This window comes from Typopeltis vanoorti, chromosome 8 (assembly GCF_054136105.1).
Source record: "Typopeltis vanoorti isolate ZY-2024b chromosome 8, IOZ_Tvanoo_1.0, whole genome shotgun sequence".
NCBI classification, from domain to species: domain Eukaryota; kingdom Metazoa; phylum Arthropoda; class Arachnida; order Uropygi; family Thelyphonidae; genus Typopeltis; species Typopeltis vanoorti.
Window position 1 is genome coordinate 54,019,369 of NC_143556.1, and position 144,179 is coordinate 54,163,547.

Consider the following 144,179-nt stretch of genomic DNA (forward strand, 5'->3'; position numbering starts at 1 on the left):
GCCACTTCCATGAAATATTAAGCAAAAACATACTGTAAAATGTAAAATTTCACTCTTCCAGTGACTAATATACTTTAAAGCTGTTTCATTACACTGCATTAAATCTTCTCCTGTCGGGTACATATATTATTAATGTCAATTAAGCATCATTACAGAAGATGATCCATGGCTTGTGCTTCACCACATGAGCAGCTATCATTGTCTGTGTAGCCTCATCTGTCCCTATTCTGCTTTGATCTGCCCATTCCGGAACGGAGTCTATTCATTGCCTTAAATCTTTGCCAATCAAGGTGTAAGCCGGAAGGAAGAGATTTGTTTAAGTTCAGAGCCTATGGAGATTGTTCTTGCCACATTGTTGACCTTGTAGCTTTTATGGAATCAACCAACAGTTCCACTGAGTGAATAAAACTTTTCCTTGATCTTAACCTCTTATGTACTGCAACATGTCCATGCAAAGGATGCAGTTTATCATTTAGTTGTTTCCCTCATATAGCTTTTCCTTGATCTTAACCTCTTATGTACTGCAACATGTCCATGCAAAGGATGCAGCTTATCATTTAGTTGTTGTTTCCCTCATATCTGCTCTGTGTAGTCCTTCTGATGTGAGGAAGTGCAATACGAGACAGCAAGTATAGATGATCAATTTTTGTAGGCTTAAGGGAGCCGGTAATGTGCCGACATCTTTCATTAAGAATCTTATCAATAATTTTGATATGTGATGATTTTTCAGAAAAAAGGACTGGCATACTCGGCTGTCGAAAAGCAGAATGCCAGTGCAGAGATGTACAGTACTTGTGGATTTGCACCCCACCGAGATGATGTTAATCTTCTCAGAATATTATTACGTGTTTGAATTTTAGCTGCTGTCATCTCTATGTGTAACTTATAATTTAGGGTCCTATCTAGTGTAACACCTAGGTCAGTTGGATTTGGATAATTGACCAGTTCAAACCATGCCATTCTATATTCAACTCTCTCCTCGCCTCCCTATTATTATTCACATAATTGATACACAGTCAAAACAAGATTTAAAAATGCCAAAGTTATTCCAATAGTCGTCGGTGCACTTGGTGCAATTTCAAAGAAGCTATCCAACTATTTACAGCAATTAAACATCAACGAAATGACCCCATATGACCTACAAAAAATATCGTTACTTGGAACAGTCCATATTGTACGATGCTACCTGACAGACTATTCTTAGATTCTTGGGTAGAATGTGAATTTTCCATATCACCAGTCAAATTGTTGTTTAAATAATATTTGTTGTTTAAATAATGTTGTTTAAGCCACAGCCTGCCAACTTCGATTGCCAGATCTCGATATTTAGTAATTTCTTCCTGTTCTTTGTTCCTGTTGTTATCACCGAGTACTGCGATATCGATAATCCAAACCTGTCGATGTTTAATAATTGTGATGTCAAGTCTATTGTGTTCGAAATGCCGATCAGTTTGTATTTGAATGTCCCAGAGAATTTTTGCTGTTTCGTTTTCCAGTACTGTCTCTATTTTATGCTGCCACTAGTTAGCAGATGTAAGAAAGCCATATTTTTGTATACATGCCAATGAACTATTTTGGTCACTTGATCATGGTAGTATTTATAGTCAGTTTGGACTATCTTGCTGCAGGCACTGATTAGGTGTTCTACAGTCTCATCTTTCTGATTGCATAATCTGCATTTGCTATTATTATTGATATTCAAAATATTTGCTTTCGTTGCATTAGTTTGTAATGCCTGTTCTTGAGCTGCTAGAATAACTCCTTCTGTTTCTTTTTTAAAATATATCCATATTGTAACCATTGTTACGTCTTGTTCACGTCAATTTTGTCCTCAGTATCTCTAAGAAACTGGTCATGCAAAGGTTTATTTTTCCAGCACATATAACGGTTATTTTGCTGTTCCTTTTTTAATCGGATTTGTTTCCTTTTGCTTTCAGAAGACCCTCTTGTGTAACTACTTGAAGCATTTGCTCAGACCTATTGTCGATGTAATTTTTTAAGCTAATTTTCTTCTTATTCCACAGTCTGTCTCACTTGCAGTAGACCCCGACCACTTATTCTCCTTGGTAGGTACAACCGGTCAGCATTCTCTGCGGTCCAGTTTGTCCAGGTCTTCTTTAGTCCCATCTACTATGCCAGCTGTGTATCGGATCACTGATACAGCCCAAGAATTTATTGCTCTAATCGTGTTTAATTTATTTAGTTTTGTTTTCATAATACAGTATTTCTAACTCTTTTGATGTATTCTGCTGCTGCCTTTTGTTTAAGTTTCGAGTGGAGAATGTCACTGGCTTCTAATATTCCTAAGTTATAGTGTTCGTCAGATGAAATTGATTTTATATATTTATCTTGATCAAAATTAAAATGGCTAGTGTCATTAATTTTTCCTCATTTAATAGAAAAAATTGCGCATTTATCTAAACCAAATTCCATTTTGATTATTATTATATTATTATTATTATTATTATTATGTGATGACACATCCAGAGAGTCCAAAGACTCATGAGGGAGAGTGTGCATAAAACGATAACTCTTTCCAACTACTAACCGCGCTCAAACTTGCTTAACTTTTTGCGTGAGCCATTAGTAGCAGAGGCGAGGCTCTATCAATCGACCAACGTTTGCTGAATTAAGCTACTCTATCTAGTCCTTAGATAAGGCCCTAATTTAAATCCTTTACCAGCCAAATATATTATTATAACGGTGACTCCATAGATTCAGAAGACATCGCGTGAAACCGTACATTGACACACAATACTTATCATTCTTCTCCTTAAACTCATTCTCAGACGAAGCTCTCACAACGACCTCTGGCGACGCATTCCATACATTCACCAACCTTCATATTATTATGTCGTTTCATGCTTCTTGTTACTCTTTAAGTGTGATTTCTATCTTAATTGAATATCGAAATAATAATAATTGTTTCTTATTAATTAGTATTCATTTTTCGAAGTAAAAAACCTGCTAATATTATTTTATTTTTATTTATCGATTTATTTAGTTTTCTTCAAATCATTCAGAGATTGGTGGCGCTGGCAAAAGTGTCATATGTTGGCTGTTTCAGGTGATGTGTTTTAAATTTGTTTTGTATTTAACAACATGGAAGTGCCTATAACTCGGAAGAAGTTAGTTTGCATAGATTATCCAGCTGTTGTTAAGAACGAAGATAGAATGTTGCAGACTTTAGGAGGCATTAAAAAAATATCAGAGGTAGATATACGTTGCAGTATTACTTGAGAGATTTAAAATACAAGCGTCTATCTGTATAGACGATGAAGTTTAACATGTTCATCGAAGCTGTCATTTATGTATATTTTACAAATTCAAGAACAAGTTCAGTCATTAAAGTACCATCCTAGAAAATACTGTGGTATTATTAAAGGAAAATGTTAAATTCTGTATCCTGAATGATTTATTTTGCTAAACTATAAAAAGGAGAAAATACAACTCTATGCACTTGCTGGTTAAATTTTCATTGCATATACAATTGTACAAATTGCAACTTTTTGTTTATATAATTATTCCTTTTAACTGTAATAGTGTAATCCTGTGACTTCATGACCTGTAAACGAGACAGGAGCTCCTAGGTAGTACATACTTAATGACTCAGGTTTTGAATCTAGTTACTGAACCTTTCTTTTAGGATTGGTTGAAATATAGTGAAGTTTTTTTTTTTTCTGTTAAATGAAATTCTTTTTTTTTTAATTAAATTTTTTTTTTTTTTTTTAAACATGCGTAAGCCATGAAAGTTTCTATGAACTACAGAAATACGTGAATCAATATTGGGCGGCTATAAAAAATACATTGAATACGTATTTGCTTATTATTTAATTTATGATAGAAATTGTGATTTTGGATTCCTTGCTTCTAAGTATGCCATTTGTTTCACCTGGTGGGGGGGGGAGGAAGGAAAGATTTAATGTCTCATAAAATTGTGTCAAGAAGATTTTCGCCTTTTATTTTATGCGTTCCGAAAGAAAACTCGCAGTAATGCAAATGTATTTGATTTCACAGTAGCTGGATTCCCATTTCCTGATATATTTTCTTATTTTGAGTAATTCAAATTATTTATATTTAATATTCATTAAATATTTTGCTGTTGTAAAATATATTTTAAATGTTTGTGATTAGCTAATTGCTAATTTTCTTTGAGTTATATTTTGTTATGGAACTGAACATTTTATAATTCATAGTAATTGCTTTTTTTTTATTTGCTTGTTTGCTACCATGTATAGTTCTGAGAAGCTTAGAGTACATTGAGGAAATGATTTACAGATAATAAAAATAATAGCAATGCCACTGATGCATTTCAGAGATTTCTGTGGTTATGCTGAAATTCTTGAGTTCCAGTATAAAGACTACATTATTCTAAGTTCTTATATATATAATTTCACTTCTTTACTTGTATATTTTTGTAACACTTTGGAGAATTTCATTAGATATAAGTTAAATGACACATTTTTTTGTATTGTTATTATTCATATAGGCACTCCATGAAGTCAAGATCCATTGTGGGAGACCCACTCTTATCCATTAATACCATACGTATCATAAATCTCCTTAAATTTATTCACCGTTAAGGCACTTGCAAGCAACCACCCCTGGCAATCCATTCTGCTCGTTCATCACTTTCTAAGCAAAGAACCTAGTCTGCACATCCTTACTAATTACGCTCTTGCACAGCTTTTAAGAGTGACCCACATGTTTTCCTCCTGCTCCCCATGTATTGAAAAATTCCTTGTGTCAGTCTTATAGTATCCTTTTAGTAACTTACAAGGTTCTGTCATATCTCCCACTCCTCTGCCTGTCAGCTAAACTCTACATCCCACACACCCTCAATCTATCCTCATAAGGAACATTCCACAGACCTGTCACCAGCTTGGTCACTTGTCTCTGAATCCTGTCTACTACCTGCCAATCTCCAAGAAACACAGTTGACCAAATCATAGTATTATAAAGAGGAATAATAACCTCCCTATCTTTACTTGTCAGTGTTCTTTAGCATCCAGGTTCTCCCAAACTCTTTTGATAACTTTTGCAATATGTCTTCTGAATTTCAAATTCCTAGTCATCATTACCTCCAGATCTCTAGTTCATAAATTTCCCATGAACTAGTGCCATCAATATGATACAAAGTGTGTAATCTTTTCATCTCAAAGTGCATTATCTTACATTTTACAACACTGAATTGACAACAATTGTTCTTGGCAGTGTGAAAAAATTTATTTCAATCATCCTGTAAGGCATCTACATCACCTTTATCATTTATTGCCCTCTTTAAATTTGCATCATTGGCAAACCACACTGAATATCCCTCTTTAAATCTTCTGTTATATCATCATTGTACAAAGTAAAGAGTAGTCTTAATATAGAGTCCTGTGGCACTCCATTAGTCTCCTTCATTTGCCTTTATTTCACTTGACCATACACCACTCTTCTCTCCATGCCATCGACCTCATATCCATTCTTGTTTGCTCCAACTTGTGTAGTAGTTTTCCATGTAGTATTCTGTCAAATACCTTTTTTGTAAACTCCAGCAGTATCATTGTAAACATTTCATTTTTGTTTATTTTGGCGCTGGTTGTAATATTAGGTTATTGTTCTCTATATATTAATATTATTATACCTTACTTCTATATCTCTATTCTTCACTATCCTTACTTTATCTTTATCTAATCCTTTCATATACTCTATTTAACTTTATTATCTTTTTCTCTACTTTCAGTTTAATTTTACAAACTTTATACTTAATTAGGTACAAACTTTAATTTGTACCTAATTTTATACTCTGCGCTCACAGAATCATGTTTATTTAGAAGAGTGCATTGTGTAAAAGATCATGCAGTACACTTTGCAAATAAAACAAACATGTTTATTTATGCTGAAACATCATACAAATTGTATACTAATTAAATGCTATTTGTTACTCCTCTAAGTTAAATACTTTAGAGGAAGCTTTCTTTAGGGCAATTTCTTAAACATGCAACAAAATACCAGTGATATTTAATTTAATTGCTTAATTATTTGTAACTATCAGCTGATTCACAATTTAGGAATCATGCCTTGATTAACTATAACCATAAATTAGTCTTCACTTAATATATATATATAATTCTCTTTATGTAAAGTACTTCTCATAACACTATATATATAGTAATTCTATAATCTTATAATTTCTTCTAAAACAGTCTCTTACAACAGACAGAGTTACTTTAAAACAACTTCTCTCTATGCAAACAAATTTTCATTCTACTATATATAGTAATTCTATAAAATTATCAGCCCCTCTAAACAGTCCTTCACAACATAAGAAAATTTGCAATGAAAATGAACTTGCATGACTCCTTCATCAGTATAGTGCACTTGTTCGTACTTCCTTCACAGATTCCCTGGATTCCTATCTATGTCAAGTCTTGGGCTTTCACTTTAGATGTTTCATGGATACCATGTTCTCCTCTGGAGTGGCACGTGGGGAATGGAGCGCGTTTTTTCGGCGTTATAGATACTCGGACGTACGGTCTGACGATCAAGGTTTGGTCATCCTGATACTGGGCTGTTATTCGCTCTGTCGGTTTTCCCTCCACGACCTCATCCGGAATCGATGGATCGACTCCCTCTTTTTCTCCTGGCATCAACTCTGCCGATGCTCGAATGTCAATCTCTTTTCTATGATCCTTATATTTTGTTCTCTGCGGAACCCTGAGCAAAAGTTTGGGACCCCCAAATATTCCTGCGCAAACTTTGAATTAAGATTTGCGACTCCCGTACTTTCACACGCAAACTTAACATTTTTGAAGGTGCAGACTTCGTACTCTCCCTGAAGAGTACGTTTAATCCTTCTACAGCATAGCGGACACACTTCTGATGTATACTGCTCTTTTACTATTGACCTTGAAGGCGGTATCAGACTGGCTTTGAATACAATAGGTTTCCTCTATATTAAATACTAACATCAAATACATTTCCGAATTCTAAAGTATTGCCCTTGAACTTCTATTTTAAGACATCTTATGTTTACTTTATTTAGCATGTTAATTCCTCTGGGTTTTTATACATGGGCTTTTGGTATTACTTAAATAGAAAATTACAATACCTTGAATTTAACATATTCATGTATCTTCTATTTATACAATTTTGCATGTTAATTCCTCTGAGTTTCAATATATGAGCTGTTAGTATTATTTGCATAAATATTTTACAAGTTTACTTTTTTGTGAATTCTTTTGGGTGTGACCCCCTGTAAAAGTCGATGCAATAAAAAGGAAATTTGCACTACATCGAATTTTACATCATGGTGTAGCCATTTCCTTTATCCAATTCTTCTGTCACCTTATTATAAAATGCAAATAAATTACTGAGGCAGGATCTAAATTTTATGAAGGCATGCTAGCCCCTATAGAATATATTCCTATCCACCCATTTGTGAATTTTACTTTTAACCCACTTTTCCAATACTTTAACTAACACTCCAGAGATACTAATTGGTCTGTAACTTGCTACTTCTGTCTTGGAGCTATGTGCTGTTTCAGGTAATTATCCCTTAGTAATATAAATTCTATTTCTATTTTGCAATGTGCCCTTTCTTCTTTTCATTCTATATCACCATAGTGATATAGCCTCCCATTATATTTACTCGGCCTGCACTCATGCTAATCTCCTGACGCATGTTGTCTACATCATCTTCTGGAAACCCCTCCTACCCCAGCTCTATAGCAGCAACCAACAATTTATTTTGTCTTATAGGCCTCTAACTCACACTAGACAACTTCAAATGACCATTTCCATCTGATTTAGTCTTCCTTAATTTCTATTTTTTGTTGGTTGAAGTTCTTCAGCTATTATTAATAAGACCCCTCTTTTTCCATATTCATAGCATTGCATCATAGTAAAGGCCTTGTTATAAATTGGTGATGCATTTCTTCATCCTCTGCAACTGAGCTTGCAGGTCTGTAGCAACATCCCACCATATATTTCATTCTGTTAACCTCCACTACACACCAGACAGATTCAAACTTACTGCTCCATCGGACATGGTTATCATTGTTTTCTTGTGTTTCTACCTTAACTGGAAAGTCATCTGATATCATTAGTAACACTCCTCCTCCCCCACCTTCCTATCTCTTCTGTCATTTCTAGAAATAGTATACCCATTACACTCGATCCCACTTGCCATATCTGATTCTGATAGTCAGGTTTTGCTAATGCTAAAAAATCTTAGACCATATTGTATTCAATAAAGGAAACGAACTCAACCCCTTTGTTTCTGATGCTCCTGGCATGTGTGTGTATAGACATAATAAATTACCACCTAGCCTATTCTTTTAATTAGATATGTAATCTATTTGGTCTTGTTCTAGAATTTTCTCTTTTCCCTCTCCAGACATACTTAAAAGGTCTGAACTCAAAGCTTATTTTTCCATCCCTTTGCTACATACATAACTATGTTCGAAGACATCTTAATTATGTTTGCATACCATAGCTGAACTTTCACACAGATTTTTCCTATTCCTCCCTTGATGATCTAGTTTCCCTGACTCTGTGCATTAGTTCTCATACCAAGAAGTAATTTCTCCAGGCTTCTAATGCCAAATGAATTCAAGTGCAGGCCATCCTTCTTATACGTCTTTCCTGATATCAAACACACCCACATGTCTAAAACTCTCATCCATATCTTCTACACAGCCTGTGCATAAAATCATTTGCTATCATTGCCCTCCTTTACTCAGTACTATCATATCTAGGTAGTAATCCTACAATTTTTATTCTCACATTTCTTTCTTGCTTCTTCTGACAGACCTTTCATATCTTATCTCATACTATATTTTTCACTACGTAAATTATTAGTACTTACCAGAATTATCTTTTACTTTTCTTTTTAGGTTTTCAATTAAGTTTGTCATATTTTTTAATTTTCACTCCTGGGAAACGAAGTGGTGACTCCCTCGGCATGCTCAAATGCTATGCTTATATGATATGCTGACTCAGTTTTAAAATTGAGTCAGCATGCCATATCACCTACTTTTTTCTTAGATTTTAATCTTAGAAATGCATCACTAATGGGTGACTTTAATTTTCCAAACATTGATTGGGTAGAAGAGAAATCTGATAAAGATGAATTTATTGAATTGTTGCGAGACAACTTTCTCAAGCAGAATGTGAAAGAAGGAACTTGGCAAGTAAATCCAACTCAAGTATTGGATTTGCTTAGTGTTAGAAGGGGGTCTGTTAAGAATATGGCTATTTTACTACTAGTTAGTGAGAGTGATCATGCTGTGCTTTCTTGGGAAGTATTTAGTTGTATTGATGCCCCTATGAAAACAGATTACATGTTGAACTACAAAACAGGAAATTATGATCAATTTAGAATACTATCTTTGGTCCCATGGTGTCAGTTACTAAATAGAGAAAAATGTAAGCAGTGCATGGGAATCTTTGAAAAGTGCTTAAATGAGGTGGTATCTGATTTAGTATCCTAGTGTTTGAAAAATAAATAGGATGGGAGTGAAATGGATGTATGAACTTATTAAGCAAGAGATCCACAAAAAGATGACATAAAAAGAATATGAGAATAAGAGTGGGAGAAGTTTATGAAATACATAAAGCTCAGGCCTGAAAAGGTAACGAGTGTCATGAGGAAAGCTAAATCGGAGTATGAAAAGAAATTGGCCATGTAAGCTAAAAGTAATCCAAAAGAATTTTATCGTTATGCTGCAAGCGAAAGAATGAAGGTAGAAGAATAACTTTATTGAATGCAGATGGTGCTCGAGTGTCGGAAGATAATGAGATTGTTCAATTAATGGGTGCTCACATATCAACCACGTGTATGTAACACAGTGCAACTGCTACATTGGATGAAGAGTTAGAGGTTCGTGAAAATGAGTTGGAGCTGTTGTATAACCTGGATAAGAATTTGAGAACAGGTACAAATAGGATATCAGTCTGTTTGATAAAGGAATATTCAGCCGAATTGGCTATGCCTTTCACATGTTTGTATAACTTGAGTCTCAGCTGAGGAATGATACCACAGGAATGGAAGAAATGTATGATAGTTCCATTGTACAAATGTGGCGCAAAAACTGATGTATGACTACTGATCTATCGGTACCTGTGGTAATGAATATTTTAGAGAAGTTGGTACGAACTTGCATACAAAAATGGGTAGACAAACATGCTATACTCTGCAAGGAACAGCATGAGTTTATTAAAGGAAAGTAATGTTTTAGCAGTTTTGTTCATATTTTATAACAATGTTATGGCTGAGTTGGATAAAGGGAATGGATACACTATGATTGCTGTATTTTTCTAAGGCATTTGATAGGATACCACATGAAAGGCTGTTGCATAAACTGGAGAATATGGGATTTGAATATAAACTCTTAACTTGGATGGTTGACAGATAGATATCAAAAAAGTGGTATATAGTGAGTATGAATCTGTCAGATTTAAGGTGATCAGTGGTGTACCGCAGAGCATTATTGTTCAATCTATACATTAAGGACATCGGGCAGGATCTAGCATCATATGTGCAATTGTTTGCAGATGATTGATTGATTGTTTGCTTGAAAGCTAGCCACTAGAGGGACTCATGGTATGTAGTGTTTGTTGAGAGCTCCTGATAAGATAAGTGTTATTTTAAGTTAGAATTGACAATTTTGCTTGAATATTAAATAGTTTTGTTTGCTTTTCGTATCTTAGTGTGTCTGTTTGTGTTTTTGTGTTGCAATTATTAATTCAATAAGATACGATAGAAGCATGCACATGGCTTCGGTAAGAAGGAAAACGGCGGCTAGTAATAATGGTTCGCCATCTTTTGTTCAATAATGGTAACATACAGGAGATTATTCAGTGTACTATCTGTAAAATGTGTGCGTTGCAGAGAGCAGTTGCAGTATGGTTAGATGATGATAGTGGAGTGAATGTGTGCAGAAAATGTAAGGAAAATGAGGAATTAAAGTGTGTTTCAGGTCGTGAGTGTGATATTTTTGTCAAATTTCAGAATGTAGAAAATAGCAATATAAGAAATTGCGAGGTTGTACCAGAGAGCTGTGAGGGCGGTGTAGAAAGTGAGAATGAAGGTATTAATACAGAGCAAATTAATGGTTTAACAGTTAGTAAAAAAGATAAGATAGATTCAATGAGTGAGATCGCACAATTGAGCGGAGCGATACATAGGGCAAAGCGGCATGCTAAAGAGAATCCGACACAGTTTTTTCGATATGTTGCAAGTAAAAGAAAAAATGTATACGGCAGATTGATTTTAAAGAATGCCGAATGGTTGGGAGGTAACCGAATCAGTTGATATAGTAGAATTACTGAGTGAGCACTTTGCAAGAGTATATCATCCAGGTGGTGACATTTCAGAAATGGAAGAACCAACAGCTTATACGGGAATTATGGTGAATGAAGTGGAGGTGAATAGTCTATTACAAAACCTCATGTCAATTCATCTGCAGGATTGCATGGTATACCAGCTTGTGTCATACGAGAAGTGGCTAAAGACTTGTCAGTGCCTTTGACCATTTTGTTAATTTGAATCTCGGGTCTGGGTTAGTCCCAAGGAGGTGGAAAGAGGGAAAATAGTTCCACTGCATAAAGGAGGTTAAAAGACTGCTGTTGAAAATTACTGTCCGATCAGCATATCAGGAATTGTTGTCAAGGTCTTGGAGAAAATAGTCGAGAGGAAAATACAAGATTGGATAGATGAAAATGGGATACTGTATGGGGGACAGCATGGTTTTGTGAAAGGTAGATCATGCCTCAGTAACTTGCTCACGTTCTATAACACAGTGACGGCTGAACTAGATAAGGGAGGTTTACAGTGATTCTACTGGACCTTGCTAAAGCCTTTGATAGGATACCACATGGAATTCTAATCAGTAACTGCAGCATATGAGAATGGATATGGGGTTGGTGAGATGGATAGGAGGATGGTTGATGGAGAGATATCAGAGTGGTTTATTCAGGAGTAGAGTCCAAAAGACAGCGTGTGACTAGTGGTGTGCCACAGGGTTCTGTTGTTGGACCACTATTTAATTTGTTCATTAATGATATAGGAAAGGATCTGAGAGGAACTGTGCATCTGTTTGCGGACGATGCAAAGTTAGGTCAAGCAATAGTGAATGCTCAGGATGTCAAAATTTTGCAGGATGATTTGGATAGTTTGGAGGACTAGGCTAAGGAGAATGGATGTCAATTTAATGTGGAAAAATGTAAGGTTTTGGGGTGAAAAGATTAGCAGCAGTATATCACATTGGTGGAATTGTACTCCAGGAGATTGACGAGGCCAGGGATTTGGGAGTGTTGGTGGATAGGGAGTTGAAGTTTAGGGGGACACATCGCAAAAGTGGCAAAATCAGCTCATCAAATCACTTGGTTGCTGAAAAACACTTTAAAGAGCAGAGACAAACAGGTTATTGTTCCTCTGTATCGAGCTTTGATAAGACCCCCATCTAGACTACTGTGCCCAGATATGGGCACCAGGGTTTCTTCTCGATGGGGATGAGGTGGAGAGGATCCAGAGATGAGTGACCAAGATAATAGCAGAACTATGGAATGAACCTTATGAGAACAGGTTGAGGATTTGTGGGCTGCGGAAATTGGTTGATAGGCCGACAAATTACTGAAGGGTTTCTATAAGATTAATTCAGAGGATATTTTTGAGAATAGGACTGGTAGTGGGAGGACTAGGGGGCCATCCATGGAAGCTTGGTAAGAGTATGGTTTGCAAGGGTGTTAGAGCTGGGTTTTTTACTTGGAGAGTTGTAAATGAGGGGAATAAGCTGCCAGAGTCTGTTGTGGGTGCCATGACTATAAACAGGTGAAGTATGATAGATACTGTGTGAATGTTGAATAGTTGTTCTTGACATGATGTTGGGTCTCCCTTGATGAGTCTAAGGACTCCTTGGAGCTGCCTGTAATAATAATGTGAAAATAGGCAAGGCAATCAGGGATGCTACTGAAAATTTGGGCAAACTAAAATCGCTGTCAATTTAATGTTAGTAAGTGTAAAGTTATGCACTTTGGCATGATTAGCGTTCCAGCGGCATATTATATCAGCAAGGTTATGCTAAGAGAAACTGAAGAAGCAAGGGATCTTGGCGTATTGGTGGATAGGAATTTGAAGTTCAAAGGTTACATAGCAAAATGCAAATACAACACAGATTATAATTGCGATGTTGAAGTGAACCTCGACATGTAAGTCTAAGGAAGTCATTTTACCTCTTTATAAAGCTTTGATGAGACCACACCGGGATTATTGTGCACAGATTTGGTCTCCAGGATTCCAAGCTATTGAACTGATAAAGAAGCTGCAGAAAGGGTGCAAAGAAGAATTACAAAGATCATATCCAGATTATGGATTTAGATTATGAGAACAGATTGCGAGCATATGGATTGCAGACTCTGGTGAACAGGAGAAAGAGGGGTGATATGATAGATCTATAAACTTTTGAATGGGTGTTATAGGATATTGCCTGAAAATTTTTCATGTTATGGAAGGTGGGGAGAGAACATGAGGGCATCCATGGAAGTTAAGTTTGTTCACAGTCAGAAGGGTAAGAGCTAGGTTTTTCACCTAGAGAGCAGTGAGTGAGTGTTAAATAATTTGCCCTTAGGGGGATAGCGAGTGCATCTAGTATGAAGTAATTTAAGGGAAGGTATGATAGTTGGTTTGGATGACTTATAGTCTCTCTCAGTGAGTCCTTGACACCCTGGAGGTTTCATAATAATAATAAACATGCACAAATCTGGAGAAGTATAGTGCTAATGTTTATTTTTTTAAGAATTATGTTGTCTCTATACTGGAACTCCTCAAATTACTGTAAATCAAACAGAGCTGATGTACAAATATCTTTATTTAAAAAATATATTTATTTATTATATTGTTTCACCATCTTTAACAGCAATCATCAGGAATTGCATTTTGTTATTGATCTAAATTTCAAGTATTGCAGTTGTCCAGTTTTAATATTGTCACCTTATACATAGTTTTTCTTTTATGTCACCTTTTACTTATAATATCAGCACTTATTGATATTATAAGTAAGGTACTCATCACAAGTCCTGAAAAAGGAGGATTCAAAAAGTGAGATTGGTTAGTTTGAAGCTGCTCATCTATTTATATGCTTGGAGGACTGCACATCAGTGGAATATCATGCATGAAAATACCTATAGAAATGGGAAAACAGAATATCTGAATGAGAGAGATCATCTTTTAAGTAGTTGACCTTTTCTGAATATCATCATTTTTAGAGATTAATTTGATGCATCACCCAAAACGAAACATGACATGATGAGAATGTTCAAATGGTGAATGAATTTGGATTTATATAGTGTTTGTAAGAAGTGATATCTTGAACAGAAAAGGACTGATAAGGCTATAGATGTGATATTTTTGCCAGAAAAGGCAAGCAATGCATGTCAGCTTCAGAAGATGAATCTGAGAATGATCAAAGATAGGGGAATTTAAGTGATTTGTCTCATGTTGAATGAAACAGGACTACTTCAGTAGTGTCAAAATTTGTTAGACCGTTGCCCTTGACCTTCTGGAGACTATCAAGGAAATTAGTTTAACATGTTATCTTGAAGCTTGGATCATTCAGACAGTGCACAAGTTTGGCAGATATAGATAAGGAATGTAATGTCCTGTTATCACCAAAACTATGGATAATGTTTAAGAATTAGTATAAGAGGCTCCTTAATATAAAGGAGCAAGGGTATGAGAAAGTACAGAGTTTCAGAGTACTCGAGTATTGTCAGGGAAGTTTGAAGATAGGAAACTATCTGCTGTGATATATTAGTGAAAAACCAGAGAGGAAATTTGCAATACAGTTGTAAGGGATGGGAGGCAAACCATAAGATTTGACTTAATAAGTAGGCCTTTACATTTTATACCTAATCAAATGACCTGTCTATACATGATTTTTATAGATTTTCTGTGTAGTGCGAGTAGCTAAATCCATATTGGTGATTGCTAATTACTAATTAATTGTTGGATGTCTTTATGATAGCTGTTAATGACTGTATCCATTGTTTTTGAAAGACACCAGATGATAGTTGCATATTTGACTTATCTTTTTTGGAATGGGCTTGAATATAGGCTTATGATAGCACAGGACTGGAACACAGTTCTTGGTGAAATATTGCTTTCCCAATGCATCTAATGGGAGATTTGTTCATATCCAAGCTACTAAGGATTCTTTTGATGACAAAAGATCAAAGGAGGCATTTAGCAAGCTACACTTAGTATAATGAATGATGATTTTGCCTTAGTTGTCTGTATAATAGTTGATGCCATCTGTATATAAGCAAGAGGAAGGTGTTGAACGACAAAATTGCACACTGTTTTGGTAATTAGACTGCAGAAAACAGTTTCAGACATCATCAAAGAGATCTGGGATATTGTCTGAGTTTGGAGATGATGATAAAGACTGCAAGTAATGCAACAAAATGTGGTAAGAAAATTTTGAGCCACAGCAAATTATAAATCAGTATATTCCATCTAGATTAGCACTCTCTGATATAGAATATTCAGATCTGAAAAATTTGTGCTCTTGTTTTTAATTATTATTCAGGCCTCCATGGAGTCAAAAGACTCATCGTGGGAGGTCCTTCCTAAGAAACACAAAGTCTATCTTACCACTCCTTAAACTCATTGACCGTTCTCGCCCTCACCACTCTATCAGGCAATGCATTCCATGGCTCAACCACCCTCCATGCAAAGAAACCACTCCTCACCCTCTTGCTCACAGTTTCCTTTCGTAACTTCCAGGGATGGCCTCTTGTCATCACTCCTTCCTGCTGTTCGACCAAGTGAAAGAACTCCCCAGTGTCAACCCTGTAACCACCTCTCAACAGTTTAAAAGTCTCAATCATATCACCTCTCCTTCTTCTATCTGCCAAACTCTGCAGTCCACATTCTCTCAGCCGATTCTCATAACTATCCTTGTACAGTCCTGAGACCATCTTTGTCATCTGTCTTTTTATCTTTTCCACAGTTAATTTATCCTCTTCAAATCCTGGGGACCAAATCTGAGAACAATAATCCAAGTGTGGTCTGATCAGAGATTTATACAGTGGAATGATAACCCTCTTATCTCTGCAGGTCAGTGTCCTCATAATTGCAGCAATCCTCTGGAAGGAATCATACAGGATATAATATTTGAGGTGAATAATAATTGTTGAGGCCACTAGTTGAAGTGCTATGGAAAATAAGTGATGTGTGCACTGTTTTTATTACAGCCATAAAAATATAATAGGTTCCCATCAGGTTGTCTCATTTACTATCTAGTGGCCAGCTTGCTTGTTGCTTTATCCTCAGATTTGAAAAGGCAATGCTTTTTTTTAGTTAATTACAGCATATTAGATATATTCATAAACTGCACTGCATATGAGAAAGGTGTGTGTGTGGGGGGGGGGAACCAGAGCCCTTGCCCTGTAGACCAAATAATCGCAACAATAGTATTTCACTAGGGATGTAGTTGACTTTTCTTCCAACTAGAAGTATGCTTCTGACCTGGCATTAGTTGTCTGGTGTACCCAAACCCCTTTTGTTGAAACAGGCCACACAATAGCAAAGCAGCATTACTTGGATGAAACAGGCTTTGTTGTCCATATCAATCTCTTAATGGCCCATTGCATGGAAGAGTTTCATCTAGTGCTATGCTCCCAGATTCTTTTATGCTACCTATAGCATTAAATGTGCTATAGATGACCAACCTATTAGGAATCAGATTATTAAAAAAAAAAAAAAAAAAAATGTTCTTATTATCATGATTCCTAGACAATTATAAGTTAAACTAGTAAAAAATAAGCCAAGATTTTATCTCAAATTTTTCTCAACTTGTTTTGCATATATTTTTGTAAATCTTTCTTGAAAGTAGGAAAATTCATACATATTCTCTATAATCCTCTGTCTTCCCAACACCCTTGATCTCATCTTAACCTATTCTCTCTCTCTCTCTCTCTCTCGATGTATGAATGTCAGATGTCTTCAGACTATAACTTTGTTCAAGTTTTTCTGCATATGGCCTTTCACTTTTCTATTTGATATCATGACCTTTAGTGCTGCAGTGCTACTGAATCCCATTTCAGTAGTTGAAATGGGATTTCATTCACACCTTGCTGACATTCCATTTCGACACATCTGTGATTTCTATTTGTGTTCTGGGATTAACACCTATCATACATATAATCAACCTAATATGTGTACACACACACACACACACACACACACACACACACACACACACACACACAGTAAAACTTTATGGAAGTTTTTTCACTTGGCTATGCTACTAATTATATATTGGGTTTTATCCTTTATCCAAGTGTAAGCAAACAAAGTTTGTGCCTGAAGTATTTTCAGGACTGGGGCAACTCATGGTAAAGGTGGTATAAGTTCTCATCACTTGCCTTAGTATGTACTTAGTACTGTTTGCATCAAAACATGCAAACATGGCACACTTAATTTATACACATCATATCCTGAGCCCATAGCTTCGGTCATAAGTCTTAAACATCAACAAAAATGCAGTGACCAGTTGGTTACCACACCTTAATGATTTGAAGTACGAATAAAGGAGCTAAGAATATTGAACAGTGTAATGTCTTCTGGAAATTTATTTCTTTTTGCTGGATCAAGAGCCCCAGTCCTGAGGTACTTCAAGTACAAACTTTGTTTGCTTACACTTGGATAAAGGATAAAACCCAATATCTAATTAGTACACAGTAAAGCCTCTTTATACGAATGTCCCCAATTACAAACACATCATTTTACCAACTTTTCCATCAAAAAATAATTGTACCAATTGGCAAACATTGTTTTACAAATGCACTGATTCTCACGTGAGCCAGCATTATCTCCGCAGTAGTTGAGTGATTTGCATCAATGCATTTGGTTCTATTCAAATGCTGTGAATCTACTCTTTAGTGTGTATCATAGTTTAATAAATTTACTCTTTAATTCAGTTCTTTTTTTAGTTGTGTTGTTGTATTTGTTTAATAATTAGTTAATGACTTCTAAAAAAGTTCCGTGATGAAAATAAACAGAAAAAGAGAGCACCCAGACCAGCTATTGAACTCGAGAAAGAATTTATAGCTAAAGGGGAAAATAAAACTCGCATTTCTGAACTTTCTAAAGATTATAACATGGCGAAATTGACAATCTGTACTATTATTAAAAATAGATGCAATTAAAAAGGCTGTGGTGAAAATAATGAAAACTTTGTACCGTTCAACCTCGATCTAGTGCTGACAGTGAAGATTTTAAAGCTGATAGGGGATGGTTTGGGCATTTTAAAAAGAAAACTGGGATCCATAATGTAAGGCATGCAGAGGCTGCTAGTGCTGACAAAGAGGCTGCTAATCAATTTGTGGATGAATTTAAAACTTATGGAGGGATTTATTCCTCAGCAAGTGTTTAATTGTGACAAGACAAGACTTTTCTGGAAAAAGATGCTCAAGAGAACTTATAATCACAGGACTGCCAGGACACAAACTGATGTGGTAATAAAAAAGTAAACTAGATATCATGTGAAAATCTAACAGTAAGTCTTGGGTAACAAGGCAGTTTTTTATAGAGTGAATGCACAAAGTGTTTGTTCCCAGTGTAAAAAAACTACCTTGAAAAGAATAATCTACCTTTGAAAGCACTTCTTGTGTTGGACAATGCTCCAGCTCTTCCCTTTCCTCAGCTTGAAGGATGATTTGGGTGAGTGCAACTTTTATAAAAGTCAAATTTCTACCTCCTAATACTACTTCTTATCCATCCCATGGATCAGCAGGTCATTTCCAATTTTAAAAAAAAAATGTAAAAAGGCTTTGTTTCAAAGGTGCTTCGAAGTGACATCTGACACACAACTGACCCTTGGACTTTTGGAAAAAGCACTTTAACATCTTGCATTGTTTGAGGCTTATAAACCATGGGGGGGGGGGAAGTTTCTTTGAAAACTATGAACTCAGCCTGGAAAAAATTGTGGCCTGAGTGTGTATAGGCACAGATTTTGAATGTTTTGCTGCAGAGCCAGCAGAATCTGTGGTTGATGAAATTGTGTCTGGGTAGATCCATTGGATTAGAAGTGGACACTGTTGATGTAGAAGAGTAGGTGGAAGAACATCAAAGAGAGCTTAATATTGAGGAGCTGAAAGAGCTGCAAAGAGGGGAGCTATTAAGCTATAACTAAAAGCTATTAAGGAGTTTTTTTCAGAGGAGGAGGGTTTCCAGTAAGGGAACCATTTCCACTGCTGAAATTAAAGAACTGTGCTTCCATTGGGAAAAAAATTCAAACTGCTATAGAAAAGTGGCACCCTGATCTATGGTTAATAATATTGCACACTTTAGAAAATTTTCAGAACAAGACAAACCTAGACAACTCTAGATAAATTTGTAATCAAACTAAAGAATCACCATCTAGTCTGCCCACAAAAAGACAGAAAAGAGAGTGACACCTGAGGGGAAGTTACCTATTTAATTTAATTCGTACATTAACAATGTAAAGGATCTGAGAGGAACTATTCAGTTGTTTAGTAATGATGCAAACTTGGTTAGAGCAGTAGTCAATAAAGATTTTAAAATTTTGCAGGTAATTTTGATAGACTGGTAATATGGGCAAAGGGGAATGGATGTCAGTTTAATGTGACAAAGTGGAAGACTATGCAATTTGGGATAAAAAGATTACCAGTTGTGTACCATATTGATGGAACTGTACTTCTCCAAAAAATTGAAGTCAAGGATGATTAGGATTTGTTAGTGAATAAGTAGTTTAGAGGGCATATTGTAAAAGTGGCTAAAATATCTTGACTTACTGGGTTACTGTATAACACCCTGTTGGGCAGTGACAAGTTATTATACCTCTTTAAAAACCCTTGGTAAGCATGCATCTTGACTGCTGTACAGATCTGGTCACCTTGAGTTTCTTGGAGAGAGAGGAGGCACAGAGGATCTAGAGATTAGTGACCAAGCTGATAGCAGGTTTGTTGAATGCACTTTGAGGTGCATTCCACATTCTATGATTCAAAGGTTATAAAGATAAGAAGGTGAAGATTTTTGAGTTACTGAAGAAATTATTGATAGGAAGAAAAGGCCTGATATGATTGAAATAATTGAATTACTAAAGAGATTTTATAAGATTAATATAGAAGAAAATTTTCAGAATAGGTCTGGTGAGAGAACTAAGAGCCATCCTTGGAAATTAAGCAAAAGTGTAGTTAGTAGGATTGTAAAGACTAATTTTTTTTTTTCTTTTTTTGCTTGGACAGTGGTGAATAAGAAATAGGTTCCCAGTGTCTGTTATGAGTACCATGACTGGGAATAGTTCAAAGAAAAGTATGACAGATATTGCACGAATGTGATAGTGCTTGGTATAATGGTTATAGCCTCTCTCAGTGAGTGATGCCATGGATTTGCTTATCTAATAATAATTGTCTTAAACAGTGTTCTCCTTGCCATTGTATATTAATGCTTATGTGATCATTGAAGCTTACATTAAGATTTAAGAGAATGAAAACAGCACTGTGAAGAAATTAAAGGCATGCTTGATAGTTACAATATTTTATGTCAGACATCTGGGATACAATATGAGAATTGTAATAGTGCATACAAGAAAGGTTGTTTGTATGCATTATTATATGAAGTGGAAAAAAAAATTGGAAAATAGACTATTAGCCTGAAATCTTAAGGAGGGTGCCCTCTGTGGGTGCTGGTGTTAACCTTAGCTGTTGGGCTAAGAGCCTAAGAATTGGTTTCACACAATTATATTAAAATTTAGTTGGTTTATTTAAAGTTGCTGATTCCAAACAAGTCGGTCATATTATTTGCTGTAGTGGAGCATAGTTTTTCTCCATTTGATTCTCTGCAAGATGTCAGGCATGTAGACCTGACTGACCATAATTAGCCATTCCCTCCTGAACACAAACATACAAAAATCAGTGGAGTCTAGAGGGGATAATGCTGAGTATAGAAACAATGGCATTTTTATGCTTTATACTAAAGCCAGGAGTATCCGGAATAAAGGAGAATTGGTGGCGCTGATAGCATCAGCCTGGCCAAAGATTATTGGGATCACTGAGACATTGTTGACAGAAGAGGATATAATAACAGGAATAGAAGTAGCAGAGTACAGCATTTTTTGGCAGGATAGGAAGGGAAAACATGGTGGTGGAGTACTGCTTATGATAAGTGACGACTTAACTCCTCTAAGAGTGGAGGCTTTGAAAGGTGGTGACACTAATGATTTTGAAAGAGGTTTTATAAGATTAATATAGAAGAAAATTTTCAGAATAGGTCTGGTGAGGGAACTAAGAGCCATCCTTGGAAATTAAGCAAAAGTGTAGTTATGTTGTGAGGTAGAAGTGGGCAAGACAGGATATTTAGTGGGGTCTTGCTACAGATCAAGGAATACAGAGGGTGGGGGACCAGGAGATGTTTAGGCAGTTGAACTTGGAAAGTGCAAGAAGAATGATTGTTATGGGAGATTTTAACTACAGCAGTATAAATTGGAGAGAGGAAATTGCATGTAGCAATAAGGGAATGGAATTTCTAGAATTCTTGAGGGACAAATGTCTTAGGCAACATGTAATAGAGGGAACAAGAGGTTCAACAGTTTTGGATTTGGTCATAGCATCAGAAAAGTTGATAATAACTGAGATGACATCTCTCCCACCAGTTGGAGAGAGTGACCATATGGTTTTGACTTGGAAGATGAATAGACGTGTAGTATCAAAGAGACGTGGAATTATAATGTGATTATAATACGTCAACTTGGGAAAGTTTCATGGAGTGAGGAATTGGAAGGACAGGATATCATTAGTGCTTAGGAAATTGTGATGAATTATTTGTTAGCAGCAATAGTAAGCTGTATTCCACGAGAAGAGGACACAATTTGGAGTGAAGTGGATGACAAACAATATTAAACAGGACCTGCATGCAAAATAGAGGCTATGGAAGAGATATAAGGAGACAGGTGAAGAGAAGATGCATGAAGAATATAAGACACAGGCCAGGAGAGGGACTAGTATGGTAAGGAAGGTGAAACTGGAATATGAGAAGAGATTGGCCCTAAGATCTAAAGAAAATTCTAGGGAATTTTTTAGCTATATGGCAAGTAGGAGGAGAAATGACTGTGGAAGAATAACATTGTGGGATAAAAATGGGAATAGAGTGACTGATGCAGAGGACATAGTGGAATTGTTCAATGAACACTTTATTGGAGTATTTCATCCTGGAGGAGTAAATTTTAATACTAGAGGGACAGGGCAGGTTCGAGGTTTAGAGGTGCAGGAGGAGATTGTTCCAAATACCGAGTACTCTGAATGTCAGTAAAGCTGTGGAACTGGATGGTATTTCACGATGTTTGAGAGAATGTGCTAAAGAACTGACAGCTCCTTTGACCTGGCTTTTCAATGAAAGTCTGGCTATGGGAAGCTGCCCAGGGAATGAAAGGAAGGTAAGATAGTGGCATTGCATAAAGGGTGGTAGCAGACTGGAAGTGTTTAATTAATGGCCAGTTTGTGTGTCATCAGTAGTTAAGATCTTGGAGAAATTAGTGAGGGACCATATACAGCATTGGGCAGATGAGGGTAATGTTATCTGTGAGAGTCAACATGGATTTGTAAAGGGGCACTCTTGTTTTAGTAATATACTTGCCTTTTATAATAAAAGTTACAAGAGCAGTAGATGAGGGAAAGGCATATACTGCCATTTTCTTGGACTTAGCAAAGGCATTTGACAGGATGCCACATGATAAGCTGATATTTAAGTTGCAGCACATGGGTCTGGATGTCAGGTTGGTCAACTGAATTCAGGATTGGCTGTCTGATAGGTATCAGAGAGTTGTGTATGGTGGGGCAGTTTCAAGGAGGCAGAGGGTTGTAAGTGGGTCACACAAGGCTCAGTACTAAGACCTATATTGTTTAACCTTTCTATCAATGACCTTGTCATTGGATTGCAGGGGTTATTCAGTCGTTTGCAGATGATGCGAAGCTGGGAAGGGTTATTAGTAATAGTGCAGATGTGGTAGCCCTGCAAGAGGATTTGAATAAGCTAGACAGATGGGCAAATGAATGGGGGTGTCGGTTCATGCAGCAATCTAAGGTCTTGAAGTTTGGGACATATTGATGGGAGGCTGCATACTCTATTGGAGGAGCTATACTGGAGGAAGTAGGGGAGACAAGATCTGGGGTTGATGATTGATAGAAACCTGAAATGTAGGGGGCATATTGCAAAGGTGGTGAAGGTAACACAGATTGCTGCAATAATGAGGACACTGACCTGCAGTAGGGGAGACAAGATCTGGGGTTGATGATTGATAGAAACCTGAAATGTAGGGGGCATATTGCAAAGGTGGTGAAGGTAACACAGAGGATTGCTGCAATAATGAGGACACTGACCTGCAGAGATGAGTTATCATTCCATTGTATAAGACTGATCAGACCACACTTAGACTATTGTTTTCAGATTTGGTCCCAAGGATTTGAAGGGGATAAATTAACTGTGGAAAGGGTACAAAGGCAGATAACAAAGACAGTTTCAAGACTGTACAATGTTAGTTATGAGGATCGGCTGAGAGAATGTGGACTGCAGAGTTTGGTGGATGGAAGGAGAGGTGATATGATTGAGACTTTTAAACTGTTGAGAGGTGGTTACAGGGTTGACACTGGGGTGTTCTTTTGCTTGGTTGAACAGCAGGAAGGGGCCATCCCTGGAAGTTCAAAGGAAACTGTGAGCAAGAGGGTGAGGAGCATTTCTTTGCATGGAGGGTGGTTGAACCATGTAATACATTGCCTGATAGTGGTGAGAGCGAGAACGGTCAATGAATTTAAGAAGTGGTATGATACTTTGTGTTTCCTAAGAGGTACCTCCCACAATGAGTCTTGATAGACTCTGTGTTTCTTAGGAAGGACCTCCTGCGATGAGTCTTTTGACTCCATCGCGGAGGCCAGAATAATAATAATAATAATAATAATAATCACAATTATGGTCAGTCAGATCTAATTGACTGTACCTGAAACACTTTGGAGAACATAAAAAAAACATTCAGAACTATTATGACAAGTCAAGACTAATAGACAATGCCTTGGATTCCCTTTTACATAGGATCAAATGGAAGAAAACAAATATTCTACACAGAAGTCATTGTAAGTCGGGGTGTTTTTGGAATTAGTAGCAGCTTTAAAACATTCTTAGAACCTCAAGTATCAGTTTACCAAAATTCTGGGAGGCACTCATTTTAAGATCAAATTAATACTTATCTCTCTTTATCCAACAATAGATGGTGCCAGTTAGGACTTCAGTTCCTTGTGTTGTCAGTTAAATTTTTTTTTTTTAAAGTGGATCCCACTAAAGTTGATTGTCACTGTTCATGTACTATGAGAAACTGCTTTTCATTCTTTGAGAATGCCAGTGAAATATCAGCAAATTAGTTTAAATAAATATTAATTTTTAATTTGTCTGTTTTGAATCAATACCATTAATCAAACATAATTTATTAATATTTCATAAGTTTTATTTAAAATTTTGATGACTCATAATTTTATCATAATTCTCTCAGGTATATTATAAATCTGCTTATCGCATGGAACTGAAATTTCGCCCAGAAGATATTTTTTGTAAATGTGCACATGCTGATCGTTTCAACACAACTAATTTTGTAATGAAAGTTATTCGTAGGCGCAAGAAACTTCCTGATGGTAGTGGTAACAATTCATCAGAAGGGCAGTTTGAATATAGAGCAGAAATAATGGGTATTGTTGGAACAACATACAAATTCAAAGGTTAGTTTGTAATGTTTTTAAGTGGCATAGTTGCAGTTATTTTTTCACATTGTTATCCATATTGTTGATTACTTTGCCATACAGTGAAATCCTTGTGAAACATGTCTTTATGCATATACGAGGGTGGTCTGAAAAGCTCTTGTCCTAACAATGAAAAAACGAATTTATAATTTCAAAATTATTTTTATTTTTCGACATAATCTTCCTTAAGACTAATACATTTATTCCAGCAATACTCCAGCACCATTATCCTGTCCCTGTAATGATTCTCAGTAAGATCTGCAAAATCTACTAAGATCTACCCTTCGAAAGCTTCAATCACCTCTTGATTCGAAGAAAAATGCTGACCAGTGAGGAAGTTTGTTTTGGGAAGAGATAGAAGTCAGAGGGAGCCAAATTTGGGGAATAGGGTGGATGTTCCGAAAATTCATAGTGCAGATTCCTTAATTATCCCATTGCCAAAACACCTTTGTGGGTGGGTGCATTGTCCTGATGAAGGATGATTTTTTTCTTCTGCAAACAATCTTTTATCACTAATTTTTTCATCTAGTCTGGTTAAAAGATCGGAATAATATTCCCTGGTTATTGTTTTACCCTTTCAAGATAATTAATAAACAAAAAATGCCTTCAGCATCCCAAAACACCGATGCCATGACCTTTCCTGCTGATGGAATCGACTTTGTTTTTGGCGCTGAACAACCGGTCATGCAATACCATATCATGCACTTGATCAATGATTTCTGGTGGTGTTACACTTCTTGGACGTCCTTCATGTGGATCATCTTCAAGGCTGGTACAGTCATATTTAAACTCTGCAGCCCATTTCTTAATTGTTGAAAATGAAGGAGAAGAGTGCCCAGAAACTTTTATGAACTCTGAATGAATTTCTTTTGGCATTAAACCCTCTTTTATAAAGATTTTTATAAATGCACGTTACTCAATTTTATCCATTTCAAGGGATACAGACAACACTTTTGCTTCAGCCAACTGTATAAAACAAACTGCTTGATAGAATGATTTGCAATTTCACAAAAATGGTTATAACAGATGTACCAACTTAGAAAAAAAAAAATCTTGCAATAGTGTTGCAACTTATGGTCAAGGCCGAGAATGTTTCAGACCACCATTGTATGTTATCCTAATTTTTCTTTTAGAAAGGGTTCCTTTTGGGTTTTATTTGTGTAAAGTGATGAGATTTATATCTGTTATGATTTCTTCATATTTGCATACTATTTTAACTTCATGTTGATTGGAGATGTGAAAAATGCTGAGTTTTAATTTTTAAACTGTGCACAGTTTACTCTATTTGTATTGTTGGCTTAAACCAGAAGAATGAGGGTGCAACAAAATGAAAATATATTCTGGTTGGGACATCAGCTGAATAAATAAGACCCATGCTGTTTTTATTGGTGAACTGGGTCAAACAGCAAAAAAGTCAGCTGCTGGAACAAACTCATACTTGACATCAGCAGAATTTGAGATTGGCCATAAACATAAGTTATCTATAACTGAATATTATATATAAACAAGAATTATCCATTCCATGTTCCAACTACTCTCCATGCAAAAAAAAAAAAAAACCATCTTGCCCTCTTACCACCTTATTTTGTAACTTCTAGGAATGCCTCTTTTCTTTGTTCCTTCTCATTGATTGACCTATATCTGAGAAAAATCTACCCATTGTCAATTCTGTAGATATTTCTGAATGATGATGGTCTGTCATGTTATCCCTTTATCTTCTGTCCTTGGTGTAATTTGCACATCCCCAGTCCACCCCTCATAATTAAACATCGTATAGAGCAGATTGTGTAAAAATCACTTTTGTTATGCGTCTCTGTATCCTCATCAAATCCTTGACCAGATATGAGTATATTAATCCAGATGCAATTTGATCAGGTTTTTATATGGTGGAATTACTACTCTTATTTCTACCTGCAAGTCATTATTACAGCAATCCTCTGGGTTACTTTCACCAGCTTCACAGTGTTTCCTGAACTTCATATTTTTATTGACTATCACTCCAAGATCCCTTGTCTCCTCCACTTTCTCTAGTAGTTTCTTCAATTGGAACAAAAAAAAAATGGAATAGAAAAACAACTTGAGCCCTCTCATGGCTTATGTACTATAGGTTTACAATCTTTCATGAATGGAAACCACAATAAAAAAAAAAAAAAATCGGTAACCTGATATATCTCCCAAAAAACATGGATAATGAAAGTGCATCTAATGAGAATTACCTGTAATAGAAACCAAAGATACATGGAGATGGTGAAGGAAGGCCACTGGCTACAACTGCAGTGGGTGACCAACATCTGCTCGGTGAAATAGAAGTGCCACCCTGAATCAGCTATGAATTTACCTTGTGTTGGCTACAGGAACATTGATATCTCTTTCCACTCTGTGGGGAAGGCTTTATGAAAGTGGTCCGAAGGTGCTAGGCAACCAGTAGTCTGGTTCCCCTATTTCCATATCACAGGAGAGAATGTTTGAAATGGGCCAGTCTCCACATCAGCTTGACCCAAGACCAATGAGGTTGGTATTGCATAGATGTCCCAATTTGCTCTACAGAGAGTGATACCAGGCATGCTCTAATATGTGGAGAACCCAGTACATTAATGACAGAGGTAGTGTGATGGTTTATTGCAGCATCTTGTTTGGTGGACTTAACCGATACAGATGAGGTCCTGGACCTATATATTTATATATATGCAGGTGTAATAGAGACATTTATCCTACAAGACAATGATTGTCCTCATCGGGCGAAGCTTGTGGATCTTCAAAAAGAGTAATATGTATGTCCTGGCTGGCAAGGTCTCTTGACCTTAATCCTATTGGGCATGTCTGAGATGCCTTAGATGTTGCTGTTCAACTCCCCTCACCAAAACCTTGGATTTATACTTTGTAGGAGAAATGGTTATTATCAGCTACTATATACCATTATAAACAGTATGAAATATTGTTGCAAGTGCTGCATGGCTCTGAAGAGTGAACCACATTGCTTATTAAGCACTTTGACCATCTCACTTATGCCTCTTTCACACTTATATCATACTGCTTACTGTATTATATAAAAGTTGATAACTCAAAAATTATGATTATTTTTCTCTTTGTTCCTTAATTTATGAAAACCAGCATATTTGCAACTATGGGTGTTGTTGCAAATATACTTTTCTTGCAGGGCAATTAATGCAGTTTAAATGCTGTATTAATTATAAATGTTAAATGTCAGCATTGGATTACTTTTGTTTCCAATATCAGTATCGTGACATAAGTCTTCTAGCAGAAGATTGATAATAATTATAATGTGAGTAAATGCATTTTTGGGGGGGAGGAGATACACACACAGGTGCATGCACACACACATGAAAATTATGTGTGTTTTTGTGACTTTTATAATTTCTAAGTTCCTTACTATTTGTCAGTTTATTTTTGACAGATTAAACTTCTAATTATATATTTTCCATTTATAGGTTTAATGGATTTTCAGATACTTCCAATGAAGCATAATGGTAATAACATGTATGAATCTTTTGTAAATGACCTTGTTCCAAATGGAATACATCTTAATTCATGGCTAGCAAAAGAGGCTCCAATGTTCCTCTTGCCACCTTTGTTTTCTCGAATAGAAGCGCCTTCTGCCTATCATTATCGAAGAGAAGCACAACATCGTATGCCAAGTAGAAGTTATGACCTGAAGGCAAAGAGTTGCTTACCTTCACATATCATCACAAGAAGTAAGCTGTATTATTAAATAATTATTTAATAATGCTTATAATACAGGTCATGAAATATATAGGAAATTTTTTCATGAAGGACATAAATATTGCAAACAGTACTCTCAAAAGAACAAAGTGGTTTTAGACAGAGAAAATCATGTAGCTGTTTGTCTTAAAACAAATTGTTGCGGGGGGGGGGTGGATGAGAATTTAATTTGGAGATGCATTTAGCTTTTGTAGATTATGAGAAAGCTTGGATAAAATACATAGAGAAATATTATTGAATGTAATGAAAACACATGAATATCCATCACAATTTAGCTCAAGATATACATAGTTTATAAAAGACAGAAATGAAGTTATATATTTAATTTGTTACATAAAATGAAGTGTGTAATAAAATTTAAATTAGTATTAGTATATTGAAAACAACAAAGCAAGGTACCCAGTTAAACAGAACTATTATCAATACAATGGTGTATGCAGATGAGCAGATAATGTTACATGATAAATGGAGATAGCTTCAAAAATGAGTTTGAGTTAAACTAACAATACAATGTATATATTTCACAAAAGAAAAGAAAATCATCATTTAAGAGCAGAGATCAGAAATAGTCATAAAAGATAAAGTAATAGAACAGATGATGCCAGCTTAATTATTTGGTTGTGTAATGACATATTTAAAAGACATATAGATGGCAAAATAAATTTTAGAAAATCTGTGGAAAATCAGTTAAAAGGATACTGAATAATAATACAGAAACCCAGTTTAAATTTTATAAAGTAATGGCTGCTGCAGATAATATATGAATTACTATAATTAAAATTATAGTAATTCATTTGTTATCTGGGGAATCTGACTACCATAAAGCTAGATAGAGGGAAAGGCAGAAACTTGTAGTTTCTTGATCTCACTATTTAGTGGTAGCAATACAGGTCTAATTAATGAGTTATCAGCATTTATTAATTTTATACTACTTAGTAAAATATTCACTGAAACTGATCTTTCAGAAAGATCAAAGTGAAATATACAAGTCAGAAATGAGATTTTTTAAGAAAAATTAAAGAATGTACAAAATTAGAACATATAAAGACATCAGAAGAGAGCTTGGTATTAATAGTTTAAATGAAAAGATCACAGAATACAGAAAATAATGGAAAGAGCATTTATATAGTGAAATATTTGTTACCAAAAGTGGATATTATTATTATAAACCTCCATGGAGTCAAAGACTCATCGTGGGAGGTCCACTGTTATACACACAGTTTATCATACTGTGCTTTAAATATATTCGCTGTCTCTGCACACACCACACTCTCGGGCAAATCATTCCAATCACTCGCCACTCTCCATGCAAAAAACCTGCTCCTCATCCCTGCTCACACTCTCCTTATACAGCTTCCAGGAATGACCTCTTGTTCTCCTGCTATCCTCACCCATTCTGTGCAAAACCTTCCTGACATTAATCTGGTAACAACCTCTTAACAGCTTATGTCTCAATCATATCCCCTCCTCCTCCTATCCACCAATTTCTGCAAATTGCATTTTGTCAATTTGTCTTCATACTTTACATTCCAGAGACCAGAAACCACCTTAGTCAATTGCCTCTGAACTTTTTTTGAACGCAATTTCATCTTTTTGAAAACCAGGTGACCAGATCTGTGCACAGTAATCCATGTGGCCTGATCAAAGCCTTATACAAAGGAACCATAACATCCTTACTTCTACAAGTCAATGTCCTCTGCATCATTCCCATTATCTGCTATGTTGTCTTCACAATTTTAGTAACATGTCCCCGAAAGTTTAGGTCTTTGTCTACAATCACTTCCAGATCTCTCATCTCCTCTACCTCTTCCAAGATATTTTCAGATTGTGTACTTTACGTCTCATCTCTGCTTCCCAAATTTCAAAACTTTACACTTTGAAACATTGAATTGACATCCCCACTTATTTACCCATTCAGCCAGTGTATTCAAGTCCTCCTGCAAAGCTACAGCATCCATACTACTCCTGATAGCTCTCCCCAACTTTGCATCATCTGCAAACAACTCCACATCACCATTCAGACCTCTATAAATATCATTTACATACAAATTAAACAGCAATGGACCTAAAACAGACCCTTGAGGTACACCACTAGTAACTTTCCTCTTCTGGGATATCGCTCCTCCATAGACAACTCGCTGATACCTATCAGACAGCCAATCTCTAATCCAGCAAACCCATTTACTGTTCAGCCCCATCTGTTTCAATTTAATTACTGGCTTGTCATGTGGCAATTTATCAAACGCCTTTGCAAAATCTAAATATACCACTGTATATGCAACACCCTTATCCAACGCATTTGTCACTTTATTATAAAAAGTAAGCACGTTTCCAAAGCACGATCTTCCTTTAGTAAATCCATGCTGGCTCAAAGAGTGTTTTTCTGTTATCAATCCAATTCTGAATCTTATTCCTAACTAACTTCTCTAATACCTTGACCACAACTCTAGACACAGACTGGTCTATAATTCAAAGCCTTACTCTTATTACCTCCCTTATGATAAGATCACCCTCTTTCCACTCTTTTGGAACTTGATCCAGTGAGAGACTCATGTTGAAAAGATATACAAAAACTGTTGTTAACTCTCTGGCACATTCCCTCAAGACATGGTGAAATAGCATCAAGCCCCACAGCCTTATTTATGTCAAGTCTATTCAATTCCTCACATTCCTTCTCCTTTTCCACTGCTTTCAAGTTCTGCATGATGCCACATTCACAAGAATGAAATACCTTTTAGAAATTGCTCACTAAATATCTCAACTATATCCTCTGCAGCAGTTATCATTCCTCCGTTTTCACCAATCAATCCCATCCTACCATAATCATTCTTTCTTCTACTGGCAACATATTGAAAAACTCCTTAGGATTTTTTTTTTGGCCGCTTTAGCTAACTGCTGCTGATACTGCCTTTTTGCTACCCTTATCAAGCTATTCACCTTCCTCGCCTGCTCTTTGTACTTCTCATGCAACTGGTTGTTATAAATACTAATTTTGTGTTTCTTCCATAACACCTTCTTCCAGATTGCATACCTTATCTCTTGATTCATCCATTTTATAATCACTCTATTTACCCTCTTAACCTTTAGAATACACTCTGATATTGTCTCCACCAAATAGTTCTTGAGTATGGCCCAAGCAGCATTGACATCCTTTCCATCCAGTTCCTCTTTGCAATTTATTATTGCAAGATGTTTCCTGAGCTTTTCGTAATTACCAGTCTTATAATTCCACATATCCCTTTCTAACAGATGTCCTCAAATGACTGGTCACCCTGCACATGATCACCTCGTGGTCACTCTCACCAACTGGTGGAAGATTTGACACCTCATTTATAATAACATCATCTTGTGAGATGATCAAATCCAATACTCTTGATCCTCGTGTACCCTCTGTTACGTGCTGCCTAAGGTAATTATATTTCAAAAACTCCAAAAATTCATTTTCTTTACCCCCAAATGCAATCTCTTGCTTCCAGTCTATATTACCATCATTAAAGTTGCCCATAATGATAACTCATTTCTTTATCTAGGCCAATTTGCCTATACATTTCCTTCTCATTACCCTCCATATTATCAAGTCTATAGCAACACCCAACTAAATATTTCATTCTGTTTACTTCTACCTTACACCATACTGCCTCAAAACCATGACCACTATTTGCACCTTGCAAATCCACCTTAGATGGGTACAACTCATCTGCTACCATTAACAGTACTCCTCCTCCTCCCTGTCTATCTTCACGAAAAACATATCCGTTCATCTCTATTCCTGTTAGGATGTCATCATCATCATCTAACCACGTCTCACTTATACCAACAATTTTGGGGCAAATAGACTCAAGCAAAGCAACAATTTCATTCCCCTTATTTTGAATACTTCTAGCATTAGTGAAGAAACATAAGAAATCATTACTGCTTCTACAAGTCCTACGAACGTCACTCCTACGATGTGACTCTTCAATACCTTCCCCAGTCACTTCCTCTATATTACCACCAATTTTACAACTTTACTCACATCTAAACTCTTCCCACCCATCCCAGGCCATCTCAATCTGTGTTTGCCTGCTTATACATTCACCTCTGAATTCAGCATCCACATGTTTCATAAAGTTTCTCCCCGTCCACCCTGACTCCCCCCGTTTCCCTGTTCGTGTTGTACCTCCACTCTCTTTTACTTCATTTCATAATATTCACCTCCCCATTTGCAAGTGAACAAATACCCCTCCCTACCCTACTTTTTTGCTCTTTCATATCATTTCGTGCCACTCCAGATATATTCATTACAGTCATTACCTCTCCTGCCAGTAACAATCTCTCCAGCAGACTCGCACCAAAACCATTTAAATGCTGCCTATCTTCTTTATACAATTCCATCCGTCCCTCAAATTCCTCCCGCACACACATTCACAAAATGTACTCCATTCTCCTCACATAACTGCACTAACATATCATTCATAATTTTTGCTCACCTCCTCAATTCATCACTATCATACCTTTGGCAACATGCTGACTACCTTTCCTACCACACTGTTATCTTTTACTTTCCTTAATAATCTCCTTATATCCAATCTGGCATTTTCTTTGTTCCCATCCAAATCATTAGTTTCTACTACAACCACCAACTCTTGTGCTCTCTTATTCCTTATGCCCAATGCTTCAATCACTCTCTCCATTCTACCACCAGGAAAACAAACCTTATGCATCTTCTCATTCACCACACCTCTAATAATGGAATCTCATTAGAGAGCCACTCTCGAATCATTCGATATATCTTTCGCATGGCCATATTTCCTTCTGCTCTTTTTCACTCTTCCATGTATGTCTCTAATTCTTTTCATCTCATTTCGCATGTAGTTCATCTCTTTTCTCATCATCATCATCAACTCTACTTTCATGTCTGCATCCAATATATATATTATATATATATATATATATATATATATTCCTGTCTGACATTTTCATGTAGTTTCATATTATGTCTTTGGATATTTTTGGTCACGCAGCATCTACAGCAGTCCTCACACCAATGCTCTGACGAGGATATCCAAGGATAATTAACTGACCCATTTTCCTTCTCTTGAGCAACATTCTGATCCTGTAATGGAAGCTGCTGATCATGTATTTTAGGAATGTTTGTCATAACAGCAGTAGGCCTGGATGTATCCCAAGATGACATCATGGATCTACTGTCTTGATGTGAAGAACTGGCACAAGGTGAAACTGCAGCTCCAGGTAATAAGAGTGAGACACCACGTTTGATATCTTTTATCACACTTTGTGCAACTTGAAAAGAAGTAGATAATTCAGGTGATACAGAACAAGGAACTAATATTTGGATTTAGACCAAAGGAAATAAAATATCAGTTGCAAGAATAAAGACCAGTCAAGTAGAACAGGCAGATGTGTAATCCTTGATAAGAAGTGATAAGCAGTATTTTGAAATTCACTGTAAATTTTCAATTTCTTTATATAATTAAAATTATAGTAATTTATTATATGAGGCATCCTTGTTGACTAGCATAAGAAAGCTATCTCTTCTGGTTCCCATCTGCCATACGGCCACGGGAGGGTGGCTATATGCTACCATTCTAGGGAAAGATGATTATGAGCAAGGGGGTTTCCCGTTGCCTTCCTTGCCGTAAGTATTTATGACTGTAACCTGTGTGTGTTCACGGGGCCGGTTTGCCTGCTTGCGAGATGAAAAACCCCAGATAAACTGGCAGAAAAAACCCTGCTGCCCACGCCCAAGACCGGCTAACTTGGCTATGGCTGAGGAAGATCCTTAAGCTCCTCACGTCGTGGACGGGAATCGAACCTAGGACACTCCTTCCCCAGGCATATGGTTGCGAAGCGCAAAGAAAGCTATAAAATTGGAGAAAAAAAAAGAAAAATCTGAGTACTCGACCTCACTATTTGGTTGCAATATAGGTCTAATTTCACAATCATCATCAGCCATCGACAGTCCACTGCTGGATGAAGGCTTTTCCAAGATTATTCTAAAGCTGTCTGTCCATGGCTCTTCTTTCCCATATCACTCCTACAAATCTATTATCAATCCACACTGATTTAAATCAGTGTTGTGGTCACATTTCCTCTTGTGGAATCCAATCCACTACTTTTGTCCATCATTTATCTTGTGTTCAAGCAATTTGCCCAGCTCATTGCCACTTCAGATGTTTCACTCTTCCTATAATGATAGACTTTGGTTTGATTTCTTATCCATGTATTCCTTTTGTGATTCAGTCTTGTGATACTTCTTTTCTTCTTGCATACTTCTTTTCATACTAAATTGCATTGTTCTTAATTTCTGAATTTCCTTTGCATTTAATGTTCATGTTTCACAGCCATATGTTAATATAAGAATACATTGGTTGAAAACTTTTCTCTTTAGATGTAGTTGTTGGTAGTTGGATTTTGAATATTGACTGTAATTCTCCAAATGCTTTCCACCCAAGCATCATGTGTCCTTTTTTCACCCATGATATTTCACCCATGATAATCTACTTGTTTAATTTCATCATTATTGACTTTTATTATTTCTAGTTGGACATGGTTATTGAATGTAACTTGAGTATTCTCTAGGCCAGCTGTTTTGCTAGCAATTTGGGGTTCATGGATACGAGTCTGTAATTCATGACTGTAATTGAAGTAAAGGTAACTGTCATCAGCAAAGTGTGAATGGCTTTAATTTATTCAGTTTATCTTTAGATCTTTTCTTCCTAATCAAGAAGTTTGAATATTTCTTCTAGACATGCTGTAAATAATTTTGGAGATATTATGTTATCCCAACTTCTCTGTATTTCCACAGTAAAGATGTTTCCATTGAAATGAATTGCTGCTGTTACATTGGTGTATATGCTGATTTAGTGGTCCTGACATGGCATCTCCACTTGTTGGTATTGCAATGCTTTAAGTATTGCGTGATGCACGCGCGCGCACACACAAAAAAAAAAAAAAAAAAAAAAAAACTGAATCCAAGGCTTTCCCATAATCAATAAAACCAAGACATAATGGTAACTACTATTCATTACATCATTCAGTAATCTGTTGTATAGCTTGAATATGGTCCATTGTACAAAATCCACTTCGAAGGCCTGCCTGTTCTTTTGGTTTTGCTAGGACTAGTTACACAGAGCCTAGGAGCCAATACTTTTGTGAATACTTTGTAAACCACCGATAGTAGACTAATGGGTTGGTAGTTCATCAAGTTTTCTACTTCACATATTTTGTTTATCAGAATTAGGGTAGCCTTCCATGTTCTTGGGTACATAATTTTTCTTTGGACATAGGGTAAAAGTTTTGCCAAGATTTTGTGAATACTTTGTAAACCACCGATAGTAGACTAATGGGTTGGTAGTTCAAGTTTTCTACTTCACATATTTTGTTTATCAGAATTAGGGTAGCCTTCCATGTTCTTGGGTACATAATTTTTCTTTGGACATAGGGTAAAAGTTTTGCCAAGATTTTGTGAATCATTTCACATCTGCTTTTAGAAGTTCAGTTATAACTCCATCCTCACCTGTAGCTTTTTCCATATTTCAAGCTTTTGGCTGCTCCACATGACTGTCTCATAGAATCTGTGACATTTCACTTATTTCGTAGTTGTGTTCATTTGATTTGTCATCCTGATCTAATACTGAGTAAAATTCTTCAGTTCTTTTTGCTCTAGCATATCTATCTCTGGTTATAGTTCTGTCTCGTAGTTTGACTGTAACCATCTCTATTGTTCATCAATTGTTTGGCCTTTTTTGAGATCATGATACATTTTTTGATTGTTTTGCAGTTTTCAGTGTATTCAATTTATTCTGCAGGTTATTTGTTTCATTTTTCTTTGTTTCTTCATAAGCTGTTTTGTTTCTTCAGAAATTGTCTTGTTTCTGTTCTGTGGTACTAGCTATTTCAAGTGAACATTGTAAAAGGTTTTGGGTGATATCATTGCTCTCTGATGGATCAGCATTGTCATCTGTAATAAGATTTTTAAATCTATTGCTTAGTTCACAGCATACAGGAATGCATTAGCAGAGCTAATCTCAGGTAGTATATTTACTTGAACAGAATGGGAGAGGAAAGATTAGCAAAACAAGTGTTCTCTGCAGGTTGACAGGAGGAAGACCAAGATATAGGTGGATTGATGTAGTAAAAAGTGCCTTGGAAGATAGAAATATAAGATCTGATAATGTTGGAGTCTTGACAAGTATCAGACTGATTTGGAGGAAAATTGTAGATAGGAAGTTAGTATTACATGAAAAATTTACATCATTACTATCATATCCTGTACATCCCTTGGGGGTACATGGCAGGAATTTGATGTTTAGTTGATGTTGGAATATCTTTTTTTAATGTTGAGTTTGTGTATGTTTTGCTTTGATCTTCAAAACATTTTTCTACCTTTTTTGACAGTTTATTTGAATCTTACCATGCATCAAACATACAATGGTCACTTCCAACATTGAAGGTGTTGATAAACAGAACAGTCCTGAAATGTTTTCTTCTTATTTCTGAGGATGGTCACTTTCACTAGTTTTTCCATTAGGACTTTTCCATGTCTATTTGTGTTTTTTTTTTTTTTCTTAAAACAGAATTCATGATGTACAGGTTTTTTGCAAATTCTTATTAGCCTTGCTTCTCCATCTCTCATGCCATATCCATAATTTCCCATTTGTGCTTTCATCTGATTGTTGTATACCAATTGTTTAGCATTAGTCTCCCATTACAATTCTGAAATCTTTTTCTTTATTGTAAAGTTGGGATACATCATGATAGAAGTATTCATTTTTGAAAATTATGGAGACAACTACTGTGTTTGAATAAAAACTTTAATTCAATATAACTAAAATCTACATTCGATATGTTTCGACCTTTATGTCAAGGTCATCATCTGGAGCATACAACTATACATAGAAAACAAGCTACACCACATTCAAATTGGTTTGTTAAAGATACTGACTAACTGCTACAACAATTGTTGGCCTGACCTCTGGTGAGAGAAAAAAAAAATTATACATCAATGCTAGAGTCCTATTATTAGTGTTATCTGTTGGTTGTAGAAATACATTGGGCGCAATTACAAGTATCTATCTATATACATATATTAACATCATGATTATACTTGTACATTCCAGCCAGTTGGTATGGAATGGTTTCTAATAATAGCTGAAGATTGGCTAGCGTCCTGACTTATGCTGGATCTTATATATTAGGTAGGCTGAATGTGTGCCATCCAGATCCTTGGAATTTTCATGCCATCTTTATTGTTGATATTTGGGTGGTTTATCAGGATTTCACAGGCTTCCTTAAATTTCCTTTCATACCAGGTTTTTGTGTGGTGTAAAGAGCAGGTGTTTAGAGCAAATTGTTGCTCTAAACACTAGCAAGCCCTGAAACAAGAACTAAAAATAATCAGCAACACATTCATAAATAATGGCTATAACAAAAATACTATTAATAAAATACTCCATAAAACAACAACAAAAAGAATCTAGATTACAGTAAAACCATAGCCATCCCATACATTAAAGGGTTATCAGAAAAAATCAACAGAATCCTACAACATTATAACCTCAATGCCACCTCTAAACCACCCACTAAACTTAAAACCATATTCAACTCCTCTGAGGATCCTCTCCTCCCATTAGCACATCCTGGAGTCTATTGCATCCACTGCACCTGTAACTTACCATACATTGGAGAAACAGGACGGACAATCCCTATACGCAAGAAAGAACACGTTAAATATAACCATTATGATGAAGCAGGCCTCTCAGACCACGCGCTCAACACCTTACACCAAATCAACTGGAAAAGCACCCACTCTTAACACCACACAAAAACCTGGTATGAAAGGAAATTTAAGAAAGCCTGTGAAATCCTGATAAACCACCCAAATATCAACAATAAAGATGACGTGAAAATTCCAAGGATTTGGATGGCACACATTCAGCCTACCTAATATATAAGATCCAGCATAAGTCAGGACTCTAGCCAATCTTCAGCTATTATTAGAAAGCACTCTATACCAACTGGCTGGAATGTACAAGTATAATCATTGTTAATATATGTATATAGATAGATAGATACTTGTTGTTGCGCCCAATGTATTTCTATAACCAACAGATAACACTAATAATAGGACTGTAACGTTGATGTATAATTTTTTTTTCTCTCACCAGAAGGCAGGCCAACAATTGTTATAGCGGTTAGTCAGTATCTTTAACAAACCAGTTTGAGTGTAGTGTAGTTTGTTTTCTGTGTATAGTTGTATGCTCCAGAAGATGACCTTGACATAAAGGTCTTAACGTCGAATGTAGATTTTAGTTATATTAAACTAAAGTTTTTATTCAAACACAGTAGTTGTCTCCATAAGTTTCAAAAACGCATTTGGATCACCGTGTAAGCTTAAAAGAAAAGATAGAAGTATTCAGTTTCTTCATCAGTATGACTTATTCTTGATGCATAGATTTGGATGATCTTGAGTGCATCTTTCTGAGATTTACACATCAGATATGCTGTCAAATTCTATCATGATCTTCAATTTTTTTTTTTTTTTTTTTTTTTTTTTTTTTTGTTGTTGTTAATCATGAATCCAACTCACTGATTCTTTTCTATCTTGGCCTCTACAATACAGTATTTCTTCATTACATCTAACTCTACACAGTCCAAGAATGTCCCATTTTAGTTGCTTTAGCTCTTCAGTTAGTTCAGTTACACCCATACTTCACTGCACAGTCCTGCAGTTAGTTCCAAGGTTTGGTTTTGATGATGTCATATATTTATGATAGTATATTATTGTAGTTTTTTAGTGTAATTATTGTACTACAGCATTTTATAATGTAATTGCAGAAATATTAGCTTTTACTATTATTAAGAATGGTGTTGAAAACTTGTCACAACAGGTCAATGTCTAAAGCTCAAGAAGTTACTACTGAGGAGAGTGTTTGTCCTGATGAACAAAAGTGTTTCTGCAGTGATATTAGGAATATGTGGATTAAAAGAAATTATTAGAATATTAACTAGAGAATTAGAAAAAATGGAAAAATGTTTAACTGAACTTACAGGATAAGAAAAAGAATCGGAACATGAACAGATAGAAAGCTCTAAACTTAATAATCATAATATTAATAACAAGGTAAGTCGGTTAAATTCTAAGAAAAAAGGTGATATGGTTTAGCAATTCAGTCTTAAAATTTGTGCTTGCCGAGGGAGTCACCACTTCTGCTTTCCCTAGGGAAGAAAATTAAAAATATGAAAAACATAATTGAAAAAGAAAAGTAAGAGTAGTTCTGGTAGGTACTAATAATTTACGTAGTGACAAATATAGTATGAGAGAAGATATGAAAGGTCTGTCGGAAGAAGCAAGAAAGAAATGCAAGAGTAAAAATTGTAGGATTACTACCCAGATATGACAGTATGGAGTTAAGGAGGGCAATGATAGTAAATGATTTCATGAGTAGGCTGTGTAGAAGAAATGGATGTTTTTAGATGTGTGGAGTGAGTTGGATGGCAGAAAAGACTTGTATAAGAGGGGGGCCTGCACTTGAATTCATTTGACATCAGGAGCCTGGAAAAATTACTTCTTGGTATGAGACCTAATTCAAACACTTGGGGAAACTAAATCATTGAGAGAGGAATGGGGGAAAATGTGTGTGGAGGTTCAGCTATGGTATGCAGATGTGATAAAAGATATAAATGACTTCGGAAAATATGCTTTGGGTTTGTACCTTTTGAGTATGTCTGGGGAGGGAAAACAAAGTTATACAAGACCAAATAGATTGCATATCTAATTATAAAAGAGCATCAGAAACAAAGAGGTTCGATTTGTTGCTTTATTGAATATGATGTGGCCTAAGATTGTCGGCATCAGTGAAACCTGGCTATCAGAATCGCATATGGTAACTGGGATTGAGTTTAATCCATATACTATTTTTAGGAATGATAGGAGTACTACTAATGATGGGAGATGACTTAAGTCCAGTTAGAGTGGAAATGCAAGAAAACAATGATAGTAACAACATCCCATGTAGCAGTGAGTTAGAGTATCTGGTGTGAAGTGGAGGCTTAACCAAATGAAATATGGTGCGGGATGTTGCTACATGCCTGGCAGCTCAGTTGCAGGGGAAGAAATGCATTGCCACTTTAGCCTTATGGATACTAAACGAGTGATCATTATGAGTGACTTTAATTTTCCAAAACATTGATTGGGTAGATGAAAAATCTCATAAGAAAGAAGAGGAATTTATACATTTGTTGCAAGACAACTTTCTCAAGCAGTATGTGAAAGAAAGAACTCAAGGTCAAAGTGCTGGATTTGCTTATAGCATCAGAAGAGGGGTCTGTTAAGAATGTCTGTTTTACCATTAGTTAGCGACATGATCATGGCGTGCTTTCTTGGGAAGTATCTAATTGTATTGATGCTCTGATTAGAACAGGTTATGTTGAACTACAAAGCTGGAAATTATGATCAACTTAAGAGAATACTATCTCTGGTCCCATGGTACCAGTTACTGAATGGGAATCTTTGAAAAAGTGCTTAAATGAGGCAGTTGAATTTATCCCTAATGTTTGATGAATAAATAGGTTGGCAGTGAAATGGTTGAGCAACCTTATTAAGCAAGAGATCCCCAAGAAGAATAACGAGGAAAGAATATCGTGAGAATAAAAGTGAGAGGAGTTATGAAATATATAAAGCTCAAGCCAGAAATGGGTATTGAGTATTGTGAAGAAAGTTGAGTTAGAGTACAAAAAGAAATTGGCCATGTAAGCTAAAGGCAATCTAAAAGAATTTTATTGTTATGCCACAAGCAAAAGAAAGAATGAATGTGAAAGAAAAATTTTATTGAATGCAGATGGTACTTGAATGTTGGAAGCTAATGAGATTGTTCAATTAATGAGTGCTCACTTTGCTAAGATATATATATCACGTGTACCACGTTACATACCATGTGTATGTAATGTGGTTTAAAGTGCAAATGCTACATTGAATGAAGAGTTAGAGGTTCATGGAAATGAGCTTGAAGAGCTGTGCATAACCTGAATAAGAATTTGTCAATAGGGACAGATGGAATATCAGACTGTTTGTTAATGGAATGTTCAACTGAATTGGCTAGGCCTTTCACATGTTTGTATAACTTGAGTCTCAGCTCAGGAATGGAAGGAATGTATGATAGTTCCATTGTACAAAGGTGGTGCAAAAACTGTAACTACCGACCTATCAGTATCTCTGGTGTGGTAGTGAAAATTTTAGAGAAGTTGGTAAGAACTCTCATAGAGAAATGGGTAGACAAACAAGCAATACTCTGCAAAGGGCAGCATGGGTTTATTAAAGGAAGTTCATGCCTTAGCAATTTGCTCATATTTCATAACAATGATACGGCTGAGTTGGATAAAGAGAATTGATGCACTATGATGAAGTTGGATTTTTCTAAGTCATTTGATAGGATTACACACAAGGCTGTTGCATAAACTGGATAATATGGTATTGGAATATAAACTCTTGTCTTGGATTAGCAGATGGTTGAGATATATCAAAAAGTGTCGAGTGATGTACCTCAGGATTCAGTCCTTGGGCCATTATTGCTCAATCCATACTTTAATGACAGGGCAGGGCAATCATTGATGCTACTGACATTCAGCACTTTCAAAATGATTTGAATAAGATGGAAATTTGGGAAAACAAAAATGACAAAGTTTAATGTTAATGAGTGTAAAGTTATGCACTTTGACGTGATTAGAGTTCCATTGGCATATTATATTAGCGGCGTTATGCTACAAGAAACTGAAGAGGCAGCGGATCTTGGCATATTGGCAGATAGGAAGTTGTAGTTAACAGGTCACATAGCACAAGTTGCAAATACAACTCAGAGGAAAATTGCAATGTTGAAGCAAACCTTGACATGTAAGGATAAGGAAATCTTTTCACCTGTTTATAAGGCATTGATAAGATCGCACCTGGCTTATCGTGTGCAGATTTCGTCTCCCGAATTCCGTGGGGATAAAGAAGCTGTGGAAAGGGTGCAAAGAAAAGTTACAAAAATTATATCTGGATTATGGGATTTAGATTATGAGGACAGATTGCGAGTATGTGGATTAGATTCTGGTTAACAGGAGAAACAGGTGATATGTATTATGATAGAGGTCTTACTTTTGAAGGGGTGTTATAGGATATAGCCTGAAAATTTTCATTATATAGAAGGTGAGTAGAAAACATATCATCCATGGAAGTTAAGTTTGTTTACAGTCAAGAAAAGGGTAAGAGCTACGTTTTTTCTCTCACAGAGCAGTGAATGAGTGGAATAGTTTAGGGATAGTGAGTACATCTAACGTGAATGAATTTAAGAGGTATAATAGCTCCCATCTAACCCCACAGCTATACTTACATTGATATTCTGCAATATCCTAAGAACCTCCAAATCATCCATTTCTGTCACATAGGTTCAAGCAGTAAACTCACTAGGATGATATATCCTTGGAAAGTGATCACTCAGTAACTAGACTATTTTATATTTCTGTCTCTTCGTGACCACCACTCATTAAGGTTAATCTTCCATAGTCATTCTTCCTCTTACTTGCCACAACGAAAGAATTCTTTATAATTTCCCTTGGCCTGTTTGGCTAGATACTTCTCATAACTGATTTTGCCTTCCTTGCTATGTTGGTCACCTTTCTTGCTCGAGCCCCGTACTGTTCATGAGTTTGCTGGTCATCTTTCTCTTTATGTACTCTTCACAGCATTTTATTTTTCTGAAGCTCATGCTTGGTGATATTACTTATCCATGTAACTCTTACCCGATTAACCCTCTCTACCCTAGGTATACAATTTAATACTGCTTCCTCTAGATGATCATTAACTATATCCCCTGCACTACTAACAACCTTACCCTGCAGTCTTATGCCATGGCACAGATTTAAGCTTCTTCTTAAGCATATCATAATCACCTGCCTTATAGTTCCACAAATTCTCCTTTTTGATAGAATATTCCTCATGTTTTACAATCTCCTAGGTCAAGACTGCATGGTCACTTTCACCAGTCAGAGGCATTGTGGTCATTTTATGGATAGCTGTTCTGATCCTATGATCAGGTCTAATACTCTCACCTATTCCCCTGCATCACATGCTGCAGGGGAATAGGTGAACAAGTAAACAAGAAAGTGTTTACTTGTTCTAGTATTTTATTATCTATCACTATTTTACTTCTTATTGGGTTTTCTCCTTTGAATGCCATTATTTTTGTTTTTTCTTTGGATATTGTCATATTATATTGCTTTGAGATATCATTGAATGATTTTAATGATCTTTGTAAGTCATCTTCTGATGTAGCTAATACTATTTGATCATCTGCAAATAGTAGTGTATCTATCTTCATTTGCGGGGTCATTTGTATACCAAATAGGTTATGCTGTTTCCAGATTGTTAATATTTCATTTATATATATACAGGGTGTTCGGGATAAATTTGACAGTTTCGTAAGGAAAAAGAAAATCTTCTTTGTATCTATTAAATTTAATGAATTGACAAAAAAACATTACAGGCAGAGTTAATTACAATACTATCAACAAGATTTACTCAAAATAACCACCATTAGCATCGATCACAGCTTCAATTCTGCTTCGGAACCTCGAACAAGCTGATGCTACAGTCTCCCTGGGAAGGGCCGCAAAAACTGTTTTAATTTTATCCATTAACTGGGCTTTTGTATTACTGGAAGTGCGATTGGTGTCTTTTTCAACTGCGCCCCATACAAAATAATCCATGGGGTTAAGGTCTGGGGAGTTTGGAGGCCAAACATTTGGACTGGTGAAGTCGTAGAAATTTTCAGACAACCATTTTTGACTTTCCCAGAGGTGTGGCAAGGGGCCGAATCCTGCTGCCATACATACGGCCTACCATTGGCTACCCTTGTTATCCAGGGCTTGACTACAGTTAGCAACTCCACGAACAAAGCCCGAATTCCAATGCCAGAGTTCTTCAACACCTGTTCCTGCAGATTTGCGAGGAATTCTGCTGTACGAACGCAATCAGATCGTCTGCTAGGGATCTTTGTTCTTGCTACATCCTCGTAGTCACCATTGCAAGTCTCTAGTTCATGCCTGATTGTTTTTACTGTATTCAGGGAGCATTGGGCAGCAGTCGTAATATCCTTATTTTGATGGCGGGCACGAATCATCATGATACAAGTTATTCTCTTCCATGATTCAGGTGGGTTCCACCTATCCATCCTTTCTGACATCTTGTATATGAATGAAGAAGGGTCCAAACTTTTAAATGAAGAGAAGTGTGTGTTAATACATGTAACTTACGGAAAAATATAATTAATTATAAATATGTCAAATTTATCCCGAACACCCTGTATATTGAAAAGCAGAGGTGAGAGGGTACATCCTTGTCGTACTCCTTCATATATCTTTCCATTCTGAGGTGTTCTAATTTAACTGCTATTTTATTTCCTGTATATATTTCTTGAATAGATTGTAAAAGTTGGTTTGGTATGTTTAAATTGGTTAATATTTTGAACAATTTTTGTCGACTAATTTTGTCAAATGCTTTTTCATAATCAATAAACGCCACATGTGTTTCTTTTTGAAATTCTCTTCTCTTTTCTATTAATAATTTTAAAGTAAAAATTGGATCTATGCAGGATCGGCCTTTTCGGAAGCCATTTTGTTCTTCTAGTAATTTGTTTTCTACAATGCTGCTTAGTTTCTCTTTTAATATTCCTGCATATATTTTATATCCTGTATTCAGCAGGCTAATTCCCCTATAATTATTGCAATTGTCTTTATTTCCTTTTTTATAGATTGGGATGACCAGTGCTTTTTCCAAGAGTTAGGGGTTTTTCCGGACATCCAAACCATATTAAAAAATTTCAAAAGTCTTTCATTAAATTTTTCACCTGCATTTTTGTATAGTTCTATATTTATATTGTCTTCTCCTGGTGTTTTCCTATTTTTCATCTTCTTTATTATATTTTTCAGTTCTAACATTGTGATATTTTCTATTAGGTTATTCTTTGTCTTATAAAATTTTAATTCATTGTTCTCATCTGTCCAGAGATTTTGGAAATAGGTCACCCATTTTTCTAAATCTATTGTTTGTATTTTTATCTTTTCTTTTATTTCTTTATTCATGTATTTTATTACTTTATAGGTTTTGGGTTGTGGCTTAAATAAATCCTTTTCTAGTTCTGTTACGAAATTGTTCCATCTTTCTCTGTTTTTTCCTTACTTCTCATTTTGCAATTGCACTATTTCTTTTATACTCTATTTCTGCTTCTATTGTTTTGGAATTTAGCCATTTCTGGTAACTGTCCTTTTTGGTTTTTATTATATTTTCTATTTCTTTGTTCCAGTCTCGTAGTCCTCTTTTTCTAATCCATTTGTGCTTTATTCCTAAGGTTTCTGTTGCTGCTTTTATGAGAATTTGTTTCATATTTTCCCATTCATCTTCTATGTCCCTTGATTCATGTGTGGTTTCTGTTTTTAAGTTTGTGCATTTTTGATATTGTAGTCTAACTTGAGGATCCTGTAATGAAGAAATTTTTTAGCTTGGCTGGTAAGAATTTTCAATTCTGTGTTTTTAGCCACTTTGGTTTAAAACGAATTTTTGCTGATACCATATAATGATCAGAGTTTAATTCAAATCCTCGATATGCTCTTGCGTCTAAAATTAACTCCACTAATTTAAAATTTGTGATAACGTAGTCAATTACTGATTTGTATCCTCTGGCTGACCAAGTATATTTATGTATTTCCTTGTGTTTAAACATTGAATTCATTATTCTCATATTATTATAAATGACATCGCACAATCTGCAACCATTTTGATTATATGTATCTTCGCCAAATTTACCTATGTTTGTTTTGTATTTTTTGTTTCCTATTCTGGCATTTAAATCTCCTGCTAGCAGTAAATAGTCAGTTTAGAATATATTTTATAAAGAATTCTGTAATTCTTTATAAAATATATTACTGTCTTCTTCTTTTCCCTCTTCTGGTGCATATGCACAATTATTGTTATGTGGCCTCTTAATGTATTGAGTCTAATTTCTATTAGTCTTTCATTCAAATAGTTGTAATATACAATATTATTCTTTAGGAATTTATGTATCATAATCATTATACCTGCTTTTGCTCTTTCTTCTTTTTTTACCCCACTGTAGATTTGTATATAGTTGTTTGTTTCTTTTGTACCTTTTTGTTTTTTCTTTGTTTCTGTTACTATACATATCTTTATGTTAGCTTGGTTTAGTTGTTTATCAAGTTCTTCTTCTTTGTGTGCAATGCTTCTCACATTCCATGTTGCAATCTTCATTATGTGTTCCTTTTTCCAATTTCGTTTACCGTTTCCTGGGTTGTGGTCTTTTCCCTGACAGTCCGTCTGGCTTTTCTTTGCATGAAACTTGAAAGTATTTTGAATTTCCCCAGGGCAGGTTACTAACCTGTTGCTGGGTAAGTCCAGTGGTAGGGCTGCTACCTAACGCCTCTGGACAGGCAGATCTAACATCATTTACTCTGTTAGGGTGTTAAGGTTATACCGCCCATACTCGGTCGCCAGTGCCTCATTTGTACTTTTAAGGAATAATATATAGTTAGGATGCATGATTACAATAGAATCTCATGAAAACGTGCATAACGTGTTAAAGTAGTACAAAAAAAAAAAAGAAAAAAAAAGTTAATTATTTAACACAATTTTGTATGATAATTTCCCATACTTTAGGAATAGTAAGAACGTCGTTGAGGTTTAGGTTTGGTCTGTGTAGTAGGGCTTCAGAACTTTCATGTTCAGAACTTTATTTAAACATGAACTATAAACGTTCATGTTTAAATAAAGATCTATGTAAAAGTTTAGCCTTTTCCCAATGGATGGTTTGGATTTTCAATTCTGTGTTGAGAGAGGCCAGATTTCTGCAGTTTAAGAAGACTGATATGGTCTTGATGTTCCGAGATGCGTTTCTGAACAGACCTACCTGTCTGCCTAAAGTAAGATAATTTGCATGAGCATGGAATCTCATAAACACTAGGTAACATCAAGGGTGAGAATTTGTCCTTAGGAGAAGGTAATAAGTTGTAAATTTGGTTGATAGGTTTGTAAGTAGTGGTAAAATTGTATTTCTTCATAATTTTAGAAAGACGTTCTGAGATGCCTTTAACGTAAGGTATGGGAGTCCTATGCACTTCTTCCTGTCTGGTTTGATGTATGCAGAAGTGACTGATTTTTTGAGTTGTTTTGGGATTATATCCATTTAGGATGGCTGTATTTTTGATAACTTCTAATTCCTGGTTTAAAGATTCTTCAGAGGAGCAGAATTTGTGTGCTCTGGAAACTAGTGATTTAATAATGCCAGATTTGAGATGGATGATGAGCAGAAGAATTGTGAATGTAGTGACCTTGAGAATGTAGGCTTGCGAAAGACGGAAGTGGCGATGGAACCGTCTTCTTTTCTTTGGATGTGTAAATCCAAAAAAGAGAGACACTGTGGAGATTCTTTTTCTAACGTAAAGTTGATGCGATGATGAAGGTTAATTTTATCTAGAAACAGTTGTAATTCAGGTTCGGGATGATTCCAGACTGCAAATACGTCATCGACATATCTTAGCCAAATTTTTGGTTTGGGTTCAAAAGTGAATATTTTTTACTCAAGGTGTTCTAGAAACAAATTTGCTAGGTTTGATAAAGGAGATCCCATTGCTGTTCCTTCCTCTTGCTTGTAAATTTGACCTTTCCAGGTGAAGTAACCTGATGCAGTAACAAACTTGAACAATTCAACTATATCAGACGGAAATTTTTGAGTTAGTAATTCCATTGTTTCCTTATGGGGAATGTTTGTGAAGAGGGAGACAATGTCGAAGCTGATTAACAAGTCAGTTTTTGATAGTTGAATGTCTTCAATTTTTATGTGAAACTCAGTAGAATTTATGTTTGAAGAGACTGAGTGGCCTATGTGAGGGCAGAGAAGGTTAGATAAGAATCTTGATAACTTTTACGTTGGACAGCTGATACAGTCTATGACGGGTCTAAGTGGAACATTAGTTTTGTGTAGCTTAGGTAAGCCATAAATTCTAGGAGGTCTTTGCATGGTATGTCTTAAATTTTTTTGATTGTTTCTTCATCTAAGGAGGAAGTTTCATTAAGTAGCTTATTTAATTTTCTGAGTTGACGATTTGACGATTCAAACCATAGGATCCATTGGGAAAAGGCTAAACGTTTACATAGATCTTTATTTAAACATGAACGTTTAAATAAAGAAATACAAAATACAAAAAGTTCTGAAGCCCTACTACACAGACCAAACCTAAACCGCAACGACGTTCTTACTATTCCTAAAGTATGGGAAATTATCATACAAAATTGTGTTAAATAATTAACATTTTTTTTGTACTTCTTTAACACGTTATGCACGTTTTCATGAGATTCTATTGTAATCATGCGCCCTAACTGTATGTTATTCCTAATTTTGTTTAAATACTGTACTGATGATGTCCTAAGATACTTAGGATGAAATATTTACAATTAAATAATTTTCACTGTGGTTTATACATCTTTCTAATTATGAACGCACCACAGGTTTCGTTATTTAAAAAAAAAATATATATAGACTAGCTGTATCCCAAGTCTAGAACAATCGTATTACTAGCGCCACTTTCATATCTTTTAATGACTTCCAGCTTTTCCTCTGACGTAATTATTTTTCTTCTCTTTTTACTGCTGCTTTCTTTATCAGTTTTTCTCTTTTCCATATCAGGAGTTGAATTTAATAAAGCCTTATAGATGTCTAAATTAAAGCAAAATGAATGAAAAGTGATTGAGCAAGAGAACAGTTTGCAAGGTTTTTCACTAAATGTGGCATCACGTGCCCATTTCAGTTTGTTGTGCTGTCTCTAAACGAGGGATTGGAGTAGATCTGTTAGAGAAGAAAAATCAGTTAATTGGATTGCCCTCTTCTGAATAGTAGCAAGCAATCTGAGAGTGGGTTTAGATATATCACATGAAATATGACCAGTATTCCATTGTTGTGCAGATTTGGAATTTTTAGTATTAGCATTTGTAAGTGAAGTAGTGGCTTGAGTGGAAAAGGTTTTTTTTTTTTGTGGGCGCAAGAGTTATGGCTGATATGTGCTTGTGCTACCATCACATTATATCATATGATGTAATGCGATGGTAGCCTAAAAAGAAAGATCTGATTATGTTAAGTATCTGGATAATAATTGAAAGTTATGAGAAGTGACATATCTTTCTTCTAAGAAAAGACAGGCCTGAGTGTTGGAATCATTGAAATTTACAGGGTTGCCCTTGACCATTAAGTATATCAAGATCAGATTTTAAGGTATTGGTTATGGTAGTTATATCATGGGGCTTCTAATAAGGCACTGATGCATTCTTGTCATTTGACAAGAGAAATGCCATTTGCTGAGTTGTAAATAGGATTGGAAGTTAGTAAAAGCACGTGATTTATGTACTAGAGGAAGAGAGTTGGTAAGAGTACAGTCCACTCTGAGATCCTCTTCAATTGATGGATATCTGAGAAGAGGAAATCACCTGCCATGATACATGGTGAGTCACTGTAGAGGAAGGTGTAACCAAGTTGCATAGGGTAGAATGCTGGCCATAGAATGGTAGTTTGCTGAACAGGGGAACATGCCAGATCTGATCAAATGCCTTTGAAATGTCGAGAGCAACCTTGTGCATGCATCCAGAGGATAGATCAGCTGCAGATAGTTGCGAAATCCACATTGCCAGTCTCTAATTATCTAGCTTGCTTCCACATTGAACAAGTTTGCTTTTGGTGAGCTGAAGTGAGAGCGATCAGAGTAGTTTGGCTACTTCCCCGTCTTTTAGAATGGGCTAAATTGAAAACAAGCCTACATTTAGATTTGTTTCCATGCCATAGAGGAGATGCTAATTGAGCATGAAAGATTGTAGAAACAACATAAGATAGAAGTTAGTTCTAGAGCACAACTTTTTCCACAATAAGGGGATACTGTCAGGACCTTCATTTCCAAGTTATTTCTGATTTCTCTGGCAGAGGATGAGGAACTAAAATGTGTGGAACTTTGCAGGAATTGGAAAAGAAGCTTTGGTGCACTCAGTCAGAATCACTCTTTTGCATCCTCACCTAGAGACACCATACTGTATAGATATAAGTGGAACAAAATAGTTATAATAATACTAATGCAATACAATGCCCTAAAAACCTGTTTCAAGATAATTGAAAAAGTCTGAAATTCTTAGAATAAATTTTCCATCTTTTATCTTTTACCCTAAGAAAACGAATAAAAAGTTGCCTTCCAAATGTATAACAGACATGACGTAGGGTTGAGAAATTTCTTACTTGAGACTCAAAATGTATGAGATATCTGACATATATTGGTGTGAATGTATTAAGTAACTTGATTTAATGTTACTTAACATTACTGATGTTAAGTAACATGATACTGAACTAATAACAGTACATGAACTAATGTTCAGATAAACTGGAAACCTGTTTTTGGAGACCAAACACAGCCTTTTGCAAACAATTTCAGATCTTCACTAAACAAGACCGTGGTATGATGCCCGGGATAAATTCAACTACCATATAGAGATTCACAAACCTCCATGCCAGATTGTGATTCTTGTTTCTCTCCTCATGCTCCAAAGAAAGTGTAGCAGTTAGAGGTTAATGATGTTAAAAGTGACCAAAAATATTTGTAGAACATTTTAATTCTTTAAGTTTTATACTTTTTTATATTGAAAACAGTTAAATCTGCTATAATTACCACCTTAGAGAGAAATGTGTGAGAGAAATCTATTTCATTTTTCCTCCTTTTTCTACTTTTGGTTTACTCTTTCCTTTAATATTATAGCCCGACAAAGAAGAGGAGGATATCCTGTATTTGCCAATTTTACAGATAAAGATATTCCTTCCAAACCAACTGATGAATCAGTAAAACAACTGGAATATCGTCCCTATGATCCAAAGATTTTGGAGAAGCTTAAGAAGGTAATATTCATTAATTTCATTCATGATAGCATTTTTGTTTAATGCTTATTTTTCATACATTAGGTCATTGTACATTCCATGGAGTGAGAGTAAGCACACATTGAGATGTAGCTGTTTGAATATTTAATGTTTCAGTATTATTGTTATAACTTCTCATTTTTCAGAAAAAAAGAAAAACAAGATTTGAAATAATTTTTAAAACATTGTCATTTTTTTTTTTCCAAAATTAAGCATGGCCAATCACAATTCAATATGTTGTGTCGGTGTGTCCTATGTCTGTAGATTGCGTGTGTTCACAGGGCTGGTTTGTATGTTCTGGGGGACAAAAAAAACCTGAGTTTCCAGGTGAACCCCCCCCCACACACACACCTCTGTATGAGACTGGTTAATTCACTTTCAGTTGAAAGAAACCACCTAAAGGTTTCTCACATTACTGACGGGAATCAGACGAGGTCTTTTTGACCAAAGGGCTTCGCTATACTGAGTGAGCTATAAAGGCTCATGTCACTATTTTCAACATCTGATTTTATTTACCCTAGGTTCATATTCTTCACTTATTTCTTCTACTCTCTTTCATCTTGAGTACTTCCAGTCCATTCTAGGATTCCCATCTGTTTTTCAGATGCTATCCTTGCTATCCCAACATTACTGTGGTCCTCCCTTAAGTTCATATTTATAAATTTAGGGACACAAAAACACACGTTGAACAGATTATTTTATTAATTACTAATAAAATAAAACTTGACGTTTCGACCTCTGTATTGAGGTCATCATTGGAAGGATACAAGTGTATAAGGAACCAAGATACATGCTCTAGCCCTGTATTCCCTTAAGTTGCTTTCCATCAGGCCCCATCTTGATGCTTATTTAGCAATTTCTCCTCACCTGTTCTTTTCAAATATACAAGCCATCTGCATCTGTTTAACTTTGCATGAAAGAATTTTAGACCATAAATGATGTAGTGAATAAGGTCCATTGGAATCGCAAATTCTAGCATATATTTCTGTATTAATTTTACATCTTGAGTAATCGGTGTTCCAAGATATTTGAAAGAAGTAATATTTTTAAATTTCTGGTCATCAATAATAAACTAGTCATCCCCCCCCCCCCTCATTTGTTGTTTTTTTCATACCTTGTATTTGATTTTATTGTAGTTGATCTGTAATCCTGGTTTTTCAGCAAATGTTTTGAGTTCTGGTTCTGAGTGTGATTCTAATGTCTTTAGCATTTTTTTCCCAGCTAGGAAGATATCAGCATATCCTAATATTCCTGTTCTGCTAGTTATTTTACAGTTTCTCAAATAAAGCTAAATTAAATAGGATGGGTGAAAAGACATTCCCTTGCTTAAATCCTGCTTTGATATCAAAAATTCAGATTTGAACTCCATTAGCCAGTATCATGCTTCAGCTGTCAGGGTTGTATATTTTGATCAAATTTCATTATCTTTTAGTAGTATTCCAAGCTCATTAAATACTCCCGAAAGGCCTTCTCTATGAATGCTGTCATATGCTTTTTCTAAAATCTATAAATTAAAAGTGGAAGGGCTAATTATATTCTAATTTTTCTCTTCATTACTATTATTATTAATGGTTACTCAACGGAGTCCTTACTCATAGAGGGAGGCCCTGAACATCATGCCAAACACTAACATTTGCACAGTATCTATTACACTTTACTTTGAACTCATTCAGTCATGGCACCAAAACCTGGTTTGAAAGAAAGTTCAAAGAAACCTGTGAGTTGCTGAAGTGTCTTCTGAATCTAAACAAGAATGATGGATTAATCATTCCAAAAATCTTGAGAACCCATCTTTAACCCATATTTACCATCCAGAACAACCCCAAACAGAAAACCATAATATGAGAGGACTGTAGAAATTGTTCAGTATAGTTCTGCTATAAAAACTTTATTTTTTTTAAATCATCTGTATATTATTATATTGATATGTAGAAAAAGTTATTTTATTTTGTGAATTAATTTTTAATTTTGTAAAGAACATTTTGTATATATAGTCATCCCTTAACTTATGTCAGGGTTACGTTCTATCTGGCAGGATGTAAGTCGATACATTAAATCAGCAGTTATAGGAGTTAGGGACTTAACCGTAATAAGGATACTGTCATTTTAATTTTAAATCTTATAAAACTGTACTGTACGTTACTGCCACTATAAAACAGGAGAATAATCATCCAAATCTTCTTTCACAGTTACATCTTCATTACCTTCTCTACGTGAAGGACCAGGCTGCAGCTCTTCTGGTGTAATCTTTGTGTTTTTTCGATGAAAATGTCCAATGTGCTTTGCTTATTCCTCTTCTTTTCATCATAAATTTGTTTATAACAAGCAAACACATCATGTACTTTACTTTCTACTAATAAGTAGTGTTCAACATTGGGGTCCATGTCTTCAGCCATTTTGAGAACATCGCCAACAGAGAATATTTCTGCAAGACCTTTCACTGTAAACTGTTTCAATTACCTCTTCTTCTTTCTATTTTCCTTCTTCCTTTTCTTGTTCTTCCTCTTCTGCCACGTTGTTCCTCCAATTCGAATAATTCTTCATTGGTTAACTCTTCAGGGCCACTCCCTATGAGTTGAATTAGGTCATCATTCACTTTGATATTCAGATTGTTTGCTAGTTCCACTATTTCTTCACTCAATTTACAAACATCTTCATTTTTTTCAAAACTTCCAAAATCATGCACAAACCTTTTTAATGTGTTTTTCCATATGCCACTGTTAAATTGTGAATTAAAAATTTTATGATTTTTTAATACTTTATTCATGATTTAACATGTATTGTATTTCCAGAGGTAAGTTTGCTCCTATGTAAATTGTAAATTAAACACTTACTGTTAAAAAATTTTTTTATTGAAATAATAATTGTAATTTTTTTAGTTATAACTTGTAAATATATCCTAAGTGAACTTTAATATATGCATTTTATTTGTTGTCATGGAAAGTGAAAGTATTTCTAACCAACTCTGCTAATGTGATTTGATTGGCTGCTGTCAGTAAACTAAGTTATTTTTTGATAGCGCGTGCCTTGGCTTATGGAGAACTATACAACTATCACGTGAGAATTGTGTGTTTTTGGCAAGAAAAAGGAGAGAGGATTTCTGAGATAGAGGAAGAAGGAACAAGAAGGAAAATGGAGTGAATGTAGATAGGTATTGAGATGTGACCTAACCTGAGATCGAACGTTGCAACAAGAATTTGGAAGCTTGTTCCAGTTTTAACGAATCTTACTTTGAACTCATAATTATTTATAGTTTCTTGTCACCTTGTAAAGGAATTTACAAGGTGACAGGAAACTATGTGAATGGATAATAATATGTTTGAGATTTATCGTAAGACAAGTTATTACAAGCAAGAAAATATCTTTTCCAGTCTTGGCAAATAAGTTGTTGATCTCAGGGATACTACAAGTTTTGTCGTCTATAGTGGAAGATTATTGAGTGCCTAGAAGTGTTGTATGAATTTTCCATAATGTGCAAGCTATGATGATCATACTGGTAAGAATATCTATTCTATAGCTAATGTGTGATAGTGTTGCTTGTGTCCGGAGAACTTGGTAAAATTTCGTGTTGCTGGAGCCAGCTAGTCCAGCTTGATTGAGTGATATTATAAAACATTTCCTTGTGAAACAAAATGTGAGAAACTTCATTAAAGAAATAGTTTGTGTTTGAATGTGTTATCTCGCTACACATATGTAAAATCAAGACTGAACCTTTTAAGAACTATTTTAATCCTCTAATAAATATTGGTGATGCTTGTTAAGTGTTTGATAAATTGAAGTTTATGAATATTTCTCTGAGACTAAAAATAATTAACTTTTAAGTGTTTTGCTGAATATTGATGTTGTTTAAAGTGAAACTAAGTTGAAATCATAATGGATGAGAATTGTGAAAGCCTTATACATAAGTTCTAGCAGTAAATGATCTACTCAGCTGAGTAGAGCCTTAATACTTTATTGAATGTTGATCTTAATAGAGTTCTTCTTTCTTTTGTAAGAATAATTTTGTGAGAGAATGAAATATCTTGTTTAACTTGATTTTTATGCTTGCCTAATTTCAGTTTCATTGCACTGCTCATTAAAATAAGAATCTTGCAGGAAACCCTATATATAAATAAGACAATTTCGGCCTGTAGTAGTAAGTTCTCATAGCTGTAGTGCTAATTGGTGCTTGATTCCCTAGCAAAAAAAAAAAAAAAAATTGTGTGATTTCAAACATAGAGTGGTGCAATATAATAGAAATTTTCTTTGTTTGAAAGAGGGGTCAAACAACAGCTAACAAATATAAGGTTGGAAGAAAGACAAAACACAACACCACTCATACATTGAGAGGTCACTTTGTCCTAAGCTATGGAAATATTTTTAATAGCATGATAAATATTTAATGCTTTGCAGAATTGCATGAGAGTCTGGTCATTTCCTTCAGTGGAGAAATCGTTGTGAAAAAGTTCTCTACAGATAACAAGCTTTAAACACGCAAGAACTCCCTGATTTAAGAGCTTTGAAACCAGGCATAGATTTTAGCTCTTTTTTTTTGTGCATGAATATCTGCTTGGGCAATTTTTTTCCAAAACAAGGATTCTCATTCATATTAAATATTTGCTGTGGCAAATAATTTTCCTCCGTGATAATTTTATCCAATTCTCCACAAACTCTTTGGCAGCCTTCTCATCGGCACATATTCACCATACATTTTCACATTATACAGTGCAAAACGCTGCTTGAATCTCTTGAACCAACCGGAAGAAGCATATAATTCATAGTCATAATCGGATCCTGCTTTCTCATTGAACATCTTGAAGAGATTAAGTGCCTAAGTAGATATGGTCACAGTGCTAAGGGGTATATGCTTTTGGTGCAGGTCCTCTATCCATGATGCAAGTAGCTTTTTTCATATCACCAATAGGATATTCTTGTTGCTTCATCACCATAGTCGATTTAATGGAAGATCACCGATATAAGGATTTTGACCTTATTTTTCAAAATGGTCATCACTGTAGAATGAGACCTTCCGAAGTCATGTGCCATCATATTGACAGGCTTACCAACTTCATGATGCTTTATAACTTGCAACTTCATTTTGAGATCAATTGCTCGCCTCTTTTTCTGATTCTTCACTAGATTTTTTGATTAGGCATGTGGGGACCATTTTGCACAAAAAATCGCGAAATGTTTAACGATAAATACACACCTATTTCTCAAACAAAAAATCAACAGAGGAACTGTTGCAGACACGTGCTGACTGCCAAGGGAGGTTGCTGCTGAATGCACTGTTGCTAAATAGAAACATAGAAACCTTTTTACTTTATGCTTGCTTGCGTCTTGTTCGAAAGTATAGTTGAAATTGTTATTTATTCTCTTATGGGATCATGGATGTAAATCAAGGGATGACTGTTTTATTTAGTAATATTTTATTTCATTTCTGTCAATTTTTTTTTCCACCAAAGGTCAGGCTGGGATAAACAATTAATAAAGCATTTACATTTTTTTTGTGTTGTGTCATGTAGCTTGTGTCCTGTACATATGTATATTTTCCTGATGATGACTTCAGTACAGAAGTCAAAATGTTTTTGATTGATATCTATCCCAAGCATAGATGCTTGGGATAGATATCAATCTATCCCAAGCATCTATCCCAAGCATCAATGTTTAAGCCACTAGTGGCAGATGATATTGATGCTTGGGATAGATGCACACTGCATGGTTTGTCAAATGTATAGGATGAATAGACAGTACTATTGTCTGCAAAGCTGTTAGGATTAGTGGTGATTGAGAGGAGGTCATTTATATGAATGAGAAAGAGGTTAGATGATAGGACATAGCCCTCAGATGCCATCTGCATTGGTGGTTTTAGCTTAGAGAGAGAGAGAGAAAACGCCAACAACCATGACACGCAGTGAACGTTCAGAGAGGAAGCTGGTAATGCAGTCAAGAGAGTGGCAGACATGATAAGCTCTGGAAACTCCAAGAACGATAGCACAAGCTTCTATGAACCTTTCCATTGCACATGTCCAGTGGTGTGTGTGATGTAAGCCGAGATGTCAGCTGTGGATATAGAATAGTGCAATCTATACTGGTGACCACTGATTAATTAGTGGGCATCTAGATAGTGAAGTTTGCTATTAATGACTTTCTCCATTATTTTGGAGAAGATTAAAGTGATGGTAGTTGGTCATTCATGTTGGTTTAATGGAATATTATCAGCACTGAGAAAATATTAAAACTAATTTTAACCCTTCCAATATTTCATCTGTCACAGAGACATCTTCAGGGATTACAAACAACTTTTTGTAACAAAACACACACAAATACAATACAACAGTGAGTGAAACTAAAGTCCTATCTAGGTGGTTTGCCCTCTATGGGCATTTGCAGGTGGTCTAGGATATAAAGAGGGATCTCTGATAATTAATGTTTCCTGAATTTTGGGAAGTTTTATGCAACCGTATTTGTTTAAATTAGGTTGATTCCTGAGTGCAGATGCAGATTCAAAGAACAGTCTTTCTTTTTTTTAATTTATTATGGTGGAGCAATGGTGGTTGTTTTTTTCCAGGAGATCCTGTGGGTTGTATCCAAAACATGGTCTGCAAGGCGAGATTGACCATAATCTTCGATATGTTCCACCAAAGATCAGCTCCCTCCTCTCTCAGTGCGTGGAGTATATAGATTAGCAACCATCCGATTAGAAGAACACAAGTCACACAACTGCAATCAAGATTATGGTCAATCTGGCCTTGCAGACCATGTTTTGGATACAACCCACAGGATCTCTTGGAAAAAAACAACCACCATGCTCCACCATAATAAATTCAAAAAAAGAAAGACTGTTCTTTGAATCTGCATCTGCACTCAGGAATCAACCTAATTTAAACAAATACGGTTGCATAAAACTTCCCAAAATTCGGGAAACATTAATTATCAGAGATCCCTCTTTATATCCTAGACCACCTGCAAATGCCCATAGAGGGTGAACCACCTAGATAGGACTTTAGTTTCACTCACTGTTGTATTGTATTTGTGTATGTTGTTTGTTTGTCTTCCCTGAAGATGTCTCTGTGACAGATGAAATATTGGAAGGATTAAAATTAGTTTTATCACTTTCTCAGTGCTGATAATATTCCATTAAACCTCCAACATGAATTCTTAACCTCATTTAAGCCTCAACATGGGTAGTTGGTCAGTAGTTTGATGGTAGACTTCTATTTTCCTTTTTTTGTAATAGGCTGGTTATGTGATTCCAGCTTTTTCTGGAACAATAAAAAGGCAAAGGTCAGTAAAGACAAATTGGCTCAAAGAAAGGAACAAGGGGGGGCTGAACATCCCAAGAATAAAAGACATGCTTTCAGTAGAGAAAATTATGCAGGTAATTAAGATTATGCAAACTGCACACCCTTCCCATGAAATGTGCCAGTACTCGCTAGGAGTAAAGTACAAAATGTTCACAGGCCAAACCCACAGTGGTGAAAAGGCAAAAATTTCATCAGAATACTACAGAACCATATCTAGACAAGCAAGAATCATCACCACAAAGAAGAACAAACAGCACCTTCAAGAACTAAAAAAAGAGGACATATTACAGGCAATTAGCAACATTCCAACAGACACTCCCCCATGAAAAGGAAAAATGGAAACACTTCAAGTACACCTACCCATCCAGACACAATTTTAACTGGAGGATGTTACACAACATCTTACCAGTAAATGCAAAACTCCTGAAATGGAGAATACTTCAAAGTGCAAATTGTGCCTTTTGCACCCTACAAGAAACCCAAGAACACCTGTTCTATGAATGTGCAGTGGCAACACAAATATGGGCTAATGTAAGCAGCACCTTCAACATACCCACACTCAGGAAGGAACAAGCACTATACCTTCAAGACCTATCAGGGAAAGGAAGCTTGACAAATCAACTGCTCTACCTACTAATTGAAATTAAATATCACATTTGGAAAATTAGGAATATTGTAACATATCGAAAACAATAGAGGATATTAAAAGAAGTTCAAGAGCATCAATCAAAAACTACCTGAGACTACAGTTAGCAGAACTGGGACCAAATCTTTTCAGGAAAAGATGGAGTTCCCCACCTGCATTATGCTACCCAGCTGAAGGCAGCATCATTCTGAAACTCCCATGATCAATTCCAAGAAAAGTAAACAAAATGGCCACAACAACCCTTTTTTTTTTTTTACTATTATTATTATCATTATTATTTTTTTATCCCCAAATTCTCACTTTTAAAATTGATTATAATTTAATCCTAAACATATCTTTATGTTAGCCTGGCTCCCATGCTCAGGTTTAATCAACCTCTTAGGTTCATTATTTACTTAAAGCCTATGGTACTATACTCTTAAATAATGCCACCAGAGCATATGTTAACCAGGCTAACAAGCACAACAATATCTCTATCACTTTTAGAGAAGTGTTTTCCCCAAGCCTCTGACATACACCTAATAAGCAATGTTAATGCAGAGGTATGGGAATGAAAACAATTATTCAAAATTCCTAAATAACCAACTTCTGAGCAACTCTCTGAATGCAAAGAAGAAAAGCTAGTTATCATTATCTTATACCAAAATTAAGGATTAAATAATCATTAAATAAATAAATAATTAATTAAATAATTAAAAAAATTAATAAAAAATCAAATAAAAATTAAAAATATAAAATTAAATTAAAATAACTTAAAATAAAATTATATAACATAGGCAAAATCATTAACAGTAAGGGAAAACACCAAACAAATTAAAAGACAAAACTGTCTAGTCCATTGAGTTGAAGAATCTACTTTTGGGAAACTGTCCCCCAAAACTGGAGAGAGTCCTTTAAAAGTAAAATTAAATAGAAAAATCCTATATGATCTATAATTATTCAACCCCCCAATCTCCTTCAGGACAGACCACTCACTTCATCTTTCCTGTCTTCTTCTTCTCTTAAGGCCATAGCTTCATAAGAGACTGTCACCCCTGCCACAGGAGCAACAGACCTGTTCTTGTAAGAGTTGATTACAACCTGAAAAACATGCAGACAATGTCAGTACTCAAGAAACAAGATGGCAAGCAATTAAGGTACAAGTGATAGCTAGAGTGGTGGAAAGATACTGAAACCGCTCTAATTATTACTGTAATGAATACAACCTTCTCTGGTTTTGGTGGATGAAAGTCCAATACCACTAACAAGAAGGCACTAATTACATAATTAGTAAAACAAAGATCTGGTATTCAAACAAGGCTGGTTATGTGATTGCTTCTCCATGCTGGGATAAGTGCCAGGTATATATAATCGAGTGTAGAGACAATGCAGGCTGTGTGGCTCCGAAGCACAATATTTGGGAACAAATGGAGAGATGTCATCAGGACCAGGAGATTTTTTTAGTGTCCAAGTTTAGTAATTTCCTGATGTCTTTATTCCTCCTGTAGTTTTTTTGGAAAAAAGAAAAGATGGAAAAAATATATACGAGAACTGTATAAAGAAACAAAACCACTCATGCAATTGCCAAAAAGGAAAGAAACTCATAAATAATACAATGCAAATTACTCTTGATGAATTAGGATGATGACTCGTGATGAATGACTAAGGCACCAGCCATAGATGGAATACTATTTGAACTAATTAAGGAAACAAGTGAATAGGTAAAAGACAAGGTATACCAACTGATTGATATTTGAAAAAGGAATATGGCTGGATGACTTTGCACCTCTGGTGGTACTCATACCTAAAAATACTAAATCAACAGAATATACCCAATACAGTACAAGAAGCTTAGTAAGTTGCACATCAAAAATACTCCTAAAAATAATAAAAGATCAACTGGAATCAAAATCTGAAACCTATCTTGAAGATAACCAATTTGGTTTTCTTCAGTGCATTACACTGAACAGCCAGAAGGAGGACTGACAGTCCAGTCACAAAGGATTGAAAGTGGCAATAAGATGGTAAATTAGCAAAGAGCTCTGTGGAAGATCCAGTTGAATACTCTAAAAATGTCAAGAGTAATCACATGAAGTACCCCAGATCTTTTCATAGTGTCCAAAAGTTGGTAGAATTGACTAGGAGAACTACTGAATGAGAATAGTGGAATCTATATTGATCACTGCAGATAAAAATTGGGTTTTCTTCTCCATTATTTCTCTCATAATTTTGCCTTCTTTACCATACTGATTACTCTTCTTGCTTATGCTTTGTACTGCTCATGAATTCCTTGAAAAGTTATGTCGTTTCTTCACAGCAAATTTTTTTTTTTTTAACTCCTTGATGATGATACTATTTTTCCTTGAACTCTGGAAGGCTTCTATGCCAGACATGATAAAAAAGCTCTGGAAACTCCAAGAGTGACTTGATATATCTTTCTAATTCTAGATATAATATATGGTCTGCTGATTTCCTCGACCATCCCCTTTGACTATTCATGGCATAACATTCATTTGCATGAATGTTATGCCTTGGTGTTGCTCCAAATTATGTTCTGAGTATAATTACTAGCTTCATAGTTACAGATATACCCCTTCTTAACTGAAAATTTCACATAGACACTTCCAGATAAAGGCTGTTCTCACTGTTCTCCTCTAAGTTACTAGATGTTTAATAGACATGTGCATTAGATGTCTGTTTTTAAATAACAGCTTCACATATCTAAGAGTAAACTAAATAGAATTTATTACTTCCTTTATATGTCACTCAATATGTCATGAGTTTCATTCAGGGTGAAGGTAGAAGAACTGGTAACATTTAAATAATGAATATAAGAACAAGCTTACAGTTTGTCTGATTAAGATGAGGACATTGGCATAGAACGTCCCACAATACATCATCCTTCACAAAAATTGGATATCAAAAGCCTTGTGCTCAGAGCATACACAGTTTGTTCTGCTGAGCCTTTGCTATTAGAAGAATTAAATAAAAAAAAAAACTTACTTTGTTACTTAATGGATATAGCAAGACCTTAAATACAGAAAATATTTGATAATTATCATCTCTCTCTCTCTCTCTCCCAGATAGCAATCTGATGTTTAGAAGGATCTGCATACACTACCTTAAAGGAACATCTGGACAAAATGCAAGGACTCTTTACAGATATAATCTGTATACCACCTTCAAACCAGCTCAGAAGTTTTCATTTTCTTATCACTTTTCAAAGATATGAGATTGCTTCTATCCTTGTCTGGTGTTTATGAAATACTCTGTTATCATCATCTTTGCTACTTTGGACAGACTGGCTGTTCTGTTATGATTAGAATACAGAGCACTAAGTTTATAAAATTTTTGGAATCTCGAGGTTTAGGCCTTGCTTCTCACAGCATTGACGCTAGACAGAGTTCACTGGAACCATACCAAGGTGCTCGCTACAGTAGGTTCAAATTTGATAGTCTATTTTTTGAATTGTGTGAAGCTCTATGCCACCACTGATCTTAATCCGACAAATTGTATACCTATCTTAGTTTTGGGAAGTGATTTGCTGTGAATTGTTCATAATTTTTTTTAAAAATAAATTAATCATACATCTGTACCACTTCTCTGAACTCTAATAGTGTTTCCTCCTACTGTACAGTTGCATCTGAGAAACATATTATACACATGTTGTATAACTTGTTCTTGTATTCATAATTTATATGTTGCTTCTAGTTAGTCTGCCTTCTCCCTGAATGAAACTCATGACATATTGAGCAGAATATGTAGGAGTAATAAATTCTATTTAGTTTCTCTTAGATGTGTGAATCTGTTATATAAAACCTACTTTCTTTCTCTCTCCTCCACTCCAGAGACAGTCCAGATCTAGCATGCTCAGCTACAAAGGGTTTGAATTTGCTCCATAATTCATTAATTGATGGGAAATGCTTCATAGCTGATGATTCCAAAAAGTCTCTCAGACCTAAAGCAGTGTCTTATTCCATTTAATCCTATGTGACGAAGTATCCAAAACCTGGTGGCTAGTTTGGACTTGCCATGAAGATGATCGTAGATGTAATTTTTGTGTTCAAGGCAGACGTTAAATGATCCACCAGTCTTTCCAAAATGGGCTAAACTGTATGTACAAGGAACTTTGTGCACTCCAGGATGATTAAGAGGATTAAGTTGATCTGTGGGAAAACAAAAATAGCAAGTCAGAGGAATGGTTTGAACATGGCATATTTGCAGAGAGAACTTTAGCTAACTTTTCTGCTGTACTTTTTAATATACGAAATGGAATTGTTTTGCTGTGATCCTGTGTGTTCATTGTAGAGGGATAGAGGAGGTGCACGTAGTATTTCATCTAATAATGTAATATTTTATATTGATTTTAGTCATTTACTAAAAAGGTGTTATGGAAGGTCCTTGAGCTTAGTTTCAAGGGCTGTGTTATTAGAATAAATAGGCCCTGACTCAGCAAGTGTTTTGAGGATGTCATACTGTTGTGATGGGTAATGGCATGATCATGTAAATACAATCTTGTACGTGTGGTTTTTTTGTAAATGGAGAAGAATAATGATCCTTTTGGAAGTCATGTCTCTAGTGTATCTAGAAAAGAGTTATTTTATTTTTCTTTTGTGAAATTTATTTTAGGATGTCAGGCATTAAGATTTGACAAAAATATATCGAAGTCTCAGCCATGAGGCCAAATTGCAAACAACAGAGCATATCCGTGTTGAGTGCTTAGTTTTTAAAATGTTTTGTGTAGAAATTGGCAAGTTGGGGGGGGGGGGGGGATGTTATCCATAGCAGTCCCATCCAGCCATTTGTATATTTCCTTTCCAAATGAAATAAACAAAATAAATGAATTTGAATAATTCAATTATGTCAGAAGAGAAACGTAGATGGGTAAAGAAAAAAGTAATGTCAAGGCTAATCGAGAATTTTTCAGGGTTAATTTTTTTTCTATTAATTTTTCAAAGTGCAAAGAATTAAGGGGTGGGGAGAGTCATTTGGATAAATGTTTTGCCAGTTTGTATCTGGGGCTGTCTGTGCTGTCAAGCATTGAGCAGAGTGGTTTATTAGATTTGAATTTTGGGAACCTGATGTATCTGGGGTTGTTTGCCATGATAGGGTTTACCTTTTTGGTAATTTCTTTGGACCAAGATGTAATTTGTTTTTTAATGATTTGTACTCCTCTTTTGAGATTTAGTAGGTTCCCCATCTATAATCTGATAAGTAGAAGTCCTTGAGATGATTCATTTTTCAGTTATAATCTGTTTGTTCCATAATAACAGTCCATAATATACTCATTGTGGAGTATACAAAGTTCATTGTGCTTGCAGTTTGTCATATTTTGGACAGACTGGTAGATCAATTAACATCCATCTTGAAGAATGCAAAAATTGCATCTGCAATAATCTGTGTGGCAAATCCAAACTGGCAGACAATGTCTGGAAACTCAGTCACATAGGATTAAATGGAATAAGACCATTGTTTTATGTAGAAGTTGCTATAGATGCTGATTCCAAAAATATCATTATTTTTGGAATCAGCATCAGCTATGAGCACTCCCTGAATCTCAACAAATATGGTTGCATTAATTTGCCAAAGATCTGGAAGACAGTCATTCTGAGACCATACAATCAGACTTCTCTTAATTAAATTTATTAGTTATCTTGGACAGAGTGGGTGCCTTGTTAGGACATTAGTTTAGTTTTGGTTATATTTGAATTGTTTCCAGTGCTTTAGTTGAGTGCCTTATCATAGTTATTTGTGCTCTGAAGCATTAGTAAGTTTCAATAAATTAATTTGTTTGTGGATACTATTAATACTGTAAAGTGCTAGCATGAATTAAGTTGATTATTACATATCAGTGACTTTCTTATTTCTTTTGGTTTGTAATCAACTAGTTATTTTTCAATTTTGTTTTTAATAGTGTTTCAAAGAGAGGCCAGTCTGGTCAGCATCAGCATTATGTGCAGTCATAGGATGTGAGAGGGCCCGCACAAAGTACATTCTTCCCACAGTAGCATACTTTTTCATGACAGGTCCTTGGCGTAATGCATGGGTCAGATTTGGATATGATCCACGTAAGGATCCTGCTGCCAAACAGTATCAGACGTTGGACTTCCGAATAAGAAACAGTAAGTAATTATAAGAACTCTTTCCATAATAGCTAAAAGTCGAATGGTTTCTTATACAAATGCTTAAAACTTTTAGTTGCTTCATTCTGTTATTAGCTTTACTTGTGTAATGAGCTTTCGGTTCATTGAGTATCAAAATCGGAACTCCTCTGTACAGAGGAAAATTAATTTATTAAATTTAATGGTTCTTTTAAGTTGTAACTACCTTATACTTGCCATTTCTTCTAGTATAGTTTAGGACTGACTGGTTTGCATTACTTAATTACCAACCTTTGCAGGAGGAAAAAAATTGCAAAACAGTTTAAGAACAAACCATGCACAAAGTAAACTTTTGATAGGCAACTCCTTCTTTTGCTCCTCCTCTAATGCCATACATGAAATGGTGATTTTTCTTTCTTAGGTAAGGTTGTGACATGTCTCCCTTAGTATAAATGCATTTATTTGACTCTCCAGTGTCCCCCCCCCACACAGAGGTAAATTTTATATTTTCAAAAGGATGGTTATTTGTCTGTAAACTAGGGTACTTCAGTGCTGCATGCTTTAATTTGATCTCTTTATTCCATATTTGACTAATATTCCATTGACCAAATAGTATACCACGTCTAGCTGATGTGGTATACTATAGGCCAATAGGCGGCATCTTGTAAGCAATCTTGTGTTTAGAGCGCTCAGAAAGCTAAGTTGATTATTTTAGAAAAAATAGCAATTATTAGTCAAAAATTATATCTACTTTAATTTTTTTAATACAAAAATTGTACAAAAACTAGATTCTGTTCTGTTAATCTGATTTATGTCAAATTTTTTTTGTTAAATAATAACACAAGAGTTAAGTCTGACGCATGCTTTTATAACACTTTCAGCACACCCTTGAACCACTCATTTTCAAACCAGTTCATTCACCTTAGGTAAGGAGTACATTCTGTACAGTAAGTTCATAGTGTGCACATGGCACAGATGAGAAGCAGAACAATGCTGTCCAGAGCACCATTATTTAAAGCATTCAACCAGAGGATTTTGTTCAGTGTCTGATGAATGTACTCCTTATCTAAGGTGAATGAACTGGTTTGAAAATGAGTGGTTCAAGGGTGTGCTGAAAGTGTTATAAAAGCATGTGTCAGACATGTGGGTTCAGTTGAGAGATTTAAGTGGTAAATATAACAGATAATACACATGAAAACATGCAGCAGTGTAGTGGAAGATAAGATTGAGAGAGAGTAAAGGCGATTGAAAGAATAGTAGTAAAATAGATGTGAAGAATGAAGAGTTGGCCATAATGAGGGAGACAGCATGGTTATGTGGAGTGATACACAGGACAAAAATCACTTTCCCAGGTGCAAAAATTAATGATATTAGTGTAGTTATTAGAAGTAAGAGTAAAGTGACAGAGCTGATTGTTTTGACTGAAACAAATGATTTGAAAGCAGAGAGGTGTGGTATAAAGGAGGACATGAAAGACTTGCTGAGTCTTTTATGAAAAGAGCGAGTTCAAATAGTCTATTGTCAAGTTACGAGCAATTGAATGTAAGAATGTGCAGAAGATGCTTAAGTTGTTACCAATGGTAACAAACCAGAATAAGATGGTATAAAGCATAAGGACATCTGTGGGCCAAAGGGATTATTGCCCTTTATGCATACAGAATGCCAGGAGCATTCTGGACGGGGGGGGGGGGGTTGGAGAGGAGTTTTTGGCATTGGTTAGTTCATCTTTACCAAAAGGTTATTTGTATTAGTGAGGCATGGCTGACAGAAGGTGGTATAGTTAGTGGGATAGAATGTGAAGGATGTAATGTGTTCAGGACGGATAGGGAAAAGAACAGGAGGAGGAGGAGTATTGATGATAGCTGACGAACTGCAGCCAAAGAAAGTAAGAGTTTAACTGCAGGCCAGTGAAAATTGGCACCTTCGAAGCCAGCAGAACAAAATAGGTTGTTGCATCCATAGACCAGGGGATGTAAATGATGATGGGGGATAGTAGGCATCAGCAAATAAACTCAATGAGTGGAGGACAAGTAGTTATTATAGAGGAATAAATTAAAGATGTCAAGAAATTATATTCTTGGTTTAATCCTTTATCCAAGAGTAAGCAAACAAAGTTTGCACCTGAAGTAATTTTAGGACTGGGCAACTTTGTGTAGATATTGAGGCTAATGACTTCACATTACTTGCCTTGGTATCCCATAATGCAAAGCACATCTTTATGAACATGTATGATGCTATGCATTATAGAAAGGATCACTACCTAGACCTTTATTGAGGTCTCATCGGTGGGAGCCATTTCTGAGTGTGGCTCCCACCAATGAGACCTCAATAAAGGTGTAGGTGGTGACCCTTTCCATAATGCATAGCATCATACATCTTCGTAAAGATGTGCTTTGCATTATGGGATACCAAGGCAAGTAAGGTGAAGTCATTAGCCTCAATATATACACAAAGTTGCCCAGTCCTAAAATTACTTCAGGTGCAAACTTTGTTTGCCTACTCTTTGTTGAAAGATTAAACCAAAAATGTAATTTCTTGGCATCTTTAATTTATAGTATAACCAAGTGGAAAAACTTCCAACATATTATTGGGGAACTTCAACTATAGGAACATAGATTGGAAGGAGAAAAATATACATAAGAGGAAGGAAATGGAATTTATGCAGTTACTGAGAATTAGTTACCTGAGACAGCATGTGATGGAATGTACTAGGGGTTTGAGTGTGCTAGATTTAGTAATTGCATTAGAATTTTTCTGTAAGCCAATGTGAACACAGGCCATGCAATCACTCTTGCCACCAACTGGCAAGAGTGATCACGTAGTCTTGACCATTGAGATGGCTAAATGTGTGGAATTTTCATTTAAAGAGGGGTTGGAGAGGATATATCTAGAATCATGGGGATAATTTTAGTGGGAGTTAAATGGATGAATACCATCATTAAGCAAGGAGCTACAAAAAAAAAAAAAAAAAATTCAAAATTTGAGGAAGAAATTTGTTGAGAAAGATTATCAGCCGGCATGTGAGCAGTATAAAGCACAGACTAGAAGAGTAACTAGTATGGTATTATCATCAAATTCCTGATATATACCCTCAAGGGGTGTACATGATATGATAGTACTACATGAAAAATTTACATCATTACTAACTTCCTATCTACAATTTTCCTCCAAATCAGTCTGTTACTTGTCAAGATGCCAACATTATCAGATCTTATATTTCTATCTTCTAAGGCACTTTTTACTGTATCAATCCACCTATATCTTGGTCTTGCTCTGGGGTCGTTTTCCTGGCAAGAAAGACCCGGAGGAGACCTTGTTTCGCTAATCTTTCCTCTCCCGTTCTGTTTAAGTGACCATACCACCTGAGATTAGCTCTGCTAACACATTCCTGGATGCTGACAAATTAAAGTTTTTTCCTAATATCCACGTTTTTAATATGATATTGCCATTGATGCCATCTGCTCATGCCCCTAATCTTTCTCAGGACTGATATCAGCGGTCTTTGGTTAAATTTAGTGTTTTGGCTAATTTTTCTCTTATTCCATATAAATTTATTCATTTGACTTCCTACTATAAAAGCTTTGTTGATTCTGTTGTCTATTTCCATATTTTATTTACCATTTTCACTAAAAATCGTGCCTAAGTAGCTGAAATGTTTTACTTGTAATGCTTCTGCCCATTTTCATTGTCTTTGTCTTGTTACTGCTAACCTTCATACCATATCTATTACAACAGTTATTCAATTTAATCAAGCAATCTTCTAAATAAATCAACTTGTAGTTGATTTATTTAGAAGTATAACATCATCCACATAAAGCAAAGAGCTGAGATTAACATCTCCGATTCTGATATCAGGTTTAATGCTACTTTCCTTCATAATGTGATCCATATAGATAATAACAAAGGGGATAATGTACATCCTTGTCTGACACCAGATTTAATATTAAACCTTTTGATATGCTTTCTTTTTTTTCTTTTACTGCCTCTTTAACTTCCTGTGCCCACCATGGAGTTCTGATTTTTCTATCCTTAGACAACCTCACCACATGCGTCTGGCTGAATCAATCAGTGTTTTCTTCAGGGCTTGCCACTGAATCTCCAAGGTTTGGTTCCTGATCTCAAACTCATTTTTCCTTGAATAATGTTTGTGTATTTTAGTCTACAGTTCACATCTGAGAGCTGCTCAACTTCAATTCTTACATGTTTCTTACTTTTTGAATTGAATTTCAATATGCAATTCAATTTTCTTGCTCAAGACATAAATGGTGATCACTTCCAATTTCAAATCAGCTGTACAATCTGGTGTCTTGCACCAGGGAGGAAATATCATTATCAACAATAACATAGTCAATGAGACTTTTCTTATTCCTTGCTTCTTCTCTCCATGTGAATTTGTGTACATTTTTATGTTGGAACAGTGTGTTAGTAATAACCAGTCCATGTTCTGAGCAGAAATCCAACAGTTATTTGCCATTATTATTAGCTTTGATCTTTTCTCTAAATTTTCTCAAAATATTTTTGTATGTCTGACAATCATTTCCTACTCTATTTAGATCCCCAACAAGGACCAACTTTTCCTTTTTCATTGTCAGTTGCTTTTTCTAAAGCCTCAAAAAATACCTCCACGTCTACCTTAGTAGAACCTTCTGTGGGACCATAGGCACAAAAAAGTCTCATTGTCCAGTTCCCCATTCTGATATTTGCCCACATTACTCTACTTGAGACTGCCTTCCATTCAAGAAGCCTTCCATCCCATCTGCTTAAAGAAAAATATAAACTTTTTAAAAAAAAAATTATAAAAAGCTTTCTTTTCTGAGTTAGTGAGGATAAACAGTAATAGTAGGGATATAATTTTAGATCTGTATGTGTGTATTGAAAAGTGAAAGTTTTCTAAGTAATGTTTTCACTGGCTGAAACTGGAAATTTAGTATTTTTAGCATCACCATTCCAAATGCAAAATTATGATGTACAAACTTTTTTTTAATTTTGATGTAACTTGTCTCTCTGTGTGTGTGTGTGCGTGTTATTTATATTTGGAAGAAAAAGTCAATAATTTGTATTTTCCATTTTAAGATGTTGGTTCTGACAAACAGTTTGGCTTATTTGCTAAACGAACTCAACAGTCATATGCATTGCCTACCAAAATTAGCCAGCCTCATCCACGTATTTCAGTTATTCAGAGAAAAGGTCTTGCTGCTCAGTCTGAAAGTCCAGATGCTGAGAAGGATGTCAAAGATGAAAATAAACAGGTGAATATAATTTTCATTATCTACATGGTATCTTGTACAGCAAATGTTCATATGGAACAACTGAATATAATCATAATTAAATTCATCATGTGCATCTATATAATAAAATGCACTTAACGTTTTAAACACCAGAAAGGTTCAAATGCTCAGTAAACTTTTAACAGTTAAATTGTATGCTCAAAATGTATTGATGGGTGTATTTCATCATTTCACTGCTATTTACTTATGTTTGTTGAATTTGTATGTAATTTTATTCAGTAATTCTAGCTGATCCAATTACTGACGAGATCAAATCAGTGTCTGTATTGAAGATAATTATCTAAAGGACTCTAGAAAGGTGAAAATCAAAATTATTATTCCGGTCAACGCCAAGGAGTTGACAGACTCATCGAGGGAGGCCCTAACATCGTGTCAAGAACAACTATTCGACATTCACACGGTATCTATCATACCTTGCCTGGAACTCATTCATGGTCGTAGCACCCACAACAGACTCTGGCAGCTTATTCCACTCATTCACCACTCTCCAAGTAAAAAACCTAGCTCTAACACCCTTGTTAACCACATTCTTGCTTAGCTTCCATGCATGGCTCCTAGTCCTCCCACCACCAGTCCTATTTTGAAAAATATCTTCTGGATCAATCTTATAGAAACACTTCAGTAATTTGAATGTCTCAATCATATCACCCCTTTTCCGCCTATTGACCAATTTTTGCAACCCACAAATCTTCAACCTATTCTCATAAGGTTCATACCACAGACCTGCTATCATCTTGGTCACTCGTCTCCGGATCCTCTCCACTTCCTCCCCATCACGAAGAAATTCCTATTCAATTCCTATAATGTATATAGGAATTGAATGTCTGTTACTGTTCAACTTGAATCTGCCATATCATTCATTGAGTCTCACATTCAGATTATAAAATCTGTATGCAGCAGATTTTATAATATGAATGTGAGACTCAATGAATGATATGGCAGATTCAGCATTTCCCGAAGTTTCAGAAAGAGATGTAGAAACATCATATGCCTATGCTTAAATTTTACAGGAATCATATTGAGAGGTTTTTATTAAGTGGTCAGGCCATACACCTGTAATCGATACTTTTTGTTGAAAAGTTGAAAGCGATACTATATGAAAATAAACATCATTTGAGCTTTTGTCAAATATCCAAGTAATGACACCCCCCCCCCCAAAAAAAAAATTAAATTAAATTTTTGAAGTATTAATATAAGCCAACTAAAGATGCATGTGATAAAATTGTTAAGCCTTTTCAGAAGAAATAATAAAAATTGCTCTCTGCAAGACTGGTTGGCTGACTGGTTAATGTATCTACTCTCTAATCAGTATTAGGCTACATGCTCAAATGCCATCATGGGTATGGATATTTGTGATTGTCATAAAACAAAGGAGGACCTGGAGTAATACATCTCTAGCTTCTCTGATTAATAAACTTTACTGTGCCATCCAAGGCATGACAATTTCACATGATGCATTCCATGTTTTTTGCATGGTAGATCAAAAACTTAGGAGGTAGATATTAGATCAATTAAGTTACAAAGTTGGTCTCACTTTCTTAGCCCTTTTGCCATTAGCTACAACTGTTCATTGTCCTGATAATTTGACATATCTCCAAAATGTGAGTGAATGAAAAATTTAACATCAAATTCCTACCCTCATGTACCCTCAAGGGATATGATAGTACTACATGAAAAATTTAAATCATTACTGACTTCCTATCTACAATTTTCCTCAAAATCAGTGTTACTTGTTAAGACTCAGATCTTATTATCAGATCTTATATTTCATTATCAGATCTTATATTTCATTATCAGATCTTATATTTCTATCATCTAAGGCACTTTGTACAGTATCAATCCACCTATATCTTGGTCTTGCTCTGGGTCATTTTCCTGCCAACCTGGCAGAAAAACTTGTTTTGCTAATCTTTCCTCTCCCGTTCAGTTTAAGTGACCATACCACCTGAGATTAGCTCTGCTAACGCATTCCTGGATACTGACAACGTCAAGTTCTTTTCTAATATCCTCATTTTTAATATGGTACTGCCATTGATGATACCTGTTCATGCCTCTAATCTTTCTCAGGACTCATATCTGCAGTCTCCAGTCTTTGGCGAACTGTTTTACTTCTGATCCAGCTCTCAGATCCATAAGTTAAAATTGGTTTGAACACTGTCTTGTATACAGCTAATCAGAGCTGGCTCTAGGATCTTTGCTACCCACATGCAATGTCTATCTAAGTGCCTCTGTAATGATCCAGGCGTGTGTGGTTCTTTTATGATAATAAAAATTTAAATTATTTGAAATTTCTTAAATAAATTTTGACAGAAGAGCCACACGTTGGTTCACTAAATATAACGAACCAGGGGTGTTGACTAGGCAGGATAATCATTAAAAACCCGAATATTCAAAAAATTCTCAAAAGTTAAAGCAAATTTTGATAAAACCACTTCACTTTAATCGTTGAATATGATACAGGGATTATAGCTTTCTCACCAACCCGAATCACTAACAAAATGAATTTTAATTAAAGTTAAAATTTATTTCAACTAAAGTTTAAAAAATTCTTGCATTTTACTAAATTCTTAGTAAGTTGTAAAAATTTTTTAATAATTTTTTATAAGCGGAACTATCTTTTAGGAAAATAAAAGAAACTCAAGATAGATGAGAAAATAAGAAAAGAATTCAGAAATAATAATTAGAATATTTTATTAATATAAGTATTCAAAAAATAAAATCTTTACAGAATAACAGAAAATAAATTAAATTCCATAAATATACTTGAAATTTTTTTATTAAAATTTTAGGGTTCTTGATTTCATATTCACCAAATTAGAAATAATGGTCTTAACATCTAATTCCACACATACATCATTTTTAATAGCTATTAACGCCAGACTAGCAAGCCTTTTTTGTGACATACTTGTTCTTAAGTAGGCTTTAATCAATTTTAACTTGGAAAAGGAACATTCACCGCTTGCTACACTAACAGGTAAGGTTAATAGTATTCTTAAAGCAATTGAAAAGTTAGGGAAAGATAAATTATTTGACACAATAAAATTAAGAATATCAAAAGGGTTTTGAATATTTAAATTATCCTTCCAAAAAATACCCCGGAAAGTACATAACTAGTCATATAGTTGTATTGCATTTATGTCTTTATTGTTGCCGTCCTTCAAGAGAATCTCTAAATTGTCACAATTTTTTCGTAAATCTTCATTATTAATTTGTAGTAATCTATACAATAAATTGAAATTATCATAATATGTTTTTAGTTGTTCGAAAAGTTCCATTGATGAACACATTGCAACGACTAGAAGCGTATAAAACACATTCACTCTAAATTTATCTTCTGGTGATTGTGGTGTTTGTCATGATGCTCATAGTCAAATTGTCGTGACTTCTTTCGTCGTGGAACTTCCGTACCAGTTTTAAATTCTTGTTCTCCATCCACCTCTTCACTCAGTTCTTTTGCTGTTTTTAGAACTTCTTTAAAATTTGTATCTGATCGATACTCTTGTAAGAATATTTTTAAGTTTTCGATAAATTCTAAAGCAAGTGTAATGTTCATATTTTTGACTTGAAGCATTTTACTCACAGGCTTTATTCTGTTAAGTAAATCATGCCAATTATAAGAGAAGAAATAAATTTGTGGTCCTTCATTTTAGCACATAATGTTTGTGCTTCATGCTGAGTTTCTTTATTAAAATGTTCATTATTTAAAATTTCAAAAAGTGCATCGTAAATTTCTCGTAACTGATATCATAGAGGGCGGATTGCATTAATTTTACTTTCCCATAGTGTTTCTGGTGGCCGTTTCAATGATGAATTTTTTACGAACTTTAAAAGGATTGCCCAACGTTTGTAAGAGAATGAAAAGAAATTATATATTTCTTGAATAATTGCAAAGAAAGTAATTGTATCTGCATTCACTTCGGATGCATTGTTAATGATTAAATTTAGAGTGTGAGCAGCACATGGCATGTAAAAAGCTCGGATTTTTGTTCAAAAGCAAATTTTGGAGCCCATATTTTTTCCCTTTTATGTTTGCCCCATTGTCATACCCTTGACCTTGCATGTCTTCAATGGGAATATTCCATTTTTCCAGTTGTTCTACTATTGTTGCACATAAACCATGTCCTGTGGAATCTGATATATCTGCAAAATCTAAAAAGTTTCCCTGATTTTGACAATTCCATTGTCATAGGAAACAAAGTGAATAATAATAGTCATTTGTTCTGTTTTACTTACATCAGGTATGCAGTCTAAAATTATGGAATAATATTTAGATTTTCGAAATTATAATAAAATTGAATCCCTGATTGCATTACTTAAAGTTTCCATTATTTCATTTTGACTGTCTTTTTTTCAAATAGTGTACTCTATTGTTTCCTTGTAGGGCCCTTTCAACATGATTTTTCATAACTGGATCAAACTTCGCAAACAGTTTGACTAATTTTAAAAAATTGCAGTTATTCCTTTCATATAATTTATCAGATGATCCACGAAAAGCTAAATTTTGGCTACCAAGGAATTTTATAATTTCAATTAAGCGTTCTAAAACACTCATCCAATGTTTCTTTTCGATTTCATACATGCTTTGAGTCTGGTAATCAATAGTAGTTTTATTTTTTAAATTTTTATCAAGTTCCTTCCATTTTAAGAAATTTTTTATGTCAGCTAAACTAGTCTCATGTCTATGCAAAGTTGTACTTACATTTCTCCAATTGTTATAACCTTCTACAAGACTACTTGATTCAGTAGGTGCGAAAAGTTTGCAACAAAAGTAAAAAACAGAATTTAAAGTTTTGGAATGAATGAGCCATGTTCTTGACATGAGCTCCCCATTTTCCATTTTTCTATTATAATACGTGTCGCCAAATTTACAACCATATGTATCTCTGGGATATATTATATTTTTCTTTTGAACAGGCCCATTTCAATTAAAACAACTCGTAATTTTTCATCAATATTTCCCAATTCACCTGGATCTAAATTTACAGAGACTAACAATGTGTTAGTTTTGTGGTCAACTACAACTAAATCTTCTAACTGGTTTTCACTTAAATCCTGCATCTTGTTATTTTGTTCAACAGTTGTAATAGTACTTTCATTCAAACTGGATGATGTGCACGGTTCGTCAACTCTGATTTCTGGTGTATCGAGTTGGTTACAATCTACATCAGAATATTTTAATATTTTAACAAATTTAAGAGCCCCAGTTTATTTCTTAATATCATGCTTCTTTCGCAGCATGACGCTTACGATTTTGTGCACCAGATAACTATTTTTAATTTTTGATTCCATTTCTATTTTATACCCACAAGAAATTATTACATAACACGACACAGAGAGGAAACAATAGTCTGGACTGCGCTACTGTCAGTAGCCTATTGAGATGCATACTGTTATAAATCTACTGTTGCTCTTCTGTCGTTACTGCGACATTGTAAAATTTTATTATTTTAATTTTGTATACTTGTAATTTCTATTAATTACTTGTGATGTCTTTTTTTCTTTACTTTACTTTATACTGTATTCTCCGTTATTCTAATGTAGCTGTGCGCACTTTCTCTCTCAGAATCTCTCTTGTTTATATTATTATGTGCTATGTTTACAAGAAAGTCGAATAACATTTATTTACATTACTATGAAATGTACACGAATTTAAACATTAGGGAGATTGCTTTCTCTATCCTTCTATAAAAACTCTAGCAAAATTTAGAACCTTTTTTCTTCAACTTTAAAATACTTTCTTTAACACAAAGCGTTATCTACTCTCAGTTTACAAATTTTACTTATTGAACTCCAAGCTTACTTGCAAAGAGGTTACCTAAATCTCTGTTAAGTTATCTTTACAAATTTGATATCAACTTCTAACATGCCAATTGATTCTCTTAAGGACACCTCTTAACCTTATTATATATCTTAAAAGTCTTTCTAATACAACAATAAGAGGAATTATATAAAAGTTTTGAACTTACAAAGGCTCTGTATCTCACAATTAGTCAAAAGTCTTTCACTAAAAGTTCTATGGCAATTCTTTCATCTCAGATCTTCATCTGGTATTTTGGCTTCGGCTATATCAATTGAAAATGTACCGGGACTCGTACAGTTCAGGAAAAATGTTATTCTCCCACGGTGAAAAGAAAAACTTACGAGCGAAGGTACTTCGGGAAATTTGCCTCGCCTTTTCTCCTCTACTTGGGCTTGCCGAAAATGCCTGGACGACTGCTGTCTCAAGTAACTTGAATTGCCGCCTCTAAGAAACTGAAAATGCTGCCTCCAAGAAAAATGAAACTGTTGTCAACTGTCAATCAGGATCCCTCTGGACTGGAAACTTTTCTCTTCTACGGTGTTTGGGATTTCTCCTTTCGGCAATTTGAAAGCCCTGTCTGTGGCCTAGAAGTCGTTTCTCTCTAGCGACGTCTCGAACAGAGAAGCTCCTTTCTGGAAGCGGAAAACTCCTCTCTCAACCAACGTCTGGATCTGGGATGCTCTCTGACGATGTCTGGAACTGAGCAGCTCTGTCTCTTTTCGGCAATGTCTGGGACCGGGCAGCTTTAGCAATGTCTGGAACCGAGCTGCCTTCTCTTTGATAGCATCTGGAACCAGGCAGCCTCTCCTGTCTCTCTGTGGACATCTCTGGAACCGGGCCCCCTCTACTTCTGCAGCAATCTCTGGATCTGTGCAGCCCTTTATGTTTGCTTCAGTCCCTTTTTATTATACCTCCTCTGAGACTGCATGAAGTTTGGCAACCCCCAAAGAATCAGTATGATTCTTTCACCTTAAGTTTCAAGTTTGGCATGCCTTTTGTTCTCCTGCTTTCTTTTAATTGTAAGTTGACGGCCATTGGAAAGTTGTTTGAACCTTTCTGACTGACTTAGCAGATGTTTACGCTTAGAGCCTACAAGCCTTTCTCATACAAACAAATTTTAATAATAATCTTGCTAATGCCGCCATGTAGATCTATTACGTGCAGCTTCGGCGATATAAACATTGCCTTTGTTTTTAACACTCTAACATATTCTTATTAAAGCAGTATATACAGTTAACTTCCAGAGTGTTATTTACAATAACATCTAAACCAAAAACTATACAGAGAAAAAGTTTATTTTTACAATACTCACATGGGACTTAACCTAAGTGAACAATTGAATGTAATGTGCTTTAGAATATTTAAGCTACAATAGAGTTTTTACAGTACCATATGACTGGTTACGTAGCAACAAATGTTTTGCACGAAAATTCGTTTCTGCGCATAAAAAAACATTCACTGTTTCACTTTAGATTCTGGAGGAAAGCATTTAACCTGCTCTTGCTGCAAAATTGTAAACAGCTGGCAATATACAATTTTTTAAAAATTTTTATTCGGTGTATCCAGCCTTATTCAATTTAATATTGATCATCCTAAGAATTTTTTGTTTTTATGATAAAAATTTTTTTTCTTAAAAATGAATTTATGACCCATGCCCCAGCGATCCCTTCGTACCGGCGCCTGCATGCCTGCTTCCGCTGGCCCTGACAGCTAATTTAGGGTTTTCACCAATTTCTCTCTTATTCCATATAAATTTATTCAATTGACTTCCTACCATACCAGCTTTGGTTCTGTTGTCTATTTCCATATTTAATTTACCATCTTCACTAAAAATCGTAGTTAATGTTTCACTTGTTCTATAGGTTCTCCATTCACAATTCAGTTGATATTTTCAATGCTTCTGCCTATTTTCATTGTCTTTGTCTTGTTACTGCTGATTTTCATACCATATCTATTACAACAGTTATTCAATTTAGTCAGGGAATCTTGCAGACTGGTAGCAGATTTATTTAGAAATATAACATCGTCTGCATAAAGCAAAGAGCTGAGATTAATATCCCCAATTCTGATATCAGGTTTAATGCCGCTTTGCTTCATAATATGATCCATATAGATAATAACAGAGGGGAATAGTGTACATCCTTGTCTGACACCAGATTTAACATTAAACCATCTTCCTGTACTTCAATTCTAACTGCTGACTTAAAATTCAAATAAAGAGTAAGTATTGCTTGATATAATGCCCCATTGACACCATATAACTGTAGAGTTTTGAATAGCTTCTCTCTTGGCACCTTGTCATATCCCTTTTCCAGCTTTACAAAACTTTAATACAGATCTTTCTGATATTCCCATGATTTTCCAACTATTTTTTGTAAAGTGAAGATCTGATCCTGAAGCCTCTATTTGGCCTGAATCCAGCTTGTTCTTCACCAAGCTTTTCTTCCACAATTCTTCTCAACCATTTCTCAAGTATACTTGCATAAACCTTACCAGGAACACTCAGTAGTGAAATACCTCTGTAATTCTCACGTTCAGTTTTATTTCCCTTTTTATATATGGGTACTATGAGAGCTCTACTCCAATCATTGGGAATTCATCACTCTGTCCAGGCTTTCTGAACTATGCAGTGCATCCACTGTAAGACATTTATACCACCATATTTCAGCATTTCTGGTCAAATATCATCTACTCCTGCTGCCTTTCCACATTTCAAGCTTTTGATGGCTTTTTCTACTTTAAGTATAGATATGTATTCCTGAATGCATGCCTGGTAGGCGTTTATTACCACTGTGCTATCATCACTGCTTGTTTCATTTAGCAGTTTTTCAAAGTAATTACTCCATACTTCAAGGATATCTTTTTCTCCCGTTTTCATGTCACCGTTATCATCTCTAACTCCTTTTACAGCACTCTTTCCTCCATTTCTAAGCTTCTTTAACAACCTCCAGAATATTTTGCCACTTTCTTGATATTTATTTTCTATGTTCTTGCAAAAGTCCTCCCGTGACTTTTGCTTAGCTAGTTTTACAGTGCTTAGCTTTCTTACATTTGTCTCTGTATTCTTTAATAGTACAAGCTGACTTATTTGCCAGGAACTTTTGATGTGCTTTCTTCTTTTCCTTAACTGCCTATTTAACTTCCTGTGTCCACCATGGAGTTAGGATTTTTCTATCCTTGCAGATAACTTCTCCACATGCCTCTCTGGCTGAATCATTCGGGGGTATTCTTCAAGGCTTGCCACTGAATCTCCAAGGTTTGATTCCTGTTCTCAAACTTTCATTTTTTCTTCAATAATATTTGTGTATTTTAGTCTACAGTTAACATTTCAGAGCTGCTCAACTTTTATTCACTTTAAAACTTTCTTACATGTCCTTGTTTTTAATATGAAATTCAATTTTGTTCTGCTCAAGAGTAAGTAGTGATCACTTCCAATTTCAAATTCTCTGTACACTTTGGTGTTTTGCACTATTGAGAAAAATTTTAATGCAATGTAAATTGTTTTTTCTGTAATTAATAAATTGTGACCAAATGTATTATTATTATTGTTCCGGGCAACTCCAAGGAGTCGACAGACTCATCGAGGGAGGCCCTAACATCATGTCTAGAACAACTATTTGACATTGACACAGTATCTATCATACCTTGCTTTGAACTCATTCACAGTCGTAGCACCCACAACAGACTCTGGAAGCTTATTCCACTCATTTGCCACTCTCCAAGTAAAAAACCTAGCTCTAACACCCTTGTCAACCATGCTCTTGCCCAGCTTCCATGCATGGGCCCTAGTCCTCCCACCACCAGTCATATTTTCAAAAATATCTTCTGGATCAATCTTATAGAAACCCTTCAGTAATTTGAATGTCTCAATCATACCACCCCTCCTTCGCCTATTGTCCAATCTCTGCAACCCACAAATCTTCAGCCTATTCTCATAAGGTTCATTCCACAGACCTGTTATCATCTTTGTCACTCGTCTCTGGATCCTCTCCACTTCCTCCCCATCACGAAGGAACCCTGGTGCCCATAACTGGGCACAGTAGTCCAGATGGGGTCTTATCAAGGCTCAATACAGAGGAACAACAACTTGTTTGTCTCTGCATGTTGAAGTATTTTTCAGAAGCCAAGTGATTTGATGAGCTGATTTAGTCACTTTTGCAATGTGCCCCCTAACTTCAATTCGCTATCCACCAACACTCCCAAATCCCTGGCCTCATCAATCTCCTGGAGTACGGTTCCACCAATGCAATATACTGCTGCTATTCTTTTCACCCCAAAGTGCATAACCTTACACTTTGCCACATTAAATTGACATCCATTTTTCCTAGCCGAGTCCTCCAAACTATCCAAATCATCCTGTAAAATTTTGACATCCTGTGCACTCAGTTGCTCTACCCAAGTTTGCATCATCAGCAAGCAAGTGAACACTTCCTCTCAAATCCTTTCCTATATCATTGATGAACAAATTGAAAAGCAGTGGTCCAAGAACAGAGCCCTGCGGAACACCACTAATCACAAGCCGTCTTTTAGACTCCACTCCTGAATAAACCACTCTCTGGTATCTCTCCTTCAACCACCCTCCTATCCATCTCACCAACCCTATATCTATCCCCATCTGCTCCAGTTTACTGATTAGGGTTCCATGTGGTATCCTGTCAAAGGCCTTGGCAGGTTCCAGTAGTATCACTGTAAACCCATTACCCCTATCATGCAAAAATGATCTGGTTTCAAGGCTAGCTGGTGAAAGGACATACTGTCAGAGAGCTCCTGAAAGATTTGTGATTTTAGTTGATTTATTAATATTTTGTTAGATTTAATTGTGTAATTTTTAGTATATTATTGTAGTTTTATTAGTGTAGTTAGTGTACTAAAATGTTTTATAACATAATCTATGTTGGGAAGTCGACAACACTAGAGGGATTCATAGTGTGTAGTGTTCGTGAAAGCTCTTGATAAGATAAGCGTTATTTTCAGTTATCGTTGATAAATTTACTTTAATATTGCATAGTTTTGTTTGCCTTGCATATTTTGTGCATCTGTTTGTGTTTTTGGTGTTTATAATTTGATAAAATGCGTTACTAGTAAGTATGGCTCCAGTATGAAGGAAAATGACTGCCAGTAATGATGGTTCGCCATCTTCTTTCAAGAACGGTAATGTAAAGGAGATGATTCAGTGTACTATCTGCGAAATGTACACTTTGCGGAGTGCGGTCAGGGTGTGGTTAGATGATAATAAAGGAGTGAATGTGTAGAAAATGTAGGGAAAATGAGGAATTGAAGTGTATTTCGGATCGTGAGTGTGATATTTTTGTCAAACTTCAGAATGAAGAAAACAGGGATATGACAAGAAACGGCGAGGTTGTACCAGAGAATTGTGCGAGTGTGAATGTAGAAAGTGTGAATGATAGTATTAATGGTTTTACAGAGAATAAAAAAGATGAGATAGATGCAATGAGTGAGATCGTGTTGTTGAATGGTGCGATACAAAGGACAAAACAGCAGCTAGAGCATATGAGCAAAAGTCGACTGAATGAACCAGTTGTGATGGGGAGGAAGTGGAGAGGATCCAGAGATGAGTAACCAAGATGATAGGTCTGTGGAATGAACCTTATGAGAATAGGTTGAAGATTTGTGGGTTGCAGAGATGGACGATAGGCAAAGGAGGGGTGATATGATTGAGACATTCAAATTACTGAAGGGTTTCTACAAGATAGATCCAGAAGATATTTTTGAAGATATGACTGGTGGTGGGAGGACTAGGGGCCATGCATGGAAGCTGGGCAAGAGCATGGTTGACAAGGGTGTTAGAGCTAGGTTTTTTACTTGGAGAGTGGTGAATGAGTGGAATAAGCTTCCAGAGTCTGTTTTGGGTGCTACGACCGTGAATGAGTTCAAGGCAAGGTATGATAGATACTGTGTCAATGTCGAATAGTTGTTCTTGACATGATGTTAGGGCCTCCCTTGATGAGTCTGTCAACTCCTTGGAGTTGCCCGGAACAACAACAATAATAATAATAAAAAGTATGACAGGAAAAATAGGTGTATGAGTGTGAACATGAACAAAATGAAGGATAGAGTTAGTACGAGGTGTGTTAGTAGAGGATTTGACAAAATCGTACCAACCTGGTGCGACCATAAAGGATGTAACTGAGTCTATTAGAGAGCAAAAGGAAACGGTGAAAGAAATGATTGTTATGGCAGGTACGAATGATTTGAAAGGAGATAAAATGGAAATGATAGAAGACCTGAATGAATTGTTTGAGGTAGCAAAAGAAAAGAGTGAGAGAGTTAGAATGATTAGTCTTTTGCCACGCTATGACAGTGAAATGTTTAAAAGGAGGGCCATAATTGCGAATGACTTTATGCATGAGTTATGTATGACAAGTGGTGTGGAATGTATGGAGTGAGTTTGATGGGTGAAAGGATCTATATAAGATGGATGGCTTGCATTTGAATGGTTACGGTATAAGGAGACTTGAGAAAGTGTTGCTGAATGTAGTGGATGTGCAAATTCAGGGATGCTAGATTTATTAAGGGGGGGGGGTAGATATACAGTCCTTAGGGAGGCAGTTGAATGTATGAATGAATATAATATGCCCGAGCGAATAAGGACAACAAATCAGAGTTGGATAGTTAATATAAGGCATCAAGGTAGGTTTGGGACTAATGGAGGTCTTAAATTCATGTATACTAATGCTAGGAGTATTAGGAACAAGAAGGAAGAGTTTTTGGCCATGGTTGGCACTTCCAGACCACAGGTTATTGGTATTAGTGAATCATAGCTGACTGTAAATGATATAGCTAGTGGGATTGAATGTGATCAGTATAGTGTGTTCAGGAATGACAGGGAGAATAAAATGGGGAGATGAGTATTGTTGATGATAGCTGATGAGCTACAGTCAAGGAGAATAGAAGCTGAATTGCAGGATAGAGAAAAGAGCACATTTGAGGCCATTTGGTGTGAGATTGTGGCTAGCAGAACTAAATATACAATTGGGTGCTGCTATAGACCAGGTGATGGAAAAGATGATGGTGACAGTATGCACAAGCAAATAGAAGAAATGAGTGGAAGGAGGGTAATTATTATGGGAGATTTCAACTGTATGCATGTCATAACATTTCCATTTGTCTATTAGATATCTTGTAGCTAAGTAAGAACTTGGTTCTTGTAAACTTAATTTTTTTTCTCAAATTGGGTTAATTTTATCTTCATTTATGCTTAAGTGATAGTAATTAAATCAAAACTACTTAGTAGCTACTAAGCACACTTTGTGGTTATTCCCATGTCATTAATGGAATAACCATTTTATATAGGATACTATGATAGTCCAACACAGTTTAGATTTCTTAGCTTCTTATCAGCAGTTGGTCTATTATTTGTTGGAGCTTTTATCAGCTGTTTCCTATCACTGAAAATCTAAATACATGCCATTTAATCTGTTTAGCTCTAAACTTTTTCCAACCATATTCACTTCAAACACCTGTTTTTGTAATCTTTCATATACTATTTTGTTGAAATGGCTAATATCATAAAGCTCTGCTTACACATTCTTGAATATTAAGGAAGTGAATCATTTTTGTAATATTCTCACTTTTAATATGGCTCTATTGCTGACATCTATTCTCTTCTTTAATTTTTCTAAGAGCTCTCATATCTGTAAATGCTTGCCTTTGGCATGAGGAATCCTTACAAAGTAGATTTATACTTTGCTGTAATGAATAAAAAAACAAACGTCCTGGAATGGTTTTTGTTTATATAATTTGTATAGTTTATTTTTTGTCTCCAGATTTGACGGAAGTAGGTTAAAAGTTTACAGTGCTTTCTATGTTATAAGAGTAGGCTATATACAAAATTTAGAACTCAACTTTTTTTTGATAAGAGGTTGAATTTGATACTCAAATATAGGAGTGTAGGAAGTAAATGACTTATGATGCTTTAAGTTACAATAAGAGTAAGTGCTATATCAAATTTGGTAATGTAACTCACAGGTCTGAATTTTGATGGTTAAATTTAAAGAGATAGCTGTATACCAAATTTAATTGTTCTTGCTCTTACTATTTAGATTGCAAGAGTTCAGTTACTCTCTGGATAGGACTTGCTGACAAACCACTTAACTGTTTATTAAAGTATTTTATTGTAAAACAATATATCAAACTGATTATAATATAAAAAAACTATTACATAAGGCAAGAAAAAGTGAAAACTAAAATAAAGGCAAAAAAAATATTATAATGTTAATATTGAAATGCAGAATCAACTTTAAAAATATTGTAATCTGAGAGCTAAAAAGTTAATGCACTTTCCTAAAGTTGAAAGGCTGTTTATTTAATCATGAAGAGAATATTGTATATCTTGAGTTAAAATTCTGTATTTGTTGCATCCTGCTTTATCTTAAACTATCCCCTCTCCCCATTTTTATTCTTTGTTGAAAGAGCTAACAAAATGTCAATGTCTAATTCTTTTTTGATAGTCTTGAAGTTAATTCACAATATGAATTAGATATTTCTATCAATACAAACGTTAAAGATTAAGATCAATAATGTCCAGAGTTAATATTAAGCAGTATTTTTACTGAAATCATGTATTAATTTTAAGGTGACAAATGCTTCAGAACTTCTGTAAGCTGTCAATATTTGAAACTGTGCAGTGCATGGTGGTAATGGAATAAATTAAGAAATAATTAGTATTTGAGTTTGGTGTGGGAAATGTTCTCATTTCTAGTAATGCGTGCCATCTGGATTTGAAAGAGGAGAGAGATCACCTAGTGGTCTTTTAAATAATACCAAAAAGTGTAATAACTATAATTTCTCTAAGATGAATTATATTCTGCATTTGGTTACTTCAAAATGTAATTTGAATTCTTTGCAGATGTTGTAATAATATATATAAATAAGATGTAAGCTTCGGCAGGTTGAGTTTTGGAGTTTGATGCAAGCCACTTGTGATATCCTAAATATTTTAATCGGACTATTTTGGCTGGTCAAGTTATTGGTAAACTCAGTGCTTGGATCATAGTTACTTTTAAATAAGTCTATGTTATTTATAGACAGTAGTGGAGGTGGGGAGGAGGATTTGAGGGAATTGTACAGAATATTCAGACCGCTTCATTAAGTGGCACAATTGAGAAACTTTCCATCTGCTTATAGACTTAAGACTTTTGATTGCAATGAAGCCAAATGGAATTACTATCATAATATCCAATTTCTTTTGGTGGTCAAAGTATTATTTCCTGTGTTCATCTAAACAAATGCTGCAATAGAATTAATAAAGTTCCTGCTGGAATGAAGACCTTTATTGATTTCATTCTAATGAAATGAAATTTCAGCTTTTTTATAGTTTCATTTCATACAGAATAGAATGTAGTTTTTTTTTATTGTGACATATGGAAATATAACCTAGTTTTATTATCTTTTTATTGCTTGTTTTCATTTTTTTATTACTTAGCAGTGCAAGTGTTGAACATTTGTAAAAGAAATATTTAACATCTGTGTAAGCTCATTTGGTAAATGTCATTGTTAGTTTACCACAAAGACCACGGATTCATATCTCAGGTAAGACAAAGAATATTGTTTATAAGGTTTGTCTTTTTTTAAAAAAAAATGAACCGAGTCTTTTGACTCCATGGAGGCCTGAATAATAACTAACTTCTTAATGCTAATTATGAGATGTGCTAGCAGTAGGCTTTACTGATGTGCACCAAAAATGTATGTGTATCCTAAACATATAAGCAAGTAACTTAGCTTTTATGAATTTAAATTGCTGTAGGAATGTGGGAATTAATTCTGTCTTCATGGTCTCCATGTATTTAATGGATGGTTGGTGTAGAAAAGCCTAAGTTACAAAGAGAACAAAATTTTGCTGGACTGAATTTGAATTAAACTTTCCCAGACAAGTGACATATAGTCTAAGATGGATACATTATTAGCAGTAGTTATTCTGATAGGCAACACATTTTATTTTATAAATACCAAATGAACATATCAGAGAAAATATTCAGTACAATACATTTTTGACATTTTCATTTCAGTTTGCTTAATGTTATCTGCTGTGGCTGGATGGTGTTAGTTTGTTCATGAAATATTTACATTTTAGTTGCATTTTGTGGGATTATTTAGTACATTTACTGAGTTTGTTTTACTTTCAGAGATGGGCATATATTTTTGAACCTGGTTGCATTCCAGTTCACAGTCAGATATTCTATGAGTTATGTGATATACATGTTGATGAGATCCAGAAACTTGTACATCAGAATGATGGCCAAGAGAAAACTTGTCATGTGAAGCATGGCTGGTGTACTCCAGATACTTTAACAAAATGTAGGGAAATTATGATTAGCATTTTCAGTGAAACTGTTGATGAAAAGCAAAGAGGTGAGTAAGATTGCATTCATATCAAGGATTTTTTGATTTTGTAAAATTTTTGCTTGTGAATGCTGGTGTCAGTATTTAGTCATAGTAGTGCTTCATAGCATAAACAACACCAGAGTAACAAAATGTATTATTTATGAAGTTAACATTTTGCTGGATTTCAAACTAGCATCTTAAGAGTATAAACATACTTGTTACACAGGACACTCAACCAGATAATTTCTACCAGTCTTTCTCTTTTTTTCTGTTCACATTTTAGGATTACTATTGAAATTGCCTGCATGCCATAACAGATCCCAAGTTACTTTATAACTTAATATCTGCATTGTTTTGATTTTCAGAATACAAAGTTATCCCATGCTTAGTATTAATTTGAAAAATTATAGCATTTAAAGTTCTGGAAATATGAGCACAATTTGATTTCTAATCTTAGGTGCAATTTAATGTTTATCATTCTGTTTTGAATGTACTCCCAAAGTTAATTTAATATCATTTGGTAAAAATTTATATCTCTTAAAAAAAAAAAAAAAAAAAGCTTGTCATTGAAATTTTATTTGCTCTCAGAAATAGTGTTAACTTAATATGTTCACAAAAAAAAAAAAAAAAAATAGGTTCACATAAAGAAATCTACAATAAACCAGGATTTATTCTTGAGGCATGTCTTCTAAACATTCTTAATTAATAATATTAAAACTAGGTTTGACAGTGATTAAGGAGTTATACATTGTAGGCTATTCTTATCTGGCATGTGCTTTGTGTTTTTTTACCTGCTTAGTGAAAAGCAGAAGAATAATAATGAAGAAATCAGTTGTAGACTACTAGCATCCACAAAAATGCCTGTATTAAAAAGAAAAAAAAAAGCAGAAACATGCAGGGTACGAATGAATTGAAAGGTGATAAATTTTTTATGAGAGAGGACTTGAAAGTATTGTTAAAGGTAGCGAAAGAAAAGAGTGACAGAGTTAGAATGGTTAGTCTGTTGCCGCGGTATGACAGAGAGGAGTTTAGAAGGAGGGCCATAATTGCAAATGACATTATGCGCAGGTTATGCAGACGGTGTGGTGTGGAATGAGTTTGAAGGGCGAAAGGACTTATACAAGATGGATGGCCTGCATTTGAATGGACTTGGTGTGCGGAGACTGGAAAGAGTGTTGCTGAATGAAGTGAAAATGGATGTGCAAAACCAGGGAAACTAGAACTACCAAGGAGGAGGGGGGGGGGGGAATGGATATGCAAACATCAGTGAGACAGATGAGTGTAAGAATGTATATCATGTACCCGAGCCAGCACTAAGGACAAAAAATGGGAATGGGTCATTTAGAATAACGCATCAATATAGGGGTGGAACTAAGGGATCACTGCATTTCATGTATACTAATGCCAGGAGTATTAGGAACAAGAAAGAAGAATTTTTGGCCTTGATTGGCTCTTCCTGGCCACAGGTTATTGGCATTAGTGAAACATGGTTGACAGAAGATGATATAGTTAGTGGGATAGAATGTGTTATAGTGTGTTTAGGACGGACAGAGAGAATAAAATGGGGGGAGAGGTATTATTGATGATAGCTGATGAACTGCAGCCAAGGAGAATTGAAGTTGTATCGCAGGATAGTGAAAGGAGCTCATTTGAGGTTGATGTGAGATTGAGACTGGCAGAATAAAATATACAGTTGGGTGCTGCTATAGACCAGGTGATGGAATAGATGGTGGAGATAGTATGCATAGGGAAATTGATGAAATGAGTGGAAGGAGGGTAATTATTATGGAGGATTTCAACTATGATAACATTGATTGGAAGGAGGAGAGGACACATGCGAGGAAGGAAAAGGATTTTATTCAATTATTAATGGATAACTATCTGAGACAGCGTGTAATTGAAAATACTAGGGGTGTGAGTGCTTGACCTGGTAATAGCATCTGAGAATTTGACTAATGAATATGACCATGTTGCCACCTATTGGTGAGAGTGATCATAAGGTCTTGACCTGGGAGGTGGCTAAAGGTGTGGAATTTTCGATTAAGACAGGGTATATGTGGAATTACCGTGCTGGCAAGTATGACAGGATTAGGAGATTGCTTGGATCAGTGCCATAGCATGTGCAACTGCAAGGGCTGGACGTCGATAGAGCATGGGAAGTGGTCAAGGAGCATTTACAGGAGGTTATGGCTGATTGTATACCTAGGGTCCGAATAGTAAAACAAGTAGGGGTTAAATGGATGAATAACACCATTAAGCTTGAGCTGCAAGAAAAGAAACAACTGTGGAGGGAATTTAAAGAAAGGGGTGACCTGCAGGCACACGAACGGTATAAAGTGCAGGCCAGAAATGTAACGAGTGTGGTAAAAAAAAAAAGCAAAAGCGGATTATGAAAGGAAACTAGCTATGCAAGCAAAAGAGAATCCCAAACAGTTCTTTCAATATGCTGCAAGCAAGAAAAAAACTGTACACAGCAAAATGATTTTAAGGAATGACGATGGTAAGGAGGTCGCTGAATCAGTCGATATAGTGGAGTTACTGAGCGTGCACTTTGCAAAAGCATATCATCCAGGTGGTGACATTGAAAAAATGAAGGAACCATTAGTTTATACGAGAATAGTGATGAATGAAGTGGAGGTGACCAGTCTATTACAGAACCTTAATGTGAACACATCTGTGGGATTGGATGGTATACTGGCACGGGTCTTGTGTGAAGTGGCTAAGGAATTATCAGTGCCCTTGACCGTGTTGTTTAATCTGAGTCTCAGGTCTGGTTTAGTCCCGAAGGTGTGGAAAGAGGGGAAAATAGTTTCACTGCATAAAGGAGGATCCAAGACTACGGTTGCAAATTACCGACCGATCAGCATATCAGGAGTCCTTGTCAAGGTCTTGGAGAAAGTAGTCAAGGGAAAAATACAGGAATGGATTGATGAAAATGAGATACTGTACAGGGGACAGCATGGCTTTGTGAAGGGTAGATCATGCTTCAGTAACTTGCTCAAGTTTTATAACAAGGTGATGGCTGAACTGGATAAGGGTAATAATGGATTTACAGTCATACTGCTGGACCTAGCAAAGGCGTTTGACAGGATACCACATGGAATACTAATCTGTAAACTACAACATATGGGAATGGATATAGGGTTGGTGAGATGGATAGGTGGTTGGTTGATGGAGAGATATCAGAGTAGTTTATCCAGGAGTAGAGTCCAAAAGACAGCTTGTGACTAGTGGTGTGCCGCAGGGTTCTGTTCTTGGACCACTGCTGTTTAATATGTTCATTAATGATATAGGGAAGGATCTAAGTGGAACAATTCATTTGTTCGCTGATGATGCAAAGTTGGGTAGGGCAATAGTGAATACAGAAGATGTCAAAGTCTTGCAGGATGACTTAGATAGATTGGAGTTCTGGGCTAAGGAGAATGGATGTCAATTTAATGTGACAAAATGTAAGGTTATGCATTTTGGGGTGAAAAGATTAGCAGCAGTATACCACATTGGTGGAACTGTACTCCAAGAGATTGATGAGGCCAGGGACTTGGGAGTGTTGGTGGATAGGGAGATGAAGTTTAGGGGGCACATTGTAAAAGTAGCTAAATCAGCTCATCAACTCACTTGGTTGTTGAAAAATACCTTGACGAGCAGAGACAAGCAAGTTATTGTACCTCTGTACCGAGCCTTGATAAGATCTCATCTCGACTACTGTGCCCAGATTTGGTCACCTCAGTTCCTTCTTGATGGGGAGGAGGTGGAGAGGATCCAGAGGCGAGTGACTAAGATGATAACAGGTCTATGGAATGAACCATATGAGAACAGATTGAAGATTTGTGGGTGGCAGAAACTAGTTGATAGGCAGAAATGATTGAAGCATTCAAATTGCTAAAGGGATTCTATAGGATTAATTCGGAGGATATTTTTGAGATCAGGACTGGTGGTGGGAGAACTAGGGGACACCTATGGAAGCTGGGCAAGAGTGTGGTTAGCAGGGGTGTTAGAGCTGGGTTCTTTACTTTTAGAGTGGTAAATGAGTGGAATAAGCTGCCAGAGTCTGTTGTGGGTGCTATGACGGTGAACGAGTTCAAGGCAAGGTATGATAGATACTGTGAGAATGTAATCGCATAGTTGTGTGGACATGATGTTTAGGGCCTCCCTCGATGAGTCTAAGGACTCCTGGAGTCGCCCGAAATAATAATAATAATTTCTACTAGAAAGTGATTGGAGTGTGTTTGAGAAAGTGGCATATCTATTAACTGGATTGACCTCTCTCTCTCTCTCTCTCTCTCTCTCTATATATATATATATATATACACACACACACAGGGTGTTCGGGATAAATTTGACATATTTATAATTAATTATATTTTTCCGTAAGTTACATGTATTAACACACACTTCTCTTCATTTAAAAGTTTGGACCCTTCTTCATTCATATACAAGATGTCAGAAAGGATGGATAGCTGGAACCCACCTGAATCATGGAAGAGAATAACTTGTATCATGATGATTCGTGCCTGCCATCAAAATAAGGATATTACGACTGCTGCCCAATGCTCCCTGAATACAGTAAAAACAATCAGGCATGAACTAGAGACTTGCAATGGTGACTACGAGGATGTAGCAAGAAGAAAGATCCCTAGCAGACGATCTGATTGCGTTCGTACAGCAGAATTCCTCGCAAATCTGCAGGAACAGGTGTTGAAGAACCCTGGCATTGGAATTCGGGCTTTGTTCGTGGAGTTGCTAACTGTAGTCAAGCCCTGGATAACAAGGGTAGCCAATGGTAGGCCGTATGTATGGCAGCAGGATTCGGCCCCTTGCCACACCTCTGGGAAAAGTCAAAAATGGTTGTCTGAAAATTTCTACGACTTCACCAGTCCAAATGTTTGGCCTCCAAACTCCCCAGACCTTAACCCCATGGATTATTTTGTATGGGGCGCAGTTGAAAAAGACACCAATCGCACTTCCAGTAATACAAAAGCCCAGTTAATGGATAAAATTAAAACAGTTTTTGCGGCCCTTCCCAGGGAGACTGTAGCATCAGCTTGTTCGAGGTTCCGAAGCAGAATTGAAGCTGTGATCGATGCTAATGGTGGTTATTTTGAGTAAATCTTGTTGATAGTATTGTAATTAACTCTGCCTGTAATGTTTTTTTGTCAATTCATTAAATTTAATAGATACAAAGAAGATTTTCTTTTTCCTTACGAAACTGTCAAATTTATCCCGAACACCCTGTATATATATATAGAAATACACCAATATATATTGGTGTATTTGAAATTCATTTAGTACTGGCATTTGTTTATGTGAGAAATACTGTCTTGAATAGAAAATGATACAATTTATTAGATGCTATACTGGCTGTTTCCATTTCTGGATTGCACTCTTCATTTAACCAGCATCTGAGATATTTAAATTTTATCACTCTTTCTATTTGTTTCCTGTTTAAAGAAAGTGCTGAATTAAGAATTTTCTTGTTTATGACCATGAATTTAGTTTTGGTGATATTTTTTCACTTTCTTTGTTCACTAGTTCAAGATTTTGAAGATCCTGAATACTGTCAGCCAGGCGAGCTGTGTCATTAGCATGTCAGATGTTATTGATGATTTTACCATTTACATTAATCCCTTCCTCTTTTACTTTTAAGATTTTTAAATATGGCTTCGGAGTATATGTTAAAAAGGAGAGGCAACAGCACACATCCTTGCTTTACATCCTCGTTTGATGTTAATGGAGTCTGTAATAATTTCATCAACTCGAACAGATGCCCTTTGGTTCTAGTATAATAAGTTTTTGATCCTGATGTAATCCAGAAATTGAAATAAAAATTAGAATTGAAATGGCAAGGGAAAAAAAAATTTCTCCTGATGAAATCAATGCTGTGTAACTGCAATTTAAATTTAGAACTTATAGTATGCACAGTTAAATGCTATATATGATCTGTACAATTTATTGTACAGTCCTTGAAGACAACATTGATTTAAACAAAAAAAAAAAAAAATTAAAGCCTTGGAAATAAAAAGGAGATTGACCATGAAGATACTTTAACATACAGATGAATGTTAAATATCCCATGGACGGTAAAAACATCCGATCAAGAACTACTAGAACAAATGGGGAAATCACGAACTTTTAGATGCCATAAAAAGAAGAAAAACTGCATACCTTGGTCACCTACTTCATAATGAAAACTATAAGATATTTCAATTGATTATAAGAGGGAAGATAAATAGAAAAAGAGGACAAGGAAGACAAAGAAAATCTTGGCTGGCAGACATTGCACTGGCATGAGCTCTGAGGGACTGTTATTATGTGTGTGTATATGTATGTATATATATATATGTGTGTGTGTGTGTGTGTGTGTGTGTGTGTGTATGAGGGCCTACTATTCTTACCTGGGAAGTAACAAATGCCAATAGGAAATTGAAACTAGGAAAAGCTCCAGGAACAGATGGAATTATGGCAGAATATCTGAAGGCTTTAAATGATAAGGCTATAAGATCACTGACTGACGTATGTAACAAAATGTACAAAACTGGACACCTGCCTAAAGGTTTTAAGTACTCAACATTCCTACCATTACCTAATAAAAATCTAAGACAATCAAATGTGAAGAGTACAGAACAATCAGTTAGATAGCAAAAATTGTTATATATCATCCTAGAAAGAAATAAACATAAAATCAAATTGGAAATTGATGAGTCTGGTTCACTAGAGAAGGTCTCTTCAATGTTAGAACTATCATAGAAAGATATCTGGAGAAGCAGAAAGAAATCTACTTATGTTTTGTTGACTTCATTGTAGTATATCGTCAAAGGCCTTTGACAATAAACAACATGAACAACTAAGAGAATGCATCAAAAAATTAGGAGTAGATGGTAAAGATGTCAGGTTACTGATAAATCTATATTTGGGAGCAAACTGCCTCAATAAAAATATCATGAGAAACCTCAGAGGGATTTCCAGAATAGAGAAGGGTGTCAGACTAGGCTGTGTTATCTTCTGTATTGTTTAATCTCTATACTGAAAATATCTTCCAGCAATTAGCAGAAATATAAACAACTTACAATATGCAGATGATATGGTACTGCTGGCTGAAAATAAAAAAATCTTCAAAATCTACTAGAAGAGATGCTGAAACCAAGTGAAAAATATCGATTTGCCGTATTTTTCAGTGTATAAGACTATACTTTTTACTAAAATTTTTAGACCAAAAATTGGGGGTCATCTTATACATGGGGGGTAACCAGTTGAGAGACCCGCAGTTGCCGTGGCAAAATTGCCAGTACCTTGTCTCCACGAACAGGCTTCTGCCAATCACTAGCCTTTGTTAACTCTGTCGATTGATGTCATTAATGGCTGATTTTGAATAAACAATTAGAACTCTGAAAGCATTCATACATCTGCAACTTGTTGGCTGGGTGAGTTAATGCATTAATAATATTTTGAGCACTAGCCCATAAAAATGTCCGAAAATAAAAAACAATTGTCATATTCTTCAAAATTGTAGTTAAGTCATCAGTTACGCAAAAGAACATAGAAATAAAGCTTCAGAGAGACAGTTTGGACCTCCTCCCACTGAGTATGATTAGACAGTGGAGAAAACTGAACTACTCAAGACTGCCTTAAGAGGAAAACCAGTAAAATGGCTAAACTTGGAGCAGAGGCTTAAGACTTGGATTATGGAGCAGTGCCAGAGTGGGATATGTGTGTGTCAAATAAGCTTATTCAATATGAAGCAAAATGTTTGCCAGAGAAATGAACATTGATTTCACAGGAAAGGCAAAATGGTGCTTCAACTTCACGAGGAGAGAACAGTTGGCCATGAGAACACGAACCAAGTTAGCCCAGAAATGTGTTCTGTTTTATGTTTAAAACATTGATTTCTTAATTTTGGGTTCGAAAAAATAGGGTTCGTCTTATGCACACAAAAATACGGTAATTTCAACTTCAAAAAAAAAAAAAACTATGCTGGTAACAAGAGGAAAGGAGAAAATACCTGATATAAATATTTAGTTCAGAGAAATACCTTAGATCAAGTAGTTATGTATATTTGGGTCAACTAACTACAAAGAATGGAAAGTGCATAAGGAAATATTAAGAAGGATAGAAATTGCTAGATCAACCATCATTAGCTTGAAAATCATTCTGACCTCAAGGGAAATTCACACAAAAACAAGAATTAGGCTGTCCAAATGCTCAACACTGCTATATGGAAATGATACAAGGAAAAAAGATGAAGAACAGACTGGATGGGAAATATTAAGAACTGGACCTTTTGCTTAAGAAGAATGTAAGAGAAGGAGATGACACCTAGACAATATCAAAATATTGTGAAAATAAACTAAAAGCCTTTGAAATGTGGATTCTCAGAAGAATCCTTTCCCATGGACTGCCAAAGAAACTACCATATTTGCCGGCATATAAGACACACTTTTTTCTTTGAAAATAGGTTTGAAAAACGGTGCGTCTTATACGCTGATACTAAAAGTTTTTTATTTTCATTTCTGGAAATTTTTTCTGTCCTGAGTTATGAGATTTCTTTATTGCTTCCTTGCAGTGTGTGAGAGCATTCCAGTTATATAGAGCAGTGTTTCTCAAACTTCAGACATCCGCATTCATATGATTGGTGCAGTATTAACAAAAGATCGTGCTACTAAATGACAGACAAGCCGACAGTTGAGTTGAAATGCTAATTCTCTTCAACTGAATTCCTTATATAATATCTGAAACACATTCACTATATATTTCTTCGTTTTAACACGTTCACTCAAACAAAACCATATATGGTTTTGCTCGAGTCATACAGCATTTTCTGTGGGAGGGGGACATGCGATTCATTAGTTACTGCCATTTTTATCCCAGTTGTCTCTAATTGCACTGTTTGTTGAGAAACATTGCACAGCCTACAGATGTCTCTGTACCTTATTCAGTGATACAATGGGAATGCTTTAAGATATCAAACTTCATGGATACATTGAATTTTATTCTATGCGTTAATGATGCATAGTTGAAAATTGCCACGTACCCCTGCGGGTACGTGTACCACAACTATGTAGAGTTTAGTGGATGCGCTGTCATCGACGATCACAGCTGTGTCCTGTTCATTAAACTTTCCAATTGTCGCAGTTGTGAATGGTGATAAATTTCTGCCGTTAAATTTTCTCTAAATTTCTTGGCAAATTGTGGCTGAAAAAAGTCAACATTGTTACAGTACTGCATACAAGCTACATGTGATTGTGTATGCTAAAGAACATGGAAACAGGGCTGCAGAGAGGTATTTCGGCCATCCCCAACTGAGAAAATAAGAACTTGGCAGAATCAGGAAGAGGATTTAAAAAAAGCAACTCACAGTAAACATAACCTACGAAGTGGAACTTCAAAATGGCCAGAACTTGAGGCAGAACTGAATACTTGGATTTTAGACCAGAAAAGTGGGGCTTTCAGTGTCTACAAAAATGATTATTCATCAAGTGAAAGTGATAGCCACTAACAGAAGGATTGCCAACTTTACTGGATCAACATCATGGTGTTCAAGATTCATGAAGAGAAACCAGCTATGTGTGTGGACTTAAACAAAAATATCACAAAACATGCCAGCTGAATATGAAGCAAAAATGATTGAATTTCATCGATTCGTCATTAACGCAAGGAAACATGGACGAGGTTCTGCTGCCTTTTGATGTGCCCTCAAACAAAACTGTAGATTCCAAGGGCACTAAAAGTGTTACTATTAAAACTTCGGGGCACAAAAAACTCACTGCATGGTTGTTTTATCCTGCTGTACTGATGGGACAAAATTTCTGGAATTTTTGATTTTTAAAAGGAAGATGTTACCCAAAGAAAAACTGCTTAAAGAAGTGTTTGTACATTTTCACACAAAATGCTGGATGGATGGAGGAGGAATGAAGTTATGGATAGATAAATTTAGCCTAGGTGCCCAGTAAACTGTTGAAGAAACCTGCCATGCTTCTTCAACAGTCTAATGGGATAAGTTTTGTTCTCGCAGAACAGACGATGTTACAGATAAACTCAAGGAATTGAAAACTCAGTTAGCTAATTCCAGGAGGTCTAACTAGTCAGCTTCAACCTTTAGATGTCTGTATTAATAAACCATTTAAGGGATTTATGAAATGCTGGAACAGCTGGATGCAGTCTTCAGATTTTGAGGTTATGCCATCAGGAAGAGGCCTAGCATTTTGCAAGTTTGTGAGTGGGTCAAAGCTTCATGGGATGCTGTGAAAACTGAGACAGTGGTTAAATCATTTAAGAAGTGTGGAATTAGTAATGCACTGGATGGTATAGAGGGCAATTGAATATGAGGACTTAGATTCTGATTTAGAAGTTTCAACTGTCTCTTTATTTAGCTCTGGAGATAAATTTCTGGTTTTTGACAATTAAAAGATAGGTACTCTTTCTTAGTTAGATTAGGTATATGTTGAAAGTAGATCTACTTATTTATATTTGAAATACTGTAAATTCATTATAATATTCAGTGATAAAGTTTTTTTTCCTTAAAAATGTGTACAAAAAAGGGAGTGCATCCTATATGCCGGCAAATACAGTAATTTAGAGATATTAGAGATGATTGGAGAAGATAGGACTCCATTGAACACCATTAAGAAAAGGAAAACCACCTACCTTGATCATATACTAAGGCATGAATTCCTACAAAAAACACTTTTAGAAGTGTTTTTTGTAGGAATTTTTGAAGGGAAAAAGAAAAGGAAGATGAAGAACAGATTGGATGGGAAATATTAAGGACTGAACCTTTTTGCCTAAGAAGAATGTAAGAGAGAAGCACAAAACTGTACATCATGGAAGCTCATGGTAGTCAACCTCCTGGAAGGAGATGATACCTGACAAGATAAGATGCAGGTTCAAATATTTTTGGGGATAATATATGGACGTAATCAGCCCAATTTCACAAACCATTTAAATTAAGAATTTTTATTGCACTGTTCGATCCACATTAACGCATTTATACAATCAGATCGCAATTCATGTTACAAATGTTTCTAAATTAGTTTTTTTCAACTTGACTTTCCCATCTCATCGTGCATAAAGGTTTTATAGTAAAATTTTGGATGTGGTTTAGAACTTCCCATCAATGACTTGATGAAGAAAAGAAATTATAGATTGACTGAATAATGTCAAAAAATAAAACCATATCTACATTGCAGCTTGCTGCAATGCTCAATACCAAGTTCAAGGAATGCGTACAACACAGAACAAAAAATGCACTAGGATTTTTGTTTCTTAAAAGTGCTTGTACCCCTGCATTCTTCCCCTTCATATTTGACCCATTGTCATATCCCTGACCATGGATATTTTGAATATTTGAGTTTTTTTCTTCTAATAATTTTAAAATTACTTCAGTCACCACTTCCTGTTGTATTATTAATTTTAATAAAATCTAGAAATATTTCTTCTATTTGTATAATATCTTGGATTTCTTCATTTTTTTCTTTTATAGAAACATCTTACAATTAAGGACATTTGCTCCTGCTGTGAAATATCAGTAGTGCAGTCAACAATTACTGAAAAATAGTTAGCATTCATTATTTTAGATACAATTTTTTTTAAAAATTTCATTACTCAATATATTAATGATTTCGTTTTGTATACATTTCCCTAAATAATGAACGTGTATTTCATTGTTTTTTATGCATTCTACATGTTTTTGTAATACACTGTCAAATTTGGCGAATAATTCAATCAGTTACAAAAATTTTCCATTATTATTTCTATATAGAGTATCTGAACTTCATCTGAATGCATCCAGTGTTCTTGTTCTTTTTAAAGTAATTTTAGTGATGGATCAATTGTTGTTTCATTTGTTAAGCGCTTTTCCAAATCAATCCATTTTTCAAAATTATTAAAATTTTCTTGAGATTTTTCGCGGCGCTGAAGAACTTGGGACTTGTTTCCAATTGTTATTTCATTCCAAAATTAAGTTCATAGTTTGAATATTAGAAAATAATTTGCAGCAGAAACAAAATACTACATTTTTTGAACTTAAGTAAATTAACCAAGATCTTTTAATGGTTTCTCCGTTACTCAAAATCCTATTATAATGCGATACATGAAAACATCTATGTTCATCACGTGAAAAAAAGTCTCGTTTGATTCAGCAGGAGAACCTCGTTTTACTAATATATCAATTATTGAATTGGACAAGTTTGGAAATATAGCTGGATCATCAGAAAGCTCGTAATTTAGTGTTGAGGTATTTGTATTTGAAGTCGAAGCTATTGGATCTTTCTCAAGAGCTTGATTATCATCTAAATGCAAATTTGAATTTTCAGACTCATTGTCTGTGGGGGATTCCACAGGAAAGTCGCTTTCACTGACTCTTGCGTTTGATAATTTTAAAAATTTCTCTAATTGATTTTCTTGCCGAACTCGAATAACTTTTCGTTCTGCTCTTCTTTTTTTGTATTGATGGCCAGAAAGGGTTTTCATTTTGTTTCTCTGGTCTGGACATTTTTGTCTGTTTCTGAAATCATAAAACACTTTTTTTTTTTTTCCCCCTTTATTTTAAGCTTGCACGATGATCTGAATACATTTTTGAAAATTATGGAGACAACTACCGTGTTTGAATAAAAACATTAGTTTAACATAACTAAAATCTACATTCAACATTTATGTCAAGGTCATTTTCTGGAACATACAATTATACACAGAAAACAAGCTACATTACAATCAAACTGGTTTGTTAAAGTTACTGACCAACTGCTACAACAATTGTTGGCCTGACCTCTGGTGAAAAAAAAAAAAAAAATTATACATCAATGCTGGAGTCCTATTATTAGTATTATCTGTTGGTTGTAGAAATACATTGGGCACAACAACAAGTCTATCTATCTATCTATCTATATACATATATTAACATCATGATTAAAAATGCTCATTCCAGCCAGTTGGTATGGAATGGTTTCTAATACTAGCTGAAGATTGGCTAGAGTTCTAACTTACGCTGGATCTTATATATTACGTAGGCTGAATGTGTGCCATCCAGATTCTTGGAATTTTCATGCGATCTTTATTGTTGATATTTGGGTGGTTTATCAGGATTTCACAGGCTTCCTTAAATTTCCTTTCATACCAGGTTTTTGTATGGTGTAAAGAGCGGGTGCTTTTCCAGTTGATTTGGTGTAAGGTGTTGAGCGTGTGATCTGAGAGACCTGCTTCACCATAATGGTTATGTTTAATGTGTTCTTTCTTGCGTCTAGGGATTGTCCGTCCTGTTTCTCCAATGTATGGTAAGTTACAGGTGCAGTGGATGCAATAGACTCCAGGATGTGCCAATGGGAAGAGAGGAACCCCTAGAGGAGCTGAATATGGTTTCAAGTTAAGTGGGTGACTTAAAGGTGGCATTGAGGTTATAATGTTGTAAGATTCTGTTGATTTTTTTCTGATAACCCTTTAATGTATGGGATGACTGGTTTTACTGTAATCTACATTTGTTTTTGTTGTTTTATGGAGTATTTTATTAATAGTATTTTTGTTATAGCCATTATTTATTAATGTGTCGCTGATGATTTTTAGTTCTTGTTTCAGGGCTTGCTGGTTAGAGCAAATTGTTGTAGCACTGTTTTTAAGGGTGTTAATGGCTCCATATTTTTGTGGTGGGTGGTGGTGGTATGTATTGGCCTGTGTGTGTCGGTTTTCGGTAGACTGTAAAGGATAGACTGCCTGAAGGAAGACTTGTCTAGGAACAAGAGAGAGTTTTGATTTTCGATTTCGATGGTAAATTGTATGTGTTCGTGTTGTTTGTTCAGGTTGCTATGGAATGTGTTTAGCGTTTGTCGCCCATACGGCCGGATCGCGAACGCATCGTCAACGTATCTAAGCCAGACTGTCGGTGTTAGCGTGGCGGAATAAAGAGCCCTTTGCTCAAAGTTTTCCATGTGGAAGTTGGCAATTGGGGGGGGGGGATAGTGGCAAGCCCATGACGATCACAGGCATCCATCCAATCAGGAGACCTCCTCCCCAATAAACACCAACAATAAACAACAAACAAGGGAGACAAGGAACGACCAACCACTGGCAAGCAAACACCATGTGATCAACCTATCAAGCCACACCCTCAACAGCAGCGAACTTACGCTACTGAATAAAGGACTTAACTTTGCAATAGCACCTAAAAAAGTAAACAAATTGGATTTTATTTACCACATAGAAAGAGGCATCAGGTTCATACCTAACAATAAAGCCGATAAAATAATGTTCTGAACATTAAGAAAACCATACAGAACAATCTCACAAAAACAGAACTAGCAGCAATGAAGTCATTGAAAGCCAACCAAGACATAATAATAATGAAATCGGACAAAGGCAATGCCACTTGTCCTTGACAGGTCAACATACTTCAAATGAATCAACTAGTAGCCGATAACAACTCATATAAGCTGGTAAATTATAACCCAACAAACAGGATAAAGGATAAAACAGAGAAACTACTAGCCTCTGTCACTTCTTGGCCATTGGACACGGTTAAAAATCTCAACCCCCCCCCCCACCCCAGAATATATGGGGTCCCAAAAATACATAAACAAAATCATCAACCAATTGTGGAAGGAATAGACAGCCCTGATTACTACTTAGCCAAGAAATTAGCGTCAACACTCAAGGAGTTGGTAGGTCATTCCCCCTCCTACATAAAGAACACACAACACTTTATAAACAAAATTAAAAACATAACACTCAACAAAGACTACTTATTAGTCGCCCTTGAAAACGTTTCTGCCCTTTTCACAAATGTCCCCATCAATGACACAATTCTCCTACTACAGAACAAATTTCTGCCCCACATTATTTGTTGTTTCAAGGATACTTGCGACATAAGACTGAATAATGTAATCACAAGAAAGATATTTATTTAACCAAATATTTCGGTCTGGAAATAGCAGACCATCGTCAGTGGTATTACAAGAACAGTTTAGCTAGAATACTAACAATAGATCGTTAAAATTAGAACACGGCGCGCGATGTTATATCACTAAGTATGAAATGGAATATTTTGAAGTAGAAACATGATTGAATTTGCTATTTAAAAAAAAATTAATTAATGAGTAATCTTAATTAGGCTTTCCCAGGTTTTTGATATAGATATACAGTCATTACAATTCAGGTTGGGGCGATGGAGCAAGGCCTCCACGCTTGCCTTGAACAAACGTTCAAACCTATAACGGGATCTATGTAAGAGGTGAGTCTTGGACCAAAGGATGCTGTGGTCAGTTTCAATCCCGTGTTGGGCCAATCCAGACTTTTCAGGTTTGTTTTGAAGAATGGATGATTGGTCTTGGATTCTTTTTTCAAGAGAACGTCCAGTTTGTCCAAAATAAGAGAGATCACAGTTGCATGGAATTTGATAAACTCCAGGAAGAGATAGTTGAGTGTTTGTCTTTAGGAGAAGGAAAATGAGAAGACAGTTTGTTAATAGGTGAATACGTAGTTGTTAAATCATATTTCTTTAAAATTCTTGTGATAGGTTCGGAGATATAAGGAATAGGCACTCGACGTATTGAAACTTTGTTGTTTTGTGGAGGATTATAAGAATTGAGAAGATGTTGAGTACTTTTCAGAAAAGCCATAGAGTTTCATATGTTGTTGGATAGTAGAAAGTTCTTTCTGTAGATAATCAAAAGTTGAACAATTAGTTTTGGCTCTTCTGATGAGGCATTTTATAATTCCTGTTTTTTTGACATGGATGATGGGCTGATTCTTTAAGAATATAATGACCTGTGAATGTTGGTTTCCTGTATACTGTAGTTGTAAGAATATTTGAAGGTGATCGGATGAGGAGAATGTCTAAAAAAGATAACTGGTGGTTTTCTTCTAATTCCATAGTAAACTTTATGCAATGATGCAAGGAATTAATACTGTTTAAAAAGGAAGGTAAAGCATTTTTGCTGTGAGGCCAAATAGTAAATATGTCATCTATATATCTTACCCAAAAAGATGATTGAGGTAAACTAGATGCGAAGAGGACTTTTTCTAAATGTTTTAAATAAAAGTTGGCTAAAGCCGAAGAAAGAGGACTTCCCATGGCCGTTCCTTCTACTTGGCTATAAAATTTGTTTTGACATAAGAAATATCCAGAATGTATTACGAAATCGAATAGTTTTATAATATCTTGAGGAAAGATGTCAGCAAGTAATTTTAAAGCTTCCTTGAGAGGTACATTGGTATATAAAGATTCTATATCAAAACTAACCATACGATCTGTAGGTTGTAATGAGACATTTTTAATTTTTCTAAGAAATCTGAGGAGTTTTTTAAAAAAAGAATTAGAATTACCAATGTAAGATTTCAATAATTTAGCTAGATATTTGGCTATACGGTATGTAGGAGAATCAATACAATCTACTATTGGACGAAGAGGATAGTCAATCTTATGGATTTTTGGAAGGCCATAAAATCTAGGAGGGCTTGCAAAATGAGTTTTAAGTCTTTCAATTGTCTTTATCCAATAGTAGATTGTATTGATTCTCCTACTTACTGTATAGCCAAATATCTAGCTAAATTATTGAAATCTTACATTGGCAACTCTAATTCTTTTTTAAAAAACTCCTCAGGTTTCTTAGAAAAATTAACAAATTAACACCTATTAACAAATTGTCTTCTCATTTTCCTTCTCCTAAAGACAAATGCTCAACTTTATCTCTTCCTGGAGTTTATCAAATTCCATGCAAATGTGATCTCTCTCTTATTTTGGACAAACTGGACATTCTCTTGAAAAAAGAATCCAAGAACATCAATCATCCATTCTTCATAACAAACCTGAAAAGTTTCGATTGGCTCAACACGGGATTGAAACTGACCACAGCATCCTTTGGTCCAGGACTCGCCTCTTACATAGATCCCGTTATAGGTTCGAACGTTTGTTCAAGGAAATCGTGGAGGCCTTGCTCCATCACCCCAACCTGAATCACTATATATCTATATCAAAAATCTGGGAAAGTCTAATTAAGATTACTCATTAATTTTTTTTAATAGCAAATTGAATCATGTTTCAACTTCAAAATATTCCGTTTCATACTTAGTGATATAACATCACGCGGCGTGTTCTAATTTTAATAATCTATTGTTAGTATTATAGCTTGTATTTTATAAACTGTTCTTGTAATACCACTGACTATGGTCTGCTATTTCCAGACCGAAATATTTGGTTAAATAAATATCTTGTGATTACGTGATTATATCATTCTGCCCCACATTATGGCCATCTTTTCCCACGTATTACAGTCCATTAAGTTTGTGTGGGAAAACAAATTTTACCTACAAAAAGAAGGTACAGCCACTGGCTCACCACTATTCCCCCAATAGCCAACTTCTACATGGAAACCTTTGAGCAATGGGCTCTTGATTCTGCCACGCTAAGACTGACAGTTTGGCTTAGATACGTTGCCGACGTGTTTGCGATCTGGCCGCACGGGCGACAAACTCTAAACACATTCCTTAGCCACCTGAACAAACAACATGAACGCATACAATTTACCATCGAAATCGAAAATCAAAACTTGCTCCTGTTCCTAGACACACGTCTTCCTTCAGGCAGTCTATCCTTTACAGTCTACCGAAAACTGACACACAGAGGCCAATACATACATGCTAATTCATACCACCACCCACCACAAAAATATGGAGCCATTAACACCCTTAAAAACAGTGCTACAACAATTTGCTCTGACCAGCAAGCCCTGAAACAAGAACTAAAAATCATCAGCGACACATTCATAAATAATGACTATAACAAAAATACTATTAATAAAATACTCCATAAAACAACTAATGTAGATTACAGTAAAACCATAGCCATCCCATACATTAAAGGGTTATCAGAAAAAATCAACAGAATCCTACAACATTATAACCTCAGTGCCACCTTTAAGTCGCCTACTAAACTTAAAACCATATTCAGCTCCTGTAAGGTTCCTCTTCTCCCATTGGCACATCCTGGAGTCTATTGCATGTGCTGCACTTGTAACTTACCGTACATTGATGAAACAGGACACACAATCCCTATACGCAAGAAAGGACACATTAAATATAACCATTATGGTGAAGCAGGCCTCTCAGATATGCATCAACACCGTACACCAAATCAACTGGAAAAGCAACCTGCTCTTTATACCATACAAAAACCTGGTATGAAAGGAAATTTAAGGAAGCCTGCGAAATCCTGATAAGCCACCCAAATATCAACAACAAAGATGGCATGAAAATTCCAAGGATCTGGATGGCACATATTCAGCCTATTTAATATGTAAGATCCAGCATAAGTCAGGACTCTAGCCAATCTTCAGCTGGTATTAGAAACCATTCTATACCAACTGGCTGGAATGTGCAATTTTAATCATGATGTCAATATATGTATATAAATAGATACATAGATTTGTTGTTGCAAGCAATGTATTTCTACGACCAACAGATAACACTAATAATAGGACTCTAGCATTGATGTATAATTTTTTTTTATTTTTTATTTATTTTTCCACCAAAGGTTAGGCCAACAATTGTTGTAGTGGTTGGTCAGTAACTTTAACAAACCAGTTTGATTGTAATGTAGCTTGTTTTCTGTGTATAGTTGTATGCTCCAGAAGATGACCTTGACATAAAGGTCGAAACGTTGAATGTAGACTTTAGTTATATTAAACTAAAGTTTTTATTCAAACAAATTTAATTTTCAAAATTTTTTTTTTTATAAAGTATGGGCCCAAAACAAAGTAAAAAAATTTAGAATTTAATTGTCATTTGCCAAGTCTAGCCCCTTTACAAAATAATTTTTATCCTATTTTACTGCATTAAGAAAACAAATAAATTACAAAAATAAAATTACTTTGTTTAATATTAACATTAAAAGATAAAATTGAATTTCATATTGAAAAGAATAACATGTAAGAAAGTTTTAAAGCGAATAAAAGTTGAGCAGCTCTCAGATGTGAACTGTAGACTAAAATACACAAAGATTATTGAAGAAAAAATGAAAGAGTTTGAGAACAGTAATCAAACCTTGGCGATTCAGTGGCAAACTCTGAAGAAAACATTGATTGATTCTGCCAGAGAGGCATGTGGTGAGGTTGTCTGCGAGGATAAAAAAATCAGAACTCCCTGGTGGACACAGGAAGTTAAAGAGGCAGTGAAGGAAAAGAAGAAAGCTTATCAAAAGTTCCTGGCAAATAAGTCAGCTTGTGCTATTAGAGAATATAAAGACAAATGCAAGAATGCTAAACACTGTGTAAAACTAGTTAAACAGAAGTCATGGGAGGACTTTGGCAAGAATATAGAAAATAAGGTTGGTCGATTGGTAGAGCCTCTGCTACTAATGGCTCAGTTAAGTAAGTTTGAGCGCGGTTAGTAGTTGGAAGGGGGCCAATCGTTCGATGCTGTCGGCACACTCTCCCTCGATGAGTCTTTGGACTCCCTGGAGGTGTCAAAATAAGAATAATAATAATAATAATAAATATCAAGAAGGTGAGAAAATATTCTGGAGGTTGTTGAAGAAGCTTAGGAATGGAAGAAAGAGTGCTGTAAAAGGAGTTAGAGATGATAAAGGTGACATGAAAATGGGAGAAAAAGATATGCTTGAAGTTTGGAGTAATTACTTTGAAAAACTGCTAAATGAAACAAGCAGTGATGACAGCCTGAAGTATGGTGGTATAAGAGTCTTACAGTGGATGGACTGCATAGTTCAGAAAGCCTGTACAGAGGGATGAATTCCTGTGATTGGAGTAGAGCTCTCATAGTACCCATATATATAAAAAGGGAAATAAAACTGAATGTGAGAATTACAGAGGTATTTCCCTACTGAGTGTTCCTGGCAAGATCTATGCAAGTATACTTGAGAAACGGTTGAGAAGAATCGTGGAAGAAAAGCTTGGTGAAGAACAAGCTGGATTCAGGCTAAATAGAGGCTGTCAGGATCAGATCTTCACTTTACGACAAATAGTCGAGAAAGCATGGGAATATAACAAAGATCTGTATTTAAGTTTTGTCGATTTGGAAAAGGCATATGACAAGGTGCCAAGAGAGAAGCTATTCAATACGCTGCAGTTATATGGTGTCAATGGGGCATTATATCAAGCAATACTTAGTCTTTATTTCAGTTGTAAGTCAGCAGTTAGAATTGAAGGAAGTACAGGAAGATGGTTTAATGTTAAATCTGGTGTGAGACAAGGATGTACATTATTCCCCTCTGTTATTCATTATCTATATGGATCACATTATGAAGGAAAGTGGTATTAAACCTGATATCAAAATTGGAGATGTTAATGTCAGCTCTTTGCTTTATGCAGATGATGTTATACTTCTAAATAAATCCGCTACAAGTCTGCAAGATTCTGACTAAATTGAATAGCTGTTGTAATAGATATGGTATGAAGGTCAGCAATAAAAAGACAAAGACAATGAAAATAGGCAGAATCATTGAAAATGTCAACTGTGTTGTGAATGGAGAACCTGTGGAACAAGTAAAACATTTCAGCTACTTAGGCACGATTTTTACTGAAGATGGTAAATTAAATATAGAAATAGACAACAGAATCAGCAAAGCTGGTATGGTGGGAAGTCAATTGAATAAATTCATATGGAATAAGAGAGAAATTAGTCGGAACACTAAATTAGCTGTATACAAGACAGTGTTCAAACCAGTTTTAACTTATGGATCTGAGAGCTGGGTCAGAAGTAAAACACTTGACCAAAGACTAGAGACTGCAGATATGAGAGTCCTGAGAAAGATTCGAGGTGTGAACAGATGGCATCAATGGCAATATCATATTAAAAATGAGGATATTAGGAAAGAACTTGACATTGTCAGCATCCAGGGAATGTGTTAGCAGAGCTAATCTCAGGTGGTATGGTAACTTAAATAGAATGGGAGAGGAAAGATTAGCAAAAGAAGTGTTCTCTGCCAGGTTGGCAGGAAAACGACCCAGAGGAAGACCAAGATATAGGTGGTTTGATACGGTACAAAGTGCCTTAGACGATAGAAATATAAGATCTGATAATGTTGGAGTCTTTACAAGTAACAGACTGATTTGGAGGAAAATTGTAGATAGGAAGTTAGTAATGATGTAATTTTTTCATGTAGTACTGTCATATCCTGTACACCCCTTGAGGGTACATGGAAGGTATTTGATGATGATAAGAATTATAAAAAATGGAGTCAAAGACTCATTGTGGGAGGTCTGAAATATATTTACTGTCGCTGCACTCACCACACTCTCAGACAATATATTCCAATCACTCGCCACTCTATGCAAAAAACCTGCTCCTGACTCTTTGTATGAGCAAGGTGAGCACACCTTGCTCACACAAATTCCAAATCTCCTTATATCGGTTGTTGCTTTCTTTACTTGCTCTTCCTTTTCTCTCTTTCCTTTTGAGAAAAGTAGCTCCTGATAACTTTTCTCTTTCAAATTACTGATCTAAATGACAAATTTCCTATTGATAAATTATTCTATTTCTGTTAATTACTGATTTTGAGTTAAGTTATTATTTTTAAGAGTTTAAAACAATTAAATCTTATTTTAAAAAATCGATTTAAAACAGTTGCCTTTTACAGATTTTTTACTATAAATAATTTATACAATAATTTGAAAATTTGATAAAGGTTAACTATAATTATTGAGGGCAATGTAAGATGTCAAGTATGCTGCCACGAGCGATTTTGCACATTTTAGCAAAATGTGCCTCTGATTAATGTTTTTAATTCATAAACTATTATCTTTAAAATTTTATTTGTCTATGAAACATCAAAAATAAGTACACAATTAAAAACAAAGTCAAAAATTGTCCAAAGTTACTTAAACACAGAACACACAATACACTCTGTTTCACATTCAAAATTGAAATGATGCTGAAAAAAATGTTAGTGCACATCACACTGTTTCGTCTATCCAAATTTGAAGCAGAATTTAAGAAAACGAACAGCATAATATATACCTATGTTTCAGACTGAATATTTTGATAGATCAGTGTTTCTGAAACTTCAGATATCAGTGTACCCCTTGTTTAATTTTCATTATTACAAGTACCTTTATCAAAATAATAAATAAAAATATTTCATTGTAAATGTTTTATTTGAATTCAGATGTACATTTAAACAAAAAAAAAGATTTATTTTTAATAGAACAAAATTTATAAAGATACTATACATTTTACTTAATATAAATAATTTATCATCAATGAGAGGAATGAAATTGCTTATTTCTATATTTGCTATGCTCTCTTTTGTGTGTTTTATAAATCCAGTATTTAACGAATGATCCATACTTAAGAATTTGAAAGCTAAAAAAATTACTGTATTTACTTGAATATAACTCGCACTTTTTTCTCAAAATTAAAGCTAAAAAATCGTGGTGCACGATATATGTAGGGATTTTTGGAAACTCGAGTTTTCAGAAAAAAACTAAAAATGGGTATGACTTACCAAGAAGCTTCTATTCTCCATCACTTCTTCTGTCCTCGAGAGCAGTTCCTTGTGCACAACGTCAAAATTATCTACCCAAATAGAGACATCTTCTTTCCCATTATATCGAGCAAAAATTACCAGTAATTTAAGACTTGAGATACATAATGAACAATCCTTGACAAATTGCTAATGAGAAGTGAAAGATGTGTGCAATTGTAGGCCAATAGAGAAAAAGCAGCTATTAAGAAGTGCATATGATTGGTGCTGTATTAACAAAAGATCGCGCGACCCAAACAAAAGCAACAATTGAATGGAAATGCTAATTCTCTTAAACTGATTTCCATAATATCTGAAATATATTCACTATGTATTTCTTAGTTTTATCACGTTCATGTCGGGGTAGTGTCAAGCAAAACCTTATGTTGCATCAGCAATGTGGTTTTGCTTGGGTCTGTATAGCAGTTTCTTTTGGAGGGGAGATGTAATTCATTAGTGTTTATATTCCCAGTTGTCTGTAATTATACTATTTGTTGAGAAATATATTATACAGTCTGCAGATGTCCGTGAACCTTATTTAGTGACATAATAAAAGTAATTGTTTTTCGTGTTTCTGCAATATAGTTGCTGTTGTGGAAGGCATATTGTTTACTGCAGGGAGCGAGGAAAATTAATGCATAATATAATTTAATATATATAGACTATAAAAGTTTGAGATTCATATCGTATGATACTTTATGGGTTGTTTCCTTCAATATCTAATAAGTGGGTTCTAAAATGTTTAGTTTTAGTATGTATGACTAATTTTTTTATTAATAAAATATAATAAGCACATATTTAACTGTCAGCGAGAAATGGCACCTTTTTTTTATATAGTAAACTAAATGCTGTATTTTTTAAAATATTGTTGCCATAATACAGCCCTTATTAACACTCAGGAGCTTGCAGCAGTAATTTTGCAGCATACAATGCAGTATATCTGAGAGATACATTCATTACTAGTATGTGCTAAAATGCAAAAATCAAAGAAAAAACACTGCAAATATATGATGATACAAATTAAGTGAGTATTGAATCCAACATTATTTCATAGCCAAATATAGAAACTAAAAGTTTCGGTGGATGAATAGCATAAGTAGTGCTTTATGGGCAACTCTTAGTAAAGATTGAGCAAGCCCCAGACCACTTTCCTTAGTTTTTTCCCATAAATGTAAAGCACATCTTCTAGAGCAGTGCTTCCCAAACTTATGGATGTAAAGCCCCCTCCCCCTTTGGAAAAATAAATCGTAATACAGACATATTATAATATTTGTTGTATTTATATTCAATACAGTTTATGTTCAAGATTTTGCATTTGTAAGCTTTTTTGTGCTTCTTATCAATACCTTTGAAATGAAACTTATATGAATAAGCATATATTTACTAATATTCATTAAGTGCTGAAATATGCAGAAAGCAAAATTTGTGAGCGAACACCAGTGTGTGATTTTTTCCATTAAAATATAAAAAAAAAATAAAATAAATAATTTAAAATGAAATGCATTTCTTTTAAGATTAAAAAAAAAACTACTTAGTCTAAAAACATTTAAAATTTGTTTAACATATTTTAATATGTTAAACATGTTAATATTTGTTCATTTAAATATGTTAAATGAAAATAAAACTAAACAAATGCATTTAACATTAATTGATCAGAATCTTCAATAGTTGGATTTACAAAACTGTCATAAGTCATCGCAAGCAATATTGCTATGCTGAAAGCATACTACTTTTTACAATGCTCGCAAAAATATTTTGATAAGCGACTTGTTTTGGATGCATAGCGCATAAAACATCTTTTTCTGTTTGTCGGGGGAGCCGTATCTATGTCGTCATTAAAATTTCCTTCAATTAAAATTCCGTCATTAAAATTTCCTTCAAATAGACACAATTTCAAATTGTGTCTGAAATTGAAGTTGGTATAAAGGCCTATTCACACCTGTAGAGATTTCTGAACACCTTTTTATTCGTTCTGACACTAACTGTATTACAAGATTTCTAATAAATATTCTGCGCTCTATTTTCATTGTTGTTGAGCATATGAATAATCTGACTATTTATATTTGAGCTATACTGACATCGCAGCTCGCGGAATCTCTCAGATACAATTTACTATCAAATATAGCAAACCTTTACAAAAAAACGTGTTCAACCAAACTGATGGCAAAAAAAAAGTGCGGAATATCACTTGTAACATACACACACGCAGCTAGTCATGACCTTCAACCTATACAATAGATAGGTTAAAGAATGTTCATGTGAACAATTAGCATGTGTCTGTCAGATCAGATGCGAGCGCCCGAGCTGCCTCTATACTACACCCTGTCCATGGTACTGGTCCCACAGATTATCAAAATAAAAATAATTATTTGGAGCTTATATAATTAGAATAAAATATAATTATCTTTATAAATATGTATAAATTTAATATTTTTTAAAAAATTTTTTCTGCCTTCAGTATAATTGTAACAAACTAAGTTTTCTGCCTGTGGCATTCACCCTTCCACCTCGCGCCAGGCCTGCTGGTGATTGTATTCCTGTAAGCTCTCTGGTCAACTTATTTTTACGAAAATTTCATAATTTCTACATTTGGCTTTGAAATAATGTTGGATCTAATATCCACTTTATATAAGTTTCTAAATTAGGTTTAGTTCTACATTTTTACTCTTAAATATTAAATACAACTTAATACATCCTACTAGTCATTCTTTTACAATATGAATGTAAAACATTCCTTGAGTGAGCCTAACTGAACATTAACTTATGCTACCTCATACATTCCCCTTCTTACTCTTATAATATTAACTCTCACAACTTATTGTAATTATTTATGTCATCACAATTGATTACGAGTAGACAGACTTGATTTGAATTTTTTTGGAATTATCACATAAGTTCTTGAAATGAGTTGAATCTTTACAATACTCTCATTCAGCACTGTCCATTATGTGATTCTTTTGTCCACACGATGATGCTCCCTTTCTTTCTTTCTTTCTTTCTGCTGGCTTGTTCTTGATCTCCTGGTGAATTTATTTATTTTTTTATTGAGTAGTTTATAATTCTGTACCCTCTCGAACCCTTAATTTGATGTGGCAGCTATGGATAGCTCTCTTCTAATAAGGCATTCCGATGATTGACAGCAAACATCTTGTGTCAGTGGACTAGGGGAATGATCTGAACTTGAAGAACCTAAGTACGTAAGACACTCCTCTTTCGATAACTGATACTGGACCTCATGTTGCAGGACCCAAGGTAAGAGAAAGTGAAAACTCCAAGAAGAACAATGCTTCTATTTTGATGACCAACAGTGGACTTCATGGGGTGGCAGACCCAGGTAAGAGAAGGCGGAAATACCTCTCTTCCTATTGTACACATGCACATCTCTTGAAACCTTCCATATATATATATATATATCTATATATATATATATATAGAGTCATGGATTGACATCTGGACATGACATCACACTTTGTGCATGTTTCGAAATTGACGTGTGGACATGCATTTACATTGTTACATAGTGAAGTAAGATTTCATGCGTCGCATTATTTTAACACAATGACATTTCTTTGTGTGTAATTTCCTAAAGTAAAAATGAACACAAATTATTTATTGTGTGAGATATTTTACACTGTGTAGATTCATAAATACTGAAGGCTTAGACCAAGAGCCTTCTCTTGGTCTAAGCCTTCAGCAGTTTATAAGCAGGAGAACCATTGCTTTCAGCTGTGTGCCTCAATAGTGTTCCGTTTTATGTATTTTGGGAAATCCATAAATCTGAGCAAAGGGGTAGGAGACTAGAAATGTATTGTTTAAGATTTTGAAATTTCAGGAGACCAGGTAAATTACATTCCACAAAATTACATTCTCCAAATTTGAATAAATGACTCTCACCTTACCCAAATCATCTCTCAAAATCTGGAAGATGATCATCTTGAAACCTTCAGAGGAATGATCAAGATTCTCCCACCATATCCATAATTGTGCTGACTGGAATAGTAGGATAAGATTCCACATTTCACACTTTTTCTTGCCTTCCTGTGTGCCTGCATACATCTCATGAATCTAAATAAGGTTGGTTAATCCTTGAATTTGTAAAAGTTCCTGACTTTTAGTACTTTGTCATAATTCCCTGACAAAAACAGTCACTTGTCTTATGATTTAAGTTCATATTGAATGCAGTTTGGTTAACTGAGTCCCAAATTGCCAGCCTGTCCTCATTTGTTCAGTATCCAGTGGATACCTCTTAATGGATGCACCATGTGAAGGTGAAGATAAACATTAGGTAAAGTACAGTTTCTTTTTCACATTCCTTAATGGTTATATGGAAGTCTTCTCCCAATAACTAGAAATTGGGAATTCTAGTTATAACCCTTTAGCTGACACTTCCATATTTGAGTATTTATTTCTTGTCTATTCTTAATGGTCTTTACATGACTTTTTGCTCAGTTACTTTTACACAGGCTTTCTTAGTTTTCTACATCTTCACACGTAACATCACCTGACTTGCTTGAACTTTTTCTTTTTATATTTTTGCTTCCTTTTTACCAAGACCACATCTTTAACTTCTTGATTCCATTATAAAATTTGATTTTTTTTTAACTTCAAAACTACTTCGCCACGCATTTTCTTGGCTGATTGATTCAGCCAGGAAGTGTGAAGAGAAATACAGCAGCTGTTAATACTTTTGCACTATTATCCAGGTTTTCTCAAAACATTTTACACGTATGGTATTTATTTCTTCCTCTGCTCTTTGAGATTTTCAACATGGTCTATCTCTTCATTTTTCTTTGTCAACTGACTTTTTTTGATGAGTAGAAATTCCTAGACTTCTTCTTTAGTATGTGTGGAACAAGTACAAATAAATCCTGTCGTCCAATTTGAAATTTAAGTCTAGGTTTAGTATGACATTTACTCATTCTAAAAATGAACAAAAACATTTGCCATTAGTTTTTTTTTTTTAATAATTCTTTTCATGGAATAAGAATATCTTATTCCATGAAAAGAATTATTTCTTAAAAAAATTTCTTAAAAAAAAAAATTTGAATACATATATCATTTATAAGTGCATAATTATATTACTTTTTTCTTTTATACATTGAAGAGGTCAAGTTAGAAAACACGATATCAGAAATACATCCAGCAGGAAGTAGCCAGGATCAGCAGTTTGAGGATGTTGCGAACTTTCAGCATCGAGAAGTGGATGAAGAGTTAGATTATGAATGAGAGGGAAGAGAAGACTTGCTATACCAGTCAGCATTTTGTATAATAAATCTCAAAGCAAAATAAATGCTTTCCCTATTTTTGTTGCAGAAAATAACAGCAAAAACTTTATTGCTGCTGTTCTGCAATTTTTTTTTCTTTTTGTATTTAAAAATTATTCTCTTGTTTACATGTGTATTAATTTCTACTGATATCACATGCCTGTTTGATATAATACATTTCCTTATTTTACTGCTAGCTGTTTCCACCTCAATTGTAATCAGTTGGACTCAACCATTTTAAATTCCATCCCTTCTATCATTGGGCCTAACACACGTGCACAGTAAGTAGGTGGGTTGGAATCTAAAAATGGTTCAGTCCAACAGCTTTTTATCACAATTTTGGTTATGATAGAGTGGTGAATCCCAATTCATATTTTCTATATCTCTCACTACATATGTTCTTCAGACAGTTCTATAGGAAGAAAATCCCTCTCTAGTAGTAAAACCCTGTTCCTACCATTTTTAAAATCAATCTACCTATATCTTGGCCTTTCTCTGGGTTTTTTTCCTGCAAACCTGGTAGAGAACACTTGTTTTGCTAATCTTTCCTCTCCCATTCTTTTTAAGTGACTATACCACCTGAGATTAGCTCTTTTAATGCATTCCTGGATGTTGACAGTGTTCAAGTTCTTTCCTAATATCCTCACTTTTAATATATTGCCATATATCCTTCACATCTTCAAATAATATATAGGCATACCCCAACTTATATGCATTTGGTCTTGTACAGATTATCATGAAAGGGCTAGAAAATAGTAATTTATGAAAATTTTATTTACCCTGCCTATGTTGTTTGTATGCCATGTAATGGAGATCTTTCCCCAATGCAGCTGGCCATGTAGTGCATACTTGCATATTTTTCATGTTTTAATGCAATATATTAGTATTGTTGGAATCCTAATGCCCCACAGTTCTTGTAAAGAGAGAGAATGATGCCTTAGCCTGTTATGGAGAGATTTATTTCAATAAGAAACAGGCCACTGTTCTGTGATCTCTTGATAATTTTGTAAGAAAAGTCACTTTTAAAATTTTTTTTATTTTCTCATACTATTTTTATGTGGTTCCCACTCAAGAAACGTTTATTAAATCTATAGTACATTTGTAGTGTAGGTGGGCTTTTCCCAATGGTTTCCCCATTTGTTATCAATTTTATGTATTTTTTTGTCATTTATTTTTTTTTTACATAGTACAGAATTTCCTTTATCTGATCATATAACAAAATCAGTGTTAACTGAACAGTGCTTTTCAAGCAACCATTACCTATTAAGAATTGACCAAATGTTTTGGAGAACTGTGTAGCATTTGCTTTGTTCTGAAGTATTTGTTTGCATGTTTATAGTGAGCAAAAATTAATTCTCAATTGAAATATTGCACTCATACCTTTCTAAACCCTTCTTCTGCAACTTCTTTTAAAATTTATTGGAAACTATTTGATTCAGTTAGTATAATTTTCCTTTTCTGAAATATCTGGAAATTCTTCACATTCTCAATGACCATTTATAAACGTGAATTAGAAATGAATTTAAATGTACGGTACCCAATGACCACGTGTCCATGCTGACAGAAAGCAGAACAGGTCAAACATTATGGATAGGTGTATATCACTTTGTTCTGAATTTTTTTCTGCGTCTCATGGCCACACTAAAATCAATAAGTTTGATTTACAACAGCTTTATTCTCTCAAAATTATGAAAGTTAAAAAAAAAAAATTTTAAATGTGATTTATGCAAAATTACCAAACAAAATAGAGTTTCCTGTTTAGTTCAGATGTGCGGTTAATAATCATTTTTAGTCTGAAATTGTAGATGAATGGAAACTAGGACTAGCATTTTGTTCTGGGTCAATACAGCATATATCAGTAAACTGGAATGTTCTGATTTTTCCTTTGTTATCGAACTCTTGTGTACTGAGCGCTGTTCGATTTATCTACTGTAATTGTTTCCGAAATAATTTAATTATGTACATAAATTTTCACTTATAGTGCCCAAAGACAAGACTGTGTTCTCACAGAAATCTGAATTGAACAAACCAAGAGAACTAACCAAAAAACTATAGTACTTGATTTTTTTTATACCTTAAAACCCCTACGCATTGTTGGCTGTCTCGTCCTTCGGCTATTATGTTTTCCTAATTTCAGTAATGGAATCAATATTGATATTTACTTTCCTGTGGCCTATTATTATCTGACACCTCCAGGGAATCCATAGACTCATCGAGCCAGAGTGTGTGCCAACAGTATCGAACGAATAACCCTTTCCGCCTACTAACCGCGTTGAAACTTGCTTAACTTTTTGCGTGAGCCATTAGCAGCAAAGGTTCGAAAAGAAAGCAAAACATGCATTATGTACGTTTTGCAATGGTGGCAATCAAATGTTTGAGTCGAATCGATTATTTGAGTATACAAGACAGTATTATTCCTTGTCTCTTAAAAAGATCTTAATTGTTCATATTTCTATTAATTTCAACCCAAAAACGAATTTCTCTATTATTGTAGACTGAGACCACATGTCAGTGCTGTCAGAGAAAGAGACTGACGAAATGATTTTGAGAAATTTCCTTTTATGAAATGTGTATACCTCCTTTTAGAATTTCATTTCAATAATATAATCACTATTATTGATATTTAATTTCCTTTCGTATATGTATATACTGTTGCTTTCATTATCATACTGGAAAAACATCTTTGATTGTTTAGATACCTTTATTTGTTTTAAATTAAGTTTAAAAATATTTTTCGAATCGATTCTGCTATTAAATGCTAAAAACTGCATTATTCCGTGTGCGTCTGTCTGAACAATTAATTTATATTCCATATTTACCCGAGTATAAATGTGAACTCAGAAATAAATTCGCCATTATAAATTTACAAAGGCTGTATTTCATTGCGGTTATGGAATTCAGAACTGCATATCGCTTGCTACGTTCGCATCCCCCCCCCATATTTTTGTTATACACGGCCAAATCAAAATTGATGTATTTGAATTTCAAGGGTGGTTTGTGTTGCGAAAAACGGAGATAATCCGGTGGTATATCTTCGTGCATAATACCAATTTCTTTCATTCTGACTGTTGCAGATATCATGTGAAATGTATGCATAACATTTGATTAAGTTTAATTTGTGAATTTTGCCTGGAATCTTGGTATGTAATATAAACTTAGCTTTTCAAATACTAGACAAGTGAAATTTTCCTGTAGTGTCTCGCAAAAATTAAGTTTAAATACATGTACTTCATTCTTATTTCATTCTGATAGCGAATCTGCTTTTGTTCAAACGGTTTTGCCAAAGTAATTTGATTAATCATTATCTCAAAGGTAAATCTTGTGTGCAGTATTGCACTTGTATCTTTCCCAAACCTCCTTGTAATTTCTTCGATATTTTTGTATTGAGCACTGTTCGACTTAATTACTACATATCTCCTTATGTCCCTGAAATACAGTATATCTTAATTATGCATACCCAAAATGAACAGGGTATAAATGGAACGCAAAAATAAATTTATAATTATAGTACCCAAAGACATATCAGTATAGTTCTCTCACAGAAATCTGAACTGACCAAACGTTCTGGAAGACTATAGCACATGCCCTTTTTTTGGCTTTTTGTTTTTTTGCAAAATGCCTAAAAAATGTTTACATATCTCATTGTTTGGTCTTTGAATCTATTTCATTGATGTTTTCCTAATTTTAAGAATAGAATTAATTCTAGTGATATTTACTTCTTTGTGGCCTATATTGCTTTCGATTTGATACTGGAAAGCATCTTGAAAGCTACAGATACATTGGTGGCAATCTCAAATAATTTTTCACTCAGGAGTATATAAGACGGCATTATTCCTCTAAACTGGTATCTAGAAATAAATTGGCCATTATAGTACCTGAAGACCACTTGTCACTGTTCTCATAAATCATAGTTAGCAAATATTCTTTAGCGCTGTATATGACTTGGCTGGTTCTGAATTTCTTGTCAATGTGATTGGTATGCGCAAAAGGTTGCTTATCAAAACAGTTTTCAAATACAAGCGTGTAGAAAATACCGATCTCTTTGAGGTTACTTAAAGCAGATATCATTTGCACAAGAATACCTCGTATGGTAAGTATAATTTGTGAATTTTTCCCTTTCCTTTAGGAAGTCATTTAGAATCCAATTTTTAAGCATTAGACAAGTGAGCTGTTTTCCCTTGAAATTATAAAACTAAATCTATTCACAAAATTAAATCTATTTATCTGCGTTCTTAATTCTGATAATAAATCTTCAAAATTTGAGAACACTATTTACGCTTGCAGTTAAAATATATTTTCCAATCATACAGTATAAAGTAAATTCATTATTATATAGACAGGGTGGCCATAAAATAACTTTTTCTCTTTGGAGGCATCTGTAGCTAAAAAACCAATAAACGGAATGAGACCAAATTTTATATTGAGACTTTTGAAGTCATAGGGAGTATTTCCGCGAAAAAAAAATTTAGTACCAAAAGTCACTATACGGAAATTTTGGCGTTGGCCGAGCCGAAAACAAGCGGATAATTACATTAAAGGCAGATAAAATGGAATAATAACATTTCGGCGGTGGGAAGCGACAGCCGCGTCACGTTCATTCCAGCTTTATATGTGGCGCGTTACAATGATAAGAATAATAATCAAACTAAAACAACTTGCGAGAGACATAGAAATTAATGTAGTGATTGAACTCACAGGAAATGTTTTATATTAGAATAATCAGGGTCCCCTTGACCACATACACAATTTTCAATGTGCTGACCTTTCTTTTGTACAACAAATTGCATCCGGTGTGCGACATGCTCTACACCGCAGTAGCAACGTTTGTTATGTCTCTTCTTGCACTGCTTTCCGTCCTCTGCCAGGTCTAACTCGTAGTGATCCAGTTTCTTCAAACTGCTTAATCATAGCTCTCAGTGCTACAGCTGACATAGGACCTGTACACAGGTTATGAAGCTTTCTTCCCGAAGGGCCGCTACGGCATTGCACTGTTTAAGGTAAAACAACTTAACAAGTAAAGCATGCTGAGGCAAGGTAGGACGCATATTAAGCACAATTCGTCAGTCATTGCTGACGAATCACTGCCTGAATGTTCTCAATCCCTTTTTATCACGTACGCACAGTAAAATTTGCATAATCTTTTTTACCTGCGTTTACTGCAAATATTTGACTACTTTAGGCTACGCCAGCGCCAAAATTTCCCCTATTGGCTTCTTGGTACTTTTTTTTTTTGCGGATTCATCTCCCCATGCTTTGGAAAGTCTGAATATAAAATATGGTCGCATTCAGTGTATTAGTTTTAGCTACGTATACCTCCCAAGAGGGAAAGTTAATTTGTGGCCACCCTGTATATACAAACATTTCAGTAATAACGTTTTTTTTTTTTACATTCTATTTTCAGATATTACATAGAAATATATTGATATATAATAAGCTTATTACACTATATACAGAAATAGGTAATATTTTACCTAATATTATTACATTACATTTAGTAATTTTAACATTTGTATTAATTTAACTATGTTCTATTCAATAAATACTTCGTGTTTTTTTTTTTTTGGTTCATTTAAAATAAGGTTTATAAAAGACTAAGAACATTATTTAGGTAATTAAGTGTGTATCTTCCATAAAGGAATAGAATGATATATTAATGAATGTGTTTCCTCCGATAATAATTTTATTATGCATATAATATAGGGTAATGCGATTTATGGAATGGAAATGATATATTGATGAAAACGAGTGCGATGCTAATATTTGCAGTAAATGGATGATGAGGTGGAGTAATCCATTGACTTTGAACCTTGAGTTAACTTTTCTGAAGTCAGTCGGATTAAGTAATTTTTTTTTTTTTTTTTTTTCTTAGCGTTTGTTACTGTGGTTAATGTTTTATTTGAAATGTACGGCAACTATTGCAGTTCTAAGTGTGCTTACAGTTTTCATAGTTTGACTTTTAATGTTCTGCAACTGTTCGGAATTTTATTTTATATGGTAAGTTGTTGAATAATGTGGGTATGAGATACTTCCTCATGGCTGTTCCATACAAATTTCTATAATGCCTGGTTGCGAAGAGGGTTGTATTTGCTCTGGTTATGCGGTACGTTTCTCTGTTATTGCGGTAAGCGTTGTTGAAATAGTGTCTTAGTAACAGAGCAGTGTCTTAGATTCATTACACTCAGGATTTTATGTTTTGCCATTAGGGGTTCGGTTATTTCCTATGTGTATTTGGTCTCTAAAGCACTATTGAAACAATTTTTCGGTGAAGTTTTTCTAAATTTGATAAGTGACTGTTTGCTGTGTTCACGTAGACAGTTATACTGTAGCTTAGTATTGTTTCACAAATTCCATTATGAGCTTTTTTTTTTACTTTGGTCAGCATATCTTTTGTTTCGAGTTTTGCAGCAATAGTGCATAGTTTGTTATGAAGGTGTTCTACGTGTTTAGTCCATTTAAGGTTGTTGCCAATGTAAAACCGAGGTATTTAGCGTGTGTTACGGGTGTGATTTCGGAACAGTGGCAGCATTCCATGGTTAATGCAATGGTATATGTGACTATATTGTTAGTGGTGCAGGGTGCATAATTCTAGGGTTCTTTATTATTAGTACAGTATCTGCATCTTGGTGGTGTTTACTATAATTGAATGATGATATAGCCAGTTATTTTATTTAGGTCATGTGCTTTGGAGAGTGCACTGTTTGTCTGTGTGGACTGTTAGTAGTGCCTTATCTGTATATATTGATATATTTGATTTTGTAAGGCCAAGTTTTGAATGTCATTTATGTATATGTTGAACAGTGTGGGTGATAATATTGCTCCTAGAGGGACTCCGTGCTGTATTTCTATTCCCCGGCTGTGATATGTACCTATTTTTGTTACTTGTGTTCTGTCTGTGAGATAATTCCTAAACCAGATATGCAATGTCCCTCTTATTCCGACTGGATGTAGTTTGGATAGCAGTATTTGTGTGTCAAAAGATTTGGTAAGATCAAGGAGTATGAGGATAGCAAATTTGTTTTTATCGAGAGCTTTATTTAGTTCGTTTGTAATGTCCTCTAATAACATGGTTGTGCTACTCGTTTTCTGGAAACCGTACTGTTTTTGGGAGATGATGCCATATTTTTCTACGTAGTTTTGTAGTCTTGTATTACTTTTTCAAGAAGTTGAGATGATAAGTAAGTTAGCTATTGGTCTGTAGTAAACGTCATTTCTTTTTCCATGTTTTTAAATAGATGTAACTATAGCGGTTTTTAGTTGTTTGGGAATACCTCCAGTATCGAATATCATGTTCATAAGTTTCAGAAGTACAGGATTTAGTTCAAAATGTGTTAGGTCTGCGAGTCTGATTTTGTCAATTCCTGGACTTGTGTTTTGCTTTAAATGCGAGAGAGCATCTTTCAGTTCCTTGGATACAGAAGGAAACTGGTTTGCTGTTGACCTTCAGTTAATAGTTTTGTGTTGGACCTAATGGGAAAATTATATATTTTGAGTTGTATGTTTTTCAAGGCATAGTTAAATGTTTCTGCGAGTTTCTTCTGGTTCTTCTCCTGACCAAAGTTTTTGGTGATAGAATCTTGTGCAGAGGTTTCCCTTTTTCTAGTTAATAGCTGATTTAGCGTAGACATGTTGCTTTCATATGGGCACTGTATTCCGCGAATTTCTGAAAGTAATAGTGTCTTTTTGCAGTCCTAATTTTAGTTAAGTGGTTTATGTTTTTGCACAATGTTTGTAAATGAATGTCATTGGTGACGTTTTTACTCTTCCTTACAATGTTTTATTGTAGTGCTGTTAAGGATGTCCTCATTTATCCATGGATTATTAAGTGCACGTCTCTTGTTTCTTCGGTGTTTTGTTGTTTTTCTGCATATATCTGTAAACAGAAATTTGAGGCTGTCGCATAAAGTTACTGGATCATTTATAGTAAGTAGCTTGTTCCAGTTTGTATCTTTTTATAAGGTTATCAGCAAAGCTTTTTAATATGATAGTAGCGTGCTGTTTATCTACTGGGATTTTATAGAATGTGGGTAATGTAACGGTGGTCTTTTGGAATGACGTTGCGATAAAGTAGTGTCAGCTAATCTAGTGGTGATTATCTTAGTAGGAGCTCGTATGTTTGTGGTCTTGCATGATTGTGTTAATGAGTCGTATAGAATTTCTTTTGTTGGGAGCATATAGTCGGGTTTATGTTGTACTCACTTAATATGTCAGGATATGTGTTAGTAGTCGGAGAGCCAACGTTGAGGATGTTAATATCACCTATTAGGATAAGTCTGTCTGTTGTGTAATTGCTGACGTCATTTAGCCGTGTTTCTAATTCTTGTAGGAAGCTGACAGGGTTCTATATATTGTGTTTATTTCATGTATTTGAGGTTGTAGTTATGATTTCCAAATGCAATATTTCTGTAGGTTCGAAAGTGGTTATGGTTTCGGTCACATTTAATTTACAAATGCAATTATGCAACCTCTTCTTTGTGGTCTACATAATGTAATGTGTAGCGTTGGTAATTGTTAATGTTAGCGCAGACACTTCTGTATCAAATATAAAACTTCGGTCAAGATTAGAACATCGATATGACATGAGGTTGTTGAGCATGGTTGACAAGTGTAAGTCAGTATTTCTTTATGCTTATGTTGTGTGTAATATGGTGAGTTCACAATTTGTACAAAAGTTATCTATCCAATTATTTAAATATTCGAGTACAACACAGTTTTCCTGTTGAATATGTTCGCCAGGATTTACTATAGCCATATTAGTGTGAGAAAATAGTGTAAAACCATTCTTTATAGTATCGAAAGGGGGGGGGGGGGGGATTAAGCACTACATTGGGAGACTGGTTAGATTGGAGTCGCATGAGATAATGAATGCAAGTGGTATCGTCTTTCGCATAAAGACCTGTTAATCCTTATTCCATAGAAACTTAGTTTTTTTCTGTTTTTGTTCTCGCTTGATAAATAAGTTTCTGTAATATGGGGTGCGGTGTTTTGTTACGTAGATTGGAGTTGAGGGTTGCTGCCTGTTATTGAGAACTGACGTTGTTGACTTTACCTTCTTGCTCGCAGCTGGGATGCAATCTCTCAAGCTTTTGCTAGTGAAGCGTGCAATTACAGGTGGTCTCTTTATTTCGTTGTGGTCCTCGATTTACAGAGGCGATGTCGGTGGATGTGATCGGCACACCGATTGCTGTGCCAGTCGATTAAATTAGAGTTCAGATCTTCTGACCCTGCTCTGGGTATCCTATCTTTTTTCGTTCTCTCTATACGACATTTTCCATTTGAGATTTGAGGATTTTCACTTAACTCAACGGAGATGAGAAATCGATAGAGATCCAGCTACCTACCCTGTTAGCATTCAAAATATTTGAATAGACTATATGAAACGACATTATTCCTTATCTCTGAAGTATAGCTAGAATTGTTCGTATTCGGAATGAATCGGATATCAACTTACTCAGAAATAAATTGATCATTATAGAACCTCCAAACCACTTGCACGGCTCTCTGAAAACTCATAGCTGGCAAAATGTTCTTTAGAACTGTGTATGACTTGCTTAGTTCTGAATTTTTGGCCTATATAATTCGTATAGGCAAAAGGTTGCTTTTTAGAACAGTCTTCAAATACAACTTTGTGCACAACAGCAATCTTTCAATTAATCTAAAGCAGGTGTCTTTTGTTCAAGAATGCCTCGTATAATTTGAATTTTGCCTTTCTTTTAAGAAGTCATTTAGAATCCCATTTTTTTCATTTTTCCTTGAAAATGTCGCAGAACTTAACAACATTATATCTGTTTATCTGAGTTCTTAAATCTGATAATAAATTTGCTTTTGCCTGAACAAAGCTTTTGCCAAAAAAAAAAAAAAAAAAAAAACCATTGATCCCTTTATTGCGAGTTTAAATTCCCCTCTCAGGTATTGCACTCATTCTCAGGGAACAGGTTAAGCATTTTTCTCTTTTCAGAATATGCGAAAATTATTCCGTGTCTTTCCTGTCTGCTTCCATACCTCCTATTTAATTAAAAATATGATTTTCAAATTTGAAGGACATAAAACAGGGATTTTATTTTTCAGTCCTCATTGGTTTGGCGTTGGAAAAAAAATCTTTTATGATCCAGATACAGTGGTCGCAATTAAAATATTTCAGTCCAGTTCATTGAGCACATAGAAGGCATTATTCAACGTGCCTTTGAAATCCAGCTTTGTTGTCCGTACTCGGAGTGGACGGAGTATGAATAGGAACTGAGAAATAAATTAGCCGTTAAATTCCCCAAATAACACACATCAGTGTTCTCAGAGAAATAAGAAACGTTCTTACCGTTCTGGCAAAGTGTAGAGAAGTGGGTTTCATTACTTTTATTTACACGTTTCCTTATACTGCGCCAAACGAAAACCGACCGGTTTCGGAGCGTTTTGTGGTTTGTCGCAAACACAATATTGTCTGGAGATATTCTTTGTGCACAATGCCAAATCTTTCAACTTACCGAAAACAGTTAGCATTTGTGCAAGGATTCATCTTAATCTCTTATGAAGATTAATTAGAAAAATTGTCTTTTGTAAGTTACTTAAATCTGAAACTTTCTGGAAGTGAAATATTTATGCTGGAATGTTTCATAAAACTTGACGTTAGATTTATGAACTTTGTTAATTTGGATAATAAATAATGTTAAATTAAATAAAACTGAATAATTTGGATAATAAAATAAATAGGACTTCTATTTAAATAGAACTTTTGTCAAAATATTTGTTGTGAATTTTTACTGCGACTGGTAAATGAACTATTGCTTTCATATACCTTCCCAAATCTTCCAATTTCTTCGGTAATCGTGCATTGCATTCGATGCCCCATTCAATTATGGCGGTGTCTTTCATTTGTCTCTAGTTAATTAATGCTGTTTTTGTTCTCTAGTTCTGTAGGAAAGATTAAACAAATAATTCGAAGAATGGTTGGTCGTCCAGGATTAGAGCGATAATTCGCTCTATTATTAATCTCTGTCAATTGTTTTCATTGTGTAAGAATTCCTCCAAATTAGTACAATTATTAATGTTTGCTAGTGATTTATTGCAAAAAGAAAAATGAATGGGTGAGAGTTATCATTAAATTCACATATTCATAGAATAAGAGAAATAATCTTTCTGGTATTACACGTCATTCAAGTTACTTGTGCCCGGTATAGACTTGTAGAATCGAGTATGTTAATAAAACCGATTTCAAAATAAATGTTAAGGTGTGTAACAAAGAACATAATTTCAATGAATGTTTAATACATTCATAATCCCCCATTCCCAAGTATAACTGGAAATATAACGGAATCGAAGCAAACAAAAAAATTTTAGTTCATTAATCAAAGAGGTTAATTTTTAATTGAAATAAAAGTATAATAGCATAAATGTATTTAAAGATCGTTGCGTGTAGATTCTGGTATCTAAACAGTGATCAGTTTTTGACTGCATGTTTCATGGGGGGGTGGCGGATGGTTGTGTTTATGTAAAATAATTTCACCGTTCCCTTATGTTCTCAAATAGCTGTCTACTGATTGGTAATTAAAATAGTGCTTTTTATTTCTTAATCCTTTAGGAACTTATCTCATCATAGTTTCATAATCTAAAATATTGCACAAAATCAAACTAAGTACTTCATTTTATGTAAAAGAAACTGAGCTAATGCTAACGAAATGGCTCATCAAAAGTTTTGAAAACGGAATTGCTTACTTTTATTTAAATATTTCCTTTTTTTTTTCTGAACAAATTTCATGCATTTATTTTCTTTCAATTTTACTTTGAGTATGAAATGCGACACGTTTTCTGCAGAAAACACAAGGTCAAAAAAAAAAGTCTATTCAAACTTAGGATATTAAAAAAAACGAATACTTAAAAAAACCATTAAGTGTAGTTTATTTAAAATTACCAAACAAAACTGAAAAAAAAATGTCCACAGCTTCCTTTTTGTGTTCAGATTTGCGTTCATTTCTGAATAATTCCAGAATTATTCAATTTGCGTTTCAATTCCAGAATAATCGAAAGGACTGCCATTATTTCGAATCTTGTCAAATTTGCCAGTTTGATTTTCTTCTTTCCATACTTTGTTAAACAATCACACAAGCTAACGATGTAGTGAGTGGTGTACACCTGAATTTTTAATATATGTACGATTTTTATTATTAACAGATATGAGTGCACCAATGTTAATCTTGGACGCTTTTGCTTGTACTCTGTCTAATTTTTCCTTTTCCAATGAAGCAGAAGGTGACTAGAAAGGTGCTGTATATTCCATTATTGGCCTTATTAGTGTAGTGTAAGTAGTTTTGAGAGTATTTGTCTTTGCGCCCCAATTTGTTCTGCCAAGCCTTTTTAATATATTTAGTTTTTTGAGAGACCTGTTGGAAGTGTCAGATGTATTAAGCAAAGCGTAATACCAAGGTATTTTGGATTTGACTTTTCAATTAGCCTGTTGTTGATCATGACTTTCTAGATTGTAGGAATGTCTATTTTTCCTGTCTATACTAAAGGTGCTTAGTTTTGTTTTATCTGGGTTGATTTTGAGTTTAAGTTCATCTGACCATTTTTCTAATCCTCTTATGGATTTGTTTAGAATCTCTTCCAATTCTTTAATTTTGTCAGTGTGCCAAATGGCTATATCGTCAGCATAGCAAGCTGCTTTTGTCTTCTGTAAGGAAAGGATGAATGATATTTGTTCTCACGAAGCATCGATCCAGATTAAAGCATTTCCTCTAATTGCGATATCATGTACTGTTTGTATTAATTTTTTGATTCAAAAACGATCAAAAGCAGCTGCCTTATTCCTCGGTATGATTGCCTTTTTTTTTTTTTGTTTGTTTGGCAGAAGTAGAATAATTGATCTGTCGTCGAATGACTGGCTCTAGGCAGTTTGGTAGAAGTTAATTTTCTTATTTTTTATGAGCCAATGTATGATTCTTTCCAATTCCAATGTATGAAATTTAGTAATTCTTTCAGTAATTAAGCGATAGGTCTGTAGTTTTGACATGCTGTGGTTTTTTGTCACGTTTTAGGATGGGCACAGTAATTGATTTTTTTGCATTCCTTTGGTAGTTTACCAGTTTGCAGAAGTATTAAGAATGCCTAGAAGTTCTAATCAGTGTATTAACAACAGCTTTCGGTTTCGTATTGGACATCATTTTTTAAGGATCCAGATACCGTGGTCGCAATTAATATTTTTTTTTTCAGTCCGTTCCGTTATCGAGCTCTTAAGAAGGGTATAAATCATAACCCAGAAATAAATAGCTATTAGTGCTGCTAGATTTCACTGGAAAAAGGGATCACTTTGAAGGTCACACAACTCCAATTGAATGGTATCATGCTGCTCTGAAATGTCGCATTTCATTGGGTTGTTAAATAATGCCAGTTGTGGCTGCATGTCACTGAAGTCAGAAAATCGCAAAATCGCTTACTGAATTGCTCTAAAAGTTGGTTTAATATTGGCACAGAAAACTTGAAGTCAATGTAATGGCTCTCTTCCATCAACTCCCTGCGGGAAGGGAAATGTTCCAAGTTTCCTCTGACTAGGGTGAATTTAAAAACCTTCAGTCGACTGTCCAACTAAATCTGAGATTGTTTATTTATGTCCCTGTAACTTCAGGTTGAGTTCATTCGTGTGGTATGTGATTTCTATTAGAAAGGGGAGTAAGCTGTTAAAATGAGGATCAGATAGTTTTGTGATTAGTTCTTTGTCTTCTCGTATTCCTCTAAAAACTTGTTTTATTTCCTTTCTGAAAGCAAAAAACAGTTTCAAATAGTTCCCTCTGCTTAGTCAACCTACTTCAGTGTACAACACTAAATCGTCATATTCTGCCTCTATTTTTGTTAGAAAAGAAAAACTTGCGGTCTGTCAAGTCCCGATTTACACTCTTCATTACAGTTTTCATAACATCCTCTATCTCCAGAATTTACCACACAGAGCCTCCTGATGTATAATGCAGTGCAATACAGGGCAATTGATTCCAGTTTACCTTAGTAAGCCAACTAAGCTTGAGTACCACGCATTGATTTGTGAAATTGTACTGGTGACAATCTCGCATATGTCGCAACAGCTGTGAGATTGTCACCAGTACCATTTACAGCCTTCATAACTGCATCACAAATGTCTTGATCTTTGACTATGTTATGCAATGGCTCTAATGCTACTAACTCTTCATTAGTAACAGTCTTTGGAAACAGTTCGAATGAAAATTAGAAGTTGAGCTGTATCTGTTATGTCAGTTGATTCATCCAGAGTCAATGAGAAGTAATCTGAAATAATACTTTTTAATTTATTTAATATGTGAGAACTTATTCCTCGACTCTGTTAGCTTGTTTTGATAGTGGGACGCTTTCAAACTCGCAGCCAATTTTATCTTCTCCAAATGCACGTGCTATTTTCACAGAACAGTGTTTTACAAATTCACCATTAGATAATGATTTTTTTTTTTTTTTTTTTTTTTTTTTGCTTTTGCTTTTGCTATCTCTGCGCTTGCAACAAACGATGCCAAGAGCGAGCTTTTTTGTATTGATGTTGGTTTTGTTAAAATAGATTTCCGAGCACTAACCCTTCTCTTCAAATTACATACAATTTTAGTACGTACTTGTCCAACGTATTCTTGATATCTAGCTTGATATGTGTGTGTAGTGGCGTTTGAGGTTATATTCCTTGTGCACAGACAATACTTGCAAACACAAGGCACTGTGGTTTGTTGTCGTTATTGTTTATAAACAGAAATTCATTTCCCCATTTCTCCTGAAATGACCTGTTTTCTTCACAGATCTTACGTTTCTTACTCATAGTACACAACGGCTGAAGTAACTGACTAGGAGACACAAATTGCAACAATAACACTGTTAACTGTGAAACTGAGTCTCTGAAACTGATCACTGTAACCAGAGCAGAGTAAGTGACTTTCAATGATGCGTTACTCTGGAGCGCATAGAAATCTACAACTTGCACAGAGAAGCAGTAGATTTTATAAATTGAGTAATCTTTTTAAAGCAATTTTGATTCCAAGTTGAGAATATAAATTGTTTCCGTCATCAGAAATAATGAATATAACTAGTATATCAGTCAGAAAATCTGTCAGATAATAGCTAAATTGATAATGCATATAATTTTTATCCTGCCGCGGCTGCACAAAATCGCGTTACGGGTCTCATGCGGCGGCCACCTATGATCTAAAGTATTGCACTCATTCTCCCATTGGATATAACCAAAACATCCCCCCCGTCTCTCTGAATATCTAAATATTGCTTCCGTATCTCGTTTTTGCATCGATACCAGTACTTAAATATTGTTTTCGAGTTTGGAGAACAGAATCTGTCAGTGATATTTACTTTCCTTTCATCTTAGTTTTTAATTTTAGTTTGGAAATTTTGTCTTTCATTTAAGAAGTCGTTTAAATTTTCCCTATCTTTTCGAACCCAAGATAAATGAAATATATAAGCTGGAATCTCTCATAAAATTTTACAGCATTAAATATGAGTGAAAATTTGCCAAGTTATTTGATCATTTTACGCGACTATCACAATATCATCTGCAGAACTGCATTTATGTACCTTCCGAATCCCCTCCTCTAGTTGGATAATTGCAATGCGCCATAATGCATTTTCGTGCAGAAAAACATAAATTGATCTTTCGTTTATTTGTCATCTGTTGGTGTATTGTTTTCGTTCTGTAGGTAAGCTTACATACTTTTTTAAATGATTTGTCTAAAACCTAGATTAGAGCAATAATTTTCCTTTTATTTGTCCTTTTCAATCGTATTGACATTAGTAAGAAAGAGTTCTTCATAATTATTTCAAAAATTAAAACTATTTGCTGATGAAAATAATGAGCTTTCGAAAAATAATTAGTGTAAGCTATCTTCACACATCATAGAATGAGAGAAATAAAAATTATTGTATTTTCTGTAATTGGAATCGCTTCTGTCTGGCGTAGAATTGTAGGTTTGTGTCTGTCGTGTAATGAATGTTTCAAAATAAGTTAATACCGTAATGTTAATAAACTCCTAACCCCCTGGTATAACTAGAAATGTAGCAAAATAAATAAAAACTTTTTTGTGCGTCAGACACATTTTGTATTCAAATAAAGCAAGAATAATATGTATTTGAAGATCGTTAGTAAAAGATTCTTTTATCGAAAGAGTGACAAATTTTTATGTTTCATGCAATAATGATAGTAAAAACATGCTTATGTTAAATTAATTTCATAATTTTCTTATCTCAAATACTTGTCTACTCGTAAGATGAAGTTTTCCATTTGTCAAAAATTATTTAGAAAATTAAAGTATCTCCTTATGTAGTTTCTAAATTGAAAAATCTATTGCATGAAATTAAACTGAGTACTTAATTTCATGTAAACGAAACTGAGCCATGTGGTGCTTCTGCCTTAATGAAGTAGCTCTTCAAAGTTTTAAAAATCTGGTTTATTCAAAATTACCGGACGAAACAGAAAAAATAAAAATCGTCAGCTTCCTTTTTGACTTATGATGCGCGTTTTGGAATTATCTTCAATATAAAGAAATTGTAGAAGACTCAAAAATAGGACTGACATTGGGTTTTGGATGTTAGTTCAGGTATATTTTAGGAAACATAACTGAAATGTACTGATTGTTCCTTTATATATATTTATCGAAATACTGTGAGCACTGTTCGATTAATTCCTGTATTTTTTTGTTTTCTCTGAAATATATTTTAATGATGCATGTATAAATGGTAATCCAGAAATAAAGGGAACATGTCGGTTCTCTCAGAGAAATCGGAATTGAACCAAATTTTTGGAGAAATGCATAGCGCTTGCTTTGTTCTGAAAGTGTTATGTATTTTGCATTTTTTTTCCTCCAAAATATTGAACTACTTTTGTCTATCTCATATTTCATCTCAAGTAGCTCTACTTTATTGATGAATGGTTTCCTAATTTGAATAACAGACTAAATATTAGTGATGTTTAATATAATCTCACCTATTATAAAACAATATTGTTCGAGCACATACGATTGAGTGTTTAAAACGGAATTATTCCTCATATCTGAAATATATCTTAATTGAAATCCAGAAATATATTTGCCATTATGGTACCGAAAGGCTACATATTAGCCTTCCCGCAAAAACCATAATTTTTTCCCTCAACATCTTTCAATAACTCGTATTAGGCAAACAAAATCACTGTCAGTGCTGACAGAAATATAAACTGAACAACCGATCTGCAGATATGTATATCTCACTTGCTTCGTTACGAATTTCTGTGCGTCTCTTGTTTGTGAGGCAACAGTAAAATCGATGACTTTCACTTCAACAGCTTCGTTGATGTTGCAAGGCACTATTGTCTTGAGATATAGTTTTTTGTGCAAAATACCAGTGACTTCATCTTTCCTAATGCAGAAAACATTGAAGTGTATTTTATAAATTTTCCTATTCTTTCGTAAAGTCATTTAGATGCTTTGATATCTTTTCAGTGACAAATGAGTTGATTTCTCTGATAGTCTTAAATTGTACATAAAATCTCTCCACTAAGCTCTTAATTCTAATAATAAATCTGTATATGTGAACAAATCATTTTGCCAAAATGAATATTCGTCGTCGCTTTTATTGTGATTAAATTCTAATCCGAAGTGTTGCATTCATTCCCTCATTAGGATACAGACAAAAACATTTTTTTCTTAATACCTAAAAATGGCATACAATATCTCCTTTCCACATCGATATCTGTACTTAATTGAAAATATTATTTTCGAGCTTTTAATAAGAAAATCTGATATCAGTGAAATTTAGTTTTTTGTAATCGATAAATTGGCAATGGCTTTCGGTATCTTATTGAAAAGTAAATTTTTGTTTCCGGTATCATTGCGGAAATTAAATATTTATTTTCCAGGTCATAATCGAGCATATAAGAAAGCATTATTCTCAAGCCTCTGAAAATATCTTACTTGTTCTCACTCTGGGTGTCCGTGATATGTCTAAACTGAGAAATAAATTAGCCACTATGGTCCCGAAGAAACCACATAACGATGTGTTCAACCGTTCTGGCGAAGGTTTGAAGACTTCATTTATTTATGTTTTATATATATCTGTTATCACCAAACTGAAGTCGATGAGATTTTTTTTTTTTTCTAGTTTGTTGGTGACGCAAAACAAATTACTGTCGGGAGATATCTTTGTGGACAATGCCACTTTCTTTCACTTTACTTAAAACCGGTAGGACTTGTGGAAGAATAAATCTTATATTACAAAATTTTATTTGTAAATTTTCTGTTGCTTTTAGGAATTTGTTTAAATTTTCCCGGGCTTTTCAAAAACAAGACAAGTCAAATATTTATGCCGGGATGTCCCATAAAAATATGAGCTATACAATTTGGTAATTGTGATAATAAATATTGTTCTTCTTGAATGAAAAAATTTAACCAAAACATTTCTTTTTGATTATTTTACTCTGTGACAAGTGAAATCTCATTTGTAATGTTGCATTCATATGCCTTCCCATACCTTCCTTCAGTTTGTTGGATAATTGCTTATTGGGGGATGTTTTATTACTGTAAATTTTCTAATGTTATTTAGAATAATGCGAAAAGTCCATTTGTCATCATGCTTTTTCTTTCAGAAAAAGATGTAAACTGCTGTATTTCATTTGTCACCTGTTGGTTTAATGTTATCGTTCTGTACGTTGAACATATTAAACAAATAATTTCTTAACTTATTTTTAAATTTACTTAAACTTATTTAAAATTATTTTTAAATTAACTTATAATAACTTATAATTAAACAAATAATAAAAGATATTAATATCTTCAATTCTATTGATATTATCTGAGTTTCTCAAATTAGCACAATGAAATTACTATTTATGAATGAGAATGAATTATTGCTAAATTATTGAATAAATTACTAATGTCTTCGAGAGATCAGTAAACTGGTATTCATAAAATACGAGAAATATTTCTGGTATTTCTCGTCATTTTAGTGACTTGCGCAATGAAATGAATTTCAGAAGTTTTAAAAAAATTCTTTAAACAACATAAAATTTTAATGAATGTTTAATGAATTCATATCTCCCCCCACACAGTATAACTGAAATATAGCAGAATCAAAAAAAAAAAAAAATTAATTTAGTCCTTCAAAGATATTACAAAACGTAGTCTGTAGATAGAACTTTGTATGCGATACCAATATCTTTCAGTTTACCTAATGAGATAAAAATCTGCGCAAGAGTACTTCGTATTTTAAGTTTAATTTGTGAAATTTGGATTTCTTTTAGGAAGTCGTTTAGTCCCCATATTTTTTCGGAATTTAGAAAAGTTGTTTTTTTTTATCATAAAACTAAAGAACATTAAATCATTTTAATTCTTAATGATAATAAATCTACATTTGTTTGAAGGTACTGTGAAATATTTATTATCGATCATTTTTATTGCGAAAGTATATTATCTGAAATGCGATTAATATATTCCTTCCGGAAACCCTCCTCGTTAAACTTTTTTTTTTCGATAATTTATTTTATTCTTGGCGGTGTTTGGTTCAGTGTGTCCGTTCCTTGTCTCTGAAATATACTTGTTTGTATTTGGAATGACTAGAGTATAAATAGAAACCGATAATTAAATTTGCAATATAGTACCCAAAGACCACATGTCAGTGCTGACAGAGATCAAAACACCAGTTATTTAGAGAACTGTCTAGCACTTGCTTTATTCTGAAAATTTGTCTGTCTTTTATATACGATACGCGATTAGGATGGTAAAGCATTTTTTTTTTTTAATAATATGTAATGTTGCCTATCTCATTTTGGCTTCAGATCTACTCGGTCGTCGATACGTTGTCTGAATTTCATTAATAGAATCAGTATTGGGTATATTTGATTTCGCGTCATGTATGCATATGCTATGGCTTTCAGTTTCATTCTGGAAAAGATGACTCAGTTCCAGATAATGTTGAGTCGATTCCATCATTAACTACATAAAAAGAGCATTCATTTTTCATTTAATTTCATTTTTCCTTTGAAATTTATCTTAACTGTTCATATTCTGAATGACCGAGAAATGAATTCCCATGTAGAACACCCAATTAACACAAACGCGACGAAAACGTCCTTGGAATTATATATCGCTTGCTTTTTTCTGAATATGTGTGTCGTATATGAGGCGACATTAAAATCGATGAGTTTGACTTTCAACAGCTTTGTTGCTGTTACAAAACAATATAATCTGGGGATATATCTTTGTGCAAAATACCAATATATTTCAGCTTTCTTAATGCAGAAAACTTCTTTGCAAAAATGCATGGTATGTCAAGTTTAATTTATGACGTTCGCCTTTTTTTTTAGGAAGTTATTTTGACTTGTACTTTCATCTACTAATGTCTGGAAAATTAAAAGTAGTCTTCCGGACTACTTTTAATATTTAATATTTCCAAAGTCATTATTATTGATCATCTTTAATGCAAGTGTAAATTCTCATCTATAGTGATGCACTCATTCTCTCGTTAGGATCCAGACAAAATATTTTTTTCCCAGGTTATTTAAAAATTGCTCCATGTCTCATATTTCTGCATCCATACGTCTACATAATTTAAAATATGGTTTTCAAATTTGAAGAACATAATGTCAGCGATATTTAGTTTCCTCACATCAGAGTATTGGCAGTAGCTTTCGGTTTCTTATTTTAAAAAAAAAATATCTTTTAGGATCCAATTACCGTCACAATCGTATTTCATTTTGAGTGTAGTGCTTTTTCAAGCACAAGGAATTATTCATTGTGCCTCCGAAATGTATCTTAGTTGTTCATATTCGGATGGCCGGGATATAAATCAGGACAGAAATAAATTAGCGATGATAGACCCTAAAGATCTCATATCGTTTCTTTTAGAGAGACCAGCACCTAGCATACGTTCTGTTGAACAGTAGGAAATCGGTTCATTGTATTAGTTTTATCTATATATTTCGTATTCGATGCCGAACCGAAGTCAGTGTTTGTTTGAGGCGCTTTGTTGGTGTTAGAGAACACAATCTTGTCTGGCGATATGTCTTTGTGAACAATGCCAGTCTCTTTCAGTTTAGCTGAAGCAATTAACGATCGTGGATGAGTGCATCGTATGTTCCAAAGTTTAATTTGGAAATTTTATCTTTCTCTTAGGAATGCGTTTAAACATTTTCGAACACTGAAGTGAATTGTTTATGCTGAAATGTGTCATAAAACTTTTCAACATTAAATCTATGAACTAACTTTGTTAATTGTGATGATAATAAATCTATTTCTACTTGAACAGAGCATTTGTCAAAATATTTCTTATTGATCATTTCTACTGCGATTAGTAAAAATTTTATCTGAGGTTTTGCATTCATTCAATTTCTTATTGATCATTTCTACTGCGATTAGTAAAAATTTTATCTGAGGTGTTGCATTCATTCAATTTCTTATTGATCATTTCTACTGCGATTAGTAAAAATCTTATCTGAGGTGTTGCATTCATTCACCGTCCCAAGGCCTACAACCCCCACCCCTCCAGTTTTTTGATAATTGTGTATTTGGCTCTGTTCGATTCGATTACTGTACTTTTTCAAATGTGTTATTTACAATGTGCCAAGACCGTGTGCTATAATATATTTTGGAACAGAATATATAGCAGTAATTTTCTGTGAAAATGAAAGAAATCTTTGTGGTATTTCATGTAATTGTGAAGTCATTTGTTTCTGTCCTGTACTAGTAGAATCAAGTTTAATGTACATCAAAATAAGTTTTAATATAAACGTTAAAGAACATAAAACGTTAATGAATTTAAATTCCTGATAAGTAGTTAAAGATTATTTGTTCCTTCCTAATAAGGCTAATAGGATTTTTTACACACAGTTTTCAATTCCATCTTTTCCTAGTATAAATTTTATATTTCGATCAAAACTGCGCTGTCGCTGCTCTAACCGATTTTCCAATTTTGAGCTATTTGTTCACCCACGCAAGCTCAAAAATTTAAGCACTTTGTCTCACTGCGTAAGGGGGGTCTGATATAGGGCGACCCAATTATCAGGGAGTTTATTTCAGGCGCACTTTCCTGGTGTTACAAAACACAATATTGTCTAGAGATATCTTTTTATTCGCACTGCCAATCTGTTTTAGTTTAAAACAGTTAACATTAGAAGAATGCATTGTATGTTGCGAAGTTTAATTTGGGAATTTTCGGTGTTTCTTTTAGGAAGTTATTTAAACTTTTCCCAAAGTTTTCGAACAGAAGAAAACTTGGAGATTTATGCTGGAATGTCTCGTGAAACGTTCTAACAGTAAATCTATTAAGTTATTCGTTAATTGCACAATCAATCTGCTTCCAATGGAATGAAAAATTTTCCAAAATAATGGTTGATATTTTACTGCAACATACAAAATATATGTCGTACTGCATTCATACCTTTCCAATCTACACCAGTTTCTTGGATAATTCTGTTTTGGGTTCCAATGTACAGTAATTGAACCCTGTTGGGTTCAATTACTATACAATTTTTCAAATGTTATAATTTACAATAATGCGCAAAGGCGATGTGCCATAATTCACTATGGTGCAGAAAACAAAAATGATATTTTACCGTTTTTCATATGGAACTTCTTGGTTTAATGTTTTCTTTCTGAGATTCTATTGGAAACGTTAAACAAATATAATTTGATAAATGATCGTGTGTCTAAAACATAAATAACAGCAATAATTTTCCTTGATGTTATACTCTCATCTTAACTATTTTGATATTTGACTCAGAATTAAATCAATAACTTTAACTATTTGTTAACGAAATTTTAATGCATAATTGAAAAAAAAATCGTTTTCAAGCTATGTTTAAGCGAATTCAGAGAATGAGAAAAATTAAAATTTTCCGCTATTTCACGTCATTCAAATCAATCATGTTCGATATATACACTTGAGGAATCAAATCTGTTGAGTGACGTATACTTCAAAATACGTGTTAAGGTAATCCTTTGAAGAACACAGCTCTTTCGCCTGCAGTAACTGGAAATTAAAAAAAAAAAAATTTAATTCAAACTAGAATAATTGGACAAGTATTAAATGTCGTTGGTAGAAGATTCTGATTTCTAAACTGTGACTAATTACAGATGGCATGTTTTTGACAATTAAAAAAATATCATCAAAGATATTTTTGCAGGTATTTGAGAACACAAGTGATATCCCTTTCTCTTTGTGAAGCCAAATACCCGCCTACACGTTGGTAATTAACATGCTACTTTGTGTTTGTCAAAAATATTTATGAAACAAGTTGCTTCATTTGTGTACATTGATAAGCTGTAAGAATCTATTTCATGAAATTAATTTAATACTTAATTTCATGTAAAAAGAAACTCAGCGATGTAGAACTTCTGTGATAACGAAATAGCTAAAAAATGTTTATAAAATTTATTATATTAATTATTATATTATAATAAATTTAAATTTGTTATAAACGTTATCATAGAAGCTCCACATCTGTGGAGCTACTGTGATATGATAACGAATAGCTAAAAATGTTTATAAAATCAGGAATTCTTATTACTAAATTCTTTTTCAACGGACAAAAATTCACATTTTATATTTATTTTTAAGCTTCCTTTAAACTTTGCTTTGGGTTAGAAATGTGACCAGTTTTCTGCAGAAAAGGCAGGCCAAAACCGCTTTGAAAATTCAGACGGAAGGAGAATAAAAAATTGAGAGCTTCCTTTGAGTTCACATGCGCGGTTAATAATTATCTTGTCTGAAATTCTATAGGAATCGACCATCGAATTGCCATTGTGTTTTGGATGTTAGTGCAGCAGGCATGTTTTAGGAAACGTAATTGATGTACTGATTGTTCCTTTATACCTTAACGAACGCTTACGTAGTGAGCCCTGTACGATCAAATTCCTGTACTTTTCACTGAAATATAACTTTTGTATAGTCATGAATTTGCAATTATAATCCCCAAAGGCAAGATGTTAGTGCTCTCACAGAAAGCTGAATTAAACAATGTTCTAGAGAAATGTATAGCACTTGCTTTGTTTTGCGTGTTTCTCAAAATCCCTAAGTACTGATGCCTGTATAATTTTTCGGGTGTCATATTTCCTAATATCAAGAATGATGTCAATATTTGTGATATTTACTTTCCCTTTTCCTACAATTCCTTGCCTTCCATTTGATGCGAGGTATCATTCTAAAGTTTCGAATCGATTATTTGAGTATACAAGATGGTATTATTCTTTTTGTTTCTTAAAAACATTTGAATTGTTCGTATTTCAAATTACGTGTGTTGAACCCAGAAAGAAATGCTCCATTATTGTAGATAAAGGCCACATGTCAGTGCTCTAACAGAAATCGACTGATGATTTATATGTGCACTTAATCAATACTGTGAAATCGAATATATCGCTACTGATTTTAAGTATTACTCGTAGGCCAAAAGTAAGTTGCACCAGGGAATACATGAACATTTACAAGTGCAAATTCTAATTTGAAGCTTGTATGTATACTCACAGTAGTTTACAAACGAATAAATTCCTCACCAACCCCCAAATATCTAAAAATTGTTTCCTATATCGCCTTTCTGCATTTATATACCTCCCCTTAAATAAAATGATTTTCGAGATTGGAGAACACAATCTCAGTGATATTTAGTTCCCTCTCATCAATGTATTGTTGCGGAAGCTTTCAGTATTGTACTGAAAAATCGTTTTGGATCCACATCCCATGGTCGCAACTAGAATAATACATTTTGTGTCCAGTCAATTATCGAGCTTATAAGCGGCATTATTTCATATACCTCTGAAAACTATCTTTGTTGTTCGTACTCGGAGTGGAATGGAGAAATAAATTAGCCATTATAGTCCTGAAAAGCCACATCGTTTCTTTTCCAGAAACCAGCACTTAGTATCCATTCTACTAAACGGTAGAAAATTTGGTTTTTGATGTTGGTCACCCATTAAATGAAAGTATCATTTGTCCTCCCTACTTTCAATGTGTTCTTACTAAAGAATATGGACCATTTTTCAAAATCAAGTTTTTGTGAAAGAAAATTCTGGATTTAACTTGTAGTCTCTGGAACATTTGACCAACCCAAACCTTATATTTCCGCATTTCGATTTGTTACTTGTTTGAAAACCAGGGAGGTACAATGGGAACACCCTGTATATTATTCGTAATCGACGCAAAACCTTAATTGATGACTTTTTTTTTACCTTCGACATTATTGTGTCGCAGGAAACAGTATCGCCTGGATACGTATATTTTTTTTATGTGAAATGCCAGTATTTCAGTTTACGAAAAGCAGTTAATATATTTGGAAGAATGGATCGTATTTTTGAAGTTTAATTTGGGAATTTTCTCTTATGAAGTTATTTAAGCTTTTTCCCTCCTTTTCTAATAGAAGAGAAATATTTATAATGGAATGTGTCATACAACATTAAATGTATGGGATAAGCGCTGTCATCTGTGATAATCTGCTTCTCCTTGAATGAAGATTTTGCGAAAATATCTGATGCTTTTCTTTTTGTAACTGGTAAAATTTCATCTATATTGTTGCTTTTATACCATCTCGAACCTTATTCCAGTTTCTTGGAAATTGCTTTTATATATGTTATCGAACTCTTTTGTAGTGAGCGCTATTAGATTAAAATATTGTACTTGCGTGTCTGAAATCTGACTTAATTATGCATATTCATAAACCTGCAATTATAGTAACCAAAGATAAGATGTAGTGCTCTCACAGAAATCTGAACTGAACGAAAGTTCAGGAAAAATTTGTAGCACTTGTAAAGTTTTCTGTTTTAAATTTTTTCGTTCAAAATTTCAAAAGCACTGATGCGTATCTCATGTTACGGATATTATGTTTTCCTAATATCAAGAATAGTATTAATATTACTGATATTTACTTTCGTGTGTCTTATGAATAATGCGTTGCTTTCTTTTGATAGTAGGCATCGTCTTTAACGTTCCAGATAGCCTAGTTGCAATATCTAAGTACTTTTCAAGCCAATTCGATTGAGTATACAATATGGCATTATTCCGCGTCTCTCTGAAAAGATATTACTTGTTATTTCAAATGCGGTGTCTATAAATTTTAACTCAGAAACGAATGGACCATTATTTTAGATAGATCAAGTGTGGGCGCTCTCAGAGAAAGTGACTGAACAAATTATTTGTAGAAATATATTGCACTTTCTTTAGTTTTGAAACTAGTATATTTCGTTTTCTAATTTCAAGAATAGAATCAGTATTATTGATACTTAATTTCTCATCGTCTATGTATATACTGTTACTTTCAATATTATACTGGAAAAAACATCTGATTGTCTACAGTGAACTGCTTCGCATTGAATGAAAAGTTTGTAAAAATAACTGTTTTTTGGAACCGGTAAATTCTCATATGTATTGTTGCGTTTCATATACATTCACAAACTTCCAGTTTCTTGGATAATTTCTAGGCGCAATTCGCACATTTATCAAATATGTTATCACTTAATGTACTTGTTCGTAATTAAAATACTTTTCGTTTGTTCGAAATTCTTTAAAAAAATTAAATTATCTCCTGATATCATTTTATAAAGTAAGAATATATTACATGAAATTAAACTAAACAATTTCACGTAAAAAAGATTAGCACTGGGCGATATTACGCTTCTGACATAGCATGACATAGCGCATGAAACATTTTTATAATCTGAATTGCTTATTTTTATTTCCTTTTTTGATTAATAATTTACAGTATTTTTGCTTTCAATTGCCTTTAAACTTTGGTTTGCATAATACATTTTACGCAATTTACTGTACAAAACATTGCCAGAAATGTTTTAAAATTGCGAAAGTTAAAAAAACCTTAAGCATGACTTATTCAAAATTATCACACGAAATAGAAAATATAAAAATCATCAGCATCATTTTTTGATTTAAGATGCTCGTTGAATAATTATCTTGAGTCTAAAGAAATTCTAGAGGAATCAAAAATAAGACTAGCATTGTTTTGCATCTTAGTTCACGCATATATTATGAAACATAAATAAAATGTACAGATTGTTCGATTATGTTTTTTTTATTCAAACTCTTACGTAGTAAGCGTGGTAAGATTTAATTATTGTACTTGAGTGTCTGAAAGTGAGAGTGCTCTCACAGAAATTTGAATTGAACAGACGTGTGGAAGGAAAGATGTAGCACTTCGATTGTTTTCTGTTTTGCATTTTTTTAATATTATTTTAAAATATCTAAGCCCTGATCCCTACTCTATAGGCATCAGGGCTCATAATACCCAGACTCTCGGTTTGGGTATTATGTTTTCCAAATATCAAGAATGTTATTAATATTACTGACATTTACTTTCTTGTGTGTTATGTGTGATGCTTTGCTTTCTTCTTGATAGTGGATATCGTCTTTATGTTTCCAGATAGCCTAGTTGCAATGTCCTTTCAAACCAATTGCATTATTGAGTATACAAGATATTATTATTCCTCGTATCTCTTAAAAAGATCTTGTTCAGATTTCAAATGGGGTGTCTATAAATTGGGAAAAAGAAAAGAATGTCCCATTATTATAGAGAGATCACTTGTCGATGGTTTCAGAGAAATCGACTGAACAAATGATTTGGAGAAATATATTGCATTTTCGTTCTGAAACTGGTATATTTAGTTTTCTAATTTCAAGAATAGAATCAATATTATTTAATTTTTATATATTGTTGCTTTCAATATCATACTAAAAAAAATCTTTGATTATCTCAATACCCAATTTACAATCAATATTTTTCGAATCGATTCTATTGTTGGAAACAATACTGCATAATTCCTTGTATCACTCAAATATATCTTATTTCATATTAACAGGATATAAATGCGAACGCAGAAATAAATTTGCCATTAAAACTTGGTAAAACATTTCGGTACTCTCATAGAATTCAGAATTCGAAAAATATAGTTGAGAAATGTATATTACCTTCTAATTTGTTTTTTCTATATCTTTCATATACGAGGATAAACCAAAATCAATCAGTTTAACTTTCAAACTTATGTACATTGAGTTAATCTAGAGATATCGTTATGTAGAGTACCAAATCATTTCAAACATATCTAATTAAGATATGAATCATTTGTTTAATAACGAAAAGTATTTCATGGAGTTCTGTTTTGGATATTACCTTTCTTCAGAAAGTAAGTTGGTCTTTTTCCAGTTTTTTCAAACACTAGACAAGTGAATTATTTTTCTTGGAAGTTATAAAATTGACCAATTATATCCACGCTCTTAGTTAATTAATTATGGTAATAAGTTTGATTTTGTTGAAACGATGCTTTTCTTATACATCTCAGTTGCTCATATTCGGAGTGGCCGGGGTATAATTCAAAACCTAAGATTAACTTGGCTATTATTGTCCCATAAAACAACATAACAGCGCTCTCAGAATAATCAGAATTGACTAAACGTTCTGGAGAACTGTACATTATTTGCTTGGTTTTGTTGCCCTTAGGTATATCTTTAATGTACGATGCCAAACCGAAATCAATCAGTTTCTGTCTAAGTGGCGCTTTGTTTGTGTTACAAAATAAGATATTCTCTGGATTGTTTTTGTGTATTTGACCAAAAATAAATTAGCTATTATTGTCCCCAGAGACCACATATCAGTGCTCTCAGAATAATCAGAATTGACTAATTGTTCTGGAGAAATGTACATTATTTGCTTGGTTTTGTTGTCCTTATCTATATCTTTAATATATGAAGGCAAACCGAAATCAATCAATTTCAGTCTAAAGGTCTTTGTGTTACAAAATAAGATATTCTCTGGATTGTCTACGTATTTGACCAAAAATAAATTGGGTATTATTTTCCTCAGAGACCACATATCTGTGCTCTCAAAATAATCAGAATTGCCTAAACGTTCTGGAGAACTGTACATTATTTGCTTGGTTTTGTTGTCCTTATCTATATCTTTAATGTATGACGCCAAACCGAAATCAATCAGTTTCAGTCTAAAGGTCTTTTTGTGTTACAAAATAAGATATTCTCTGGATTGTCTTTGCGTATTTGACCAAAAATAAATTAGTTATTATTGTCCCCAGAGACCACATATCAGTGCTCTCAGAATAATCAGAATTGACTAAACGTTCTGGAGAACTGTACATTATTTGCTTGGTTTTGTTGTCCTTATCTATATCTTTAATGTATGACGCCAAACCGAAATCAATCAGTTTCTGTCTAAGTGGCGCTTTGTTTGTGTTACAAAATACGATATTCTCTGGAGTACGTCTTTGTGTATTTGACCAAAAATAAATTAGCTATTATTGTCCTCAGAGAACACATATCAGTGCTCTCAGAATAATCAGAATTGACTAATTGTTCTGGAGAACTGTACATTATTTGCTTGGTTTTGTTGTCCTTATCTATATCTTTAATATATGATGCCAAAGAGAATTCAATCAATTTCAGTCTAAAGGTCTTTTTGTGTTACAAAATAAGATATTCTCTGGATTGTTTTTGCGTATTTGACCAAAAATAAATTGGCTATTATTGTCCCCAGAGGCCACATATC

The 144,179-nt window shown here is 34.6% G+C and overlaps 1 protein-coding gene across 1 annotated transcript; it reads left to right on the forward strand.

Annotated features, from left to right (window-relative positions):
- The first annotated feature begins 3,062 nt into the window (after nt 1-3,062).
- l(2)37Cd (general transcription factor IIIC subunit l(2)37Cd) lies at nt 3,063-114,811 on the forward strand. The gene is made up of 8 exons (XM_090396676.1): nt 3,063-3,213; nt 24,549-24,771; nt 28,242-28,505; nt 51,370-51,506; nt 65,350-65,557; nt 70,610-70,785; nt 86,770-86,995; nt 114,526-114,811. The coding sequence occupies exons 1-8, from the start codon at nt 3,103-3,105 to the stop codon at nt 114,645-114,647; spliced, it is 1,467 nt and encodes a 488-aa protein (XP_090252802.1). The 5' UTR covers nt 3,063-3,102; the 3' UTR covers nt 114,648-114,811.
- Nucleotides 114,812-144,179: the final 29,368 nt, after the last annotated feature.